The sequence below is a fragment of the Acanthaster planci genome, linkage group LG05 (assembly GCF_054643075.1).
Source record: "Acanthaster planci isolate LZ-2023a linkage group LG05, COTS_SCS, whole genome shotgun sequence".
Classification (NCBI taxonomy): Eukaryota; Metazoa; Echinodermata; class Asteroidea; order Valvatida; family Acanthasteridae; genus Acanthaster; species Acanthaster planci.
In genome coordinates, this window is record NC_141781.1 from 6963171 (window position 1) to 7091138 (window position 127968).

General features: G+C 41.5%; 7 protein-coding genes across 12 annotated transcripts; 3 read left to right on the top strand and 4 right to left on the bottom strand.

The window, feature by feature from the left end:
• Positions 1 to 5761: 5761 nt before the first annotated feature.
• LOC147799043 (uncharacterized) lies at positions 5762 to 40024 on the top strand. Of its 3 annotated transcripts, XM_087136491.1 has the most exons (4): positions 5762 to 7375; positions 7986 to 10133; positions 20716 to 21176; positions 38262 to 40024. In XM_087136491.1, the coding sequence occupies exons 2-4, from the start codon at positions 10107 to 10109 to the stop codon at positions 38305 to 38307; spliced, it is 534 nt and encodes a 177-aa protein (XP_086992617.1). In that variant the 5' UTR covers positions 5762 to 7375; positions 7986 to 10106; the 3' UTR covers positions 38308 to 40024. The 3 variants fall into 3 exon arrangements, with proteins under 3 accessions (XP_086992617.1, XP_086992616.1, XP_086992618.1); XM_087136490.1 differs by having other exon boundaries at positions 5762 to 10133; XM_087136492.1 differs by lacking the exon at positions 38262 to 40024 and adding an exon at positions 24831 to 28248 and having other exon boundaries at positions 5762 to 10133.
• Positions 40025 to 63291, bottom strand: mcee (methylmalonyl-CoA epimerase). 3 transcript variants are annotated; one of them, XM_022253007.2, is made up of 5 exons: positions 63165 to 63291; positions 60804 to 60891; positions 59660 to 59715; positions 59134 to 59280; positions 40025 to 41326 (listed from the first exon to the last, which is right to left on the bottom strand). In XM_022253007.2, the coding sequence occupies exons 1-5, from the start codon at positions 63216 to 63218 to the stop codon at positions 41174 to 41176; spliced, it is 498 nt and encodes a 165-aa protein (XP_022108699.1). In that variant the 5' UTR covers positions 63219 to 63291; the 3' UTR covers positions 40025 to 41173. The 3 variants fall into 3 exon arrangements, with proteins under 3 accessions (XP_022108699.1, XP_086992619.1, XP_022108691.1); XM_087136493.1 differs by lacking the exon at positions 63165 to 63291 and adding an exon at positions 62708 to 62970 and having other exon boundaries at positions 60804 to 60890; XM_022252999.2 differs by lacking the exon at positions 63165 to 63291 and adding an exon at positions 62697 to 62937.
• Positions 63292 to 64170: 879 nt separating this feature from the next.
• On the bottom strand, positions 64171 to 73558 carry mtx1 (metaxin 1). 2 transcript variants are annotated; one of them, XM_022250679.2, is made up of 8 exons: positions 73468 to 73558; positions 72818 to 72979; positions 70365 to 70434; positions 69482 to 69654; positions 68808 to 68987; positions 68088 to 68164; positions 67306 to 67463; positions 64171 to 66510 (listed from the first exon to the last, which is right to left on the bottom strand). In XM_022250679.2, the coding sequence occupies exons 2-8, from the start codon at positions 72941 to 72943 to the stop codon at positions 66302 to 66304; spliced, it is 993 nt and encodes a 330-aa protein (XP_022106371.2). In that variant the 5' UTR covers positions 72944 to 72979; positions 73468 to 73558; the 3' UTR covers positions 64171 to 66301. The 2 variants fall into 2 exon arrangements, with proteins under 2 accessions (XP_022106371.2, XP_022106389.2); XM_022250697.2 differs by lacking the exon at positions 73468 to 73558 and having other exon boundaries at positions 69482 to 69651; positions 72818 to 72953.
• Positions 73082 to 84244, top strand: adpgk (ADP dependent glucokinase). The gene is made up of 7 exons (XM_022250665.2): positions 73082 to 73219; positions 75941 to 76129; positions 76451 to 76676; positions 77628 to 77693; positions 78687 to 78918; positions 79300 to 79484; positions 80446 to 84244. The coding sequence occupies exons 2-7, from the start codon at positions 75942 to 75944 to the stop codon at positions 81001 to 81003; spliced, it is 1455 nt and encodes a 484-aa protein (XP_022106357.2). The 5' UTR covers positions 73082 to 73219; position 75941; the 3' UTR covers positions 81004 to 84244.
• Positions 84245 to 96459: 12215 nt separating this feature from the next.
• Positions 96460 to 108931, bottom strand: vps45 (vacuolar protein sorting 45 homolog). The gene is made up of 15 exons (XM_087137061.1): positions 108730 to 108931; positions 107687 to 107821; positions 107484 to 107544; positions 107050 to 107129; positions 106074 to 106142; positions 105399 to 105536; positions 104791 to 104901; positions 104262 to 104396; positions 103325 to 103435; positions 102072 to 102239; positions 101137 to 101295; positions 100535 to 100642; positions 99959 to 100080; positions 98841 to 98972; positions 96460 to 97848 (listed from the first exon to the last, which is right to left on the bottom strand). The coding sequence occupies exons 1-15, from the start codon at positions 108820 to 108822 to the stop codon at positions 97812 to 97814; spliced, it is 1659 nt and encodes a 552-aa protein (XP_086993187.1). The 5' UTR covers positions 108823 to 108931; the 3' UTR covers positions 96460 to 97811.
• Positions 108932 to 109103: 172 nt separating this feature from the next.
• Positions 109104 to 117900, top strand: LOC110987576 (uncharacterized). Its single transcript, XM_022250417.2, has 10 exons — positions 109104 to 109249; positions 110059 to 110110; positions 110981 to 111039; positions 112045 to 112124; positions 112359 to 112435; positions 112926 to 112996; positions 114521 to 114627; positions 115237 to 115301; positions 115750 to 115841; positions 116498 to 117900. The coding sequence occupies exons 1-10, from the start codon at positions 109186 to 109188 to the stop codon at positions 116656 to 116658; spliced, it is 828 nt and encodes a 275-aa protein (XP_022106109.1). The 5' UTR covers positions 109104 to 109185; the 3' UTR covers positions 116659 to 117900.
• A 162-nt stretch (positions 117901 to 118062) lies between these two features.
• LOC110987569 (BTB/POZ domain-containing protein 1-like) lies at positions 118063 to 127649 on the bottom strand. Its single transcript, XM_022250404.2, has 5 exons — positions 127533 to 127649; positions 125123 to 126332; positions 124285 to 124372; positions 122972 to 123118; positions 118063 to 122282 (listed from the first exon to the last, which is right to left on the bottom strand). The coding sequence occupies exons 2-5, from the start codon at positions 126277 to 126279 to the stop codon at positions 122124 to 122126; spliced, it is 1551 nt and encodes a 516-aa protein (XP_022106096.1). The 5' UTR covers positions 126280 to 126332; positions 127533 to 127649; the 3' UTR covers positions 118063 to 122123.
• Between the last annotated feature and the right edge of the window lie 319 nt (positions 127650 to 127968).

Genomic DNA, 127968 nt, shown 5'->3' on the forward strand with positions numbered 1-127968 from the left:
TGCTCATAAAAAGAGCAGGTGCAGATTCAGGGGGGGGGGTTGGGGTCGAAATCCCCCCACCCCTAGTCTGAGACCAAAACAGGGTTAAAATGGGGAAAATAATACAAAAAATAACTTAAGCAAGTGCACTTATACCATTGTAAACAATGTATGTCGTTTATAATGTTTCATTATCATTTCCAATTGTCCCGCAAAATGAGACATTAATTTAAAAAAATCTCCGGCCAGATGAAAATTGCTAAAATGTCATTTCTCAGCACCAAAAATGAAAAGAAAACTACAAGGGACCTACTGGGGTGATCGAATGATATCGATTGCTGTTTTGATGACATCAGAGAATTTTAATGCATGCCATAAAAAAAATGTATTTAGTCTCATCATTTGTGCGAGATAATATCTCTGAAGCACATTATATTAGGGCCTTTAAAACGACAAACTCAAATTTTGTCTTCGAAGGTTTTCCCTCTGGCATGATGGAGAATTATCGTCCAAAAGGGAGAGAGTAGGACGGCTATAAACCTACAGGTGACCAATCGGCATGGTTCCCAATCATCTAACGAAGAAAGAAAATAAAAAAGTTGTTACGATCGTTTGTGGGGACATGTTACAATCATTGTCCTTCGACAGCGCCATCAACGGTGAGATTCTTATAAATGAAATTGTTTTTGAGAGCGATGAAGGTACAATTTTATCTTAATTTTTCTGTTGGGGGCGCTCATGTCCTGGTATGTGCAGAGCTGTTTATCAAGGTGCAGTGAACTAATTCAAGTGAAAATTTCTGCTCAGCTCATTTACAGCATAAAACGTGCCCCCAATTTCTTTTGAAAAAGGAGATTGTTTTGCCAAAAAAAAATAATAAAAATAGAGAGATTGTGTAAATATGGCCATGATCAACTGCCTGCATGGATTTCGGCATTCCATCCAAAGGAAGAATTGATACTAAAATTACGGATGGAAAACTGTCCTCAGTTCCCGACAAGGTAGAGGGAAGCCATCTGAAACTGGCTACGAAGAGGATTTATAAACTATCAGTTTTTGAGGGGTGGGTTTGTTTTGCGTGAATAATTACAAATGTAATCGGCTAATCCCCCCCCAAACTTTTTTTAATGGAATGACTAGGGTTAAGACAATGATTTAATTTTTGGTTGAGCAACTCCAGTGATGTCGGCTTGCATGTTATTGAGCCCTAAACTGTGTTGAGTTTGCACTGTTTTCAATGGGGCTTGAATTTGTTCACTCTATCCATAGAGATATGTATAGCTCTTTATGTACAGCACTGGAAGTGTGTTATCCACTGCATGCACTACCACGGCCATTTTGTAGCCACGTCGTAGCTACCAAAAGGGCTATAGAACAGAACGAGACCTTTTAAGGGTATGGACCAGTAAATAAGCTGCCATAGATAACAGTGTTAAATATGTCCCCACTTGAAAAAAATCATGAAATACACTCACAAGTTTCTTAGGTGTTCAAGACACAAATCAAATTAAAGCTCACGTCCCCATCTTTTATTTTCCTTTCAATTTTAAGTGGCTTTACCGATGTCTTTTGAAGATATTTCTCTCCAGAGAAAATCACCCCTCAAAACATTCAAGTGAAAATTGATGCCTATACACTCCATTGCAAAATAGAGCAATTTGGAGGGCCCCTTTCGGTCCGATACTCTCAGACATACAAGCTTACAGTCCTGCCCCGGGATTTCATCCACCTTTTTAATTAACAAACCACCCAGTCCACGTGCCACGCAATGCTCTAATAGCAGATATTTGACTAAATATCGCGATTCAGTCCGAGCAGGCAATTTTGGACCTATTTAAAGTAAAACCTTTCTGTGATAACTCTATCAGGAAATTCGTTGCATATGAATTGTAACATTCAAGAGGACAGAACTGAAGAGCAGACACTGTTTTTTCCGGCAAAAATATTATTCCCCGAAGAGTGTTCGGTGGTAGATGAGCAGCATTCATTTAAGCTTGCTCTTCATCGTTTATATCTCTTACGACTTGAAAAGGCACTGCACGGTTTAGAAATGAACAGTTGCAGCAGTGACCTTGTTTCCGCGATCATGAGAAGGCAGCTGCGATCTCCAGGCACGCTCAGCACTGAGTGGCTATTTATTGTCGGCCATTTAGTGTGCTGGATGAAAGAGGAAAATGGCTTTTTCGAATACACCCCATGGTCAGCCATGCAGATCGAGCGTTAGTGCCATAGAGATCAGTGGTTAGTGCTTACAATCACTCAAAAAAAATAGATAAATAAAAATTGGATCGGGGGGGCTTGTTCTGTCGCCTTTTGTGTACCCGTGATTCAATAGTGTGCCGCCTTTTGCTCCCATGGCGTCTGCCTCTAAGCTATTTAGCTTTTTGGAATGTCCCTTTACGTATAATGTATGCATTCGTTTTTGTGTTTATATAACCTGTGTGAACATCATATTTCCCTCAGGGAAAAAACATCCCCTTTTCATGCATTGCCTATTCATCGATGACATTAAAGTCAGTCGTTCTCTTTGTCAAGAACACCGAGCCATTTTGCGGTACCACACTGCTCCAGTATATGTGTTACGTGTACATGTACAAGCTTGTACAGTGTAAACGCCGCGTTACTTTGCCGTGAATAACTTGGTATTAAATTTTTAAGTTTTGCTTTGTTTCAATCTCAACCAGGCCTCCATGCTCTATTGCTCTTCTTGTGTTATACTACTCAGCTCTGTCTTCTTCTCTTCATGTTTTCCAACCCTATGTTTCGTCGTTTGTCTCTGTCCGGCCCCGAGTGTCTTGTTGCCATACTCAGCCCCCCATTCGTCTAGTTTTCTTCGTTTTACTCCCGTTTGCTGTCATTATGTACCAGTCTCCCTTCCTCCTTGATATCTGCTGCGGCATCCATGATGTTTATCTTTGTTGCTCACCTATCTTGTGGCAACATTCCCTACCCAGATTTTATCTTGTTCCAGCCACTGTCGAGCTCTGCTCATCTCTGTCATGTTTGTTTGTTTGGGTTTTTTTACGGAGGGCATAATCCAACCTGTCTTCTCCTGTCTTTGCTCTGCTCTCGGAAGGGCGAGGCAGGTCTATGCCCTCACCATTTTCAGATACAAAGAAAAGACAAATTTTTCCTGCATAAATGTGTAAAACGCCCCAAAGATGTGGGCCCACGCTTCAGGAAGGCCAGCATTGGCAATTTTTGCCCCTTCCCAAAAATCAAAATGGCCGCGGAATTCAGTTCTCGGTCCATCTCAGTGGATACCGGGATGTAGTGACTCACCACCGAGCTGGAACACGGGACTTGCAGAAGTGTTATGCTTGGCATCGACATTTAAAGTGATAAAAGGTACTTAACACACGATAGAGGGCCTACCGTTTTCAAAATTACAGAGAGCCTTACATTATTGACGGTTGATTTCTGGGCAAGACGGTCACAAGTTGAGAGCTACGCAAAGAGATGCCACGGCTCAAGGAGGCAAACAAAATAAGCCATAAAGGAAAAACTACACTTCTGAGAAACGCTCCTTTTCCCGTCGTTTTTGTAAAGTAGTTTGGGTCAAGTTCACTAAGACTATGGTCAGTTGTGGAAAAGGCTATATGCTTTATTCTCGTCCTTTTTATAGCTCCATGGTTGGATACCGTTGAAGTTCGGTGCCAATCAAGGAAGGCTGATAAAGCTACAGTAGGCCCCCTATATTCATATTTACGAGGTTGTGAAAGGTAGATATATAGCTAGAGAACACGATTTTTTTTTTCAAAAGATTACTGAGCATCTGAACCACGGCTGACTGATCTGAACAGTTTAGTGTGCATATTTCACGTCAATTTGGCAGCTGCTGCAATACATTTCGGGTCACTGGACCAGCGGCTGTGTCGTGAGACCCGACTGGGAGCAACCCTCACAATAGCTGATCAACTCACTCTGCGGTTATTACTCTATACCAACCGACTACCATTACGGCCTCAGGTTGGGTCGGGCAAAGAAAGGACCAGCTTGGCTTTACGATCCAGGTCATTTCATACTATGAATTTTTATGACCACAATGGCGTCCTGACGTCGCAGTCAACCTGGCGAGGTACGGGAGACACAGGCTGGGTGCGTGCGTTCTGTCCGACCCGGACGTGGCTTACATCCAAGTTTCGGTCGCCAAAACATGTGCTCCGCTACATCATGGCAAGCAACGTATCATTTCGCTGGGGTGTCACCAGTAATAGACGGCAGACCTTTTTTCAGTTTAATGTTATTGCCACTGGAAGTACAGGACTACATTGGCACCAAAAAGGAATTCCTGTTTGTTCATAATTCATGGACTTATGAACACAGACTTCGTATACACGTAAAAAATAAGGATGTTGAAGAACGACACTCTACATGCGTGACATGTGTTTGACCCTGCAAGCCCAGCGATGTGGAAGCGAGTCGACTCGTTCCAGGAGTGAATTATCATGATATGATGTGGTGACATGATCGAAGACCGCAGTATTCCCTTGCTCTGATGGCTTTTACACGATGAAAAAGGAATCTTGGAAATGTTAGGTGAATATATAAATTGCCTCAGTTAAACCTACCCCTTCCCCAAGGTGTGTGTGGTAAAATCATATTGACATTGGAGGATTGAGAGTTTTGGCTTTTTACGTATGTATATATTTACTCTTGAGCAATCACGTTCGTTGTGTTGGCATTTATTTATGCCCTGTATACTTTAAATTTAATAGTTTATAACCCGAAAGAATCGGTGGACTTGGATGATGGTTTAAGTTTGGTCCAATTCCATTAAGTTCTTTCATATTTTGTATGGTTCTGCAACAGTGACGTACGGGTCTGTAGGGAACATGGGGGTGCATTTTTTTTCAAGCAGACACCGTATAGGCTGTGCGCATTTCAAGTGGAGGTAGCACCGCACCATGTACCAGGCGGCGCTGACTTCCGCTGGGGAAACACCCACCCGTACCCACCAGTGCCCCAGTTATCCAGCTTTCCTGCAACTCTAAAATAATGAGAAATTTTCGTTTCGCAAAAATGCTTTTGATACAGGCGGATGGTTCCGTGAAACACTGATCAGAAACTGCTCGCCTGAACTGAATCTGATTAGACGCCGTAACTGCGGTGGCACCGCACTCACACGCACATTCTTCAGCTTGACGCGCGCGTGCATCTGGCAAATCACGACACCCTGTTGGTCGAAGAGGTATGTAACGCGCGCGTTTTATCTGTCCACGAGCGTTGTGCCACCGCAGTAATGGATTCTAGTTCTGGTGGTCGAATTACACTATATGTTTAAGAAAAGAAAAATTGTTGGCGATTAATATTCCCTATATGACGATATATCATCGTCATAATACATTGGACTTGTGATGATCATAAAGCGAAACGTTTCATTTCCTAGGTATGTTTGTTGTTTTGGTGGCCAGATTCCATATCTCATTGGTGCAATATGCCATCTTGATCGCACTTCACTGAGGAAAAAAATATTGTGTTAGTGAAAGAAAACAATTGGCAATACTTGTGAACCAACTGTTGTGCCTATTTTGAGGCCTTTAGACATTAACTGGGCACGTGCAGGTTTTTCCCGATGAAGGTTTTTATAAAAAGATTATAATGTGGAGATCACGTCTGTTTTCAGTAAGGAGAGATGTTTTCCAAGGACACTGGTTCATGAGGTATTACGTAATTCCTTACCACACTGTAGTTTGGCAGCTGGGCTATGGGTAAACCCGACACTTGTGTCGGGTCTTGCAGAGTGGCGACTTACTGGAGATTCTGATCGGCATTTGTGTAACCAAGATACACTATCCTTTTTTCATTGCATGATATGTCTCGAAAATAATGTCAAAATAGCATTGCACGCTGCAGTTTATTTAAAAAAGAAAGTTTTTGTTTTTATCAAGATGGATATGCAACCCTATCCAATTTCAGTCTTTAACTAGCACCCAAAATGAAATGATTAGATGCTGCGATATCTTTGTTAGTTTTCTCCACGATTCACACTTCCCGGTATTTTTTCAGTATTCTTATTCTGCAGTGTTTACCCTTCCCAAAAAGGTCGCTCGAAAACAGGCATTCCTACCAGAAAAAAAAAGTGCGGTGAGAATCACTCCCATGCATGTACACGTACTTCGTGGTCATTTCGTTGCTGACATAATAACTGAGATCACGGGTATGAAAAATGACATCAATCGCCCATGTACTTGAACAGCACACATGGTTAAAACATGCTCATACAGTGAAAAGAATAACAACATCTGCGATGTTAATTATTTGAAGTTTCAGTCTGTCAGCCAGCCTAAATTACTCTTCCAACATTTCACCAATCGTCCATTTTTGAAACTGCTTTCTCTTTTATTTCTGGTTTCAACACACAACTTTTCTTATTCCATAATCATGCCAATACTGGACAGTGTTTACTGTGTACGTAAACACTGGCATTAACCTTGCAACCACCGACCTCTGTCACAAGTGTGGCACAGTTTAACAGATTAAACGGTTGCTTTTCGCTGACAGGTTGAATCTGGCTGTGGTTGTCATGAACTTGAAAGTGTCGGAAGTTTCGAATTGGGTTATTTGGTACACGTTTCAAGATAACGAGATGCGGGTGTCAACTTGGCCAAACAGTATTTTACTGTCCCAAAAGACGAAACGGTTTTACCCCTAAGCTAACCCTTGGGAGTGGATAATTTAAAACATGGTTTCCTGAAATCTAAAGGAAAATCAAATGGGCCTTGGCTGGAATAATTTCGTCGAGCATCGCGTGAGTAGTGAGCATTATTCTAGCCAGACTATTTTTCCGTTGTGCGCCCAGAGCGGCACGCTATCCTCAATACCTACATGTACATCGTGGCTAAAACATTATGGTCCAGCAAAGGGGGCGCTGTTCAAATCATACATGTACATGGCTAATAGATTTAAGGCGTTTTTCCATAAATTGTGCGCGTTAACACTTGCGCCAAGCGTTGCGTATCCGTCAAAATCGCTCTCGGCCGAACTCAACGCACACGTGCGTTATGTTAATGGAGTCGATTTTTGTGCGCATAAAAGTGAAACACATGAACGCACCGTATACGCAACGCACCCAAAATATGTACATTGTACATATGGAAAGCCGCCTTATTATTAAAGGCCGTGTCCGAAACGAGTGTCTAGTGCTACGGCTAGGTCTATTGTCTGCGCGTCTCTGCGTATTTCTAATGGAGTTAAGACCCAGACCTAGCTCTAGACAACAGATTCGGATGCAGCCTTAGTTTGCACATTCCTTTTTAACCCCCCTCCCTGTCATGTGCTGAAGGACACTTCGTGCGTGTTGTTAAATTCTTTCCCTGTCTTGCGTCGGAGGGAATGACGTGGAATTTTCCACAACATGGAGTCCAACTAGTGGTAGTTGGACTCCATGTTACTGGTAGGTATTATGATCTGTGATCAATGCTCATCGGTTCAAAGTCTAACCTGTTTTACGTTAAAGAAATTTCGTGAACCGTGAGCAACACGTTCCAAAATGGGGTGCTGGACGCGATATGTTAGAAACCCTCACGTGGATGTGAATTAGCTCAAGAGGGATGTTTTGGGGAACTGAGGAACAAAATCTGTATTTAAGAGTATCCATGGCTAGTTGAAACCACCAGAAATGTAATCAAAGTTACTTTTGCTATTTTTTTGTCCATTAACACTTTCTTGCACTGAAAAAAGAAGAATTTTGGGCGTCCTAAGTAAGACACTGTTAGATACGTACACTGTACATCAAAATGAAGTTCTTGTGTATGTTTCGACCAGGCTAAATTTTTGCCTATTTGGCACTTCCTTGCATGGAATAGAAATTGACGTTTTAAGTTCAGTTAGACACTGTTGACCATGATACTGTACTTGTGTATACAGTACTAGTCGCATCGGTTTACCTGTGCATAATATGTTGCAAAAGTTAGAACACTTTTTGAGCGACCAATTGCGTAACTTCAAACTACATGTAGGTCGCGTATCTTCTGAATGTTTGTTCGCTATTCTCTTTTGGATAGCACCATGATTGTCGTCCGCTTTTAAAGTGCAGGCAAGGGAGTGATGCCAAGTTGCTGTTGATATGGTGAGTCACCCAGCTTCGCGGATGATATCTTGGCCTCGGTTGAGTTCCACGCGTTTTGCCGATAGAAAGTATTTACTGTTCCTTTAACTTGGCATGGAACCAATGAAAAAATGATAAGTGCAATTCCTCTACAGAATGTGCTGTAATTTTTCATAGGATTCTTACTTAGCAGTGTTATGTCCAGTGATCTTGAGCGAGTTAAGCTTAACAACGGGGTAACAAGGGCATGTGAATTGATATCCTTGTGTAATGCTAGTGCTTTATAATTTGCTCGCTCAGATATTATCATCGATGTTTTCAAGAAAAAAATCATACCGCATCAATTACAAAATTTGAAAGGAAAATAATTTTTTAAAAGCAATTTCCACATTCATGCACGCACGGCTCAAAATCGAATGGGTCACTAGCAATAAATGACAAAAACTCCATGGGTGCAGAAAGAGAGAGAGAAAAGGAATTATTTGCTTGAGAAAAATCAATTCAGAATCAGTAAGAAACTTGCCAGCCCAAAGTGCGTGCTTCTAATTGTCCTGTATAGGATGTCCTTATAAAACCAAGATTTGCGAGGTACACCCTGCGTAAATTATTTTCTATAACTGCATTCTTTATCTGAAAGAGAGCTGTTGGCATTATTTTACACTTCACAAACGGTATTGCGGCTTTTCTTGGGGGAGGGAGCTTAGGATTCTTGTAAGGATGATTAAAAATTTGACAATGGTTTGTAGAAAAGAAGTCCCCACCCCATCCCCCCAGAACCAAATCCTGGATGTGCCACTGCATGTCCTTTCAAAACGTTATCCTGTGCGCCACGAATGTCAAAACAATAGTTTTAAGAGTCTTCCGTTTGAAGCAGCCTAAAAGTACACGCACCACAGCTGACTGCTACAATCGCGTGAACAAAGCCAATTTTGGCGTCACCAATTCAGAATCTCTGATCACTCATGCGTCACCCAATCATTATCTTGCCGGTATCAGATGAATGGAAAAAATTAAGTTTGAAATAAAGCATATACCTTCATGAAAAATGTTTATTAGTTACCGAGGAATTCACCTCCAAATGGTCATTTCCTTTTAGGGGGTGACACTAGGTAGATCGTTTTAATTTAAACTGATGAGTCGGCCGTCTGCTAGGAAAGACAATGATGACTACTTTCTAAAGCGGCGCCTTCCGCCTTGCTTGTGGCTTCCCTCTTTTTTGGCGAACTCGATGAAAACCTCTGCCTGTATCCCCAAGGAGTTTGACCATGGGCCCTAGTTATGATGTGAGTGACGAAGGGAGGTCTGTCATCAGTCTTGTATTGTGAACTTTTTTTGTGTCTTCCTCGGCGTGGCGCTGATGCAGCCTGGGGGAAACGGCATCAGAAGCTGCCATTTAGAGGCCTGTTATTCACGAGAACGTCACAACTGCCCCAAGTCCGATCTGGTGACGATCGGATTTTTACGGCGCACTCATCAATCCGAGTATGCGTTTGCCGTTTGAAGTCAAAACGTGCGACCGAGGCTCTGCACGCGTAAAGACCACTGTCGCAAGAGCTTTTCTCAAGTAGGATTGGAATGGAATGGGTTTTCCCAACATTGTCTCGCGTAGGCTCTCGTATTGAAAAGTTCAAAATGTAAAATGCTGGCGGCAGCGGTTTTCTGTGTAGATGTGCTCACCTGCGGCATTGGAATTCTTGACTGCATGCACCGTGTTTCAACGTTATTATTGTTGGAGATTTGGACCCACTTATTTCTGGCAACACCATATAGTGGCTGATGGAGTGATGAAGAGCGTTGATTACACTTTGCTGTTGATTTCACTAGGCGGTCCAGAGTACTGGGATTTCCCCGGGAAAACACCCCCAAACAGACGGGGCGCAAGCACCTGAAGCACGGTAGACTCCAAGGTTCTGCGCCCCGGTGGATGTACAGTGTAGTTTGCGTCGCGCTCGGCAGCCTCGTGATCGTCCACACTACCACGGTATAAAACCATGGGTAAACTGAGCGTGAAGGGTCGTAGCAACTCGAACGTGGACTCAATTCCAGAGAAGCACTAATCGTGGATCTAGTAGCTCTGATGTATCTGGGCATTTCTATGGTCATAGTAAGTTTGTTTGCTTGTTTTGTACATTCGTGATCCTCACTGGATTTTACCACGATTTTCACTTTTTAATCGCACAAAGGAACCCGCTGTTGGTAACTTGGATGACGTCATCATAGCTCTATGGTTAACCTGAACCTTGCTTGTAAGTAACAAGCAAGGTTCTGCAGAATGTCCTGGCGGTCATCTGAAAAGGCAAATAACGCAAGATAGGCATGGGGCTACTTTGTGCAATTGTTCCTGCATATTGGAATGACCGAAGACGACTCCTCTGCAGGTGGGCCGTTCTGTATGTACAAAGTCTATTTTTGTGAACCTTGGCTTTGAATGGGAGTCTTGTTGTTCAGATCAATATGCTGCGTACAAGTCCCTATAATTTTATTGTTGCTGTTTGATTCTGCATGTAAACCCAAGAGACTTTTGTAAGTAGTCAGCATAATGGCTGCTAAGTTGCACCCTAATCCCTGTATCAACTAACCCCCGGAAGTGAGATGTGTCCCCGCGTGAGTGGAGGGCATTTACTACCCGTGAGCCCGGTAAACGGGTGGAATTATTTTTTTCCCCTCGCATTTTGGAATCCGCCATGCTTTTTATCCATCAATCCCCGCATAACTCGCGGGTCAAGGGACCTCGGGAAAGGCTATGGGTTGGAGGGCGCGCCACCGCGTCTGAAAAGTGGCGGGAAACTCCTGAGTACATAGCCAAATGTCGGATGTGGATTGCAAGAACTATAACGGGTTTTCATGTCAAGGCCGTGTGACCGTCACAGGCCAAAGTACTGTCAGGTGACACTGATAAAATACACATTATCGACACTACAAATGTCATTTTAAAGTGACAATCACATCACAACTGGTCAAAAATGATTACTTGTCATTCGTTTTCACAACACCAAATCAATTTTCGATGTGCTTAGAAATAGTTAGGACTTTTTATAATTATTATATCACAGTGTTGTCCATACTTCCAATCCAGTGAACTTTTGCATTTTGTTTTTGAACAGTTTCCAAAATTTAACGCCTGACATCTACCTGCTTTACATTATATCCTTGCTTTGGAGAAAACACAGCATGGGTCTTTTGTTCTGACAAAACAAGTTTTTCTTACTTTCTCCTTGAGCCTCCACTCTGTTAACAGACTTTACTGAGAGTGTTTGCTGAAGAAATGTATGCTGTTTTTAAGAAGGTGATGTTGCGCATTGCACACTAAGCATGATGATATAAATGATCAGTGAGAGATTTGAATGAATTCTATCGGCGTCACAATTGGACTTTTTACAAATATCTAGGCATCTGTTTACGGATTAAACGTTAAAATTTTCTTTCACTTTTGGGCTTGAAATAATCATCACCATAATGCGACCAAAAATTACTCTCTATAGAAATGGAAACCTGATAAGTTGCTCCTTTTTTCTTTGAATAGAACTTGATTTCAGAGACTGATTCTACTTTTCTATTCCGAAAATTCGAGAAAAAAGTAACGACAAACGATAGGCCTCTCCGACAAACTACAGCATTATTTTTGTTCTGGTCTTTCAGCAAGTGTTAGATTACCGTTGTTGTATAATCGCTATCTTGAAATGGTGGTAGCCAGATAAGGCCCGTGGAATGTCATTATTCAAAAGATGAACGAATGTTTTGCTGCAGAAATTAAATTGTATCGTCAAATGGGAAGTACGCGTGCTTGTTATTACTCTTACTTGTAATGCATTCGATTCAAGTTCATATTTGGGGGGGGGTGTTAAGAATTGAAAGGTTAATTTTAACTGTGAACATGAACGCTAGCAGTTTGGGAAGGTGGTTGAGTCAGCCTCTTTGGAGGCGACAGTGAGGTGCCAGACTCACTCCGGTTATCGCGTCTATCTCCGATGTTGTTCATACCCACAAACCACTCGGGACTGTGATGATACAGGCGTATTTTGGCCCGTCTGAAATAGGAATATGCAGATAGTTTACTGGGGTGTAAGGATGTTGTTGTAGCACCGACGGATTGAGTGGAGAATTATGGGCAGATATGTCAGTGAATCATACCGCCTTGATAAATGCGGCTGCAAAGTTAAACCATGGAGGAAGGAATAGTACGCGGTTAAACACATTGGAAAATCACCCAAGTGCGTTCGTTGCATCTCACTTTAAATAGACGATGAATAATCGTAAACTTATCCTGGCGGAGTGATTATTGCAAGATGGAAATGACAGTGAACGCCTCTTGTAGATGTGCCATCTTGCAAAGTCGAGCTTGAATTTGGAAAACATTGATTTGTCAACAAACGACGTATGTAAAGTTGTTTAATTATAGAAACTGTCTGCAATTACATGTCCAAATGTATGTTACAAAGAACATTGAACACACTTCTTGAGAAAAAGGCACAATGACTATAAAGATCCTACAAATATGTACAAAACATTAAGAGCATTTCATGTATTTTTAAATGCTAGGAAATATATAAATGATGTTCTTTTAAATTTGGTTTTATATTTGGGGGAAGTGTAGGTTACGTTGCCATTTACTTTTTTATATTAATTTTTGTCTATTACTCTTTTCACTTTCAGAGTAGAGAGTCCTTTTGTCTCATGATATAAAAAGATATTTGTAAAGTCGTTTACAGGTAAAATCATCACAGCATGAATTTCATAAACTAGAGTAGAGTAGAGAGTCCTTTTGTCTCATGAAATAAAAAGATATTTGTAAAGTCATTTACAGGTAAAATCGTCACAGCATGAATTTTATAAACTAGAGTAGAGTAGAGAGTCCTTTTGTCTCATGATATAAAAAGATATTTGTAAAGTCATTTACAGGTAAAATCATCACAGCATGAATTTTATAAACTATTTTATTTACAACAACAGGGAAGCGATGTGCCGTATCGTGTTCCTGTACCCTTCACTCATTAGTTCATTATGAATATCCTCTTTTTATATTATGTGACCGCTGCATAATTGTGTGATCTCTCTCACGACAGTGCTCTCTAGGGACATTTTGCCTATCAAAAATATTGTCACCTGGTCTAATGACCTATTGCGTTGCGCTGGGTTCGTTTACGATTATTAAATTGGAAAATGATCGAAAAATCAGTGAGTTTCGTGCACGATTCTTGCGTGGAAACCAGCCAATTAAACGAAAATCTTACCGTCATCATGACGGTGACTCAGTGAGCTTGTGATTTTTTCCTTGAATAAACGGCAATTTCGGTGGAATTGATGGGAGAAGGAACAGTTAATCCCATTTTCCACGAATTGTCGAAAAAATAGGAGCACATCCTTTTGTTGATGCAAATATAATTCATGTCATCTTATTGTTTTGGGAGCTATAAAAAATTGGAGACTAATGGAGACTGAACTTACTCAACCACCCCCAAGCGTCTCCGTTTTATTTACGTAGGCTTTTTTTGGGGGGGTCGATGTTCATCCATGCCCGATAAGTTGAATTCAGGCCAACTTTATTTAAGGGTGCTTTATTTAAGGGAAGCAGGTATGGCTTGGATATGGGAGACAGTATACTTTTTTTTTTACAAATCCATGCTGCAATTTACAGCGTGTTAACTTGCCGATGACAGTTGCAGCTGTGCACCGAACAGTGTGGCGACTTCGGCGAAGGGGAACGCATTTTTCACGAGTTCGCCGACTGACCTTGCCATGATTGCATGCCGGTTGCGCTTCCAAAATTTTCCGTCACGTGATGGACGCCAGCCACTCACGAAGTCCGCTCGCCCAGGATGGAATACAACCAGCCAAACCTCACTCAACGTACAGAAGTGCACTGACATCTTGATGGACAAACCGAGTGATTGTGTTGGTCATGTGCAATGGTAAATCCTGTTGGCGTCAGCGGTGCATGCGTCAATGCAATATATACCAGCGTTATAGCCAATCATTTTCTGGTTCTCCAAACTCTTCCTTCATCGTGATTTTGTTCCTTGATTTCATAGACCTGAGCCCATACGTGAAATCACAGCGCTGACAATGTTATTTTAAGGAGGGAAACTGAGCTGTTATGGAGTTACTCGTGGGAAGTTCAGTGTTGAAAGTTTGAAAAGTGTGGGAAATTGCTAAAGAATAATATTGGAGATCTTCAAAGAGCCATCTTTTTACAGAGGCCTAATTTTGTTTTCATTTTTAGTATTACCTAATGTAACTAATACTAATTTCGATATTTATTAGTGAAACTGTGATGTAATCTTCGGTATAAGCCATACTTTGTCACAGGAGCTTGAGCGTCGAGAGTTGCAGTTTTTATCTTTTGCCGCGGTCAGTTCTCTGTTGTCCTTCTTTTCATGTGCTAGGCCTATAGTAAAAGAAGCAAATACGATGCTCATCAAAAGTTACAACTGGGTTTTTTTTAGTTCCACATGAAACATTGAACGAAAAAATATTCTACGTGTGGGTTTTCTCACTCTACCCCGTCTTTCCACACCCCTCCCCCACCCAGCAGCGTGTCCACCTTTTAGTGTCGGGTGCAAATTCAAAAGCGAATGCGGCCTCGGGCTCGTTCAACGTGATGCCAAGGGAGAAAAAAAATATCAAAAGACTTACTCGTAATCCCGGCATCCATGCTTTTATTTCATGGTGTTGTCTTTTTCAGGGTTTGGGGAGTCAGGTTGGTGTGGTGGCTCTTTCCTCGTCTTCCACCTGTGCGATCCGGCTTCGAATCCCACCTAGGCCAGCATGTGGATTTGGTTTTCAGTCCCGACCTGACTCGGTGGGTTTTCCCTGGAATATTCATTCTGGGTTTCCCTCCCACCTCTAAAACTGAACATTTCTTTATTGTCGTAATTTTCACTTCATCCTGATTGTGGATGCGCTGCAAAATGCGCTGTTGGATGAATTAACAGATATAAATAAAATCATATTTGATAAATAAATACACCGATTTCTTTCTTACCTATGAAGTATTCTTTGTAAAAAAACAAATCCGGGGGGGGGAAGTTCCCCAGCTGGATACGCCACTGCTCACCCTGCCCCACCCCACTTTGGCCAAGAATTAGGCTTCTGTTTCCACTGTTGCTTTAAACATTACTTGATAAGTCTCCAGGGTAACTCTAGCTCTTTGGACGGCATGCATGTGAAAGGGAGAACAATTGAGGATTTAAGCAATGTCACCATGGAGGACTGTTCTCATAGATATGACTAAAATGCTGATATTAAGAATGAAATAGGTTTAAAAATCCTCTGGGATGTGGATATTAATTTTAATTGACTCTCTGAAAAGAGACTTACAATGAACGATTCAGCGATCTTTTTATTTAAAAAGTTTCTCTGTTTGTTTATTTGTATGTTTTAATGCAATAAACCACAACGGTGTCATCATGTAAATGAAGCTAAAAGCTTTTACGTCTCTTTCACGGCAACTTAAACGATTTTCGCGCCTTTTATACCTCTCCCAGTGTCAATCCTATTTCCTGCCATTGTGCACGGGCTGAGGATAACGAATGACCCTGGTGACCATAATGACAATAGCAGGTTCAACCAATCAAAGGAGTCGTTTTATAACCCAAGGCCTCCCCGCGCATAATGAACAGAGCGACGTTTAAATCTATCTAATGCACTTTCATTCTGCGCTCAGACTAAAGAAAAATCCTCGTAAGATTATTTTATACACAATAGAACAAGTTAGAGTTACAGCCAATATAGATACGCATTATCTTACCATCAACAACACATTGCTGTCGCACTGTCGTATTTTCTCCCAATAAACTTGTTTGTCGTCACTGTACTTGTTCACAGGACGGATAACGCACATCCCTGTTTGTTTATTGACAATTTAACGACTTTGGTAGTTTTTAGTTACAAAATTGTTAATGATTCACTAAGTTAAAAGAACTGTTCTGTTCCTTCACTATACTGATAACACACGTCTGAAGTGATCTGCACTTGTGCTAATTTCTTGTGAGAATTTTTCCCAGAAAGTAATTATAATTTGCAAGGTTTTGCTTAGCAATTAAACGTACTAAAACGTTGTTGCAGTTGTGCCCAAAAGATTTTCGTTTCTTTTTGAGTTCAGTTTAGAATTGAAATAAACTTTGTGCGTGCCATTATTTCGTCGATCGTACGACGATCTGACTTATCTCAATTTTTGACGAATTTGGGTTTTTAGCATATTCTTGTTATGCATGATGAATTTTTGTTTCTAAAAATTTCAAACTGACAGGTGCTCTGAAAGGCTAATTAAATTAATTTGGGTAATTAGAAATATTGACATACCTCTCCAAAATTTAAATTATTACCTCACGGACTGACGCATTGAGATAAGTCACCTCGTGAAACGTGTATAGACAACGCTTTTTTATTTCCACGAAGTAGCCTACACAGTCTGGTGTCTGGACCGTAAGCTATACCTATCGATGTCATTTGAAGTTCAGTCAATCGAAACCAGTCTTGCGCTGTTTGGTGTCATTCGGTAGCTGAAGTTGAACCTGAATTTCAACTGCGTTTCCGTTTCTTTAAATGACTGGACATAAGTATATTCCTTGTTTTTTATGCCGAAATTCGAATAAAATCGTGATGGGCATTCGTGTGTACGGTGACACGAAATCCTAAGCGAGGCCTACTTGTGAAGTTAGTCACGGCAACAATACTGTGGCAGTCTCGTCTTTTGGAGTTTGCTACCCGGTCGGGCCAGCCCACGTCAGCGAGCGGTCTAGCCTTTGAAGGCCGGTGGCGCCGATCCGTTTTGGCAGCAGTTTACCGCCAGGCCCGCAGCACAACAGCCTTGATGAACAAGAAAAGTAACAAGGGGACAGATACAGTTGATACAGGGCCACGTTTCTTCATCATTCACAAAAACATGAGCCTTCGCAAAGGCGCTTTACCTCCGCGGCACACAACGTTAAGAAATTACAATGAGTGTAAATTACTGATCCTTTCAAGATTCAAAAAGGACAATCATTAAAATTGACTAATTTCCAGTGTGGCTTGGTGATTAGCTATCAGTACGGTGATATATGTCTCAATTATTTACATTGCTATGCCAAACTCACACTCCAGTACGGGGCTTCTTTCCCGCGCTTACGTACAACTATGCAGGAATACTGGTCTGCGCAAGTCGACCACCACTGCAGGCGGGCGAGTAACGCCTGCCGCGCGGTTTTATACGGACTGCTAGGCTAAACTGGTACCCTAAAAAATCGCACAAATAGACATACCTAGCAGCTGGGAACTTAATAAGATGAAGAATAAGGGGGCCAGTTACAATTTAATCCTTCACGTTTTGTGGGATTCGTATTTGGTTTCCGGCTGCCCGGTTCAGATCAAAATTAGCATTTTACCTGTTTGGTTCATGACATTTGTGCTTTGTGTTTCTCTTTTGTAAATGTTGATTTAGTAAACCAGTACAGATAAAATTTAAAATTTACACAGTTAAAAAGAAGCTAAACGTAATGAACTGTAACAAGCTACCAGTTGCCATATTTCTGGTTAGTATTGCAAACTAATGCAAAGCATACAAAACCTAAAGAATTATTTGTTACATACTGCAAAAGGAATGACACCGGACATGAAAGACACTCTGATTGAATCTCTCGTCGACTATATTTTATGTGGAAAAGCATACGAAACTTTTCATGTCAATTCCTAAATTGGAATTAAAGCTGTGTATTACTTAACTAAACGCTGTGACCCAACTCCGATATTTAGCCTCAGGATTTAAGGGGAAAACGATGACCCAAGGTCCTTTTAAAAGTAAGTCTGCATTTCCCTTGGATTTTCGATGCATTGTAATGCTGGCACTCCGCATCATTGAATCAGGAGGTAATTTCCTGCTGTTGCTGCTAATGTCATTCAAAAGTCACCGATGTCCTTTCAACTGATTAAGAAACAACTCTGACATTATTTTGGTCTACTTCCTTTACTAATGTCATTTAAAAGTCACCGATGTGCATTAAAGTGATTATGAAACAACTCCGATACTATTACTTCCTGCACTGTTTAATTTACCTATACACATGTATGGTTTGAAATTAAACTGAAGACATAATAACTGACAATAGTCAGTCCAGGTCAGACACCAAGACAGACGTCTTACGTATCTTTTTAAACAGTCTTTTGTAAAGCTTACTTTTCCGCCCCTTGAGTTTCCCTTAAATAGGGCCTTTTTCTGATGGGCTACTCTCAACATCAAAATCTACAGTATATAATACAACCAATTATACAGTGACCCCGAGCAGATTTCACGTTTCACGTATTAGTATTGGAACAGCAGTAGATTTCCTTTACAATGTATGTCATTGATATGCCCTATATTACTGTAATTCTTTTAAAGGAGGTGTTTAATTTGTTTTTGCAGAAAATTGACCCTGGTTATACATGGAAACATAAGTTCGAATGATGAGGTACACTTTGAAAATAACAAAAATAGAAAATATGAGTTCGTGACCTTTCCGATGGGAATTCCCCTTCTAATTTCCTTGAACTTTTGCAAAGTTTCATTCTTTAAAACCTTTTTATCGAAAAGTATAAACCAAACTCATTAAAGGATTTTAACTAACCTCCACATACATCAACTTGAAAAATTCGGCGTGCGCATGCGCACACGACATCGATCACTGTCAGCCACAGAGAAATCGACATGTTTTGTTCGAGGAAGTGACCTGTCTGTGTAGGTCGCTGTTTGCGCTCATACAATATGACAATGAAAATTTCAAAAAGTGACGAATGGTTTTGGCGCTCATTTTAACCTATTACATAAGATTTTTTCCCCAACAAAATATCTCATATATTTATTTAACTATCTAACTTTATTAAAATACGAAATCTGTGTCAATACAAATAAGTATTATGGGGGAAATGAAAGATTCAAAACGGACCCAACTTTAAATGCGTTTTTCTCGAAATGTCAAAAACTGAGATAGGTGAGATCGTGGTACGAATACGCATGACACATTTGTCGGCGTATTTCTGTTCATGTACATTTACTCTGTTCTGTTGGTCTGTCCTCAAATCTACCGCTTTTGGCGGTAAAGAGAGGGTTACAATTCTGTTAATTCAATTACTCAGCAAAAGAAGTCTATACCGAGCCTTGGTCATGATAACGTACTTGTTCTTTCACAGCAAAAACGACCACTCTCTTTAATTAATAACCCCCAATACGTAATAATGGATTATTTTGTTACGCGGAAAGTTTCCTTTTTGTTCAGATTTTTCCATATCTATTCACACAATATTTAATGTATCACAAAGTTAATTTCAATTATCCTGCACGTTTTGATTTAGTGTGAATTAAAAAGGTAACATTACGGAATGCATAGTTTGTTTGTGAAATCTTTTCTGACGATGTCAGAGCCACTTCCCTACTTCTGTACTCCGACGACGTACGTCTTGAAACTCACTCTTATGCTAAACTGTTTACTGGTATTTTTATATAATTAAAAAAATGTTGGACAGGCATTTGTAATAGAAAATAAGGACAGTGATACAGAGAAACAGAAACTTCAGCAGTGTGAACCATGCGCAGTACCTGCAAAGGTGTGGCATGTACAAAATTAAACGTCGGTTTGAAATGCCAATTATGAATAATAATTATCAAAATTAATTCCAAAACATTTAAAAACTATGTGGAATTGCTCGATTTGGCGAACATTAAACAAATCCTTTTCAATATAACATTTCTGAAGATATGAAGTAGCGAAACTCTTTTTTATGAGATCATTGGCCAGATCTTGGGAGCAAGGGGTCACGCCCCCCCTCCGGGCGAAAACATACCGGTATAATAAGAGATAGGCGATTGGAGGACCATGTCATTTCATTGCCTTCCCAGACCACGAGAGAGCTATATAATTTGATCACACATCTTACAAAGGCCATGACAGATTTAACTTTAAAAATTCCCATTTTTACCCCCCCCCAAAAAAAATGGCCGCCGAAACTTGGTTCTGGATCCGCCCTTGTGTGAGAATAGCTAAGCGCTATTACACATTTCTATGGCACAAATACCAGTCTGAAAAAACACAACCTCGACTCTTCGCAAAAATACTAATCTGGAAAAAAAAGTTAACCTGAACTAATTTCCTTTTCGAAAGACTCATTTATTCTGGAAATAAAATGAGTTCAATGTGCTCAATGAACCACAACAAGCGCCTAACTAACAGAAATAGATGTTTTTGTGTCCCTTCAGCACTTTATCATAATTCCCGCGGGAGCAGTAAGGAGTTGAAGTAAAATAACCCAACATGCCCCCCTCCAAAAAAAATGCTGGCGGCGGGGAAGGTCACGCATGCCTGTTCGCGAAAAGCTAAAAACCAGGCACGTTTGCTATGTCCATTGAAACCCAGTCACATGCGCCTTTTATCCTGTTCAAAGTTAATTTCCATGAGCCGGTTTACCCAGCGACGCTGAGTGATAATACATGTACATGTACATCGGTGTACCTGCCCCTTTGAATGGAGGCCTAATTCGTGCCAGTGTGATGAACCCAACCAGCGAAAAGGGTCGGTAGGCGGGGCCTGTTGGCCCTGAACTCCACCGCTCGCAATGCCTCACTGGCTAGCCCACACAGACTGGTTTTTTTTTTATTTTTGGTTTTATAATTTTTTTATTTATTCATTTCCATAGCCACTCATAACATAGAGGGTATTTTCTGTTTCATGCTATAGGTCGTTAGCGAGGCGCCAAAGCCAAGGGATGTGGCAGAGTCGAAGGCGGGCTGGCCAATGTGTTGTGTGAGTAGCATCAATGGGGGTGAATGTGTGGATGCTGTTAGAGACATGTACTGCAGCTCGCAATCAGTCAGCGCGCGAGGTCAGATCAAACCATTACAACCAGCCATCACCCTAAAAAGAATCAATCCCTTCGCCTTCCGTGGTTTGGACTTGACTTCCAGAATTGCCCAGGGAGAGGTTCGGGCCCTGTGCCAGGGCTATTTTTGGGAGGGAGCTCTGCCCGCTTTACGACTCCTTCGCTGCATCGGGGTAAAGAACTACCGGCGCACCGTCCCGCCGTTCAGGCGCGATGCGGTGACATGTCGAGCTGCGCTGCGGTACGATATTGTCACGATGCTCTGCCTAGCATTCAAAACAACACCAACGTTGGTATTCACTAAGTCAAACATCAAAAGGTAAGATTTTTTTTCCTCGTCCCATGTTGGATCAAAAGGGGTATGAATTTCCCTTTCTAAAGGGGGTGATTAAATTTTTTGGTACTTTGTCAGAATTGGACAAAAAGTGCTAATCAGAGGAAATAACATAAACAATGATCATAGTGGATGCTTTTACCTTAAAACTAATTTTTAATCATTTATATTGGGGGGTGATGCATATGGCTTACTGCTCTTAATATGTATTTTTATGTCACCAGAAGTATCCCAAATATTTGAATGCTGGTGTACAGAGCACTCACATGATTAACAGTTAATGTTTTCACGTGTACCTGATTGAGAGTATATGATATTTCCAGAAGCCATATATTTAAAATTGATTCATTTTGGTTTTAATAATTCTCAATCAGTTTAATTCATATTTGATTTATACGAGTTAGTAAAGGGTCAAATTCTGCAAACCACTAGAATTACTAGTCTTCAGTACACGTCAGGACGCGTTTCAACCGTATTTTTGGTTTTAACAAAATTGTGTAGCGCCAACAAAAATTCACAAAGAAGTCGTTCATACCCGATCCGCCGACGCTGGCAGTTTCTCTTACCAACGGTAAAGAAGGTCCAAAATACGGGGTTGAAGCGGTTACTTCAGGTGACGCCTTGGGAAATATGATCTTACATTATATGTAGTCATTGCATGTGTGGGGAGAAAACTACTTAGGGTTTACGTCGGTGTTGATTCCATGACCTGCCGCATTTATCTTGTCGGGGATGCATGCACGTCCAACCTTGCAGATCGGACTGTCCTACCTTTCCCCATCTGCGCAGTGCATCTGGCCCTGCATCTCAGCTCACTACCGCACGAAATCCGCCCAGTCGCATGCACAGCCTGACCGAAATTCGACCGTGACACTCTCGTAACCCCTGGCCCCGTCCGCGCTACACTAGACTCCCGCCAGCGGGAACAGGAGTTCAATGTTTGGCACGAAGCAGGTTTGCCCGAGGTGCTGTGTACTTTCCTCGACCCCCCCTTAATGAGAAATCTTTAACTATGAGAATATATACGAGTGAGTAAGCTGCCTAATTCATATCGCGTTTGTGGATGTGACAACAGAGGCCGTTAAAAAAAAGACCGCGCATGGGTTGCTCATAAAGCGAGAGACGAGTTGGTGAGTCAACATGCAGCGGCACTGGAGCGCATCTGAGCCGGAGAGAGGCCCCGACAGGGTGAATGGTATTAATATGATCGATAGCATGAGAACGGCATCCAGAGGGACCATTACTGGGGGAGTGATTGGGGGACGAATTCACCATGCCTACGTCATGACACGCTGGTGGCGAGGACGACGATGATGATGGCGGCATGATATGAAGCAACTGCACACGGTCTCGCCACGGTCTCGCCAAACTGCATGCCGATTGCCATTGGGGCTGAATGGACTCACTTCAACCATGACACACACACGCAGGACGTCCGTACCCACCGATGTAGGCCTAGCCCTTTTCGTTTACAGTGCCTCAACCTTGAAGTTGAACTACCATTATCACATAAGGCCGAGTTGGCACGAAACTGGCCCGGCTGCCATTGCGCATCGCACAGCGTGGTCGTTTTGGCCTGTTAAGCCTTCCCCGTGGGTCCAGCGAGGTGCAGTCATTGATCGGGCATCTAAGGACATGACCTGACCTGCACGATTTCTCACTGCAGCACTTCTCTGTAAGTCAGGCACTGGGCATGTTCACCATGGCATGGACGGATGCAACCCGCTGTAACAGTGCTGCACGCCATATATGGGTACAGCGTGCGACAACTTTGCCACCCAAAAAAACCCACGCTCAAGGACGGCAATCGTGGGGCTGTGGTGAGTTATTTGGTATAGGTGTGGCGGAATTTGGGGAAACAACGCAGAAAGGAAACACCCTGACCACAGTGGGGATTAGCGAAATGCTCGCTATGTAGATTACGAGCATTTGGCTGTTGCATGCAAAAAACAGTGTTAGTGCTTGGTCACACAGTTGAGACAGAAATGAAGGCCACATTGAGGCACCAGTTCAGAGGTCCTTACAGGTCATCAATATATGATGTTCTTCTACATGTATAGTTTGGCTCTTTTTAGGGAATAGGTGTTGTATCAGCGGTCATTTTGGACGAAGGAATCGTCCATAGATCTAGTTCTTCTATTCATTTTAATCAAAAGCACAACCTCGCTGTTGAAAGTACCGAATGAAACTAACATGGCTGTCGCGACTTGAAACTCAAAGTGCAGCAAAGAGGCCATGGAAGAGTTCCAAATATATCACGGAATACAACACAGTGTGAGCAGATTGTTGAAATTTCGTATGTAATCTCTGCCTGCAACGGGTCCGTGGCCATGAGAAAAAAGGGAGGCCTACCCGCCTAGCCCTGGCTGTGATCGAATTCGCACATGGCCGGAAATGTGCCAAAGGGAAAGAAGGAAGCTAGTGGCCACGTCCAGACTGTTGTGAGTCGGTAAGATCGTTGGATATTAATAACCAGTACAGTAGGGACACGGCACTGCTCGCTGGAAGGTCGCGGTGTTCCCAACGCCTGTCTCAGTCATCAGCTTTCAGTTTGTCGTTGCTGTTGTAATCATGGAGGATGTATTGCTGTATAACCCTATGCATTTTTGGCGTTCTTCACCACGAGGACACTGTGGAACATCGCTCTGTGCGCTGTAGTGATTTCACAAATGTGGAAGGAGAATGCATGACGGCAGTCAATGTCTGATAATTCTTGCCTAAACACTCTTGTTTTGCCGTTAAATTATGGGCCAAATTATATACACAACAGCTTAGGTGACAAAGTGTCACCGGTGTCGTGCAGTACATATGTCGTGAGCTAGAGGGAAGTAAAACTATCCCACTTTACGAACTACCCAAATTTGTGATGTAAGTTCAAACCCCAGTGAGCTCATGTATTATAATCTCTCCAGCATATTTTTAATAAGATTAACGTCTCATATCCTAGGCGTTCTGGAAGGTGGATATTCCTGTTCAACAGTACATTTTAAAGGCATTCTTTTTAATAGGGAAATAAATTTGGTGATATTACTTAGCAAATAAGCAAAACAGATGAAGCAAAATATGGTCCCTGACATAACACACAGTGTCCCATTTCTGGTCCGTATATCCATGTACTTTTGATCAATCGGATTTCAAATTCTACTGTACTTAAAAAAAGATTAATCTACTTATGTTTCGTTCATTGTGGTACTTCAGTCTTTTAAGACAATTTTTAATTGTTAGAAATTCGAATATCATTCTTTGCATTCACGATCATTTCATTCAGAGTTAAATCTGAGTCTTGGTGAACAGCACAATGTCAACAATTTTGCTGATATTTATTTCAATTCAGAATTATTCCACTGTTTGTCCTTCATCTAGCATGAAAGCCAGGGGAGGAATGAATTCCTTAGCCATCGAAGTCGTATACATGATACTTCTATTTACCAAAACCAAGTCGAAAAACTTTTCATTTCAATCATGTTTACCAAAGATATACATGTACACATCGCCTTTGTGCTCAGCGATTTCCATGTCTTTTTTGTAGTCCACTGAAGCGAACAATGGTTGGAGCTTTCTATTAGAGCGTTAAGACGAAAGAAGCACAACTGTTGTATTGTAACATCGGCCTTTTGAATTATTTCTCCCCAACAACAGAAATTGAAAGAAATTGACCGGAAGCCTTGTCTAATGCGACCCCTGCGAGCTGCGTCTCTCGGCTCGCCGGTGAACTCAACGCTACGCATATGTTTATGGTATGCGTCTCTCGACGGGTTGGCAGTTGTCGCTGCATACCGAATTTACTTTCTAAAAATAACCTTGGTATTACTTTAAAATCCCTTCTTAAAAACGAGAATATATGCCGTAATGATGGCAATATGTTTTATTTTAATGAAACGTTTGCAAGTGAATGCTGGTTCGTGCCTATGCTTCGCTCAGTATGAAATTGTACGTTTGTTTTTACACTATTTTGCGTCCGTTTCACATCAGGGGGATTCAGTCATGTTTGCAATCAAACAAGATTGTTTGGGTCAAGCAAGGGGGGGGAATGTAAAAACAAACCACAAAACAAAACCAAATAATCCCTTAAATGTTTGGTTTTTTCACTTAGAAATATCTAAGGGAAGGTGACAGTCGTCTCGTCTTAGACTGGTAGCAGGCATATCTAGAGAAAGTCAAATGCCCTCTGCAGAAGTGGCTAACGTGTAAAAAAGAAAAGAACCGCCTACAGTTATTTGTTTCATTTTCAACAATAAAACAACGAAAATATTGAAAACAAAACCAAAAACCAAACAACAAACAGAGGTACAGTGCACAAACAGTGTTTATCATGTGAATCTCATGTACCCTCAGTTAGTAACAAATATTAACTCACTTTTTATTATTCTATTTGATGTATCAAAAAGTGACCGAAAATGTTCTGAATAGCAGACCTCAAGTTTAATCACCGGGGGCCGAACCGTTCATGACGCGGTGCGAGCCTTTAATGTCAATGTGCTCGGCCACAGGTATGATTTATAACATCCTGACCCCAGATTGCCGTAGGTGACCTACATCCAAACTTTACTCATACGAGGGCTCATGGTGTAGGGGAGTAGAAGTGTTGTAGCAGTTTTCAAGCTGTAACCTGCTGGGAAAAGGGTTGGACCTACGTAAATAAGCAATAAAACCCTGTGGCCGATGATTGAATGGGAGTCTGGCCCATGTTGTACATGAATTTGGGGGTTGGGGCAACAACCCTCGATGTAAATGACAGATTTTCACTTTTAATTTCTGGAATATAAGTTTTTGTTTTTATGGACAGTAGTAAATATGTATTTTAAAATCAGTGGCTTGTGAGTTCCATAGTTACTTTTCGTGTGTAAATTTACTTCCGGGAAAAGTGTCTCGTTGTATCTTACAGTCATTTGAAACGTGTTTTTGCGTTTCGAAATTAATTAATATGAATTATATGTATATCTATTATTTTTAGCCGAAGTACGATACAATCAAGAGTCTTGATTGTTCAGATCAATTATGCCATGTATTACTGGTTGTGTGGTAACAATTCAAGATGGCCGTTGCTGTAGGAGCGTTTCTCTAGAGGATCGTTCAATCTTTTAGAATCGGACTATGTGCTTCACAAAACACTTTAGTCATTTACGTCAGATGAAACAGTGTCATGAATTCTGAACCAATGTACGGAGTCCTCAACGTACACCTATTTCTTTACTTTTTTCACTTCATCCAAATCAACGGATGTGTCTTATTTTACTGGTCATTACGTTAAAATGAAATGTGTTGCCAAGATCTCTGCTGTTATAAACGTATGGCAAAAACAAAAGGCACTTGTATACGAGAGACTGAAATAAATTGTGCAGGGGCCTTCAACCTCTTGTGTCCGTACGTGTATTAGCCGATTAACCAATCGTTGACCTCTCCAGACAGGAAGGGGGAAATTTCAGTCGAAAATTGGTTGGTTCCCCTCGGGTACTCCAAGGATGGGTCCAAAACAGCGAGAGGAGTATCAAAAAGATGGATGACGGGGAGTGTTCGGCCAGTGGGACTCTATGCAGGACGCAATACGTGAGTCACTTCTCTCAAGATGTGTGGACCAGCGTAGACGCGTGGATGGAGCTGTTCAGTGGTGGTACAGCGAGACGCTGAGAGACGGAGGAGGTGTTCGGCCCTCAGTTGCTGGAAACTTGCGGGATTTTACCCACCTGCGATACTTGCCACACATCGTCTACCCGTTTGCCCGTTTGTATTATAGACTGCCGGTGATAACTCAATAGGACACCACTCCACAAAAAAAACTCTGGATAACGCAAGTGGGTTGAGGATGGTACTGTTGTGGTGCGTTGCCTGCTCGTATAGGAGGTTATGGGAGCTCCTCTTTACGCGCCTGCGAGTAAGTTTGGCGTCTTTCTTCGACTCACCTGTTATGTTTACGGCTTAGATGTAGAAGCAGATACAGTATGTGACAGACTTATACCATAGGCAGCTGTTCGTCATGTCAGGATTAGGTTTTGATGCTGCCTACACGAGTCTCATTTGATCACAACTGGAAAACTTATCACGCCAGGTTTTCTTGAGCTGTAGATTATGTTTTTTAAGAGAGTGGTGGAAATTAATGTTGGGGAAAAGGCAAAACTGAAACAATAGTAACACAAAAAGTATGCTTTTTTGTCGTTTTTTCCAAGCGTTACATTGCGGAATTATTTTGTGAAGTTGTGAACAAAACCCTGATTTTCCATGCCTGTCCGAGAGAGCTTTTTGCATGGAGCCGTCATGCTGGAACAAAGGCACCTGCAAAACAATGAATATTTGTTAACTTTGGTGGCGTCACTATGTATGTTGTTATACAAAATTTGAGACAGAATCTAGTCAAGTGACCAAGATATGTCCGTGCAGCCTCGCTTTTAGCAAAACCGTGCAGAGGGTCGTTCCAGTTATCAAACATCCAAAGACGATATCAACACCAGTGTAAAGGCATTAGTGCGAGCGGTTAACATCCCTTCTCAATTCCAAAAAACCAATAGATGTTTTGGAAAATTTGGATAATGTGAGTCTATGATCATGACAGGTATAGTGATAGTAACACCGGTTAACACCTTTATAATTTATGTTGAGCCTTTTTACAACGTTTAGCTTACCATCATTTTCTCTGAAAACCAGTGTCTTTGATCTCTTTTTAAGCTTATCGTTTTCCTTTAATGTCGAATTAAAGAAATGAGCGAGTAAGGTCTGACGAATTTTATAAAAGCTGCTTCGCTACTAATGGTTGGACTCTTCTATCATCTGTGGCTTTCTAACTTAAAAGTATGAGGTTAATTTCCTTTAATGAAAAGATGTCATATTTTATTTCCTTTAAATAGAAAGCCTTCTATTCAACTATAACCGTTTGCGGAAGTTGATCAGCCGATGATGAAAACTTAAAAACGCCAGTGCTATACTTCACCTTCCCGAGTTTCTCGCTGAAAGGATACCCATGAGATTGAAGTTTGTTGAGAATCTTAATGGGTTAGTTTGCTCAGGGACAAATTTAGTGTAAACCACTGGTCGATTTTGGCTGGTAACCTACGCATAATATATATACCGGGCACCAGGCAAAATCGACCAGTGAATAACAAATCGTTGCTTATCGAACGAGCCCCAAGACTTAGTTTTTTTGTCCACGAGGTTGCTTCCTTCTTGTGCCTTATTAGTCGGTGTGTAAAACGGTTACTGTGATTAGTACGAGTTGGGATTTCTATTCTTATAAAGGCGCTTTTCCATTAGCACGTCAGCACTTGCGCCAAGCGTCGCGTATCCGTCAAAATCGCTCCCGGTGCGATTTTGACGGCCGAACGTAACGCACACGAGTTTTCTGTTAATGGAGTCGATTTTTGTGTGCATGAAAGTGAAACGCATGAACGGATCGTGTACGCAACGCACCCAAAATATGTACCTATGAAAAGGTACCTGTATTATGCCCGACGGAAATTTCGCAGAGGCTGAATAACTGCAGTTAACACCTCACAACTATTTTGCATAAAACAACGTTATTGTCCTCTTTCATATTATTTTGAACATAGAATATAACTACTTTGTTGTTATTCTTGTGCATGTATAATGAGGAGAAGTCCTCCTTTGTTTCTCGCCAACAAACGGCATTTACGCCCAACTACGGTGATAGCGCATCTTCCTTCAAGCATTGTTGTCGGCCCACATTTCGACCGATGATGTATCCACTGAAGTTTTATTAACTTGCAGCCTTTAACTACGAGGGCAAAGGTGTGACTGACCAATCTGGCCCACCGAGCATCACCGCTGTCATCCTGTCTGCGCAGACCAAGGCGATGCAATTCTCTTTGGTTATCTAGCTGTATGAGTGTCACCTATGCGTCATAAAGCTAGGTTACCAAAGATAAGTGTAGTTTGCCGCGAAGCATCTAGGAGCTACGTTTACCACGTGAATCGACGAGATTGAACAAGATGTGTGCATATTAAATTACTTCCTGTACTGGTTTGCAGCGCTCCGTTTTGAATTGATGCCTAGTACAATATGTTACAGTTCCCTAGACAAAAGATTTGACCCCCAGGTTTCGACATAAAAAAGGCTTTGTAAGACACACTTGTACTTGCGTGTCGTGCAGAACATAATAAATCCTTTGTTAGAGGAACTTAAAATACCAAAAAGTTCATTGTATGGCATGTGGATAAAATGTCAGAGACAAACCATTGTGGACCGAAGGCGGGTGTTTTTGAACTTTCCACGGATGAACAGGACAATAAGGTCTCTGGGGTATGCTTGTACACATTGAGTAGCGATTACTCCATGGCACGTCACGAGGTTGGCAACAACTGCATTTGTACTTACAGATTTCTAAAACAGTTTACCCACTGTTAGAAAAACTGTCGCGTGACTGTGCGCCGGACAGATTATGACAAAAAAAGGTAAAGCAGTTGGCCACAACAATTTGATTTTTAGGATGATGCCATAACATTGTAAATGAAGTCCGATGCATGTGGAACTTAAGTTTTGTCAAATCTGTTTTCCTTTCAATCGCAATTGTTATTGGATAGACGGGGCTTTGTTTTTACCAATTTTCCCTAATCTGAACGATTTGTTAAACCTGACGACAAAGACAGAAAGAAAGAAAGAAAATTTCCAGACTTATACTATCTATCGATTGTTCATGTTGTTGAAACTAAATTGCCATCTGGTTGAGTTTTAAAGACACGGCATTAACCCGAATGTCTGGAAGAGTTGCTAGTGACGTTAGAAACAATGGTGTTGTTGGTATCATTGCGTGGGGTTTGAATGTTCCTGGATTTCATGTGCCTTTGCCTCTGTCATTGTGTTGTGAGGGTGGCTGTAGAGACACCCTATGAAAAGAGTACAAATTTCTGGGGAATTTAGATCCGCGAGAAGAGTGTTTCCACTTTCTGCAATAAGAAGAAAAGTTCAGGTTTTAATTCGAAGAAATCGCTGCACCGAAGGCCAGCCAAATTTCATTATAAGAAGTGTTATTTTTCACAGGTTGTTTATTTAAACGAAGTGTGCTGCCATATGCGTTAGTGTATTTTGAACCCCTCCCCCAATATAGCTTTCATTGTTGGCTGTCCTTGCTGGCTAGGGTATTTTCCTTCGACAGTTGAGACATCAGAACTGTGTAGTCATGAATTGCGTTGTATTTTATATCCATAGCGTTGTAACAGGTATTTCGTCACTCCATTGTGACAGGCAAACCATTGTCCACAACCTGTTGAGGACACCGCACTGGTTTGGAAATTGAGGACAACTGGTTCATCTATTTTAGGGTATAAACTCTTCAAAGGATAGCCCAGCGGTCTCGGCTCATGAAGCATTGGAAACATGTTCTCCGAGAAAAGAAATACACCTCGCGTTAAAACGACAGTATGCCACGGTTACTTCATTTGAATAGCCAATACTTCCCCATTAAAGAACCTCCTTGCGGACATATTATGTCTTAGGCACTTTGAACAGTCAAACTGCAGTGAGCGCTTCAAAAAAGGTGCATGGTGGCAAGAATACAACTAGCTAGAAATTTGAAAAGTAAAACTTAGACACAGCAGTAAAATCGATTCAGCATCTATGATAAATCAGGACTTTTTCCAAGATGTAAATAAATCAGGACAATGAAAACGGAAAGCACTGAATTATGAGCAGCAAAAAGTATTCTAAAGCAGGGTTGGTAAAAATCATGCGTTTTTTTACCTAAAAAGCAGATTTTTAAACTTTAAACCAGATTTTTTATTTCGATCGATTTTTTTACACCGATCTTTGTACAAACTGTCCTGAAGGCTTTTGGTCCTGAAGTTCAAGACATGAAATAGCATGTGATTACTAAAGGACCCATATGTTGAACTGTTTCTTTCTGATCAAAGACAAAAGTTTGCTAAGTCCAGTTGATTACCGGTATGCTGAAATACACACACACACACTCTTGGTATGCATTAACTGTTTCTGCAAATTTCAATAAAAAACATGGTGATTAAAGATCAGTGTCTTTGCTTTTTCAATACGAGTGATTCACAAAAGTGCACCTTCTAGAGTTTGCAAAGCGTTAGCCAATCACAACGCGCGAAATCTGTCGATCCTTTTCAAACACGCATTGGGTCGTCAGATTTCGCGCATGGTGATTGGCCAGCCAACAATGAAAGCTGCTTTTCAAGGGGTCGATTCAAAATATGCGAATGCATGTGGCAACACGTTTCGTTTAAATGAACAACATTCTGTGGAAAATAACACTTCTTATAATGACATTTGGCTGGCCTTCGGTGCAGCGATTTCTTTGGATTGAAACCTGAACTATTTTTCTTTTTCAGAAGGTGGAAACTCTCTTCTCACTGATCTAAATTCCCCAGAAATGTGCACCGTTTTTGTAGGGTGTCTCTACAGCCACCTTCACAACACAATGACAGAGGCAAAGGCACACGGAATCCAGGAACATTCAAACCCCACGCAATGATACCAATGTTGCAACATTTGCAACGTTGCGCGTTGCAAACTCTTGAGGCGCACTATTGTGAATCGCCCGTATTGGGATAAAACTCCTTTACTTGCTAACACATGACATGCCTTATGAATGTAACATTTCGAGAGACTTATTGAATAAATACGCATCTTTGGAGTTAAATTCTGCTTTATCTAAATGCATGTAAATGGAATGGCTATTGAATTTTGTACATATATGTACATACAATCATACAAAATGGAGAGTGGTGTACATGTATACCAGGTCAAATAAGTGTAAAGAGAAACATTATACACAAAAACGGCCCAATTCTGGTGGTGTGGAAATGTTTTGAAGGCATCGGTATATTAAATTCAGCCATTTCTTCCTTTCAAATGCCTCAAAAGAATCTAAGGTTTCTTTAACGTAATTTTAAAAAGGATTCTTGTGATTTTTAAAAAAATGATTTAAATCATGATTTAAATGAAACAACCTTGTTCTCAACTCGACTGGTACTTGAAACTGTCTCCACAGCCTAGTGAAGCTAAATAAGACAAAATTCTGTTTTGCAGGGGACAAAAAAAACACTGGACACGGGCTTAATTGCTGCAACTTTCATTTATTGGGCCCTTTCGCCTTAGTAAATCAAGCTGACAGACAGACAATCACAGGCACCCTCCTCCAAGCGATGGTGTGATCGACTTTTAAGGTCTGGCGGAGCTTATTAATTGTCTCATTATTAAAAGTGAAATCAGAATAGCTAATGGTGATGACGATAATGTGAAGAACTCGTCTCCATCATGGCACATGTCTTGAACAAAACTATAAACCGCTCTCAGGATTTGCCTACAACTTGTATGGGCGGCCAAAGTTTGCAGAAACATCACGTTTGTGTTGGTTTTCGATATTACCCCAAATTCGTTCAAAATGGACATTTGTCTCATTTATTTTTAACAGGATCGGGTTTTCATTTCGTATTCAGTAGAACATATATTATTACCTGGTTTTCTGATAGCTGTGTGGGATTTTTTAACACTTTGTGAATTGTTCTGTTACTTTTGTACCGACGACCAACCATAGTTTTAGCAGCCACTCATGGGAAAAACGCGACTGTGACGTCAAAAGAGCAGATCCAATATCGAATCTGTAAGGCAGTAGATAACCCCATCAAAGAATTTCAGTAAACATTGTCGGCCAACCGCCGTTATTTTAAAAGCTTCTGTTTCATTAGTGTACCGGTAATTTTTCTCACCTTGTGTGTACATGATTTCAAGTGGCGCCATTAACAGGGACTTTTTATTATTTTTTTTTTCAAAAGCCATCTAGGCCTATACTCTCGATCCATGGCTATGTATATGTGTATCATATTTTCTTTGTTTTCAATCGCATGCTGGTTGCGGACTTCTAGAAGCAAGTCAAATTATGCGAACCTAAAGCAAAATATTCTTCTTCATTTTTTAATTTTCTCCTCATAATCCAGGGTGAACCAGCATTTTTAGACGCATGGTAGAAAAAACAACGAGCCCAATAGATTTTAAAAAGTGATGGTATCGTTGTCAAAATATATATTACTGCAAGGTCGTTCGCAGACCAAGTTTAAAACACCTAAAACACCACCATGACGGGATTCATTACATTTATCGAATGGGACCCGAAGCAAAAGGGGGTGCCTCATCCAAGGAATTTATTCCACCTTGAGCTTACGAATGTTTCCGTGATTTTGCGTTACTCATACAAACTTGTGATCAGTGAGCATGAAGCAGTAGCGTAGCCAGCTTTTGGTGGTGGTGGGGGGGGGGGATTCAAAAGCGAATGCGGCTTCGGGGTTATTTGACATGATGAATCCTAGCTTTTATTTCATGGTGTTGTTTTCTTAGGGTTTCCTTGCTAATATTATATATATAAACATTAAAAGATTAAGATAAAAATTTGATAAATGAATATTAAAATAAAAATAAAAAAGATCCATGGGGGCACGTTGCCCCTTGCCCACTCCCCACCCACTGGATATGCCACTTGCATGTAGTTGTTAAGCCGCGCTAAATCATTTATGCAAATGTGACACGAGCTCAATGTGTGACAGTCCCGTGACCATTTTTCAGAATAATATTTCGCTTAATTTTGTCAGTATTTCCTTTGTATATAATTTGATGTATTTACTCAGTATTGTTAGCATTCTCGAGTCTTTTGAAATCGCTTGTTGCAAAATCATGTCTAGTTATGCAATTTGTGGAAGCAACCGAGTCAGTCTCGTGGTACCTGTATGGTAAATTAATCAACTTGGCAAAGGTCATCCCAACGACACACACACACGGTCTAGAATACATGCATAATTCTACGCGGTGTACAGCCTCCCGGCAATAAAATATTCATTCACAAAATATAGTTCGCATAGACACCGCCCATGGGTGCAACATCTGGATTATGCATTTGAGGCATGAACATAAAATACGTATAAGATTCCACAGGGAAAGAGAAAAAGTCCTACCATTGTCTACACTGTTCCGCGCAAGAAGCAATTAATACCCGTCATTTGCAAGACGAGCATCAGCGAATATACCCCTGCAGGGATGAAATTTAGTTCACGTTTCTTTGTTGCCAGTTTTTGTATTCAGTGTTGAACAAAATATCTAAAAAGTCATATAAAAATGAAAACGCCTACTTTGAATGATTTGTTTTACTGTATAAAAAAAACACTCTTAAAATGATCTGGGTAAATTCAAATTGACTTTCTGATTTAGAAATGTACTGGAGTTATGGAAGTAGCGGCAATATTCGATTTTGATTGGAATTTGAGCGTGCATTTATGTTGGGTTCGGGAGATCTCAACAATCAACACTATGAACCTCCTCTGTGTGAAAAGGCATGCACAGAAATACTTTATCTACTCTGTGATGGTTTTGTTTCACTTCCAATTAAATGAAGGTAGGCCTAACTGCTCAATTTTGGCAGTTCCAATTATTATTCAACAAACTCCAGAATTTGAACGGAATTACTAACCTGAAAACCTCTTTGTCCCTAGGTTTTTGGCTTCTTGACCCACACTCCTTGGTTCTTTAAACCTATCGGGTTAACATTGGATTGCAAACGAAGTTAGACTGTTGCAACGCCACTTAATGTTAGTCTTGGATCGAACCGTATAGTGAATAGATGCAGCATCACGAACAATGCGAAGCCTCAATCCCCTAACGTGCTACGAGCAGGTAAACCCATACTGTTGAGTTGAATTACTTGGCAGTACGAAGGAGAGGACCAAAATGAAAGTAACTGTAAATTACGTCAGCTGATTACAACTTCGATGTATTTTGTGCGTTTCTGCGACTTGTTTGCAATTTAACAACAACAAAAACCGAATGTACATGCAAATCTTACGGGGAATATTGATAATGTTAATCGTCATAGTTACTTCCTCCATAAATTAGAAAAAATACAGGCGATAATGGATATTGTACCTTTCAAGAACAGTGTTTAAATGTATTTTGCTCCATTTGAACTGTAACCCATACATTTCATTCCTACAGCTGTATTAAAGTGCTCTTGTTCACAGTGAATTGTCCCTGAGTTCACTTGGCCAATTGCGATGACGGATAGTGACGTCACCATTTTGGGCGTGCTGGGTAAAACAGTTTTCCCTGATCCTATAAACGAGCCGAGTCTGACCGACAACGCTGACCCATAGATGAACTATGCAGCCTATGCACTGATTGGCTAATTCAATTACGTTTATCATAATTTAGTTCTACCATACTGTGCTTGATATTCCAGACAAGACATCCTGGAGATTAAAGAGGTAGAGAAGAAGTATTATGCACGATATCTTTTACTTATACACGTATGATCATTTTTCTCCTCATATTTCATTGTTTTCTTTTTTTTCCTGCGGCACCGTTTTTCAGGGACTAAAGCAATTTTGAAATTTTTTCATGGAACCTTCTATTTCCTTTCTGAGGGGTAGGGTTAAATTGTGAGGCTCTTTACACGCTTTAGAAAGAAACTAAATAGTTCTCCACATTGCCTTTACCCCCCCCCCCGTCAAACACTTTCTTTTGAGGGCAGCATGGGCCCTGTCTTGAAGTGTCTGCCCTTGATCCTCCGGATCGACAACGGTATCCTCGAGTTTTATTCACAATCTTTCGGGACGTTTATCGCCGCGGCTTTAACATGTCACTGTACCTTTTGTTGCCGTGGAACGATTTATCTCATGCAGGCGAAGCTAGAGTTGTCTGCTTTATTCTTTGGTTCATTAATGAGACGTTTACTTATTAATATTTGAGAGGTTTGTCTGTGATGACCTCGTGCAGCTATCACATCCCGGTGGATGCGACTCGAATATCGAAGAGTACCACACCCGTACTTCATTCTCGCTTTATTTTGCGCGGCACGTCATATTTGTGTTTTCCTGATGCCCTACTGCTTGTTTTGTTTACGCATGTGCAAAGTGGCGGATCCAATCACCTCCCCCTTTAAAAAGGAGGGGTGTTCTGCCATTTTGCGAAGGGAGGGTGCCCAAAATAAAGGTGAACTCAAACATACGAGTGGGCGATATTTTTCTTTAGAACTTATGAAATAGCCACGATGACAACCAAAGAAAAACGAGCAAAAGGGAAGGTAGTTATCCCTAAATTACATGTAATAATAGTAATAAATGGATAGAAATAAAGTAAACAGGGCGACCTAGTTCCCCCCCCCCTCTGCTACTTACTTTCATGGGCTAACTGGATGTTCAAGTGTTATACGCATCCAGTGAAAAAGCCTTGGTTTCGTTGAAATGAAGCGGAATGGAAGACGTTTATATTTCCGACGAAAATGAACGACCATGCACTTCTCAGAAGTGAATGAACACTTTGCCAAATTGGTTGGAGAACATTTTATTCACGTTTTCAATCAGTCCAGAAAGACATGTTGGAATCATGTCGATGATACATGCGTCAAACACTGGCTCAGATAATGAGTACCGGTAATATTTTTTTCTGAAACACTGATTCATGTAGTAAAGAGTAAAGATCATGTTGTGTGAAAAATTAGCACAAGCGTATTGGTTATTTCACGTGAATAGAAATTTCTATAACAACTGTATAAACTTGGATGTGCTAGTGGAAATGAATTTTTTCTCAATCAAACAAAATTGGAGTTTCTTTTTACGCATGTTCAAAACGTATTTTTATTTAAAATGTAGGCCCTACATGTGCACAATGCATTGATCTATTAGCAATCAGCTTTCCCCGAAAGGTTACTTTTCTGCCTTTTGATAGAAAACAAATACTTGTTTGCTGAATTGAAATCAACACTGTGGAAAATATTGAAACAGACAGATTTCATGAGACGCAGTGCTAATGAGGGTAAATGACAGATTCGACATAGGCAAAGTCACACGTTTGTTGTTGAGGCGCTGCATGCATCGGATCCCCGTACGGGCCTCACGCTACGTGCTGTACCTCGACCGCGTACGGACGGCAGGCGGCCGCCGGGTGCGCACGGTAATGCTGGACCGCGCTGGAGTCGGTCCCCTGCTGCGGGAAATCTCCATGGTCTCTCGTGATTTGCACACGGGCCGTTGTACCGTACGCAGATTTGATTAAAGCCTACCCGGCATTGGCCGATTAAGCTTCAATGTTAAGAACTTTTATTAAAAATGGCCAATTAAGGAATTAAAGAAAAACAAAGAAAAGCATTCTTCGGATAAGGATTGGGATCCATTATTGGAGACCCCAAGTGGTTCTTCCTCCAGAGTAGGGTTTTTATGGAGCGGTTTTCTGAGAGTTAACTTCAAACAACCAAATCTGAATAGAAAATGAAATTCCTAGCTTTTTAAAGACATCTGTTCATTATACCAAATTTAGTGACCGCTTCAAAACACATGTATGAGTAAGCAAATAAATTTCTGACAAACTCGAATTTGGACATGTAAATTTAAAGATAGAAAGACAATCGTGATTTATCAAAATCATGTTAGCATGAACGTGAAGATTATTTTCTTTTAAAATCCATCCCATTCACGTCATCGTTCCCTTTTTCTGATTTTTCTTCCGTTTCCTGGCACTGCCTGTGAATTTTAGAATTGAGTTTAAGACACTGACATTTTTCGGATGCCTTCTATTACCATTGCTTTTAAGCAATGAAACAAATCTCCTAATCAATGGAATCGAGGCTCATGAACAAAACGTTTAGCAACACCTCTTCAGGAAAGTCTAGAGCAAAGTATAAGTGAGCCTAAATTTGGGGGCTCAATGTTTGTACTTGGTGCAAATTAGGTGATTGAAACGGGACAAATTCTTGTAAAGTTTTGTTGCATTTTTCTTAATGGGGCCAACATGAGGCACGATACAACTTGAACGGTTCGTTTTGTTTTGAAATAGTAGTTTGTATTATTTCCATGTTTATGTGTAATGAAACCCATTTTGCCGACAGATTTCAAACCGTCCACAGCCCTTTGCACTGTAAAATATTCTCCAGCAAATTTCCTACGGCTGATTTCAACCCTGCGATAAGTAGCTGTTACCTCGTGTAGTTTCTGTGAACCAAACCAAGTGCTAAGGTAGCAGTAATAGGCGCCTTACGTCTTTTACTGCCTGGTATATTGAGCCATCTGTGACCGGAATACTGTCTAGTCATTGTATTCAAAGACAACTATTTTTATTGTCACCAGGACGTTGGCGGGAAACAACGCGCAGAGGAAACCGAATCAGTTGTGAGGATAAGCGCGATATCAGCCTACCAGCACACTTGGTGAATATGTGACCGAACCGAGAGATGAGCGCTCCTGGGCCAGCCAGCACGGCGTCAGGCGGCGTTCAACTTCGCTGATTTTGGCGCAAAAGCTTCGTCCTTTCTTATACGGCAGGAGAAAAATAGAAATTAACAATAGCCCCGAAACGCGTCGCGTTGGTCACGCATGAGGGGGCACGCTGTCAGTGGCATCAAAATGGGAGCGCAGCTACCGACAGAGACCTTCGACCGTGATTGGGTGTTTTGAGGAGCTGGTGTCTAGTGCACATTTGAAACAGTACGCCATTGAGAAAAAACAAGGGGGGAGAAATGTATCCACAGAAGGCTATCCGAAACGGCCTATTTGTGTGTCCAACTGTCAGTGCTTGTTCATGAGTCACCGTTTAGATGTTGCTGTTTGGTCCGATTATGGTCGGACTCTGTGACACATGACATGAAAATAGATAGTCACACAACCCCAGGGAGAATTCCAAAGTGCCTTCGGGGATAAAATGGGTCTTATTTTTAGTGGTTTGTAGGAGAACTTCTGTCGTCAGTGAGGTGCAGCGATGTTGGAGGCGTCTCGTGTCTGCTAGACTCACTCCACGGTTCCTTGCAAGTGGGAAATCTCCTCTTTGGCGATCAATTTAGTGGGAAATTGCCCGCTATCCACCAGGAAATTTGGAGGAAACTTCACGCAACGGCAGAAAGTTGGCAAGTCATAGTGATTCGCGAAATCTCCCATTCCGATGCCTGGACCGCCTCTCCCCCACTGGATTCGGCGCAACGGAAAGACTCGTCTCTAAGAGCACGACGCATGTCACCGTCGAGTTCCCTAAAGGGGGCAATTTTTGCTTAGTTAAACCCATTGGACTGCCACGTAGCTTTTCATGATATTCTGTAGCTGGTTTTCTGAACATATGTTTGCTTACAGGTTTTCTCCGTATAAAACTTCTTATTGCACAAACGTCATCAATAATTTTTATTAGTCTATTTGTGAATAGAATTCGAGACTTTGCCTACATTCCACTCATAATTATGAAACAGTTCGCGATTGAGATCTCTATAATTATACAAGCTTAGCAACCAAAAAGATTGCAAAACATCTTGAACGTTTCAGTAAATTTCTTGCTAAATAAAAAAAGCACACTCGGAATAAAAATGTATGCCACCTTTCACAGAAAACCACACAATGTACACAATATACAAAATGACCAGCCTGCGTATTGCAGACGCAGAGAAATTTAGCATTAGTCCCGGGCCCCCTACCGCTTAAAACGCCCTCACCGGTCACCTGCATTGGTTGTGTAACAGAAACATTTCTGTTTCACCATCAAGTCGCAGCTTTGCTTTGTCTCTCTCTTTGACACTAACTTCAAAATTCGATACGATGTTGCAATATTAATTTCAGTATTAAAGACATTGGGAAATAAAACAGGGCTAATGTGAACTGTAAGCGTGGACGTTTGCTAACTGTTTTTCAACATGTCATGTAATGCTATTTATATTTGGAGGCCTCTGTCATAAAGACATAAATAAAGAATCTTTCATTTGTATGCAAACGGAACTGCAGAAAGTTCCACACACACGCTGTGACTTCGCAATGAACGCTGAATGACTAAATAGAATCGATTAAGAATATCAATTCATACAACTGGCAATTCTTAGTTGGTCAAATTAAGAATTGATGCAGCAGTCAATGGATCCAACGCTGAAGTCGGACTCACTCTCCTTAAAGAGAACTTTATTTGAAAGTGGCAGCCGACACCAAAGATCCTACAGCGCTAACTGCCAACCTCCCTCTCTAAACCAGCTCCCAACCATTCATACATACTGATTTCAACAACTTCCATCGCAAGCACTTTCAAACACTGCATATAACTCGACTTCCATTTTGAGGCTGTGACTTAAGGTTCTAAAAGTGTCTTGTTACTTTTGTAAAGATAGGCCTATCTGATTTTATGCTAATAATTAAAAATGTACTGTTAGTGTGCCTGGCAGGACATCTGTATGTGCAGACATGGATCAGGTGGTACAGAGTTGTCAAATGACCTCATCGGGAAAAGATGAGATCAATTCTTTCAGCATAATATAAACTACTCCTGCAATGGGCTACATTTTCATTTGGGGTTCATTTCCTTGTAAACGGTGTCTCTAATCCGTTGCCAGAGTGCCTCAATTGATACATCAACAGTGCTCCTATCATGCAAGCATCATAACTGATGAACATCATGAACTGAAAGTTCTCTCTGTAAAGGGTGTGCTGCTATTTTCACATCTTGGGTTGGAGTTGAGTGCACTTTGGTGCACAACTTAAGTACAAATCTAATTACTACTTGGCACAAATGAGAGAGCAGATAGTGCATGTGCTCAAACATGAGTAGTGCAAGTGGACTTTCTTGGGAATAATATTTCTGTTTAGAGACTCTTGTGTTTATTTATATAACAGGTTTTGCCCTTACCCAACGTATATATTGATAAACACGGTATGCTCAGTGTTTGTCCGAGAGCTTGCGAAAAAATTCACAAGCTCACTTGGGTGGGACTCGAACCCACGACCTCCTGCTTACTGGGTGGGTGGGTTTGAGTCCCACCCGAGTGAGCTTGTAAATTTTTTTGCAAGCTCTCGCAACGCAAAATACCTCTTGTGTTTAGTTGTGCATGCTCTTCAAGAGGGGACTGCCAATCATGTACAAATAAATTTCTCAAACGTGACACGGAGGCTCCATAACCATCTTGGCCCACAACAGGCAAGCCCAGTCATGCCCTGATGATGCCATATGCATGCTATTGCATGACCAAATGGCATTAATGTACAGTTTTCCACGTGGATGGTTAACGTTACAGCATGCATCATGCCTCCTCAAGCTCCACCAGAACGCCACCGCAGTCCTTCGGATGAAGGAACACCACTGGCTTGCTGTGGGCACCAATCTTGGGCTCAGGGTCTAGCACTTTGACCTTCTTTTCCTGCAAAGTTTTCATGGCTTCTGAGATGTTGTTGACCTAGGAGGCAAAAAAAAGGCTCATTACATATAGAACAGTGTTGTATAGTCGAGACCTTTACGTCCAAACAAAATCCCACAAGACCATCACATTGCCAAAGCAAGACTTCCAGTCTGAAATCAAGTTACAAGCTCTTAAAATCAACTATCAGTACAATATAAGCACTCGTCTGTCACTGTTCACCCTATTACTCGTGCTTGGTCTTGTGACTGCTTTCGTGTCGGGTCTTGTGACTGCTTTCGTGTCTGGTCTTGCGTATGGTCTTGCGTCACTCTCAACTACACTTGCGAAATAGCATCACAGATTGAGGTTGTTTGGAGGTTCTCTAGATGTGTTACAAACAAGGACATGCCCTTACTGAAGCAGAACCACTTAATACACGCTGTATGCCAAATTTTTATCAGGTGCCAAAAGGGGGAAAAAGTCTCAGGTTGAGTGTGAACCCAGGACTTGCCGCTACAAAGTGCAGAGGCAAGTTTAGCTCGCTGTTTAAATCAATTGTCTGAAGCAGGCCCATGTTTGGTTTATTCTCTCATATATACTGCGACTCTGTCACATGCATGTACAACTCTCACACACTGCGACTCTCCAACATGCTACGACTCTCTCACATACAACTCTCACATACTACAACTCTCACATACAACTCTCACATACTATGACTCTCACATACAACTCTCACATACTATGACTCTCACATACAACTCTCACATACTATGACTCTCACATACAACTCTCACATACTATGACTCTCACATACAACTCTCACATACTATGACTCTCACATACAACTCTCACATACTACGACTCTCACATACAACTCTCACATACTACGACTCTCTCACATACAACTCTCACATGCTACGACTCTCTCACATACAACTCTCACATACTACGACTCTCTCACATACAACTCTCACATACTACGACTCTCTCACATACAACTCTCACATACTACGACTCTCACATACAACTCTCACATACTACGACTCTCTCACATACAACTCTCACATACTATGACTCTCACATACAACTCTCACATACTACGACTCTCTCACATACAACTCTCACATACTACGACTCTCTCACATACAACTCTCACATACTATGACTCTCTCACATACAACTCTCACATACTACGACTCTCTCACATACAACTCTCACATACTACGACTCTCTCACATACAACTCTCACATACTACGACTCTCACATACAACTCTCACATGCTACGACTCTCTCACATACAACTCTCACATACTACGACTCTCTCACATACAACTCTCACACACTACGACTCTCTCACATACAACTCTCACATACTACGACTCTCTCACATACAACTCTCACATACTACGACTCTCTCACATACTGTGACTCAAGCCTTTGTGATTATCCTCATTCTCTCACACCCAAGATAGATGTATAAAAACTAAAGCAGTACATATACTTAAAACCCTCAACGTAAGTCCTGTCCTGACCATGAAATGGTTTCATTCCAGTCTGTAAGTTTGTTTTTGCTAAAAGAAACACACACAATTTGATGGGTTTCCATCACAGAAGTGGTAATGTCACACGTTTTACAAGAGCAGGGCGTGAGTCCACGTCTAAAGCGGATTTCTTGTCTACAGCTGGGTCTATTACCGTGCTCAACTCTTACACAATGGCAGCAAACCTGGATTTATAACAATTACTGCACATCTCCTCACATGCAAATGATCCTGTATAAATTGTGTGTCACCTGCATGCCCGTACATGCACAGGCATTTAGAATGACAGAAACACAGAAAGAAATATGAGGGAGGCCTTTTGGTGAAATTGATCCTCCTTTTTCATAGATGGTCCCTTTGTATGAATATGGCTGTATCACAGTATCAGTCGAATGACATCATTGCCCGGTCCTCTAAGGTATAGTTTTTTTAACAACTGAGCATGCACCTAAGCTTAGTTCCTTTGACAGAGCACCAGACACCAGCCAAAGTGGTGATTAGCACGTCTCACACAGTCGCTGTCGTCGATGGTTACAATGAAATGAGTACACCACAACCCTTGTAGAGTAGCTCACAAACCTTTGCCTTTTCAGACTTTCCTGACAATAGATTAACTAGTGACTGCAGTGAGGTGGGATATTCATTGTTCATTCCCTTGAGGACGGATTGCATCCCCTGCTCTGCCCCAGGAGTCATACGTCACACAGGTATTAGACAACAAAAAAGTGTCACACCACAGCTATCAACATTCATACCTTCAAGCACCAATAAGCCTTGTGAAGTCTGCATATTGATATAGTGTCGTTTTTCCCAGGATATCTTTCATGGTTTAACATGAAAATATCAGTTAATTACAAATGCGCACATATAAAACGTGCACCGGGTCTCAGGTCAAAGATGCATCTACAGATTGGGTAAATACAACTGTAGCCTGTTTTGAAGAAACTGAATTCTTCCAAACGCTGTAGAAACAGTAATCCTTCAAACCTTCCTGCCTTTGAGAAAGATTCTGCTAGGATCGAAATGTCAGGCCCTCCATATTTTGAGAGTTGTATTTTAGGACACTGTAGTCAGCAAGCAGTTTGCAGCAGTTCCGTATTACATACCTTCCTTTGTTACATTCAGAGTAATTGGCCTACATTCTTTCAAATATTACAATCAAGACCTGCATGGCCCCCATGCCCTGCTACAGTGACACTATGTGTTTATAAAAATCTCTCCAACTTCTACAAAACATGTGATGAACTGTGGGAGATTTGGTCCATAACCAGAACCTGACCAAAGTTGTGACAAGATAGAGGTCACGATGGTTTATGATAGCATTTGTTTCCAGAGTGTCAATTGCAGTGGTGCAGATGACTAGTCAATAGGAATATGGCCGTAAATTACAGGGCTTCAACATAGGTCATGAATAACCCCCCCCCAAAAAAAAGATGCAAGTTGGACAATGGATGGTTTTCAGGTTTCTAATCTGAAGTTGTTGCAACTCTATGTTCATAAGCAAGATTTACCGACTTTATCCTTGATGAATGTGAAGGGAAGCAGTGTAACGCAACAACATATCAAGCAAGCAAAGTAACAGTGGCTTGCCTTGCTGCACAAATTGGAAATCCATCAAAATGCTTGCAAACAGCCTGGTGGCTGATTTCAGAATAATATTGGATGAATTGTGCTTCACTGCATCAGTGGGGAGAGGTAGTTTGAATCTCAGCAATACAGCCTACTGCTCTGGAGAGAAAATCCTGAGAATCAGCCACGCCCTTGTGAGAAATGAGTTATTGTGGAAGGTTTGTAAGGAATTGAAAACTTACAGAACCTTGGAGAGAATTCTTGTTTCGTGAGATTTCTGTTACATTAAGCGAAGACAAGACTCCCCCCCACACACACATGCCTATTTTGGCAAATACCAGAACATACAATATCATCTGTGATTTAGCAGGAGAAGACTCTGTACGTGTCCGGTAAAGCAACGCCACGAGGATGCTTAATGAAAGTGGAGATATAAGCTGACATTTGAAATGGTCAAATTATACACAGAGCCATGGCTTTGACTGGCCTTGGAGAGTTCATATGTGCAGAATCGTCATGCACTATTGAGCATCTTACCAGGCCGTACATATAGTTGTCCACATTACATTCAACTCAGAGATTGCATAGCAAACAACACCGGGGAACTCAGTAAACAAGTGCATTTATGCATTCTGCACAACAATTCAACTATTTATGACTAGACAAAATGGAGTACCAAGTAGCTTTTTTGTCACAAATTTCCACAATATCTAGAGTTTCAGCTAGGAAATTAAGCCTAAACTGGGATCCATAAGCACCTGGAGGATAATATCATTATCGTTTGGTGTGTTCTTATAAATTACTTAAGAGTGATATTAGCGTCAACCACACTGAATATGTAACTCCTAAAACATGTCACGGAGGACAGACACAGCCAGATTCCAGCAATATTTCACCAAAACAGAAACCCATACAAACTCCCTGAACTATGCGTCACTGACTGGAATCTTTGACAATACATTCTCCTTTATATCACGTTTTCAGAGCACCATCACAATAATCTTATCTTGGATCAAACCTGAATCATGACCAATCTCATCATGAAACTCCACAAAGTTATACCTGGTGAAGGTTTTCTGGAGGTAAACAACCAGATACCAAGTAAGTCTCAATGTGACACAATGCTCAGCACACAGACTCTGACTTCTCATTGGTTGGAAACACTGTGCTTTATAAACATGTGGTCTCAAAATATATCCCCCGCCCCCCAAAAAAATTCTGAAATTGTATCGTGAAAAGTTATCCCTACCCCCCCCCAAAACTGATTTGGTCCCTTTCCTTTTGAAATCAAGTTGAGAGTTGCACCTCATGAAAACCAGCAATGTTGCCTCTCAGATGTGAGATGATAACACTGAATGTATTCATCTTGTTGCCAAGTAGCAAAGGATAAAGCAACTCTTCCCTTCCTGTCCCAACACTGAACCTTTGCATACGCGCATTCAACAGTCTATGGACTTGATTGATTAGACAGGCATACATCCATAGATGAGACAGAAATAACTATTCAGAGTGTGGTCTGGAAATCTAATGGAAAAAAAATAAACACTTGCAATCCTAGCTAATCCAATAGATGTCGTTTGAAGCTGCGCCAAAAGTCTGACCCCAGATGTCCTTGAATCCACAATGCAGTCAATAGTTTACATGAATACAGACCGCTTTGGTAACAGTATCTTGCATATACAGTGGTGGCTACTGTTACTGAGATGTATTTTCCAGAATTTTTTCCCCCTAATTTATCTGCTCTGGCCTTTCCTACCTCCCAAGTATAATATCAAAGTGAAGTTTTTACAGTCTCGTTGTGTTTTTGTTTCTTCTTAATTATCCTGAGCAAAGCCTCATCAAACCCTTTGGTGCTGTACTCTCGGGCCAAGTGTTGAATTGGAGGTGAGAGGGAAAATTTTTTATTTATGGGAGTGAAAGGACAAAAAGAATTTGTCTTGAGTAGAGACAGGGAAAGAAACCTCAACGCTGCCCCAGCAGGAATCGAACACGGGTCCCTGAAGGTATGGACCCTGTGCGTGACCACGAGGAAATGCTTTATTTTGCCCAGCAACGACTCAAGATTGGACAGACACCCGATACACAGCAACTTGTCTGTGCCTATTCGCCTTGAACCCCCTCATCAGTTGAAAAGAGCCATGATGGTGGGGAGAATTGTTTTTGTTGGTAGCAATGCGAAAGTAGCGCATGTATGGTATTTCATAGCAGTGTTGTATTCGAGTCCATCACAGGTCCCAGCAAGTCCTTGTAAGTCCATCACAAGTCATTCTGTCTGAAGCCAATTCACAAGCTATTCAGATGAGCTGTGACAAAAGCACTCCTTTGTCACTGTTCACCCTCTAGCTTATGACTGGCCTTGTGAAGGGACTTGTGACTGGCCTTGTGAAGGGACTTGTGACTGGCCTTGTGAAGGGATTTGTTACTGCCCTTGTGAAGGGACTTGTGACTGGCCTTGTGAAGGGACTTGTGACTGGCCTTGTGAAGGGACTTGTTACTGGACTTGTGACTGGCCTTGTGAAGGGACTTGTGACTGGACTTGTGAAGGGACTTGTGACTGGCCTTGTGAAGGGACTTGTGACTGGCCTTGTGAAGGGACTTGTGACTGGCCTTGTGAAGGGACTTGTGACAGGCCTTGTGAAGGGACTTGTGACTGGACTTGTGAAGGGACTTGTGAAAGGACTTTTGATGGACCCGACTCCAACACTGCTTCATAGTCGTTTATGATCCAGAGAAGTGCCGTTTCCACCAAAGGAGCCTGCATTGCTAGGACAGTTGCACTCTCTCTCAGTCCAGCTCGGGGCTCATATAATGCAGTGCTTCTGCTACAGTCAATTCCATCACATCACCCAGTCACAATCCAGTTGCAAGTCAAATCCACGAGCTGTTCAATTCTGTGAGTTAAAATCTCCATTCTGCACTAATCACGCTAGCAGAAAAATTCTGCACTAACCTTTTAAGCACAGAATCCTTAGTTCGCATACGCGCACAAGCCAAACTTCCTTGCCAACCCGTGAAATGCGTTCGCTGTAAGCAGAGAATTTTCTGCTACGGTACGCTCTGATTTTTCGCCTGTGGTAAGCAATGCCGTGAAATTGGGCCCAGATGGTGAAGTGAATTTGTTTCAAATATCCACAGAATTTTGAAAAGCATGTCTGGGATGCACACGGACATGGACATTTTGCACTTTACAGTTCAACAAGCCTTGGACTGTCTAGGGGTAGGGGGAGGGGATGCTTGAGTGATTTTTAACTGAAAAAGTTGATTGCTACTCCACTGTCAATTGTTAAATATTGCGATTTGGTTCATGCACTCACCCTGAGGCTATGCTGTGAATTTGCAACGGTACACAATGCAACTATGGCAAACAAGATCCCTTTGCAACACATGACAATTTCTGGGAGCATTTTGATGGCCATGAACCACGGCCATGCAACGCATTTCATATGTTGAGGGAAATCAGCTATGCTAATGCATACCTAATGGGTACATGTGATCTTTTTTATGCCGTACTAAACAATTACGACAAATGTGCTGACTGACCAAATGACCTACACCATTAATATCCCAAGATCCTCCATAATCCAAACAGAGGTTTAGCCTAATAGCTTGCAGGATCCAGAAAGGTATACAGGCCAACCAAAGTTACTTTACTGAATATGGAGCTTGGCGGCGTGTGGAGCTTCATTAACCAAAAATGTGCCATTGGTTTCCTGCACAGAGGAAGATTTTGGAGGATTCAGGAACATTTTAAGAAGAATGCCAAGGGAGTTATGGATTGATAGTTAGCTTATGGAATGAAGTTTGTTTATCTCCAACCCAACTGCATCTTTGGCCCGTCGTCTCTCGAAAGTTATCCCGGACTAGCTCTTCAAAGCAATGTCCTGTTGGACACAAAGGCATTATACATCCGAGCAAAAGTAATCTTCAGTGGCACACTTCAACATATGCACCAAGCTGTTGTTTTATCCCGAGAAAGCTGAGGAGTCCTTTTCAAGGTGACACAAAGGAAACTGAAGAATTTGTTCCTGCATTCCATACAAGTTTGGGGGCATGCTGGCAATGCGCTAAGACTGACCTGTCTACAGCAAGGCAGCTGAAGTGGCTCATGAGGATGGGATTCGCAACTCGCCCTAGCCGGAGGAAATTTAACAGATGGCACAGATGAAACACCAAAATCTGAAAATTTCCTTGTGTTTTTCCCAAGCATGCTACGCGCAATCCCTGATGAGTTATGGGTTTGATTGCAATTACACGGAATCAATCAACATTGATTTGCCGCCTGCTGCAGCAACGCACGAGACTGTATTTTTTGCAGGAAAAGCAAATGATGGAGGATAATGAAGAACATCTTGGGGCTAATGCTGATAACATTCGCAAGATTTCCAAACTTTAAGCCCAGTCAGGCAAAACAAGTGGCCAGTAGTACACAACTAAGCAAGGAGCAAAACTTCCATTTCTGATAACTGTGGTGATGAAGCACCCGATTAATTTAGCCAGTCAACATAAGTCAGTCCGTACATGATTTACTTGCTATTTTGTCACCCGCAAATCAACGCCAGACATTGGTTTGGTTCCCAGTGGGGGTCTTTGCCCCCGGCTCCGGCGAAAGGCTATGAGATGTTGGATAACATCAGGTTGACGTCTCTGTATGTTTCACTTGTTTTGAACGCTGTTGAAGGGCTGCCTGATCCATTACACCAACGCGTACCTGTATTTTGTCTAAAGAGATCTCCGTCTTGCCAATTACTGCTGTGCTACACCTCGACATTGCTTTATGCCTCTATAACTCCCTATCAAAATCTGACACCACTCTCGTTCCCTGCCTTCTCTCAGTTCAAATCTTGGAAGACCTGCAGACAACTGCATCAACCAAATTGATCCAACTGAGCCGTGTACACGGTCATAGGGGCTCACAGTCAAGAGCAATATACATAGCTGTCATATGATGCACAAGACAGAAGAGTCAACAGGTCCAGGAATTCCAGAGTTTGGGTCCATTATAGTACCTGACCTTCATGCCTTGATTATAGGATAAATATGGTCATGGAGGGAAGAATGGGTCTGCTGGCCCCATTTTAAGACTCTACTTAGCCTTCACCTTGAGTTCTTTCTAGCTCCTGAATCATCTGCAGGTGTGTCATTAATGCCTGAATCAAAAAGATAAGACCCTTACTTTTGGTTGTTGTACATCAATGAGCATCTCGATGGCCCCGTGCTAAGACGATAAAACTGACCCACAGTGAGCAGTAATTCCAAAAGTGAAGGACATTGTTGGAGCCCTCGCCCAAAAGAGGGGGAAACCGAAGTCTGTGGAATGGTCCCCGCTGTACTTTCTAACACCTCCAACATTTGCCCTCATTTCACTGCTTTCACGGAAGGAAACACAATTTGAGGATAACCTGGCCCAACATGAGTGTACAACTACAAGCTTAAGTTATCAGCGCATTCATTACGGACAGGAAATCTAATAGGCCAAAGATAAATAACTAGAACTTGAATAGTTTCCTAGAGTGTTGCATTGCGTGCTTCGGGCCATGCGCTGATGACATGCGCCCTGTCACAGGGTGAAAGAAGCCAGATTTTGAGGCTAATCTACCTCTGATGAGCGATCCCCTCCATCACTCACACTGAACTAATCACCAATATTCAAAACACTTTCTGGAGTCACTACAGGGAGTGTGGCATAATCCTCTCGATGAAGTGATTTGACAGTTAAATCTCCACCTACGCCAACGTGTGACTTAGCTGACAGTGCAGCGGACTCATGATCAGTCAGGACCAAATTCATTCCACCGCCCAAAACTTCCTGAAGTTAAAAACAGCAATGACAGGCCATACCTTGAAGCCAAACTGTTGCTCAAGTTTGAAACCTGTGCATGTACCCACCAGCCGCCGAGCAATGAGAACACACTGAAGTTTGTGGCCAGCTCAACTGTACGTCCATCAGCGCATGATTTTTGGAGCTGATTTTTGTTCTCATTCTGCTTTCTGGGAGTACTGTGTGATTTTATTCAGTTTATTCCAAGTGTAGCAATCTTTTTTTGTGTGTGTGTGTCTTTCACCAATTATTTTTGTTTTGCACATTCTTTGGAAAGGTTTCTTTTTTATTTTAAAATTGGTTGTTTTAATCTTCGAATGCCACATGATCAATGTGAAGCAAAACAAGTACTTCAAGTTGGAAGGGTGCAACAGTTGAGGTCATTTTGAAGAGCTTCCACAGGACTACAAATACACACAGGACAGACCATTAGATCTTTCACGTCAGATCAAATTATCTCAGAAGATGCACTCTTTCAGGAAAATTACCGAGGAAGTACCACTAAGTCATCGGGAAAGAATTAAGAGCCTTCCATATGGTTGGTGTTTAGGGAGAAAATGGACACAAATATCTATGGCCCGCATTATCTGTACTTTGTTCAAATGCTATGGAGTCAGGAGAAAAGATAAATGGGCCTAAGCCTTGCCATCTGTGTCTTGACCAGAGAACAATATTCAGGCATCTCAGTAAGGTGATATCCTGTACAGCGACATCCGCGGTCATCAAAGCAAGTGCTACCAAAAAACCCCAAACAAAGACACCACCATATGACCTTTCTGTCCAGCATTCGGCGCTACTACTTCCTCTGGAAACAACAGGAAGCAAGAAATCCATCAATTATTTGGTAACTCAGACTGGAGGAGGGGGGCGTGTCTGCCTGATTAAAAGCAGGGAGACAGAAATGGAGATGTCCTTCTGAGGGAGAATTTTTTTTCTTAGGCTCTGCTCCCTCAGGAAACAAGATTTGGCCGCTACGTCCGTCCACAAAGAGGACACACACGTCAATGCAGACTTTTTCTGTGGCTGATGGGATACAACGTACCTGAATGTTATTATAACCAGAGAATATTTGAGCATGCATACTGAAAAAACAACTTGGAGTTCCATCCAGAATAGCAGAGGGGGTTTAAATGGATTTGAGTTTTCAAAATCCTAATCTCTACCAAAAATCAAATTAGTATCCAGGACAGAAAGATTCCAGCACCAAACCTGGACAAATGATGGAAAGTGATTGCACCATTCTGTTGAGGTATGAATGTAGCAGGTTGGCTCACTTGGAAAGGCTCCATCAGATTGGATATGAGAGCTTCTTCCTGTTGCGAGGAAAAAAATCCAATGTAACAAGAAATCAAGCATCATTTTCAACAGTCAGCCTGAACCAGAGGTGTTTTTCCACACATCTTCCGTCTCTGGTTGTCTCGGTTTGGATTCCTGCCGGAAAAAATAGAACTAGGTAAATTAAGTCCTACCTCAGTGTTGTTCATACACATGGACAAGGAAACTGGTACCCTAGAACCCAACAACCCACGTCTGGAATCATTTCCAAATTAATAACTTGCCGCTGGGGACTCCGGTTTCTGGCAACTTTTGTTTATACATGTGGCTGGGGTCTCCGAAATCGGACAAAGGGAACAGGGCCTGTAACAAAAGACCATACTCAGAACAAAAGAGCAGGCTGCTGGGCATTACCGACATTTTTTCACTCTCAATAGTGGAGATAATCCAGCCTTGTTTTGAAACAGTATGCCACGGTTTGGAGTATTTAGTGCGAGCGGATTACCACTGGGGACAAAAGCGCTCCACCACTGGAGGGATGAGCCACACAGCGCCGCTGCACGCTAATCTGGCCCCTATTGAAAAGAGGTCAGCAGCGCACTGTGCCAGGTTTGTGAACAAAAGAAAGTTACATAACACTGCACAATCTGGGCTCTTTTTACAAGGCTGCAAGCCTGGCTGAAATACGCGGGCATCAATAGATTTTGTCTACATACGCAGCAAGGTATGAGACGGAGAGAACCCCCCTGCTTTGTGTCGGTCATTGTCTCGCAGGAATCTGGGGAATTCCTTTCAGACATCTTGGGGGGGATGTGTTAAGTAACAATAGTCTGGAATGTGTATACGGATTGGACATGTTGGGGGGTACCCCTCGGTCTCAGTTCTTGCTGGGTATATTTGTCTGTCAGACTAGAGTGGGCAACAGACATCAATTTGTGTGGATGTAAACGTCCATCAATTTAAATGATGAATTTTTGAAGAATTTTGAAAACTGAAAATCTTAAAAAAAAATTCCCGATTATGTGTACTGCATTTTTCAAACCACCTGGCAGCAAGTGGTTACGGAACTGGGTACTTGACACCAACTTTTAAAAACTACTCATAAAATGTTTTCAGGCAGTAAAATAGAAAGTTTTAGAAGCTTTTGTGTTGAGAAATTATGAAATCAAACTCAGTTCACAAACAACAGCATTCTCAGACAGCAATGACAGTTAAGAAATGTGGATGGTGTCAAACGTCATGGTGTCAAAAAATTTTTAAAGGCTAAGTTTTTGGAAAAATGCAATCGAATGCATTCTTCGTATTGCCCTTTAAAAATTGTTTTCCTTTTTTTTTTCTATGAATTTTGGGATGTGGCTACTGTGACGGGTACCAAAGTAACTGTGTAATTACGTTTATTTTATGGGCTAACCAGTTCCTGCACCACGCATAAATACACACCCTATTAGCCTGCACAGGTTGCTTTGCGGGTGGAGTTTTCCCCTTATTTTGGTCGCCTCTAAAACTTAATCCTCAGCCACCAATTGCACTACTTGGACTAACAAAAGCAAATAAGACATGGCAAGCACAAAGGAAATATAACAAAGCATTTTGCCACTCAGTGTCTTTGGCATGCCAGATTTTACCACTGATGCGACTAAAATGATGCACGTTATCCTCAAGGATTAATCTGACAAAATCAAGGCACTCGTGGTGTACTGGTCGCAGCTTCTCTAATTAGTGGCCCAATCAAATACTTATGCATTATTAAATGCTACTGATCATAAGAGACAGCGGCTTCTCAAGTGTGAGCGAAGCCATTTGGAACGATTCCAAAATGATCCTAATGGTAGCACTCTGCAGTGCATCGGTTGAGACGCGAGTTTAATTTCCAAAGGGTGAGACCTTGCCCGATCACACTCTGAAACCCTCCACACATTTGGAAAATATATTCTGACATTCATCACATGGATTGTGCATACTTTTTGTCATGCTTTCCCTTCAATTCACCCAACATATGGACGCCCGTTTGCACTATCCTGATATGTTGGGCCAAGGTTGGATCCCTAGATTTTAGAAATTACTTTCACACTCACAAGAATTCAACATGACTTGCACAGCAAAGCCAGAACACTATACACCCAGGCACACGTAAACTTCAGTCAAAGTTGGGACCACTGGGAGGTTATACTGAAGAACGAAACTCCAAACTACGGCCTGTTCTTACACATCATAACTACAGCATATGTATCCTCAATTCAGGTTCACCCCAACAGAGACAAAGACATTCGGATGTGATTTTTACAGAGTTTTAAACTCAGTGTTTGGAAGCTTTTCAAGTTCTTGAACAATGCGTCCTCTCCAAAGTTTTATCAGGTTTTTTTATTTTAATCGTTTTTTTTTCAGTTTTACAAAATTTTTCCACACACCGAAGTGGGTGATTTCATATGTCCAGACTGAAAAATCAAATCAAATTTCTTATCTGCAAGCCCACTCGTTGTCACTGATGACACACGTGGACACAAATTATAAACCACATCATAAACATTTATTCATCTCTACATCATATGAAAGATTAAATAGCAGTGTGAATTCCCAAATATCAAAAGCTCATTTAGTGTAATTAGCTGCATATGAGTTGTGACTGACTCGCAGTGCGAGGTCAAACAGTTGGTGATGACTATATTTATGCATGCAAGTGCATACATCTGCAGAGGGCAAAAAAAAAAAGAAAAAAAAAATTACAAACAACATCCAAAGCTCCACAGTTCCAAATTTAACACAAGTGTTTGGGATTCTAAAGCAAAGACCAGTGGACCACACATGGTTTTTGCTGGTGTTCAGCGTGACGCTATGCTCCATCCGGCTGTAGATAAAAACAATTCACCCACTTACAGAAGTTCCGCGCACTGCTGCAAATTCATAGAAGCGTGACGGACGAGAGCAGATATGATCAATTGGGTATTTAGCATGCAAATGAGCAGATGCTACAAGGCCGCTGCATTCAATCGATGCACTACATGTACAAATAATTTGCATACCAGACAGTAAACAGATACAGGGAGCCACCGCTATGTGGGGGTGTTTGATACAGCCAATGTATTGCCAACAATGAACACAACTATACAAACTTGAATGGGACGGTCATAAAAGAATCCAAATGAGGTTTGTGCATGTAAAAAAAACGATGAGAAGAGTGATATGTGGAAGCTATTGATCGGCATGGGAGTCGCACAGTCACAATTTGGTGTGGTTCAACAAGTCTACATCTGTCTGTATTTCTCTTAGGATAAAAAAGTTAAAACAAAGCAAACCTTTTTATTTTTACTTACTGCAGATGGGCTCAGCCTAAAAGGACCTCAAGAGAAAGGGCAGAAATTTTATCTTATCTATAAATCTTATCTCAATTTCTGCCAATCTGATTTATTTATTTATTTGTTTATTTATTCATTTATTTATTTAATCCAACAGCAGGAAAACTGCCAATTACAGGATTGGATTAAAACTATTTTTAAAAAATGTAAAACAAACACATTACACAATTTACAATGATCATTAATTAAATCCAAATATTATGACAAGAAAGCTAAAAATATAAATATGATCCATATTTACACACAAAGCTTAAGAGTAACAGACAAAAGCAACCCACACAACAAGGAAAGACAGACAGACAAACAAACAAACAAACAAAAACCAGAAAAAAACACTAGACAAAGCAACCAAAATAAGAAAAGAAAAGGAAAGATGGCAGTACTAAGATGTGGATTGAGAAAAGGAGTAAGATTGCATTAAAAAGAATGACGTTCATGTACATTAACCACTAATGGTTGAGCGAGTGGGACACCTGGCTACACAAAGAGTGAAGAGACAAAGCACCAAACACATCACATTCCCCAGGGAGCTCATTGCAGGTGGTAGAAATCCTAGAAATAAATCCATGCTTCATCACCTCAACACAACTCCTTGGGACAAAGAAGATGTGCTTATGTGTATGCTTTGTCTGTCGTGCTGGAGCATGCAACCTGTATGGAATGGCGTCTATTGTAGAGGTTTAATATGGAAATGTTTATCTAAAATGAGATAGATCAACACCTGTTGTAATTTTTGGGGGCGTGCACATGTAGATGCATCGGTCATACTTCAGAAAAACACAACAGATATCTGAATATCTGACTAGCACTTTTACTTTGAATATAAGCTCTTATAGATCATTCAAAATCACACAGCACCCCTCAGTCCTGCCACTCCATGTCAGCACAGGTCTTTGGGCAAGCCATACTAACATCCATACCCATATCAACCAGCAAATGGTACAAAATATGAACCCTGCTGGTGCACTGAATGCTTCATGTTAATAATTCCCTTGATGGAAGTTCAATTTTTATTTTTCAAGATTATCTCATCTGTTATTGCAGATTAATCATCCGTTACGATGGATTATTCGAGTAGAAAGGAAATTCACACATGAGCCCGACCCACTCCTGCACTGTGTTCCCGATGCATGCACTCATCTGATCCATGCACAAGCTCCCCTCCCTGCAAATGGCAACATTATTCACTCACGCAGCCTATAGGAGAGCAGGTCTACCCGAGCAACTAGCCCTGCGAAAATAACAGGCTGAGTTACAACTGGTTCCAAACCACAGGTGAACTTTGCATGAGTCACTGAATTAGGGGTCGGTGGTGGCTGCAGACAAGTACTGTAAATCCAATAAAACGATCAAATTTAGTTGAAAGCAAGTTTGCCTCTGCAAATGCGACAAAATATGACAGTAACTATGACAATCAAGTTCAACCTCAGTTGGTGCACGCATACCCTGCGGTTATGGAGAGTGACTGTTTGGACTGTCCCAAATCACGACTGTTGACCTTCTGAGCTCATAGTAAACAACGCTGAGCCCGTTCTCCATGGCTTTTTAAGTTGGACGTGGACTCTAATTTTGGAGGGGGGTGAGTCATCAGAGCAGTCTGGCTCTCCCAGAATTTGGCAGAAAAAAAAAACTTTTTCATGTTCTGTTTGTTCTGTATATGTGTAATTTTGTAAATTTGTCCATATAATTATGTACTTAGGGGACCCCAATGGAAATAAGCCTGTGTAATTGGCTTTCTTGGGTTATCCCAGAATGAATCAACCGTATCTTGTTTTCTCTGTGTACGATTGTTGCTTAGTTGATTGATTTCTGAATAAAATAACAATAATAACTCCCATATGTTGGGTACAATCTGCTATTACCATAGCTTTGTGTACATTCAGTTCCTCCACACATGTAGCTCTGCGTAAAGTTCCTCCCTGATGCCACTTGACTTGTACATCCCAAAATCAGTTCAAGGATGTTTGATCTCCTCATCACAACTTTCTCAGACCACCTACCCTGCTAGATGTGCCACTGCATCCCCTACCTGTCAGCCCCACCCCCACAATGGATACCAGCCATCAATGGGTTTTGTACTTCGACGTGTTGGCAGATGTATATAGTGATTGCAAGTAACATTCCAGTGGTTGTATAGTTTACAAAATAAGTACAAATATGATTTTTGTATGCGACAGTTGAAACTACTAGGTAGGTTTTTTTTAACTGCCGAGTTGGTGGAGGGTTAACCGTAGATGTCAGGACATATACTTGTCATTACACCAAAAATGTTGTGGGAACAGAAGTCCCCACAACTCAGTCCTAATTTGTAGAGAACCTCCCTGTAAAGAGGCGAGGTCCTATGCACTCCTGTCAGCATTATGCCAACACAAAGTACAGTATGTGAACCTAACATAAACAAAAATGCACGCCACAAAAGTGTATTGGCAAGTGTACAGAATTTTTGATGGTGAGGTTTCGAGGGATGTGACCTACAGATACAAGGCGTATGCAGAGGAATAACAGCATTCCGAGAATCTGACATGCAATGCATAGAATCGCCTCTAGAAATCCCCACGCAGAAAAGCCGGTGTTTATGATTCACATAAATGTTGCTGCGCAAAATTTCTTATCGCGGAGTTCTGAGAGGAAGTGAGATTTCATTTAGGATTAGAAGAGACTCCAGGATTAGGGTATTCGTGTCTGACTCAACAGCGTGACATGAATCTTGTCCCCACATCACATGTTCTCACCCCTGAACACTAAATTCTGCCGCAGGTTTACATCACCAGTTGGCAGGTGCCTATCGTTATAATGCTTCAAAACTGGCCCATCTCACTAACCCCCACCCGGCAGTAAACCCTGGGTAGGTCCATCGTATCTATTTAACTTTAACAACTCTTATCAGTGACACACAACGTTCTTGAGACACTCAAGACACATAATCTCCTCTGATTCTTCCAGATATTCACAGGAAACGGGCAATGCCTGATTGCGAGGCTGATCACTCTCAAAAAGTAAGCACAGAATCCCTTGTAGTTCCGCTAGAAACTACCAGATCGAAAACTTGCACACTTTCTTGGAACAACGTACAAGCATGGTGCCCCTTGACTTTTTTTTTTGCAATTCAAGCAGAACCATCAGGAAGAAATAAGATTCTTTACACTCTGAGTTTTTTTTTGGTCACAAATTGAAAAACTGAGAATTCAGCACTAATTTTTCCAGCACTGTTCACATCCCCAACCTAGTTCCAAGTATCAGGCAGTACAAGTTGCTGCTTTGCACGGAGCAAAAAAAGAAAATGTCCAAATTACCTGGCTGCGGCTGGTGGTAATACACAAGTCCATGGGAAGTGGAAGTAGCCACTTAGTAATAGCTAAGATACGCACATGCTCTCTATCTAGCCATAGCCACATAACTTGGTCACAGTCTTTAGGATGAAAAATATAACTGATCCTGTCAACTACAGATGGCAGCAACCATGTGCTGATGAGTAGGACGTACAACAGCCAGGGGCCACAGTAAAGCAGCTAGATGAGAATCAAGACTAGCCACGTCCAAATCAGGTATTTTCTGGCTGTGGCTACGGTTAGTGCCATTAGCATGCCATGGCAAATGGCCGTAGGTGTGGAGAACTAAGCCCAGTTTGAACACAGCCCAAGTGACATGTCTAAGTAATGAGCCAAGGTGCTTGACTATCGTGAGTCACAGCCATGACAGACCTTCTGGAAAATATTATGTGCAAAGTGATGGCTGTAAAAAAAGTCAATCAATAATGGCCAGATGAATACAAGAATTTTTAAAAATCATCTGGTCTTAAATTTACAGCTCTCTCGTTTTTCATTGACCAGGAAAATGAAAAGAGGGGCAGATAGTGAACTATATTTTGTGGGAGCTGAGCTTGCATAGTGTTAAGTGTGGTAAAGCATGGTTTGAGCAACCTGGCATGCATTTCAATAACAACAGTTTGAAAAGTTGAAGTGGGTGTTGGGAACCACAGCCACTTCAACACAGCAGCTATGGAATAACACCGCAAGAGATGAATCCCTCAAAAAAGGGATGTTTGTTTGAACCAAACAAACATCCCATAAGCTCCATTTATTAGACTCTCTCCCACATATCCACAGCAGGTGATGGAGAGTGCTACACACAGTGAACGTCAAGTGTAAGGGACTGCTTGTGTGGACGACAGACAGATGCCTAAGCACACCCTGAGAGGCAGTGTTTGGGCCAACCAAGAATTCCTCATTCTAATCACACAGACTTCTGCTTCAGAATGCATTGAATCTGACCACAGAGCAAGTCTGCGGCAGTACAGGTCTCACCTCAAGACATACGTGGTGCATACCTCCCCCTGGTTTTTTCTTTAAGTACCCTCCGATGGGGCTGTTGTCACCCAGGGGTTCCAGTAGTTCCAGCTTCGTGTTTTCCAGTTCCACAAAGACGACAGTCACACCATGCTCAGGAAGGGCCTTTCAAACAAAAATGAAAAAACAAAGTTGAGCTATTGCAAGGCAGTGGGCAAAAAATCAAGTTTTAGGACTAAGGTCTGTAGATATTTGAGTTTTCAAGAAGCTCTCGGTGTAATGTACATGGCGGTACTAGTTACAATGAGACACGGCCGACTGAATTTGAAATTCAGATCAGCTGACTTGATCAACAATTGAAACATTTGCACTGGCACGCAGGTGGGTTCCAGTTTTAACCAAGTACAAGATGGGGCTCATTTCCAGGGGCACCCTTAAGATTGCCATGCAAAGCATTTCAATACCTCCCTCATGCTCACAAGCTCACAAACTGTCACGTATTACCCACTAAGTACAACTGTGGAAGAAAAGGCATTGTACTTACTTGCGGCTCACTGACTTTAGCTTGAAACACATCTCTGTATACCTTGACTGCGTCCGCTATAAAACGTGAAGATAAATCTAGCGTCAAGTCTCTGCTTCTAGTCATAATTTCTGCCATGGCAAAATTTTTGCAAGCCTTTTTCCACACTTTCCCTGACGTAGGTTGCTCAAATTCTACTAATACGCTCCAGAATTATCCAAATGCTAGGTTAAAAATTGGTAAATATTTCCTTGTCAAAATGATGCATATTTGCAGTGTGCGGACAAGTTTGACTTGTAAACCTTGTTTTTAATGAACACAGAAGCTCCTAGCTCTGCTTATGCAAATTAAAAAAGTAAATTAGATCATGTATGCAATAAGCACTGTCATTCTTGGCCACAGCTGTTCACTGCAGTGCACCATTAGCAACAATTTAAAGTGTAGCTGCAATGAATTTTTCTTTGACCCAATTTTTCTGCATCTTTGTACTTTTCTTGAATGTATGAAAAGTCTTACACACTCCTGTTTGGTTAAATGCATTGAAAAGTGCATACTTTTGAACAACAAAATTATCCATGCTTTCCCGGACAATTGAGGGCGCCGTTGCTGTGAAGTCATCTAGGGAAGACATGGTTCAGTGCATAGGTATATTTCTGTTCAAATTGTGCACCCAGAATTTACTAACTAAAAATATTTCTGAGAGAGGGATTAATGGTTTCTTATTGCTATGCACATTGCACATAAAAAAAACAATCAGCAATGAGAAAACTTAGTCCAGGAAAATCTACTAAAACGCTGGAATTTTTTGTGTACAAACCAGCATATACATTGAGGCTTCTTCCTGAGATGACATCACCGTTTTGCTCATGAATATGGCAACACTCGGCATAAAAACAAAAAGCATTAAAATACCCAAATAGTGAAACCAAAGTTGAAAATAAGGTTTACTGAAGCACAAAGGTGCATTTTACAGGTTTGTAAACAAAACCATTGATTGCAGCTACCCTTTAAGCTGTAGCCGATTTGGACATGGCTGTAACATCTGGAAAGAATGTTGCACTCTGCCTCTTGTCTCATATACATGTACATACTTTGTACACAGTAGCTAAAGTGGAGTTAGGATGCAACATTCTTTCCCAGCATATTCTAGACAAAATATTCTTACTAAGGTCTGGCACAGCTATGGCCACATGGTTCAGTCTTCCCAGGCTCCACGCACTGTCTGAATAATGATGTCTTGACAACCAAGAAGTCTGAGGCCACATGACATGTATGGGGTAGGGAGAAACAGAAGCAGGACTTTTATTGGTTGAGTTGGATGTATTAGATGTGTCACCGAGACATACTTCAAAATGTCGCCAGAATCAATTTACATGTAGGTCAGTGTAGGTAACATTTGTAAAGCATCTAGTGTAGCCCTATCCGTCATGTCTGTATGTACGGGCACAGGGGTATGTTGGCCTATTGTTAAGCATAATCATGGCAATCTTGACTCTAGCTCCAGACAGAGGGCCAGTCTACCGGACTCCGTTCATACCCTTGGCCCCACTACGGTCAATCCAAAAAGTAGAAAAGCCGCAAAAATGCCTTCTATGAAATTCGTTTTGCGTGTGTGGATCACTCACCCCATCAAACAACCAACATACTACTTTGGGTGATTTCCAGTTTGTAGAAGTCCGTGAAATTTTGGTTTCGATTTGGGCCATTTGTTTACTACAGTGATTACCTCCCAATTGTTGACCACAGCCAAACACAGTCGGGGTCTGTTCGGTCTGGGAACCAGACAGCATTCAAGACAGTGATCACAACTGCAGTTTTATCAGCAACTTTGTATCACTCGTAATGAAGCCTTGCGTATGCATGAACGCAATGATGTGTCGAAAAACAACATCCATCGGGTATATTCATGGGTGTGCGTCATCATTGTGTGGAATGGGGATAGGACAAGCAAATGGTGTGCGCGCCACACCACGCTATGTCTGACAACAAGTTCACACTCGATCCCAAGCATTGTATTTTGGTTTATCATTCATCAACATTCTTTGGCAATGTCACGGTCAGGGGATCTACGTGATAACGCTGTCTAGTTCCCAGACCAAACAGACCCCCACTGTGTTTGGCATCAGTCAACGATTGGGAGTCAATCACTGTAGTAAACAAATGGCCCAAATAGAAACCAAAATTTAACAGACTTCTACAAACTGGAAATCGCCAAAAGTAATAAATCGGTCGTTTGATGGGGTGAGTGATCTATACACGCAAAAGGGATTTCATAGAAAGTGTTTTTACAGTCTCCACTTTTTGGATTGACCACTGGGGCTCTCTTGACTCTAGCGCAAATGTATTGCAGGCATACCCTACCCCTAGAACTGTGGGGTCCGACGTCTGCCCTTGGAAGAAGAGTGGACATCAGACCCCACAGTTCTGGGGGTAGGCCTACCCTAGTACCCTAGGTCGATCCAAATGTTTAAAAAGGCGATTTGTACATTTGTAGAGTCCAAGTTACTCGGACTAGGCCTACCCCTGAGTTGATCTCATAGTCGTACCATGTCATGCAAAAGCATCAACTTTGGATGGTGTACAATAACATGAACATGATTTAACTTAGGCCTAAACATAGCCCCCCCCCCAGTGTGGCACGGACTCTCACCACTCCAGATCCATCCTATGGATCGGGAGTGAGAGTCTGTGCCCCACTCGTGGGGCTAGCCTAAACAGTGTTATAAACTGGTTGCGCTGAACACCATCATCAGATCATGTATGATGTACTGGCAGGATAGTTATTTTTTCAGTTTGTTCAAAACCACGATAGCCATGACTGCGCACGTATCATAACCAGATAATCATGATAACAAATGCAAATCTGCACGTTGGATATGACACATCATGGAACATGCCTGGTGGAACAAATTTAATTTGGAAAGTCACAAAAATCGCTCAAGTTATATCGTTTGTGTATCTGTCGTCCCTTTCCCATGATCGCCATCGCCATTCTCTCCGATCACAAATTTAGTTCAAATCAATTTCATTTTCCATTTATTTGCCAATCGTTTCTTACGGAACTTCGTATTCGTAGCACATGCCGTGCTCCCAGCCGAACCAAGGCCGCCGCCATCTTGGGTATTTATTTATGTTTTGCCCCAACTATAGCGTCTGTCCCAACTGTAGTGGTGCAGTTGGGCTGGCCCAACTATTGTTGACCAATTTCTATAGAAATTTTCTCAACCTTATCCAAGTTTTATACATCTCACACCTGACACAATTCATCAAAAATATGGCGCTTCATCTATAAAATGACACTGTAAACAATGAATATGACTTTGGCACATGCTGGACACATGCACACTGGACCTATGTGCTGTAGTTGGGTCAGCACTCTAGTTGGGACGGTTCCAACTGTAGTTGGAACAGATGTTAGAGTTGGGGCGTAGCGAGGCTGGAGCTACCAAATCTGTTAGTATCACGTAAACGCGGGGTAAAAATGGAGACCAATGGCGCTTTTGCCATCTGTTATTAGCGCACTTACCCTCCAAGCAAATGAAAAACTATTCGCGACTAGCGGTGAAAAAATATACGACATCGGGAAAATATTCACGACTTGTCTCGAAAATATTGACGAATAGTTGTGAATAAATTCACGACGTGTCGCAAAAAAATTTCATGAATTGTATGTCCCTTCAGGGCCACCATACCTACACTCAGCCATCAAAGATCGTTTTAGCGCCACTGCGCGGATCTCAGCGAGCCATAGCTATAGTGCAATTCGTCAACCAGAATTAGAAGCCATAATTGCGGTAGCGCAACGCTCATGGACGGGTATCGACAAGAATATAATACCAAATCAGTGCGCTGAATTACGGTACTTCAGAGCACTGATTTGATATTATATTCTTGTCGATATTCTGATCACGGTGCTACGCAGCCCTTCCGTTTTGCTCATGGACAGGTGGTACGCGCGTGTTACATACCTCTTCGACCAATAGGGTGTCGTGATTTGCCAAAAGCACGCACGCGTCAAACTTAATGCGTAACAGCAATGTGTGTGCACAGTCGTCTTGGAGCTAGCTCCACGGTTGCAGATAGTTGGACAGACCTTGCTCTGTGTTCCATCCCACAAATGTGCTCTTTTAGAATGATCATCCCGGTCCTTGGCTCTGATGTACAATTTGAAATATTTTTTTTTAATTTGAAGCTGGATTTTCGGGTACATTTCAAAAAGATGTACGAGTGTGCAGAATCTGGACTGGCAAGGAAACGTTTATCAAAAATTGTTTAAAACAAAAATGTGACAAAAGTGCTAAAACCATTTCACTGTCAAAGACTTTAAATCTATTTTATTGAAATTAAATATGAAAAGACCGATTAAAGGTGAATTGTTCTTTTCTACCGCATCGAAATCTCAGAATGTTTCTCTTTCAGCACTTACGCATTCATAATGAAAATTTTTCTGAAAAAAAAGATGTTTTAACAAGCCAGCCACAAGTGGCTTCTAACAAAACCACAAATACATATATTGCACCCAGACAACATAATTTTAATACTCAAAGTATACTTTGGGTTTATTTTTCAAATACACGTATTTCATTATTTGTTACAAACTGATTGGGTTCAACCATCCACAGATTCTATGATAACTGAATCATGGAAAGTGGTGAGGATTTGGGACACAGTGCTATCCAGCCTTCTGAGATCAATAAGTCAAGGACTGTGAAAGGGAAGACTCCATACCTAGTACTGTCAAATAGCACTTTTGATTAATAGTCCTTGTTTCTTGCCAAATTGTTCTGTACTGACAGGGTATTCCAATATGCCAAATATCTCTGTGTTTCTATTTTTTTCCTCCAATTTCATTTCACTAGAATAAGAAAATTTAGGTTCAAAAACTGACAAACACCACCATAGCTGAAGATAATCTTTCAAAAGTAGAAGTGGCTACAGCATTTTCTTCCACTTCCAATCAAAGGGCCACCTTCGCAGATGTCGCACGCAAAAAATAAAATCTGAACTGGTTGGCCAAATCTTTGAAATGCAAAGATCACAAATAAATCAATGGAATGATCCTAGCTAAGAAAATGACAAGTGTGGTGAAGTTAAAGACTACTATTTGCAATTATGCAAAAACTTAAACAAATCTCAAACAAAAAGATAATTGTGTCTCAAATGTGCTTTATATGATGATAAGAAATACTGAGCAAAGAAATTTGATCAAGCTAATGCATCCAAACAAACGGAATGTCAGTTTTCACTGACTGTTCTGCCAAAAAAGAGTAACGGGAGAATTCAGATTGACTTAAAAACAAAACATGACTGAGAAATAACCCTGGTGAACCCTGTACAGTCCATACGGTGGCCACAAAATCCATGAACACACTGACTGGCTGTTGTTGCAAAATTACATTAAAAAATAATATGAGGTGTTCATATAGCACTCCCTACACAGCAATCTCAAACTCTTCACAATCACCTCTTTTACTGGCCACAAAGTTTTGTTTTCTGCAACAGCTCAAGATTGGCGTGATCCATTCTACACCCTACTATGTACCCATTTACACTCTTGGGTAGAGAGAAGCAATTGTCGGAGAGTGTCTTGCCCCGGAAAAGCAACAAACACTGTGGTACCTACACTGGACCCAGAGCAATATTTGTGGGAGGCTAAACTTGCTTTTGGTCGGCCAAGAAGTAGAGATTTTTTTCCTGTAACTTGTCATGGCCTTTCGAAAGGGTGAGGCCACATCTGGGGCTTTTACATGCACTTTGAAGGGAAAAGAACCAACCAACCAACCATTCACTTTTCATTACTTACCAAAAAAGAGCTGGGGGGGGGCTGGAGAGGGCGGGCGAATGACCCCACTGCCTTGCCCCCCCCCAAATCCATTAATGGCTGGTACCCATGGGGCTGGAACCCACACACCATCACACATAAGTGGAGCTTAAACCACCGAGTCACAGCATTTTGGGATGCCATAATTTACCAAGGGATAGACAGTACACTGCTCTGGACTACAGTACAGCTGCTGAACATGTGGTCGGATGGAAAGGTAGCCTGGCTAAAGCAATAGACTGATAAGAGGGCTTGTGGTAACACCATGTGGATAGATCGCTTTTGGAAGAGGTATGGTTCTGATAAGAACTGGAGAGTGTTATCAGAACCATACCTCTTCCAAAAGAGATCTAAATGGTGGATACCGCAAGCCTTTTCTTTAGTCCATCTCCACCATGAAAAAGTCTTACCTAAAGCAACAGACTCAGCTCAAAATAGCCGAGGGTAGAGAGTTATTGAGAACAGGTGTCTCAAAAACCATCACCATATTTTTCCCAATCAGCCCTCAAGTTGAGAGCTGTTACGCAACTCACTAAAATATTGTTCGCCTGATGCCAACAGTTCGCATGTTAAAATGTTCCCAGATTTTGTTTCTTTATCCTTGTCATACATGATTTCTTCAATTTCTCTTTTCTGGATAACTTGAAGGCTGAATGGGTGTAGTACAGGCTTAAATTGTCTGACTTCAATAAATTCTATTTTTTATGGGATGTTACACTTGCAGAGACAAGGATTAATAGGTGGGAAGGTGGGTACATAAAAAGTCTCTATAAACCTGCATTATGACTGCTTTTTGTCAATTTATGTTGCGCCAATATCATAACTGGTCAATGAACCCTGGCTTAGTGCCCCTCTTCTCCATCGTCATAGTCCAGTTCTATCCCTGAGCCATCAGAATCGGTCATCTGTACTCTCACCAGCCCACTCAGGAAGGCATAGCTGGCCATCGCCGTCAAGGCCACCACGGCAGCCAGCACCTGGTTGCGCCTCTTGTGGGGGTCATCAAAGGGGTCTTCCGTCGGGGACTTCTGGGAAGAAGTTGGTCCGGGATCTGGATGGGTTATAAGACACAGAGAGGCAATAAAGTGCTCACCTGAAACAGTTCTGAGAATGATGTAATTCGGAAACAGGATGGTGCTACTTGAGTGAGTGATGAGTGAGGTCTTTTGTATTCCTCAAATGGAATACCTGAGGCTGAATCTGGAAAAAACTAAAAAGCAACCAACAGAACTTCAAGGAAATGGAAAAAAAATGCCAGAGTGTACGGTCGTTACATATGTAGCAGGGTTGGAGTCAACAAGATGATGTACTTTACATTGAGTTTTTCAGTCCCAATCCTCACAACTCGAAGCACAGACTGGCTCCAGTGTGCCATGATTTCTTACAGTCTATCAATCTTTATTCAAAGGGAAGTCATTCTTATGGTGTTTCCTGAATCTAACTTTTTCAATGAAATCTGATAAATGGATTGGTGCCTGACGATTTTGGTTTCCATACCTCACTTTCATTTGTTGTTTAATGAGGCTTGGATCATCAAGATGACAGATTTTGAATTATTAGTGTAAATGAAATTGATTTGTCATGAACATGACTTCAGTGCTTTCATTTTTATTCAAAGGTTCCTGAAATTAAAAGTTAACTTTCCTTTCAGTTCAATATGGCGGACTTGTGAATGCGGCTGATTGATCAAGCTTACTGAGCCTGGACAACTATAAAGTACCTATGCACCAACACGTATAATAAACTTCAGTTTGACTAATGAGAACAGCAATGTCAGATGCGATCACACTTTGGCCGAGGTGCTGATGTCACACACGATCACGATTTGCCTATCACCTGATCTTACCTTGAGGTTCATCGGGGAAGTACCTAAGCAGGATACGGGAGCAGAACCTACACAGGTTATCGGTAGCCTTTAGGTGCATCTGTAACTGGTTGCTGGGTAAGGGGGCTCGTAGCAAAGGAGCCAGATAGCTGAAGATCAAGGCATCTAGGGAGGTTGGTCTGGGGATTAGAAGTACAGGGGGTTAGCACTTGAGACCTGCTTGGAGGGTAAAGGGCACTGCACTGAAACCCGGTATTACAAGTACCAATTAGTACCTGACTGATGGGACTAATTATTACTGGGGTATTTGTGGGGAGGTTTTAAAAATAGCAATGAGGCCACCTGGAAGCCATACCAAATCTCACATTCATTTCTAAGAGAGCCGGGGGGAGGAAATCCATCCACCCCCCCAACAACATTTTATTCTGTATCACTGCAGCGCATATTTTAACAACAAAACCATAGGTCTGATTGAGTTCAAACTCCACATTTGTAATGATAAAGAGTGTCTTCACACGCATGCCAAGTTTCAAACCATTCAAGAGAAACATAGCCAAGTTCTTGGAGGGTGCATTGTATTTTCGTATTCAAACCATACATCCAAAAATGAATATTGACATTTCTGCACTTGTCATCAAATCGGGTGCATGCCATAATACACCAAGTACAGGGGAGATCCATGTACGAACTTAACATGACAGAAAAAATGCTTGCAATATTAAATTTCGTTCAATCAGTGACCCAGACAGTCACAGGTGCAAAAGTATGATCATGTCAAAGAAAAGTATACAAGTTACACTTACACAGGACCAAAGAAGAAGTCCTCATCACCAAGTTTTTCAGACAGTAGATTTATACATTCCTTGGCATCACTGTACACCTGTAGGGTTCATCATGTCAGTATGCACCATTAGGCCTACTACATGTACCCGTATTGCATGTACATTGAATGTAATTCTCGCTACAGTTGCAATACCAACAGCATTATGCACAATTGACTGTTGGTGGAATGCCAGTCAGTTTTCTGGCTGTACATGAGAGTCTGTTTACAGTATACAATGTTTTAAAAAAGGAAGATGTGTGCCGGTGTTTTGTCAAAATGTCAACAATTTCGTATTCACATGCCCTGATATCTATGGAAGATAGATCTTTATGCAATTGCTTCAACAGATCGTATATTTGAAAAAATCATTAGCATCGGGGGACTGCACGGCAGATGTGCTTTTGAAGCAAAAACTTTTGGACAAGAATACAATACTTGCGGAAATTACTCTGGATTGTTGGTAACTTTTTAATTTTGAGGGATGACTTTGATTTTGAAATGTGCCAAGCAAAACTAAGCTAAAAGCAATCAGTATAGATCAGTAGGGCAGCCATGCTCTACTCAGTGGTAGGAGTACGGGGGCAACATGGGGGCTAAGAGTTCCCATGGGGGAGAGTTGTCCCCCTCCCAGGGCTACGCCACTCAGTTTGTATAATGGACAGCTCTGTTGAGGTCTACGTCCACACTGCTGTGTTCTTACTCTGCTAGTAATTTCTTCAGCCTCCATGTGCTCTCCTCCTCGTGTGACCTCCACCCTCCTTTCAGCGGCTCGCTTTAACCGGCCAGGAACGAAGTAGTTAAGCGGGAACTGCAAGGCTTTGGCGTACCATGGACGGATCAACTCTACATAGTTCTTAGCATCAACCCACCAGGCGTGAAGCTAAAAAACAACATTGGTCGGACATCATGATGATTTTATATCACGTTAAAGTATTCGTTAAAGGCAGGTTTAATCTTTCCACAATGTAGAATTGTTGTTAGGTTTTGGCAGAAGCAATACACTGCTATGGTTGGACTGCATGCACATAGCTGTGATCCATGTTCTCTCAGACTGCATGGGACTATTAAACTTGAAACAGTGGTCTATTCAGGGTGACTTAATCAAGAACAGGATAGAGAACATAGTGTTTTTCACATAGCACCACCAGTTTTGTAATTTGTAAACTGTTTATTTCACAATGTCAAGGCAATTTCTTTGCCACAAAGGACAGATGTGTGACATTAATGAAATTGTCTCATGAAGTCAAGAGAGAATCAGCTCTGGAGGAGCACTGAGTGAATGGGAGCAGTACGTCACTGAATTGAAGGTGTGAATTACTGAATTTGTAAGCCATTGCAGTTTTCACTGAATCCCAACACCTTGGGACCACTCACCAGTCCAGGCAGGTACTTCTCTTCCATCAGTGCCTTGAGCGCCAAGCTGTCGGCTCGCTGCTGATCGGTCAAGTCCCCGTCCAAGTTTGCCTGGGTCTCTTTCAGGTACTGAATGGCTTCTGTGTCCGATCTCACGACTCCTTCACCGGAATGGAGCATCGGGAGATGAGCTGCTATCAAAGGCACAAATCACCCATCAAAATGAACACAGTGCATAGGTTTTAAATTTTGAAAAGAAAAAAGGCCCTCATATGAAAGCGGTGAATGTGTCCAACACTCAGGAGTCTTGATAAATAGTTAGACTTTGTCTGAAAAAAAAAGTTCCCACTGCTCTTAGTTAAACTTTTTTAAATTGAGCAATTAATGATGAATGCCTACATGTACGTTTAATACATTTGAGTACTAGTGGGACCTTTTCCCAGACAAAGGTTTTTTATAATGAACCAACGAGTCGAAGCGGTTTGTCAGTTACAACAGTAGAAAGGTTGGCAAATAACAGCAGGTGGAGGGAAGGAGCAACTAAGAAAGGTACAAGTGCAGTTGTTGCCACAAAACACTGCAATAACCCTTCTTGAAGGGGTGAGAAACCTCTGTACGATATCCATTGACTGTCTTTTCGGAATTCAGCAAAATCCACTCGGTGACAACAGCCTGTTTAAATCTCATCTGATGTCAGTAGTGAGCAAAAGATTTTTCATCCAAGCTTCGCGTTTATGTTGAACTCAACAGGAGTCAAGCTTTACCCCTTCCAGATTTTGCTATATGTGGGGTGCCCTGAAATATAATCTGATTGAACAGGACTTTAAAAACCTCGTCGGAATTCTCGACACTGCTTCTAGTTTGGATCTGGAGTTTTGAAAACACACGTTGTACTTGCACCTACCTGCAAGATTCTGCCATAGAAATCTGTTCTTGTGAACCCTCAGAGAAGCACCAGCAAACTGTGCATAGGTCTGTCAAATCGTAACCAAAGGGATTAAATTACTGAACCTATCTGCTTTAAACGCCACAGAACAGGGTCTGAAAGTATATGAGGGCATTGAATTGAACTTAAAATCTTAAAAATCTAAAGAATAATTAAACTGCTCCCATAACCCTCCCCCCAAAAAACAGAAATACAAAATGGAAAAAAAGCAGCTGTGAGAGCCAAACATACATGGCAATTAATAAATATGCAACACATCTGACTTAAGTAAGTCCCAGTTCAGTGACTCCAAAATCCAGATAATGTGTCCTACATGAACCTCAATGTGTATACCAGATGAGTCCGTAAAAACTGCACTGATCCTGCTGCACCTGCAGTTACTATGACTGGTCATGCATCCGCCATCAGTCATGTCAGTTGTACCAACACAGAGCAACTGTAAACTGAAGGCGCTGGAATTATGAGTCCAAACATTCAGCCACTAGGCAACATGGTCACCTGATGTGGAATGGGGATTTCATATACGCCGACCACATTGTGTTTGGGCTAATTTCGTGGGTAATTCCAGAAATTAAGGGTCCAAAAGTGTGATATTTTCCATCTGACCTTTGTTTAATGGAAATATCACCAGAACCGATTTCAAACTATTACTATTTGTTTGGCAGGTAATTTGCATTAATTCATCATTCTTGGAAATTTTAAAATGTATTCTGAACTTACAAAATCATGTCAGATGTGACAGGGACACACAAAAAAATGGACCCCTAATTTCTGGAATTACAATTGTAAATGTACAGGTACTTGAGGATGCCAGCTTTATGATGAAAAACATTATGTAATGGCAAACTATATACAAAAAGCCATTCCAACCTACCAATCCCCCTCAAAAAATTTTTTCAAATGCCGGGCAGTGTATGTTTTGCCATGAAAGGGCCTGCTTTTGTGGATCATAATGGTATTGATTGACACTTCATTTAGATTGCAACTAACAATGTATATGAAAACTTCATAAAACCTGGGCTGTGATAGGTCTATAGGCATTGTACAGATTCAGTGTCCAAAAAACTGTCCATGGTGTCCACTCTTGCAATGAATATGAACCTGATGAAATATGTGAAAGAACAAATGTTGCATTGCTTTATAACAAATGCTATTGCTTGAAGCCTTAAGGCACCTCCTTGTGCCTTTCCATTTGGCAATTTTACTTTACAAGGGGTCATAATGCAATCTGTTTTTAAATCCAGGTCTAACAGTTCAAAATACATTACGCACTTAAACATATGGATTTTTGCAAAGCAAGGTCAAAGGTCATATATTTGCATAATTTTTCAGTGGTATGTGGGAACTTACTGCAGTAAAATTATAATTATGATGTAATTATTTATACAGAGGACAACTTGACTAGGGGACGAGTTGACTCAGGGATGAGTTGACAGGCAGTGCTCCCAGAGCAGAAACAGCCGCCCGTACATTCTTCAAACGTTCTTCGAAGAATGAAGAGCAAAGAACTTGTTAAATTACTTCTCCACCATTCTATTATCCATTATAAGAATAATGAACAAAATAATAAATAACGAACAAAACCAACTTAAACCTCTTAAAACAACCTGATTTTCCTAGTTACAGTGTATTCAAAATAACTAAAATTCATTTCCATTCAGTCATACTGATTTTAGAAAATAATATTCAAATAAACTGGAAATGACTACAGGAAGATTTGAAATTTAAGGATGTTCCAATTGCTTTGACAATTCACAGAATAGGCCTATGTGCTACATTGGCACACACCAGGAATCGCCCTTTTAATAAATATCTTGTGTGGTACGTCTCTGCCACCATAGATTTCTAAAGTCACCAGCTAGCTAGCTGCATAGAACGAATGAAAATTGTGAATGAATGAGTACATGTATATGTACGAGTCTCTGTCTTGTTTCTTTTTCTCTTCTTCGTGTTGATGTACCTAAAAAGAAAAGGAAATTCATAGATTCATAGAAAATTCATAGGGGACGACTTGACCCTGGGACGACTTGACCCATTTCCATCCAAACCATGCAAACACCGCATAGGCCTACATGTAGGCCTAGGCCTATTTAACCATCGCTAGGAACATGGTTAACCATGTTAACATTATTCATAAATTCATGACACTAAACTGCTTAACCATCATCATGACCACTGTCACTAACTCTGACCATGGAGGTAGTAAGAGACCCATGGCATGACATGCCCATGCTATAAAACATAGCCAACATGATATGGGCGACGGTGTTTACTTGTTTCTACAACACGCCTCAGACTTAGTCAGATGGTCAGATCACATGCTTGTCGGCATGGTCGGCGTAGCTGTTAAAAAGAGAAATCAAAAATTACTTTATGTTGAGAAGATTTTAAAGAAAAATGCACCGTCTTACCAAAACATTAAGGCACTTCACATCAACGGAAGGTAGCCCCCAGTCCCCTTTCCAACAGTCAAATTCTATCGTTTTCTTGGGCCCATCATTCACAATCATGTCTTTGCTCTCCGAGCTCGCCGCCATCTTGTTCAACTTCGACCCATCACCTTTGCGCCAGCGCTTTATTAAATTTGAGATAAAAAAAATTTATGCAATCACACGTACATGTATATGTATGGTCGGCCGGTCGATGCGGACATGCAATGTGAGGGGCGCCGCGCCAGCAGCGCACAGATCAAGGGTTATACATGTACGAAACCCTAGACCTGGAGCTGAGGAGAACAGGTCAAGGCCACGACGTTCCGCACCGGTAGCGGCGGCATTGTGTGCAGCAAGATTGAAGCCAAATCCCTAACCCAGGTAGGCCCTACATGTACCGGTAGACGGTGGTAGATATTTGCTAGCAGAACAACTGACTTAACTTACATGACTTAGGCCTAGGCCTTCTCACGTAGGCCTTATCAACATGACCTAGGCCTTGAGTCAGACCACAAAATAGTTTTTGATAGGCTGCTTTTGAGATACATGTAATAATAATGAAGGGAAGCTAGTATAAAGAAAGTCTGATGTTTTACAACATGCCCAACACCAATTCTCCGAGGCCCCACCTCACTGAGATGTGTTATTTTCTCCAAAGAATTTTTGAGATCCCAGAAACACCGTGAACAACATTGTTACGCCCCAACTGTAGCATCAGTCCCAACTATAGTTGGGCCCGTCCTAACTAGAATGCTACAGTTGGGCCGGCCCAACTACAGCAGAGAGCTCCTGTGTGCATGATGTGCCCAGCATGTGCCAAAGTCATATTGTTTACAAATGTCATGTCATTGGTCATAGGGCTACATGTAAGTGCCACATTTTTGATGAATTGTGTCAAGTGTGAGACACATTGACTTGGATAATGTTGAGACATTTCCCACAGACATTGGTCAACAATGGTTGGGCCAGCCCAACTGCAGCACTACAGTTGGGACTGTCCCAACTATAGTTGGGACTTATGCTATAGTTGGGGCTTAACAACTTTAATCAGATTTCCTGTATGTGGAAGGCATTGAGATGAAACTGGGACTTGGGCATGATGGACATATTGGCACACCCTAGGCTCTGGCATGTCTTGCATCATTTGTAGGAAATTAAGCCTATGCATACTGCATATATCATGAGGTGAAATAGCTCAACTCGTACCCAGGTTAACTCGTAGTCGTACCTTGGTCAACTTCTACCCAAAAATATGCACCCAAGTTAACTTGTACCCAGGTCAATATGGGTTTTGATGCCAACCGTCTTTAGAAATTCAACGATCCTAGTATAGCTTATCATCAAGAGGACACCAAGTATCCGTGTATTCAAGCTCTGGGAGTGGAACGAGAATGGCGACCAACCGGCTCTTTTCAGAGTCAATCCATCTTCAAAAAAGAGATAGATCTGCCTGCTGTTTGTTTGATGATTAATAAAAGAGATTATTTTCCTTGTCGTTCTTTTTCTTTTGTAACCAATCACGGTCGCCTGGGATGGGAAATTTCCGTAATTTGGTCCCTGCACAACAAAAAACGGATAGTATTGGAATCAAAATTAAATTATTAAAATAAAATTATTCATCCCGCTTTTTCTTTGTGGGACCACGCTTGCGAGTTTCACCATTTGAATGATACATATATATGAATAAACGTCCCTAGAATCTGACATTGTCCAAACAGTGAGAAAAACAGGAAAAAGGAGAAGAAAAATTATCGTAAAAAAAGGCAGACAAAATATCGTAATCTGTTTGGGTTACAAACGCGTGTTTTCTTTGAGGGTACAAGTTGACTGGGTACGAGTTGACCAGGGTATGAGTTGACTGCGGACGAGTTGACCAGGGTACGAGTTAACTCGGGTATGAGCTGACCCAAAATCTCATCAAGCATGACATGTATGACAAAGGCATCCCTTACCTTTAGCACCCTGTTCCTTTAATAAATAGCGAAACAAAGTCCAATTTTTCAAAATATCTGACATAACATTTAGACCTTTCATTTACTTGGAGGATACCTCAGACAGTCAGTGAATTGTGAATAGCAATATAAAGGCTTTCCAGCTGAAGAGCTGTGTTTGCCAGAAGGCTTAACTGATGCAGGAAGTGTCAAACAGAACAAACCTCCTTGTAAACCACAAATCATTTGCTTGGAGGAAACCTCAGACAGTTACTTGCATGCTCAATGATCTGTGAATAGCAATCCAAAGGCTTGGCAGCTGAAAATCTTTAGTTTCAAATTGTCTGCCAGTAACTGTTAGCCTCTTTGTTTCGATCTGTTACACCCACTGTTCGACATGAATGACATTACGCACAATGCAAGTGCGGCGTGGCGCTGTTACTAATTCTCTTTAGAACAAAATATCAGAACATAATTCATTTTTTTGTTGTAATAGTCTAAACCTTGGCGGATTTACTGTTTTCTCAAGTAATTTAAAGTCTCTAAGGTAAGCACTGTAAAATCTATGCACCGGTATTGTTGAACTCTGTGTGCTTATCCTTCATAGCATATTGATTTATGTAAATATTTTCCTTTTTAGTATATACGAGTACATTGACTCGAAGAGTTTCCGACCGTGATTTAATTAACCTGTAAAGTACAAAGTGACTGTTCTAGAGCAATTGATAGTTTATTGGACTCTTTGACTGTTACATATTGAACCTTGTTGATGTCGGTTTTATGGCAGTTAATGTGTACAATTTCCCGTTAGATTAATATCAATTGTAAATCTAAGGTCATCCAGCTCAACTGCATCTGCTGTGAACTGCATCTGTTGTGAACTGCATCTGTTGAATGAACTGCAAGTTGTTGTTGAACTGATGGATGTTGCATCCAGTCACAATTGTAACGTTTAATCTTCTGTTCGATATGACACACACATTGTAATGATTGGACCATTATTGTTAAGATCATAATTTTGTTTGTTAGATGAAACGACTTTGTTGCAACAATTTTACCAGTAATGATTTATCCAGACGGCTCGGCTTGATTTAACGCCTAGTCACTCAAAAGTATGCCACTCAAAAGTATATCCGTTTTTGTTTGTTTTTGTTTTTTACTGTTATGTCAGGATGGAATGGAGTCCACTCATATTGGCTATTGTACTCGTTGCCACTGCTTACCTATACAACTGCAATCTCAACTCCTCTGATGCCGTCCTTAATGCCAGATCAACCACATCAGCTGAGGCCCAGATTGTACAGGCATGGGCGCGAACTATCCAGGAACCCATGAACAAGGTCAAGCGCGTAGCTGTTGGGTAAGGTTGAATCTACATGTAACTTAGGGGCTAAACAAGGCACAGAGGGCAGAAAATATGTCCATCAATATAATACCAGCCTTACTCGCTCCACGGGTGACAAACATTTCCTGAATGTTCATAAAACAAAGACAAGATGTGTTAACAATGTGTAACCTGCTTGGTTTGACACACCACTTCAGTTTTTGTTGGTTATTTTGATTTCAGCACTGGGTACTAAGAGCGAAACCGAGTGATTTTTCAGTTTGGAAGATTAGAGAAAGAGGAAGTCACTCATTCTTACCCATGTGATAGCATACACGTCGGTTCTGTTTTCTTCAGATTAAACGTTAATGCAGATTTGATAGTGTCTGCCATATCCCTCCTCGATAAGCTGGACATCAAACCAGGTGCTAGCCAAGATCACGCCCTGCTGAACTCGTTGAGCGACTTGCAGGAGAGCTTTGCTCACTTCTTTGAGTCTGGAGCAGCCGCAGAGAGATTCTTTGCCAATGGAGAGGTTTACAAGAGAATCATTGAAGCAGCTGACAAACTGGAGCATAAGGAGGTAGGTTGGAGGCAGGTCTTACAAGCAAGGGTTGGGGTGGTGCTTTGGTGTTGTACAGCCGGTGCTTGCCGGGCAGCTTTAACCACTTCCTGCCGGGTGGAATTTGCATATGTGGGACGAGTTCCCGGACAATTTTCCATTTTCAAAATTTTTCAAAAATTCATAACTTCATTTACTGGATGTTTACACCCGCACAAATGACTGCCTGATGGCTACTTTAATCTGACAGGCAACCTCCATTGATACCCAAGTATTGCAGCCAGGCCTGCCACCCAGTAAAGAGAGCCCAGATTGTGTGGTGTTGCGTAATTTCGTTTGTTCCCGAAATTGGCCCAGTGTGTTGCTGAATGCCAGTGGTTTCTTCTCAAATGCGGTCAGATTTGCTTGCAGCGGTTCTATATCACTCATCTGTTGAATGCTGGAGCACTTTTGTTCCCGCTGATAATCCGCGGGTGCTGAATGCCGCAAACAGTGGTATACTATTTCAAAATAATGACGAATTACATCCGCTAATGTCAGCTGAAAAATGATGTATGGTCATTGTTACAAGGCCCAGCTCCTTTGTCCAATTTCGGGCACCCCGCCTAAAGGTACAAACCCAGTGTACCCGGCATTGGGAACCCGCAGGCAAGTGGTTAATACTTGAAGTTGAGCATTGCATAACAGCAGAGTTGTTTGACTTGATTTCGGGTCTCTGACTTCAGTAATATAAATTTTGCACCATTTCCAAGCACTTGCTGCCAAGGAACACACTTTATCCTGAAGCCATGGCAGAGAGTAACAGATGAATCTCTAGTATTTTCTAGCTAGAAGACCAAGCGAACCCCACAGACTGCATTAATCATTTGTACCCCATGGTAGTTACGAGCTGAATAAGAAGTTACATGACCCATCAGGACACCTAACCGTGGAGTGATTAATTTGTTCTGACTTTCCTTTTGTATATGACAGTACAGCGTCGGAGGAAATGCAGCATTGATGGCTTACAAGATGGCGGAATTAACAGATGATGTCCAGGTAGGAAGACAGACATCACACTTAGGCTGAATGTGAATCTATTGTCTAGAGCTAAGTCTAGGTCTTCGCTTCATTGGAAATAGGTGGATAAGCGCAGACAACAGACCCAGCCATAGCTCTGGAAATCCGTTTCGGAGACAGCCTCAGAGTGGTGATAGGGCACAGCGTATCAAGAGAGAAGCTGTTATTTCACAGTGCATTATGGGAAATCATCAATATCAGTGAGCGAAAGGACCGTACTTTTGCCCAAGGACTTTGCAAGTTGTTGTTTTTTTTACGACACAATGATTTAGAAAGTTGAAATTTTAGCATGTAAATTACAATTTCATATGCATGAGCTCACAGGTGTGAAAAATATCACAGGAATTAATTCATCGCAGTTTGCACAAAAGGAAATCCTCCTCATCATTAGTGACTTAATTCATCACAGGGTGCACCAGTTGGGCTTAAAAGCTGGAACCAGATATGCATGATGAGGGAAAATATACGGCAGCACCATCTTAGCCATTGTATTGCAACACCCTGAAACGTCAATGTTGTCTCAAGCAATACAGCCGTTTCACAATAGTGCACCACCAAGAGTTTGCAACGCATTGGCCAATCACAATACGCGACATTTGTCGACCCAATGCATGTTTGGAAAGGGTCAACAAATTTTGTGCGTTGTAATTGGCCAACGTGTTGCAAACTCTTGGTGGCGCACTATTGTGAATCGCCCGTATTGTGGCCAAAAACACTGGTTTTTATTTTTGGCTTTGTTTAGACAACTAAGAATATTTTATTTGGTTGCCAGTTCATCACAGGTTACTCCCTAGCTTGTGCCAGTAGAACCTATATATATCACTGAGCCCTGGGTAAAGAGAGGCAAGCTGGGATAATGTGATTTGCAAGCTCACACCGTATGCCCAGCTGCCGTATTCAAGCTTCCCGACCCCTTGATTGGATGTTTTAAACACTACCTACCTCACCCAACCCCCTGTCAACACCCCGCAGATTCTGATGGTTGGACCAGTTGGGCCCAAGGTACATTCTCTAATGCCCAGCCGAGTCCAGATCCCCGACACCAGCCTGCGAGACGAGGACGAAGTGCACCTGATCATGGAGTATGCCGAGGGGGAGAAGTGGGGGCAGTGGACCTCGCCCATTGCCACCCGCTTCATCACGTCCCATGACGTGGCTAACGCTGAGATGGATGGATTGGACGTTTTTGTGACCAGCATCAAAGGTATGGCCTGTTTCCAAAATTTTCAGAAACTCTGTCTTTGGAATTCTCATTTTTTTTAATTAGTGAGAGTCTTTTCCAAACAACCAGTATCTGACAGCAGGTTTTTCGGGGGAAGAAAGGAAACTAGAAGTGGGTTTTTCAAAAGTTCTACGTCCTGAACACTGACAGCATTTATCTGCACCAATTTCTTTTCTTGCTCATATTTTTTGGGTTTGTTTTGTAAGTGCTCAACTAAATATCTCCTTTTTTTTCCTTCCTTTTCTTTCACCTAAATTTCATGTATAAAATATTTATCGATGCATCGGTACTCCAGGAAGTACAGCGCAGTTGACAACTGAAATTTTTTTCAAAGATTGTTAGTTTTCTTTCTCCTTCATACAGACTTTGGCCCAGACGTGGTGATGTTCTCAGGTCTCCATCTACTGGACTCTGACAGCCTGTCCAAGCAGCAGGAGAAACTGTCCCTCCTGGTTGAGGAGTTGAGCAAGCTTCCTCACGTTATACCCCTACACCTGGAGCTAGCTAGCATAGCCAACGAGAGACTGGTGCAACTCATTGCAACTCAGGTGAGGAGATTGAGTGACACGTGTTGGACTCGTAATCAAGCATTTGTCTTCTGTGAATTTATAGTCGTGTAATTCGTCTTGTAATTCTAAACAGCAGTTTGGAGTGGAGACCCTCATGGGATCATTCACAGAGATTGTCACAAGACCACTTTCAACAGGGTGAACAACGACAAGAGACTGCTTCTGTTTCAGTTCATATGAATATCTCATGACTTGAATGCTTACTGGAGGTCTCGTGTTGGTCCTGTGACAATATTGTGAGGGTCTTTAAGGTCTCGAGTGCACTGATAAATAGTGAAAAGGTGTTTAAATTGAGGAAAAAAGGACAGTGCCGTCAAAAGAAGGGGTGCTTGACACTCAAACCCCACGGGCCCGTTGCCGGGGGGCCAAGAGGGCTGCCCCCCGGCAGGAACCTGGCCCCCCATCAGTAAAATGGAGAAGCATGAAGAAGATACTTTGTTCCTGTGATGTGTCCCACCTAGCTAATACTGTGGCCCCCCCCTTAAGGCCTGAAGCTGGCGACAGTGCTAAAACCCCAGACATCAAAACACAGATGCAGACACACAAACCAGGAACAAGGTTAAAAACATCATAAGTGCTCACTATTGTAAAAGGAAGAGCAAAAGAAAATTCAGATTTGTTTTCATATTCTTGCAAAACCAGTTTCTTCCATTTTAAATATGAATTGTGCAGGTGCCTACAGGCATGACCATGACAGGGACTTTGAAAAGGAAAAGCCTGATTTCCATCTCTTTTAAATCCCTGAGGATCCACCCCTGATGTCATGCCTTAATAGATATTTAAAAACTTGGGCCATGTCCAAATTTCTTAGCAGCGACTTGTATTAACAGTCACTTGGAAAATAGCTATTGTTTAGTGGCTTCCATAGGTGTGTGTGTCATTTCTAGCCATAGCCTATTAATTTGGACACATTTGTTCTTCCCTTGACATTCCATCATAGGTTTTACCCGCAGTCCACTCCCTGGGGCTGAACGAGCAAGAACTGGGTCTGGTAACCCGTGCCAACAGTGGGCCCCACCCCAACCTTGCCATTGAGGAGTCCGGCTACGCAGAAATAGGAGCAGTGGCGGACATCCTCTTCTGGATCCTGACCTCACTGGTCAAAGGTCAAGACTCTCTGCTGACCAGAATTCATTTTCACTCCCTGGCATTTCACATGGTGGCCACTCTACCTGGTCAGTGGGGGAACAGCTTATCAGCCGTGGGCATCGGGGCCCGCATAGCTGGCAGGCAAGCTTGTGGACAGGTTCCCATCGACCCATCTAAAGTAGCTTTACGCATCCCCAAAGCATTCCCATTGTCGGTGGACTATGCTCCATTACGGAAGACCGTCATTATCTTTGACCCCAGTGAACCTCTCACAAGTTGGACTCGAGGTCCGGTCGCGTTTCATTTCAGCCCAGTTCTTGTCTGTAAAAAACCCGGAAAGACAGTTGGTCTTGGTGATGCAATATCGGCAACAGCAATGCTACACACGCAGTACATGCATAGAGTATAGTATGCAAAGATTGACTGCTTCGAGTGCTGAAGTAAAACTGCCCTCTGGATTCAATCCATAGACCGTTCTATTTTGTTACTGAGGCAAAGCGGGGGGGGGGGGAATGCCCCAAAATGGATCTCTGAGATACAGCAGCCACCGTTTTTGTTTGTAACATGTCTCTCACAGATTCTCCTTGATTTCAGCAACAACTGATTTGTTTAATGTGTATGCCATTAAAATTCAATCCTGTTCGAATGTGAAATTTGTTCAAACTTGACTTTTTGCAATTATCCAAACTAACTCTTCAAGGAATTTTTGAACCCATCTCTTTAATACTGGCACTTTGGAATACACACAGTGCCCACACTGATAGGCATTTGTTGAAATACCTGTTCTATAACTGCGGTTGCTATGGGTATAGTTCATGTGACCAAGCACAGCAAGATAGCAAAAATAGCAAATGCCATGTGACCTGCCCTCAGCCAATCAAGATACAGAATCTGTCGGTGAGATGTAAAAAACTTTGTCTTCAATTTTTTTTTCAGACCAAGAACAGTAAGAATTCTTTCCTCCCAAAAGCTTCTTGGTCTTTTAAGTTCTTGTAAATGTTGACTGCGCAGTGTTCCAGATCATTTCATAAAATAGTCCTTGCCATGTTAGTTGGGTCTTTGTAATGCATGAATTGTTTTAAGCAGGCCTTAAAAGGAAAAAATAAGTCATCATTTTCAGCATTTGTGTTAGTTTCACTGAAATACACTCATTAATATAAGCCACTGAAAATTTTAATGAGGGAAACATTATTTGTGGAATGTTTTTCTTCAAAGTTGGTTACTTTCAAAATGGATAGACGGAATTCTTTCAAACAAGTTCATTTGGGGAGCATTATTTGATCCCATATCAATTTGTTTTCACACAAGTGCCCTCTTTGACGTTCAGTCATTCAGATCTTGTATAACAGGAAGGGTTGGAGGCAGCATTAAAAGTAGGACAAAGCTTTTCGGTTGTACGTGTATTACATAAATGGCTTTTGTGAGTGAGGTTTGCAAAAGAACCGATGGATTCAATATTTCAGACAGCAAGCTCTGTCTCACTTATAAGAGATTTACATGGTACTGCAGACTGCAGGTACTTATCTCTTAGATCTTTATCATTGGAAGAAAGAGAGCATGAACTTGGTTTGTCCATGGTAAGATCATTTGTTATCAGTCCCATGGCTACTCGCATTTCTCTGTCACTCGTATTTCTCTGTGCCTTCAGCCTCATTGCCATTAGACACAATTATACTTACATTATCAGTTCCCTCCAAGCTCGAGTACCAAGAAAGGTTATTCTTAATCAGCAGTGCAGCTGTGCCCTTGGGGCTGGTTCCACGAGGTGGAGTAGACTCGGCTAACCTATTGTTCTGTCGACGTTATGACCACAGGTGTAAGGCCAAGATCATGTGCATAATTGCTTGTGTCCAAGTACAGGTTGGTAAATGTACTGAATTGTTAGGAGCTTGAGAGGCTGTTTTCCCCCAAATAGTGTACATGTATGTCGACTTTGCATCATAAGATTGGGACCGAAAACTACGGAATATGATCAGGGAATCTCTGGTTTGTTTGTGTGCCTCAGTTTTTGGACATGTGCACAGCTGTTCAGTGTGCCCGTACCTGTGCCCTAACCTTACATACCTAGTGTGGACTTGTGAACGAAAGGTGTCCTCACTATGCAGGAAAGGAAGACATTTTGTGGTCTTACACACGTCCACAGGACGTTTCCCCTTCTCTGGAAAAGAGGTTTAGAGGCATTTTGAGGTAGGGGTCATCTGTCATAAAAGGAAGAGGAATAGTCAAGGAAACCTTGTACAAAAATCAGCTGAAAATCGTGTTCCCAGTTCAAGAAAAATTAGTATTTTCACCGAGTTTTCTTAACTGCACAAAAAGAAAGGAATGTCTACAGTAGGTATGTAAGGTAAGTGTGCCTATGTCAGGCGTGTGAATTCACCTTTTTAGCTGATTTCAGCTATTTTTGATTAGATGTTGGCCCTGCATTGCAGCTTTTTGGTACAACCGGTCGGTACAAAATATGGGAACTTTTTACATTTCAGCTTTAATTTTAAGAGGTCACTCACACCCCTGGTATTGTGTGTGTGTACTTATCAGGTTAACTACTGAGCAGCTCTCTGTACTAATTGCAAAACAAACCCGGATATAGATCCTTCAGTGGATAGTTCACATCTTTGGATGCAGCCATTTACTTTTCTTGTGTTAAAAATTGTACTCTTTTCTTAGTGCACATAGCTTTTTGAAAAACCATTGTAACCCTTTGGATTATTTCAACTGAAAAAGGAACTAAAATGTGAATAGTATGGTGTTTAGATAAAGCTAACCTGAGGTGTAAAATATAATGACATGCGTCTGCGAAAGAGAGATGGTTCTATGCAAGATATTTACTTCAAGTTTTTGAGTCAAGGTTACTAAGACTCTAACCTTAACATAAATTTTCATGTTGTTGGTTTTGTCTTTAATTTCCCGTAAATAAATTTCCTTCTTTTCGATTAAGGGGTTTTTCTTTAAAGTGTGTGTGAAATTTGTGCTCAAAAAACGTAACCTTGTTAATACTGTGACTTATTTTGTTAAGGATTTATTTTATTTTATGGTGGAAAAATGATATACTCTCTTTTGATGTATTTTTGAAAATGACATGTTTTACATGACGTTTTCAAACCACAAAATCTTGAACCTTAGGGGTTCAACATTGCCAAGATCTTGTACAAAAGGTGTTTGGCTGAATTGGAGAAGAAAGTTTGTAGACATCGCTTGTCTGCCGTTCTGAATTTTGTTTTCATATCTCATATTACTTTTCCAGACCATCCATGTACACTACCAGTCCACAAAAAATAGCAAGTGGCCTCAAAGTTAACGAGAGAAAAGGGAATTCTGGAACCGAATTCAGTTGTTTCGAAACCAAGAATTGTAATAGTTTACGGTTGATTTTAAAAAAGTGGAAAGGAAACAAACAAAAGCACCCTGCGCTATAAATCAGCAATACTGTTCGGTGTTTAATTAATCTTTATAATACCCGAGTTTTACGAGTCATGTTGTATTCTTTAAACAGGTTTTTATTCCAGACAGTCTCATTTCTGGCAGGAAGAAAATTGCCTCAAATCAACAGGAGTAAAAATACTTGCTCTGACATTTCTTGCGTTTGTTTTCCTTCATGTGGCATTCAAATGAAAAAAATAAAATGAAAGTTACGTATGTGCTAGTGATGAACACTCCTTTAAGTGAATGTCGACATTTATATGACTTTGTGTACTTCTTGACAACACCACTAGTTTTGTAAGCTGTGTTTTTCAAGGAGGGTATAAATCTCTCCGATTTTCGTGTCTAGGAACTTGGTGTGGGTCATGGAAAATGTAATAAAATATTGGAACGCACTAAATGGTCATAATCTGGGATAGACGAATGTTCTCCATAAGTATCCGCAGAATCTATATACGCCTGTATGTCATATACTTTGTCGTTCTGTTGCACTGTTTCTCTACGGACCGAGGGAGAAACAAAATATTCCTTAAAATGCAAAAGTTGAATTTTTGTCCAAAATTCTGTTGAGCAACAAACTGAACAAAGATCACCACATTAGTATTGGAAAATAAAATATCTTCTTGATTTTAAAGCATTTTTTTAGAAATGGAGAGGTGATGAAATTCATATCACAGATGTGTCAAAAGGTTTTCTTCAACCCCACCCGCAAAAAATGAAGGATAAGTGAGATCAACTGCATAATTATAAAAAAACAAAGCCGTGATTTGTTGTCATGTAAATCGCGCAAATTGTAATGTTTATAAATTGCCAAGTTTCTCAATTTTCCAATCGCACAATTACATAAACAAAACCAGGTTTTGGTGTCTTGTCAATCACTCGAATGGTAATATTCATAAGTTGCCAAATTTCTCGATCATGTCCAGTCGAATCGTCTGTTTGGTAGACGTGAAAGGTTCGCTTAGTGACAAAAACGAACCCCACCCCTTTCTAGCAGGCTTTCTCGCAGATTTTCCGATATCGCCAATTTTTGTAGGTGTAGCGCGCAGTCCACATAACACACAAACGCTGATGAAGCAATCGATCGACAACGCAACAATACATTGTTCCCAGAAGCCTAAGTATTCTCCATTCAACTTGAAGGCCGTGCTTGATGAACGTGGGGCTCCCTCATTGCAGTCAATTGGATGCATGGAGGTAACGGTAAGTTGTTTATAATGAGAGAGAAATTGCTTTTTTTTTCTTTTTAAAATAAAGTGATGGTGATTTGGACTTCTACAAAGCAGTGGCGTAACTAAGGCTGATTTTTTTTTCAAGGGGGTACCACAAAAAATAAGCTGCAGATGCAAAGCTATATATAGAAACTCAACGAAGATTATTAGAAGATTTTAAATGGGGGAGCACCCGGGGTACAGGCATCCGCTGGGGATGTCCCCCCCCCCATTAACACCACTGGCAGTTGCATGAGGTCTGAACACGAGCAAATGCCAAAGTGTACAAGAGGTATACGCGCAAGCGCAGTTGTACAGGGAGATTTAACCCACCCATCCCCCGCAACTTAGTCTTAGTATAGTCCCCCCCCCTCCCCATAAAAAAGCTGGAAATTCTGGCCATTCTGTATGTCATTTTCCAATTAAATGAGTAATCCATAATTATTCTTTGGACTAATAAAGTGAAAGAGCAGTAGCGAAAGTTAAAAGGTGACGTCACGTGCGAAGGATCTAGCTCCCCCCCCCAAAAAAAAATGACTGTAGAACCGCACTGGATACGCGTGTCATTAGAACTATACCAACAAGTACACCACCATATCAGAAACGAGATCACGGAGTGGTGGTATCTTGTGTTTAATACAATGTAAACAATATGGATAAAATAACAGGAGAATAAGTACAGTTCGTTATGTCTTAGTTACTTCGAAGATTTATCTGACCTAATTCTGAGCAGCGGCTGCCTTTAAAACTTCTTGGATTGTTAATATTAGATACATTATATTAGTAAACAAGTCATAATAAACTGTTCCTCAGTTTTTCTTAAGTACTGGTGAGAGTATCGGCGTGAGTTATGGTACAATAGTAGGCTCTATATCTAGCGGAGGGACACGTTGAACTAGACGATATCTCAGCTTTCCTTCTTATTTTAAGTGAAAGCATCAACTCCCGCCTTTCTTGAAAGAAAAATCCCCATTTTGTTTCCCCCAGACATAAATACAGTGTAAAATATGGAATAAATTGTTTTGTTTCCGTAAAAATCGATACAAGGGAGTCCACAAATCTGTAAACTTTACGATTATGGCCCAAAAGGGCTGAGCAAACTGTAAATTAGGAGCAATAAATAAAGTCTAATGTGGTGTCCATGATTAATATTAATGGGCGTCGCGGGCAGAGCACAAAAACAACTAAAAACACGAAAAGAAAAACAAAAAATTGTCTCCTGCTGGCAAAGGTGTGCTGAGTCTGCGCTCGAATCGACACTATGTGATTTCGCCATTGCTCTTCAGGTTATATTCTCAATGCAGTGATGGGTTCCTTGGTGTCTCTCTCAATATATTTCAAATCAAGTTGAAATTGCTAGCTTAATTAACGCATAACATCTTTTCTTCAGTCAGGCCTACGTGCAGTTTGAAAAAGGGAAACTACCAAAATGGTATTCAACGATATATGCACAACTACTGCCGGTGCGGCCGGCCTTCGGCATGCCGTTGGGACACTGCCAGCGCACTTCAGGCCTGAGGCTCAGATCTATTTCCCCTGAATGAGTGTACAGGTCATTGGACCAGTTTTCATTCTTAAAGCATGTTTTTATGCTTTCGTGGAGGAAAGTTTTCATTCCAAGTCGTCCTTTATCACGAAGAACAAGAGTGCGCCCCCAAAATATAAAACGTTAACTTTCCATCGCAGGGGAATGCGGTGCACACGTACCGAATTATGTAACGATCGTGATTACGACTTGTGGACTAGGTAAAAGAAACGATTTTATCGATATTACTATATGCATAATTGAAACTCAATAATCTGATTTTCAGGTGTCGAATCAGAGATCGCTGACTGTTCGACACTGCTGTAATCAATGAATGTAGGCCTACACTCAATGCATCGGAGTCATGCGCAAGCAGAAATTTTGCCCCGCGTTAATGTGTAAACAAACCATCCCTGCTCAACAAAAATTACGTCGTGCATTCAAGGGCGGGGGGGAGGACAAACGAATACGTGACATCGTGAATCGGTCCTTTACATTTCAGTGTAGTAGAAGGACGCATCGCATGATGAACGCTGAATCGATTTCCTGATTCAGCCTCAACTAGTGCGTGCATCAAGTGTAAGATATCGCCAACGGAGCAAGGAAAATTGCGCTTTAATGAAATCGAAATCTTTGAAATTTCACACAAGCGTAGTAGGTAGTTCTTACGGAAGGGTATAGAACCCCATGCAATAAAAAATGTGAGTTATTATCTAGCCACGGCGAGTTATTATCTCACCGGGGAGGTGTAATATTCGTTGAATGTCTATTTCGCTGCGGCAAGTTATGCACTCGTGCCGTGCCGCAAATTGATATGCCGCCGCGGCGAATGTCTAGCCAGTCTCATATATTCAGCCTGTTAACGTCATGTCTCGGATGCTTTTTGGGGGGATGCAGTGAGATTGGGTTTTAGAACTCCTTTGAACAAAAGGAGAACTATCTTTTCAACAAAGCTAGGTTTCCAAACAAAGAAAATCTCATTTTGGGGGCGTGAAAAAACTTTGGAAGTGGGGATAAACTACTTTTTAATTCCCTCCTACCTTTTCCAAGTGCCAAAAAGAAGTATGCGGAGCTTGAAGTTGTGTTCAAACTGTCAACAATCATGTCTCATCTTGGAGAGATAGGGAATCTACGAATTAATACGGGCGATTCACAATAGTGCGCCTCCAAGAGTTTGAAACGCGTTGGCCAATCACAACGCGTGAAATTTGTCGACCCTTTCCAAACGCGCATTGGGTCGACAGATTTCGCGCATTGTGATTGGCCCACGAGTTACAAACTCTTGGAGGCGCACTCTTTCGCCGCGGCGAAAAAGTAACTCAAAAAAAATTTGCATGTGGCCCTTATGCGATTTTGTAAGTTTGCGGCTACCCACCGAGGCTTTTAAAAACAAAGAACTTTATTCACGAGTTGGCCACATTGAAATTGAGAGCGAGGTTAACCCATCATTTTTTAACGTATAGAGTAGTAAAGAAAGCAATAAAATGTAATTTCTTGACAAATTAGTACCTAAAGTTTCTCCTCTGATGAATAATTTCAAATTCATGACTAAACACCAAAAAATGTACGTAAGAGTAGTAAGCCAGATTTAGAACAAATATTGAGAGGGAGGCTTGGAACGGATACCGTACACGATATGTGCCCGATAGGTACCGCCCCCCATGTCCAATCCCTATACACACTATAGACTATTACTACCTAACACATCCCCCCCCCAGAAGTCTATAAAGAATTCCTGAGATTCCAATCAAACAATATAAAAATGACCAACACGAAGGCGGGGGGGGGTTCTCTCCGCCCCATATCTTGCATCATATGGTGGAACGCACAGTGGTCATAAACAGTCTGGTGGCATCCTAATCGACAGTTTGCAATTTCTTAATTTCTTAATCTTAATTTCTCCGGGGTACGGAGATCAAAAAGGGGTTTTCATGTGAATAAGGTAGCCCCTGTTCGGAACGGGGCCGAATGAATTACGTAACAGCTTCAGCGTCGTTATGTGAGGTCATGGACACTCAAGAAGGGAAAAATCGGTCGGTCAAACTGACTTGCGTACTGGGTAAGGGAAACGATTGGTTAATTGTATCCTTGGTTTGAATTTTCGTTTCATTTTAAGTTCCTTCCTGTTTAAAAAAAGTTACATGAATGTTTACTGTTCAAAGTTTTAACCCTGAAGTATGGAACAAAATCTCATTTCAGCGCGTTTTTGATCACGTAACACAATCATTATATTTCGGCCCTGTTCCGGACCGGGGCTAGTCCGATGTGAAAGTTGGATCGGCAGGTATACCAGAAAAGACTTTGACCAATACCAAAATCGCTAAATCGTTTTCTCTGTGAAACTCTACACAAAAGGACTACCCGTGGACATGAAAACAAATTCTGTTGCAGGGCAATGTCTCCTCAAATTATTACCTTGAATGCAAATAGCAATTAGAAAAACAAGGTTTTTTCATAAAAACAAACTACGCTCGCTGAGCTGGTACGGTATTTCAACTAGTAGCGCGACGGTGAAATGTCTGGAGGGGCATCGGAGGACGCGGGCCGCATGTTCTCTTTAGAAAGAGTAACCAAAATCAATCTGCCCAAAACTTCAAAGTTTTCAGTTACTTTTATTTTTTTATTTAGGGAGTTCATTAAAATGCACAAATGAACGGAACTGGACCAAAATCGTGTACGCTGGTAGTAATTTTGATCAGAAATTCTAATACCTTACATTGTATACTTGCTAAAAAATTATAACCACAAGGATTCACATTTACCTAGACGTTTCTTCTTATATACATGAAGTTGTGGCTTATTACGTATTTTTAAGGCTTGGCGCCACCTCCTATGAACGTTACGTTTACTTTAAGATCCAGAGTTTGAGTAGCGTAATGGTGACATGCAGTTCTGTTCTGACTTGGTGTTATAGACCAGTTCACTAATAAAGACGAAAGTGGAAAGCAGAAGCTGAGAGAAAATAATGTCAGGATTTGTACCCCTGTACATTTTCAATGGGCCGCTCAAGATTTTGGCCTCCACGTGCCATTTATTAGTGAACACAATTTATTAATGAACTGGTTTATCAACAGATCTTCTGCTGACAATAACCAAACGCTACAGTACAGTATTAAAAACAAAAATTGTATGCCAAATGGAAACACTTTACATTGAATTTCAAAGGTTTTTTCGATCAACTCCATCTACCGAACACAGACTTCCATTAAAGAGTTAAATGCATTTACATGTACAGACATGTACAAAGCGGCTAAATCGTCGCACACAATTACCGTCACACTTATCTGCAGCTATCTTACTAAAACGCCTTGGAGATGCTTCAATTTACTCATTGGACAGAAATATGAACTGCAATGCAAGTGTTTCCAAGTGTGGCAAGTTATGAGCCGCCAAAAGCTTTAAAAAGGCTAGTTTATGTTTTTCAACAAGAAAATGTGAAATATAAACTTTGATTTAGACCCACCTCCTACGCACTCCAACAAATCTGTTGTCAATAACTGCAAACTGCACACAAGCGAAAACACCCTAAATACAAGGTGCAATAACTAGGCAGGTGAGTTGATTGAGTGTATACATAATATACAGCACAGTGATTGGATGTAAACTGTACAATCCATGGTGGTTAAACGCTTCGATAACGTTTCCATCAATATCCGGAACATGCTACAGTACATGCGTGACGGAGTTTGTCCGAGATGCAGTACCAGTAGCAAAAAACGCGTTCGCCTGCATCAAGGTCCTGCGAAGGCTCCAGGCGCAATTCACTTCACCTATTAGGCGCCGATATCAAAATGTTACTCCTTCGAAAGCGCAAAGTCCGGAAAAAAGTGGTTCAACACCTATGTCTTACTCCAGTGGCTTTTGATGTTCCAGGATTGTTGACGTGCCTAGCGTCCATTGGAAATACATTGAAAATCGACTCATTTTAATCTGTCACGTGCATGGTTAAATCCTTCAAAAATATATTGAGACGTTTTACGCTGATACTCAATTACAAGAAAAAGTACTCGCCAGTGGATTTAACCTGCTAACAAACAGTCCTGTAATTATGTTCTTCAAATACCCCCCCCCCAAATGGCAATTGTAACTGAGGAAAAGTCCTTCAGATATTTACATGATACTTTTGGTAATTCGGAGGCACCTTGAATTGATACGTGCCTAACGTTTAGACTCTTTCAGTTTTTTGATTGAGAGGACAGTCCCCGTACATCGTTTCATTCATGCTCGTAGTACATGCATCCATCTATCTCATCAGCCGAATGACTGTCGTATTCAAGAATCTCCGAGGCAGTGACGTCGTTGAGATGGCACACGTCCCCCATCAAGTTGAAGGAGCGACAGCGGGGATCGCTAGAACAGGCCAAGCAGCAATGCACGGGACTGCGATACTTCCATTCTTCGTAGGTGTGATTCAGAAGGCAAGGGTGCCGACTCTGGTCGCCGGAAGCTGAAAAGCAGCGGGCAGTTTGTGAGCACCTCGCCAGCTCGCTCTTACAAATAAACTTGCGCGTTGCGTTGCATACGGATACCCTCCACAACCCGGCGGTGTTGAACTTCGTGCAGCGCTTCTTGGCAGTTGCGTTGAATGAACCAAATTTCGCCAGATCCCAATTGTGGTACTCCCCGTCATCAGTCGTATTCAGAAATTCCCGAACTGTCTTACCGATATCGAGGTGTACTCCAAGAAAAATACTGTCTTTAACGAACAGGCTTGCGAAGAAGCCATTTTCCCCGGCAGACTGCGGCACGGCCAGAGTACTGAACATGTCTTGGCAAAATTGGTCAGCGTCGGAGAAGTTGAGTGTTGGCTCAGTGACAAACTTGTAGCAAAACCTGCCGTGCGGTTTCCAGTCACCGGGACAGCTATGTAGTAGGCTTACACACGCTCGTGTAGCCAACAGAACCATCGCTAAGTACAACAGCAGTCTGCGCTTGTTGGCCATTTCAGCAATCCGAACGGGTCGTGTCAACGGTCCAGTTGTACTTTAAGATGTGCGCGTAAGCTATACAAAAAAGGCACAAAATGCAGTGTATGGTGAAGAGGTTTCTGATAACCTCAGGGTAGGTTTCTGCAAGCTCTACTGTTAAATAACAGGCATCAAGTGCAACCGCTAAACTACACTTCAACAATCGTAACAAAAATCCAACGCCCAGGGATCGAGCGATGCAGTCACCATACGTAACTTGGCAACGGTGAAAAGGGGGTGTTGCCTAGCCCAGGTGGATTCCCTGATCGTACTACGTTACGGAGGGAGTCCAGGGTATAAAAGGTGCAAAATTGGACGAAAAATTTTGTAACCAAAATTTTCAACACTTCTACCTTTTCCAAGGAGCCAATTTCACGAATATAACTCCGTGCGTCCTTATCTCCACGTCTGGTGGGTTAAGAAATTCGACTCATCACCACCAAAGACAAAAACAGGAAAATAAAGTCGGGCGTAACGTTAATTCTGGCTATTGCTGTGGACTGTTTTCAGCCATTCTCCAGTGCAGTTCGTACCAAAGATTCTGTAGCGCGGCGCTATACAATCTTTGGTTGGTGCGGTGTGCCGCGCGCAACTACCTGGCGGACGAGATTCAGAGCTTCGTTCACGCACATCAAACTGAAACTACATGTTCTGACTGAAATCAGCGAAACTGAAGTCTAACCGAATCCACTGATTTCGACGCTCACATCAAGCACGTAACGCGCAACGCGTGGTTCTCAGCCACGAGTTGATCTCCATGCCGAGTACACACAACATCAGGCCGGGGGCGAGGCTGTGGTTTGCGTTGGTGACGGTTGGCCTAGTTTACGTGCATGTAAGCAGAGTCTCCTACGGCCAGTACGGGAAAGCTAAAATTCAGAATTTGTCCAATCCTGGCCCTTTTTTAGCATGCATTAATTAACAGGTGAACTTAAAATAGACAGACAAAAGGTGCCCACAAAATTCGATAGAAGTTAAGGGACTCTCGGCAGGTCCGTGTCGAGGGGAGAGGGTATTATCCAGCAAGACTTTGGCACATTTCTGTTGCTAGCAATTTACTCATGTCTCCGAATGATTTGTCCTATATTTTATATCCTGGAAGTCAGCCGTAATGAAATGAAGACAACGTCCAACCTGGGCTAGGTGTTGCCATAACCACAGCACCCGCGCTTAATGCCATGTGTGGCGCCGCGCCCCTCTGACGAAGGCGAGGGCGCCCTCCTCCTCGAGACGCAACGCGTCGGACGGCACGTACCGGAGAGTCCCAGAGCGGCTAGGGACAAGTCCGTTGGGACCGAAGTATACCGTCCCCCAAGAAAGTTCAATGATCTCTGGTCTTCGTTGAGATGACGCCTGATCAGATTGGCCGAAACTTAATGACGTAACCCGGACAGACCTCACTTGAAATAAACTTCGCCTTGACACCTGACTTATATACAACAATCAAAGGCTGAGTTCGGGCGGCATGTTCTCGTATGTTCACGAACAGCTTGATTTGTCGCTCTTGGGTCGGCCGCTCGAACGCCGGTTACGTACAATTGGTCATCGCTGGCAGGCCTAGTTAGTGACAAGCAACATGGCGGCGTCTATGTTGTAGTAAACTATTCGAGAGTTAATGCTTGGACAACTGGGCTGAATTCTTCCTATTTAAACAGGAATATTCACTTCTGTCCTGTGAAAAATAATTAATGTTAATTTTGCAAAACTTCCTATTCTCTCCAACTTTGTATACAATCTCTCTATTTTTTGCTGCTGTTCAAAAATCAAAATCTCACAAGTTTTTCCGTGTGTTCCTGTAAAACCCTGACGAGGAGGTGGTGTGTGATCCTGTTCCCAGAACAGTGTTCTTGAGCCGTGTTTCCCGTCGTTCGAGCGCGAGAACAAGAAACCCGTGTCAAGAACACGGAGCCCGAACTCCACCTGTGTGACTAGACTTTGCCCGGAGCAGTGAGCCCCACAATTACTCGTGTGCATCTAATGCAATCGGGATCTGCATAAGTCAAAAGGGCCGTCTCTGAGTTGATATACCACTCACAACTCGTTCTGCGAGATAGCAATCCACTCTTTAATCGACCGTAAGCCCCCACAAGGAACTCTTACCGCACCAGCAGGTAGCCCTTCAACCCACCAAGCCCCTCAACGACACACGCACCACTTGGCACTAGGAACTAACCACGCCAAAGACCCAACGTACTAGGGTCTTACATACACGCCCGCTCAGTTGCTTGCTCTGCTCAAACCACAGTTCGGGGTACTACGCAGGATCGAACCAAATGCAACGTTCGCTGTCACATATCCGGCCGGATCCACGCTCCCGTTGCGCCTTATATAGCCTCGCAAGCGGGCTGCTGCCGCGACTACGCCTGCGCCCGCGCGCTACATGTGACCAAGCAGTGACTTCCGTTAACCAATCGCCCTACGCAAAAGGCGGAGCCTATGCACCGCTTTGGCTTAACACACTGTTAACTTGCTAAGCGTGCCTAACATCTGCCTCTGTTATTGGAGCTAACACAGCCACCGTGGTTTGGTTTCATACGTACGTATGGTTGCATATAATTATACCTCGTTATTGGGCAGAGCGCCATCTATAACTTCGCATCACGCCTATGCCTAGCGCCCTCTGTCGCGTCATACATGCATTGTTATCCCTTACATACCGTGTCCATCAGGGGTCACTTAAAATTCAAAAACTGGCGAATAAACAAAGAAATTAAATCAAGCCAATACATGTCACCAAAGTGTGGCGGTGCGCTAAATGCATTCTTGAGAAGTGAGTTTAGTTGTACAATTCATGCAGTTTCACCTCGGTGAAAATTTGCACGGTCTCAATTGCCTATTGAACACCTGCACATACCGAGACGTTCGAAAAGAAAGTAGTTCGGGTTAAGCCACTTAATTGGGCAGTGGTTCAAAACAGTCGCTTGGTACGTTTGGTCTTTCTTATTGGTTACTCTTTGTTTTGTTTAATAAGGAATCGTCTTGCAACATCCCACGGCGGATCTGAATGAGATAATGCCAAAAAGAGGCAAAATGTTTGATTTGTTTCGGACGAATTTCTGAAACCCTTTCACTTCCTCCCCACATGCAGTAAGTAAAACACAAAAAGTTGGCCTCTAGCCTCGAAAAGAGCAGAAATATGAAATGGCAAAATCCTCTTAGATTTTGCCCCCCCCCCATTCCTGGATCCACCCTTGGCACATTTACAAGGCTTACGAAATGTAGATGTGGAAATTATAAATGCTGATGGCCTTTTGGAGATCCCATATATGGATAAATATGAAATACGGTGTATGAAACGGTACGTGAATGAATCAACATCTGCTGATATCTGATACATTTAGCAAAAGTTACCGAAATAACAAGGAAATGATGTTCGCATTCAGTCGCTTCTCCGATATCAACTCAAAAACAGATGTAGATGAGATTAATATTTACATCCCGAATGTTCAAGGCGTAGGCCTACAATTTGACTGGGACCCTTGCACTTGCCAATTTCTATCTTCCTTAAAAGGAGCCTTCACTTCGCTGATCAATATTTTAATTTTTGGCAGAGACGTCCAAGAACTGTTGGAAGGATTCGATTTGTGCAGGGTACCACTTCCATGATGGGCAATGAATTTCGCATTGCGTTTGCGTCCTTTCATGGAAAATCAAATTCTCCCCATTGTATCGCGGGTAATCTTTGCTTCCCGGCTATTGCCAACGGGTAAAGTTGCCCTTGACTATAAATGCTGTCTTCAGTGAAGCACAATGGAGTGCGGTGGGTTCAAACCTCGTAGTCTGAGCGCAAGCATCCGTCTCGAGATCCACGGTTAATTCTATGGAAACTGTACAGCGTGTATGCCTTTGTATCAATAAATTACGACACGTTCTTACAATGGGGGGAGGGGCGAGTGGGCATACTCGCCGTAATTCACTCGTCCCTAGCTACCGCCCCACCGTGTGTGCATGACACCTGTGCACTGAATGTTGATGTGTCGATAAGATGGTAAGTAATTCAAAATGCTTCGATTGAGCGTCTGCAACGATGACGTATTTCCACCACACAATAGGGCAGCGGGGATAAGCAAAGGACCACGAGTGAGGAAATATGTTAAACCACTTCCTGCAGGGGATTCCAGATCCGGACACGTAATGCTTTATATGCGTGGCCGGGGTCTCCGACCTCGGACGAAGGGAACAGGGCCTTGGAACAAAAGACCGTACTCGGAACAAAAGACCAGGCTGCTGGGAATTACCGACATTTTTCACTCTCAAAAGTGGAGATAATCCAGCCTTGTTTTGAAATAGTATGCCACGGTTTGGGGCATTTAGAGCGAGCGGATTACCACCAGGGACAAATGCACTCCACTTCCGCAGCGATAAGCCACACAGCACCGCTGCATGCTAATCTGGCCCCTATTGAAAAGAGGTCAGCAGCACACTGAGCCAGGTTCGTGTACAAAAGACAGTTATATAGCGCCGCACACTCCGGGCTCTTTTTACAAGGCTGCAGGCCTGGCTGAAATTCTCAGGCGTCAATAGATTTTGTCAGGCAAGCATGGACCAGACAGTCCTTCACGTGTTTGTTAGTGTCCGGTAAACAGCTATATTATACGGTAAATGAAGATAGGAAGTTTTAAAGAATTTTGAAAACAGAAAAAAATGATAAATATCCCGGCCCCGCATCACCCACATTGATAACTGCCCCCGCAGGAAGTGGTTTAATTAACACTTATAATGACTTGTCCACCATTATTAGCAGGTGGATTCACAGAGTTCATTCTTTATTGTTGCAGGTTCTGACAGAACTGGAAAGATTAAACAGTGATTTACTTCATATACAATCTTGTAGGTGAACTCTCCTGATGAGTTAATTGCTTCTTTAAAAATACCATGCAAGCCTAGCATATCTACGAAACATCTTCAAGTATTTTTTTTTATCACGTCCAATAGATCTGTATACATGTATAATTTTATGGATGGTTTTTGCTTATAATAAGCCAAGCAAAGAAACACAAAATTGATACATAGAGATTCAATGGAGGGTTACAACCACAAGAGTCTTGGAAAAAACCCTGAAGCACAGCAAACTATTGACAAATCCGATGACCAAAATTAGACGCCATTATAATGGGGCCATCCTCATCACACGCATGCAATGCAAGCATGTGAACTTCCTCCTTGACTAATAAACAATAGTCAATTGCTAAAGGGCACGCGCACTCAGATTGAGACAGGTGCATGAGTGTAAATGGCCCCTCGGAATGGCATCTCATCTGATTTGTCTGTACTGGAGCGAGCGTGTTAGCAATGGTGACAGTTCAGGGCAAGTTTGGTTGACAATTACATTTAACTATGACAGATGTGACTTGAATGATGGATGGTTAGATTAAATTACTCAACAACAGTACAGACATGCAATTTTCAACAACTGGAAGTAAGTAGTCTTATTATTTTCAGCATCAAGAATTATGTTTTCATTTCTTCCAATGACATTATAATTTTTTGACTCAAATAAATGTGAATGCCATTTTTTTTTCAAATGATTACAAGATACAGTAACAACTTAATGTGGCTACAAATATACATGTATCTACTCAGCGATACCAATTAAAAATACATTTGAACAAGCAAGATATTTCATTGAATCAGTGTGATATATACATGTGGTTAAATAAATAATACAGTCATATATTGGTGCAACTCAGCATGGAAGTATTCTTTGTAAACATACGAAAGGAATTAACTATATATATGTGGGTAAAATCCAGTCCATGTGCTGAAAATGGCTAAATTTGGAACTTCAGACTCTTAGGAAGAGTAACTTGGCATATAACGTGCAGAGCTCTGCATGTTTGTGTGTCTATGTATCTGAAACAAATATGGAACAAGCATGCAAAGCATGCTGTTTGGGGACAGAATTCATGTTCAAGTACAGCCCAAGTACTACATATGGCCCAATTTGGAATTTTGTGCTGGGACAAAAAGGATATTTCTCCTCATATGTACATGTAGGATAGCCACATCTTAGTATATCTCTGAAATGAACCTACGCAGAATCAACACGTTTACCTCTCATGTGTGAGCTGTGTCAACATATTTCAGGGGGAATGCCTCACAGGTGCTGGGCTAGAGCCACCTCCTCAAGGTACCTGCACCAAAAATTACAGTCATCAGTCAAATCATTTTATTTCACTGCAGCAACAAAGTTCTCTGTTACAGCAAAGCACGCCAGAAGTACGACATTAGGTTGGGTCCAAGGTCTTTCTTCATCACCATGATTACTGAACATTTTGCTGGGAAAACAGGTTTTCACTCAATCATTTAATTTTGTAACAGTTTAATGATTTTCTGTCGCAGCAAAGCGTGCCAAGTCATCAGTGCGACATCAGGTTATGCTCAAGGTAATTACTGCCATGGTTATTGAATGCTTCATGTGGGAGACCCCGTTAAGCTCAGAAACTGCAATTACGGTAGGCTGGAGTCCTTCGGCATGCTTTCCTACCACGTTTTGAACAGCGCATAACATGCAACAAAGCAACGCAGCATATGAAACCGACACTTAATTCTGTCATTTGTAACTGACCACCGGAGTCTGAACAGTCAGGCAACCCACACAAGCTCAGCGGTCATGTTGGTGAGCAAAATCTGTGTTTTTTTCTCCCATGGTGAACAGCTGTCAAACACAAGGAATTCCAAGCTTATCGTCTGACACTGAGCAAAAGAGTACCTTTCCATATCATTCCATTCAAAGCCTCTGCCAGTGGGACATTAAATGCTCCAGCCTACTCTGTGTGGAGAGTGTACCCCACAGGCTGACGTGCTAACAAATGGGGGTTTTCCAAATCTCTGCTTCGTCTCCGGCCTAATTTTTTACCTCCGTTACTATGGAGTTATGGAGACGTGTTCTGCTCGACGACCATCAAACTGTGTGCTATTAGCCCCAAGATGTTCTCTGAGTGGTTTTATTCAGAATGAACATCATATACATGCTGGCTGTTGCAGTGTCAGAGACGACACTTGAGTCAGAAACTCGGCAGTAACTTAGTAAAACCCTCAATTACATTATTAGACCAGTGGACTGTTTATTGATGAAGGGCCAGAAATCTTCCTGACAAAAATTTACCACTCTTGGTAAACTTACGTCTGTGAGTTGTGTACTGTGGTTCCACCGAGGACAACCCGTACTCCGGGGTTGGCCTGGTTGATGTTGCGAACTGCGAGGGCTTCCTCATAGGTTACCCCTCCTATCATAAACACGACAATGTCTTGAGGTCTGGTGAAAGAGAAGGGGTCAATACAAAACATAATGGTGGTTGGCAAAATGGACATGGAGGGGGGAAATTGATGCATTTGAAGGTTCATGACGTAACCATGATATTTCAAAGGGCAATGGTGTGAAATCCCCTACATCAGGCCTTGAAATATTTTTCGAATGCACTCTATGGGACACTTTTTAACTTTATAAACTGAATTACCACATGATTTAATTTGAATCTTTTTTCCATTCCAAATTCTTAAAAAGTAAATTTTTTATGGGATAATATCCAAACGGTTTCTTCAGAATGTTTTTTTAAAAATGTGGAAAAAAAAGAACTGTAGGAATTTAGAATTTCCTAAAGAATTGTCAGAATTAGTTTGTCGGAATTGGCAAATAGATGCAATACCTTTCCACTTTGCTTTGTCTATGAGTTTCAAGATCCTTGGCCAAACGTCATAAATGAGTAGCAAACTATTCCCTCATTGCAGCATTTTCATTGAGAACTGTAATAAATTCAACCTGAGCAATTGTGCAAGTATGGGGAACCTCTCCTTGAGTTGGCTTGGGCCCAGGTAGGGTTAGCTCCCAAACTGAAGCCATCTCTACCTACCTATTTGGGCAAGCACAAGCTACAAACCTGTCCTTGAGCTGGCTTGGGCCCAGGTAGGGATAGCTTCCAAACTGAAGCCATCTCCACCTACGTATTTGGGCAAGCACAAGCTACCATCCTGTCCTTAAGCTGGCTTGAGCCCAGTTAGGGATAGCTCCCAAACTGAAGCCATCTCTACCTACGTATTTGGGCAAGCACAAGCTACCAACCTGTCCTTAAGCTGGCTTGAGCCCAGTTAGGGATAGCTCCCAAACTGAAGCCATCTCTACCTACGTATTTGGGCAAGCACAAGCTACCAACCTGTCCTTGAGCTGGCTTGAGCCCAGTTTGGGATAGCTCCCAAACTGAAGCCATCTCTACCTACGTATTTGGGCAAGCACAAGCTACCAACCTGTCCTTGAGCTGGCTTGGGCCCAGGTAGGGATAGCTTCCCTCCTTCAGCTTGCCTTTGATCAGTTGATCTAATGTCTCTTGTAGCAATGGTGTGTGCTGGGTATAGATGTTCTCGACACCCTGTGAAGTAAAATTAGGTTCACAAGAGCAACAACAAGAGTTATCACTGATTCACAATCTATTAAAAGGCAATATGCACATGCCACCTTAAGCTTATAAGCTTACTTGTAACATTAAAAAACTCACGGGGACCTCAGTGAAAAATTCTAAAGAGTCTACATCCTTTCAAGGTTGACGGTTTTTAAAAATATTTTTCAGGAAACAGTGATTAAATGTAGGGAGCTTTTGAATAAAATAAAACCACTTGAGTTGGAGGGGAGAAGATATACAGTGTTGATTGGAGGGGCTACTGTCTCCTTTTAATCTCAAATTTATCAATCTTGCTAGGAGCCTCAAGCTAGTGAGCTTTAGCTCATTCAAAACTCCATGACTTTACATGGATCTAGTTGATGACACCATTGGCTGATCTTTAAGAATGAATGTATGCCAATGATTCGGGGCCAGCCTGAGTTACCTTTAATCCTTTAAAAAACCTCCTCGTCCTGGAGATCGGGTTGTTCTGTCCAAACAGGTCAGTTCCTCTCGCCCTCTCCCCGCCATATTCTACAACAGCCCTAACCAACTGGATTAAGAAAAATAAAGCCTGTATCATATAACGGCCTTAAAAAACTTATGCTGGACAGCACACCGGCAGCATTTGAGAGGTCAGTGAAGCCTGCAAGGTCTGAAGGAGGTGTCAGCGAATAGTAAGTTCATACATATGCTCTCTTTTCAAGGGTGCGTGTCCATTCAAAAAAATCAAACCAGTCCGTTGACTTGACATTTCAAACGGTGCCCAGACTTTTTGTGGAATTCCTCCCAAGTTTGCACTCACTTGTAATACTTGGTACTCTTTCCTTTCTTCAATTTCCAAAATCAATGCCAATCTTCTGAGAATCAATGTAAATTAAACACATTATCTTACAAATAATGTAAAACCTTACACATGTACCTTTTCTCCAAGATTTACCTGACGTTCTTCCCTCTCAAAATAATCCCCGTTATTTAATCATGGACCATCAACTTTCCTATTTAATCAATGACAATCAACTTTCCCTTTCTCCTCACTTTTCTTACCCTTTTATTTCGTTCACTGACTCCCCTCCTTGTGAGCGCGCCCAGTAATGTCATGAAGTCATTGTTGCTATGCCGCTCGTACCGTAGGCCATACAGCGCCACCAGACAGCAGGCATCCAGCTCCCTCACTCTGTCGCTCGTGATCAGGCCCCGCACTTTCTGCCAAGTCAAAGCAAGGCAAGCGTTGATGCATCAAAATCCAAAGAGTGCGGTTGGCAGAGTGGTACTTTTCATGCAGCCCTGGTTCAAATCCCATCCAGGCTGACATTAAGCTTGGGTTTTGGGTCCCTACCTGACTCTCTGGGTCTTCCCTGGAAAATTTATCTGGGGTTTTCCCTCTCACTACAAATCTGAACAGTTTCATCTTACTTGCAGTAGTGATATACATACAATTGTAAAATCATTGCATTTTTTGCATTGCTAACGATTTAAAGATGGCCCATTGAAAAATCCAAATCATCAAGGTGACATGGCTACCACCAATGAAAAATGGTATTATTTTTCAGGAGTTGTGCAAGGAAAGATAACATTTAAATCTTGCTTTAATTTTGATGCTGCTTCAGTCAGGAAGTTTTTTAACTTGTCATTCAAAAGCTGACTAAACACCACACAGCCTCCCTTCAGCAGCCACACTTAAAATCAGAGTTCCACAATGCACCTGTTTCAACTTTTACGAAAAGATCTTGTAATGAGTTAAAGCAATCCTACCCAACCGAAACTGTCATAGAAAAGGCATACAAGTTGCCAAGTAATTAGGGCACACAATCACTCTGAATCAGGAAGGCCCCTAGTAATGCCAGTAGCACTATGCCGGCCTTATTTAAAAACAATGAGTTCATACAATATTTGCCCGATTCTTTCATCATCACTCTGAGGTTCCTCCCTCAACATGAGAGTTCCTGGACTTGTCAGGAACACGCTTCTCACCTACATACCTTGAGGGCTTCATTGTGATCACTCTGGCAAGCTAGCTCCTGCTGAACCTCCGACACCTCCAGCAGGTTGTACAACCCTACCAGCCTGGACAGCTCACCGACCACAGTCACATGCTTGGCCACCGTGCCGGACATCTTCTTGAACTGGGGGTAGTTCTCCACAAATGCCTGTGGATTGCAAGGTGGCAGCTGAGAAGTTCAGTTCTTTTCCTTCTTTACACTTAAATACCACTACGGTGGAACGTCGCTGTACCGAACATCGCTATGCCAAGCATTCGGCTGTACCGAACATCGTCCTTGGCTCCCAATATTTTGTGCACGAACGAACATCATGCAGTTGCAAATCAACCAAGATTCACCACAGCATGCATCAGAGATTGATCCCGAGCGGTAGCTTCACGACTTTTGGATAAACTAAATATCAATTTTGTAACTCAAAATTTAACAAAAAACAAAAATAATTAACAAAAACATTTTTAGAAACCTCAAACGTGAATGCAACGGCAAAACATCACAAAAACAGCGAATCACAGTATCACAAGAGGGTGCACTTCAGTTAGGAGGGGGGCGCTATTCAACATGGCAACGAAACATTCTGCAGTTAATTTCGCTATACTGAGCGACCGCGGTACCAAACATTTAGCGTGGACCCCGTCGTGTTTGTTATAGCAGCGTTCCACTCTATTCTCAAATATCGCTATTTATCACACTGCTCATGATGTGAGTTCAAATCAATTATCTTTCATCTCCTTTGTGGGGGTACTTTTTAGAACCTATCCTCGTATTACTTACATTATGATGTGACATCGTAATTTGTACACTATTCAAAAGCCCAGTCATGCAACTGAGGAATCAGGAATGAGACAGTTCACGTGGTACAGACTTTTGAAAGGATTTCCATGTTGCAATGGCACGCAGAGACGTGGAAAATGGTGAGTGCAGCTGATCCACACGAAGAGGTGAGTTCAGATGGTGAGTATAGTTAACTATAATTCAGCACACATCACCTGAACAATGGATGGATGGACCTTCTAGTCAACCACTTTGTAACCAGAGCCAAAAAGTGGCATGGCTGGAAGCCACAAGCAACCCTGGAGGTAGCACAGTGCACAAGGCCGTAGGGGCTTTCCAAGGGTGCAGCACACCATGGCGATGCTGCGCAAACGTCTGCCAACCCTGTCACAATGTTGCCAGAGAGGGCGTGCTACCTGCACAGGGTACACAGAGATCCAACCCATGCTCCATTTACTGACCTTCATGTCGGCAATGGATTCAATCTTCTTGGTGCTCTGACTTTTCTTCTGGAATTCCTCCATCAGCTCCTTGATCCGAGCGCCTATTTCACCAAAGTTGTTGTAGAGATTCTGTGTGAAGGGGGAGGGAAGGCAATAACAGTAACAATTTGTACTGTATCAGAAAGTTTGTTTTCTAACAGACGTCACTGAGAGCAATACAGCCCACAGTAATACAGAGTCCTGGTATAAAACTCAATATCTAAATATTCATCTCCCAACTCAAGCTTGATTGACTTGTTTAGAGCAATTTCTATTAAACAATAAACAGAAATACTGAAACATTAACTACATGTAGGTGTAACTGCATTGACTTTGCTCTGCATTGGAATCAAGTCCCTAACCACATTATTACAGTGACGACATCAGGGAATATTTTTGCATAATGCTGGCAGTGCAGATGCTCAGCTTTTGCAATGTGGAACTCTATTAATCAATAATTTGAAGTACAAAATCTTTCAGGGTAAGAAGAGAGATAAGCTGTAGGCTTGGCCCAGGTGTGGAAATTGCCAAAGCATGGGGAAACATATACAATTGTGCAGACTTTTAAGCACGTTTTGTTGATACAGGCACCCCTGTAAGTTTCATTATTACGGAATGAACAACTTCAAATTAGAAGCCATTTTGGTTCCAAAGTCTGCACGCATGTTGGTGCACAAAACGATCAATCATCCAACTCTAATCTGTCATTTGCATTGTTACCTCAAAGCCCTGTCATTTTCTACTCGATTAGTGAAACCCTATCCTCAGTCAACAACCCAATACTTTGGAGACAAAATGGCATCATACGCTATGTCACACAAGACCTCGGGATACAGCTCTGCATTATCGTCTACGGGTCTATCAATTCTATGTAGCTTTGGATCCCTATCGTCACACACAAACATTACTGCCATACCGCGGCATAAAACTCATCCTGTTCAGCAGACAACACCACTTCCTGTAGGTCCTTGCTGATGCCAGGAACTTTGGACAAGTCAATGCGGTTATTACGGATACCGAGCAACTCGTGCACCATAGCCTGGTATGTCCACTGAAAAGGAAACCAATTGGATTAAACCAACATTCCTAGGGGCACATGGATAATGTAACACAAATGCCCATACATATAGATGTGGGTTAACAATAACCTTTATTACAGTGGTTGGAACATCTTTCTCTAGGCCCAGATGCTGAGGTGGCAATAACAGATTACATATTTACACGTGTGGTTATGAAACAAACCGTTGTACATGAACAGGTGCAGGCCTACTTTAAAATATTATTCATATCAGGCTTTTTAGAGGTATTATCGACATTGTCCCCTAGAACTAATTGGGCCGGTTCCCTGTCAATCCATTGCATAGAAATTCACAGAGGTCGGCCGAGTTCTCTCAATCACCAGTATCAAGACACGCACAGTATCAGACATCTGCTCCACGGCTCACCTGGTGTAGGAGGGGTGTAACCGCATCACTGTGCCGATCCAGTATGAGCAAAAGAGGAGGCACGTCCGTCCTCCTGAAGTCAAACAACCCAGCATCCTTGGATATTACTTGCTGGATGACAAGAAACAAACAAGACAAATTGGGAAAGATGTACGAGTTCCCCGCATTCTCTTAACCCTCCTTTTGCTGTAACCCTCAAAAACAGTCAAAAATTCCTTTCACTTCCCCTGTACAGTACATACACATGCCATATGTCACTTGAGTGATTCTGACTGATAGGCCAACTGTGTTGAGAATGCATCTTTGCATGGGAGGGTTTTAATGCGAGCAAATGGGTAAATGTGACACTCTTCACCGAAAAGCTAATTTCCCAAGAACTTTTCTCAAAGGATAAAGGAGCTATAAGCTCCAGATATGCTTACTTCATTGGGTACTTCTGTTTAGACACGGTCTTTCTTCCATCAATTTAAAATTTATCCTCAAACCACACATTAGAATCTTGGTCGCGTACATCTGCTCCTATCTGCAACCATGCATGTGAGCCTCAAAACTGCCACAAAACGTAAATGTTGCTACAGCTTTCTTTCTTAAGCACGGTCTGTGCTCACCTTGACATTTTCTGCCAGTCGTTTGGACAGTTCTGAGGAGTTCTGGAAGCGTATCATGGGGCATTTCTTGAGGGACAGCAGCACGGCCGTCACACCTGCACAAATCCTGTTCAAGACACCTGAATTCCATATGTTGCCCTGTATTTAAAAGTGATTGGCATTTACATCTTTGAGCGCAAAGCAGTTTCTGCATCTGAAATTATCACACACGTACAATGCTACTAGGTAAATAACGAACGACTATTGTGCTGTGACATTTAATTTCTGACATTCCCCCATATGATGTTTTATATTTTTCATATCAGAAGGCAATTCTTGGTTTGAGAATGACCTTTTTGTCTCAGGCATTCAAGGAACAATTTGTAGGGAGTAAGTCGACAGATGAGTCCTGAAATAAATTTCACATCAACAAACAAATCAATGGCAATATTTGTCAGAAAAAATTTACAAAGGGTGAGAAAGTTGATAATATTTCTGTTCCTTATGTGCAATGTCATGAAACTAACTAGCAACCTAAGTTTGGGAATGTATCATTTTTTGCAGAAAATGGCTGAACTCAGCAAGTATGCTCAGAAAGTGTAATGACTAGGGACCAGAAACGCAGTCTGAAGACTCCAACATATCCAAGTCGCTTAATTTGAGTGGGTCAACAGAGCATCTCATCATTATACTCACCCGTGAACATCCAACGATGTTGAAGGAAAAGACATGTGGGCTAACGGCAATGTAGTCCCCATAGAACTCCTGTAATCAAATGTTAACAAATAACAAATTACAAAGTAGCATAATTTGACAGTTTAGCAGCCATGGCTCCACCAAGTATTCACCATATAGGGTCTGCTCTTTTCATGTCGTCGTCAAGTTTTCCCACCAAGTGGCTGCTAAAAAAATGGTTGGCCATCAGAACAAAAGTAAAGAATAATTCACAAAGTGTGAAAAATCCCACGCAGCAATCAGAACACCAGATAATAATACATGTTCTACTAAATACGAAATGAAAATACGACCCTATTTACAATTAATGGGTCAAATGTCAATCATGACCAAAAGGTGATATTTCTAGAGACTCTGGCTGCCCATACAAGTTGTGACAAAATCAGAATGGTCTATTAACCCTCCTATGCTGAAGTCACTCTTTGGGTCATTTGGTAAACACCTCAAAGAAGCACAGCTGTGTTGTGTTGTGCACTGCACCAACAGTCCCTCACAGGAATATCAGATTGCACTTTTGTACTGCCCTACAACTGTGCTTCACTGTTTCACGTGCATAATTGTGCAGTAAACCAAATGCAGTGAAGAGGACTGCACAAAAGACCCTTGGTCATTTTGTGCTGGCAATCTACTGTGTACACACTGAACTTGTGCAAGTTGAGTTCCATATAGAAACTACATGCTCACCAGTGACTGTGGGCACTTGTGCACATTTGTGCTGTAAAACCATCGGAGGGTTAATAATCAATCTCAGCAACATTTGGTAAACCCACAATTTCCACATCATTGCAGAATGAGTGACTTCTAAATATTTTTATCAATATTGCCATCAATACCATCTGGTTAGGATTTATCTGTTTGCAAGAAAACATGCATATTACATACAGAGTGTAAACCGTCCAAACTGTAAATTTTGATAGAGTGAGTTTAAGTATGGTACCTGGACTTCTCTCACAACTTCTTGTTCATCTGCCTCTGCCAGCCTCTTCACATCACTTTTGCTGACTACATTGCTGAAATCTGTGAGTTCAGGGGACGAATTTCATTTCACTAAGATGTGCTGTGAACGTGTTACCATCAGGAAAAAGTTAACGATCGTATTTCCTGATGGTAACACGCAACTGGACCATTCCTCCAGTTCTATTCCTGAATCCTAAATGAATGACTCTAAATCAGTGCAAAATTCAATTCATAGTGGTTGAATATTAGAATCGTCTCCAGATTAATGTCTACAGCACATCCGACTCAACTGACTCTTGATTTTCAATAACTGATGTTATCCAAGAAAATCAAACGAACTTTTGACCTGATACCTACGTACGCTAAGTAAACAGACTCCCTCAGACAGGTGAAAAGAAAATGTAAGACACTTACAAATACAGTAAATGCCGTACTTGGGATTCTTCAGTTCATTGCAGAGAAGCTCGATGTTTTCCTATATGCATGTCAAAAACAATGCACACGAATGCCAAATCAAAACCAAGCACCAGTCCCGACTATATTTAGACAAGGAAAATCTGCAAACAGCAAATAGGTTTAGACTACTAAATCACCAAAAATTTGACGAATGTTTCCACCTTTGTTGGTCTGATGAAGCAGATGCATCTGAGATGTTTCATCAGTTCCCGCGAGCCATTACTGAGAAGTTCAAACAGGTAGACCTCCTTCTGGAGTATCTCTGACTGGGCATACACCATGCTTACATAGCTGATCTGAGACAAGAAATCACCAATGTCATGACAGTCATCGGTGCAGTAAACTTTGACAGAATTCACATTCCAAATCTAACATCTCTACTTATTTTCTCCACGGATCAACAAATGACTCTGTATTGGACCACCACAATAATTACCCCTAGAACTGAGGGGTCCGACATCCGCTCTGCTCCCACGTACACACTAATATTAAGTTTATAAATGGGTACCTGTTAATTTTTAGGGTGAGGGGTTAGAGAGAAAAGGTGCTCAGTAGGTCTACCCACGGATACTGGTTTAAAAAGGTAAACTTATTTGTTTGTTTATGACCCTCAAATCTTGTGACAAACATGAAGGTTGAAAAGGGAAATTGGAAAATCAATTAAAGAGGAGGCTTAATAAAAGCAAAAGCTTGCCTGATGAGTTTACAACCTACAATTTAACATGACACATTGACAGATAGGCCCACAGAGATACAGAGCTTGCAAGCCTTACTTTTACTAAAACTTTTAGCTTTGTGGCAGAATTTAAAGCTCAATTGCAGAATACCCCGCCAACCCGCATGAGCAACCTCATAGCCAGGTACAGATCAAAGTGTCTCACTCATCACAAGAGGTTTTCTCCTTGTAGGGGGCCTACCCATGTAACCAGTCATTCCAGGGATCGTTTTTTTTACAGTGACAGGGTATTCTGCAATTAGGCCTACTCCGAACTTAAAAATTAGGCCTATATCAATCTGCAGCAGTTAGCACTAGCACTAATAGTACTCTTGCTTTAGCAAGTGGCATGCAATATGTATGACTTGGACCACCTGCAGTAGCATTACAGTTTTGCTATGACAGGTCCTGTTGCAATGCCTGGGCCAAGCGCCTTTCGCATTGGCTATGCTATAGACTGGCTGTGCAAAACTGGCATGTAAGACGCACCGTATCTTTATCCATAAGAAGCACTTTCATGCCTGGTCCACTGTCCTCTATCATCTTGGCAACATATTGCTTTACTGCAAGAATCACATTCATCTTGATGTTACTCTTACAGGCAAAATCAGCCTGTTTATTCGTGCAGTCGAACTCGATACGCGATACGTATAGGGTGAGCCGAGCAATGTTGTTTTTTACATGTGTATGAGCCGTTTACCAATCTTTCCCCAACAATCGACTATACAGATTTGGAGTAGCGCGGCGGGAACTGGACTTTGATAAGTAGGAGAAATAGACGGGTACCATTTATTCTTCAATATTGAAATCTTAAGCGAGAAGTCTGGGTCGATTCACCCTTTTCATTTCTGGCTGCATATGTGTAGATAAGTTTGCGGAAGTGAAGTGTGGGGATCACTGGATGTGTTGTGCTGTTTTCTTTAGCTGAAACTTTCAATTATAGAAATGTCAGCCGATCGTGTTCTGCTTGAGCGAGGCAAAGACACGAGCCTTACTGTTCACTTATTTGGTAAATAATTCTTTACCACCGTCTCACGCCATTTTGAGAAATTAGGTGCGATTTGCTATTATTAACCGTGGTGGATGGTTTGGTAACTACTGCAACAGTGCAAGCATATGCAGCGGGATACAGGATTATTATACGGGGGAGGGGCAGTGCAGTGGATGGGACCGAAACTTCAAGGGAAATGTATGGGGGCTTTGGCTTGGAGATTTGACCATGACTTGACTTCGCAACGTCACTTGAACAGTTGAATACATAGGAAACGTATTTAATTTGTATGCAAATATGCATGCCCAACCCCTCTTTGCCCTTTTTCCTTACCTCAAACTCAATTCCTGCTTCAGCTGACCATGAGCTGACCAGGCCATGCTGACCAAGTGACAGTTTCAGTGAAAGGGTAGACAGGAGGGTGACACTCCCAACTTTTTTGTAATGTTGGTAATTGTATGTTATGAGCAGTGTGCAAGTAACACACATGTATTTATTTATATTATTGGTTAAACTTCCAAAAGTAGTTTCTGGTCAGATCATAGAACTCGTGTTTCTTTTTGAATATTTGTGTAGCCCGATTTGCAGATTTGTTCAGACGTATATTTCTTAACTCCTTTACGTTTTCAAAGAAATATTTAAGATGTGGGCTCTGTAGTTATAACAAATTCAACTAATAAAAGCACTTTCAAATGACGCTTTTTGTTTGTCATTGTTCACAATCGCTGAAAATTGTCAACCAGTCACTGTACGGTACCTACTGCAGACAGTCAATTAATCAAATATGATGCAAAGTCACCAAAAGTTTACATTCACTTCATTTGCAGGTGCAACAGTGATATCCTGGAGATGCAAAGGCTCTGAGATTTTATTTGTCAGGTGCGGTATACACAGACTAAAGGGACTATCGTTTTGTTGTGATGTACAGAGCCTCAGCTAGCCAGCTACCAGATATTATAGGCCAGCTTTATTTTCATAATGCACTTTTCATCATCTCAAGTGCGTATGTGAAGTTGTAAGAGCACAGTGTGGGTTAGCTTGCAGACCTAGTTAAGTGGCAAATCTCCCCATGCTGTGAGCTATGTAGCAGGGTGGCTAAGTAAATTTCTGCTTGGAAACAGCATTTTGAAACTTCTAAGGGCTGTTGCAGATGCACAAGAGTGCATGTGTTTCTCTGAAGTAAAAGTTACCTGCGCACTTGAGCACTTGTTCGGGATTGTGAATATTGGCTGCGTTTGTGTGATTGAAATGCAGCTGTTTATTTCATGTATGCCTATGTGGCTATTTGGTCCAGTCGAAATCACCCAAACAATACCCCTATTAATGGTAATTGTGCATTGGGTACTTTCCTCTTAAAATCTGGCATAGAGGAAAACAAGTATTACGGTAGAGTTGAGAGGTTGTGAACAGATTGTAGATAGAGAAAATGATGAGAAATGGTTTTGGTTTTGCAGATTGTGATGAGTGTCTGGACACAGCTCCTGTTTCTACTGCATCTAACAGCGTGTGGCCAAAGAAAACTTGTCATTGGCTGAAAGTTTTTCTCATTTGCATATATGCAGATTGCACATTTTGTACAAGATGTCCATGTGTAATGTTTAGATGTGGTGTTAATTGACGAGACAATTTTTGTGGGGTCCATAAATAATGCGTAGGTAGGAATGGTCACAGAATGCAGGCCAAAATATATATTGTTTAACTTGATAGAAATTAATTTCTGTTTCTCTTTTTTTGTTTTTTTTGATGCAGTAAAAAGGCACTGTTTAACAACAAGAAGGCCATTCGAGGTGGCATTCCAGTTTGCTTTCGTAAGTAGGAGTACAAAAGTATCAACAAAATCCCACAGATCAAAGAGAAAGATGTCAAGATGAACAGTCTGTTTGAAAAAAATCTGCTGAACTTTTGAGTTTTTTGGGGCAATTTATCTTTCCTCTTCTTGTATTTAGCATTTTGCTGTCAGGTCTTTTCAATTCCCCCCCCCTTTGCAAATTTGCTTCATCGTGTCGTCGATGTTTTCACGAAGAAACAAACACCCCAAAATCTTGCCAATCAATCCGAGAGAAAAGCGTTTGAAAATACCATTCTTTTCAGTACACATTGTCAATCACTTTTATGCACATTGAGGAAGTTTTCACAAAGTCATAAAGTGTAAGACTTGGAAAATGCCAGTCCATACTTAGTTGCAAATATATTGTCTCAATTTAAGAATAATTCATTCATAAAACTTCTAAAAGTTTTTTCACTTTGTGAAAACAGAAAACCTGGAGGTCTGTATTTTTGTCCTATTGCATTATACACACTTTTTGTCACTTCATGAAAAGAATGTGCGCTTGAAGAAAGTTGTTACATTTCAACACGCGTGCAGGTGTTCATGTGCAACATTGTTCGCACACATGTACACACACACTGACTCGTGCCGGGATTGTGCATATTGTTTTTTTGATGTGACTTTTTGTCACTTCGTGAAAACAGAGAAACACTCAGACCAAACTTTTTGTGAGTTATTTGTGAACAGTTTAAATAAGTAACATTTTGCTTTGAAACTCTGTTCATTTGTTCTTTGGATCAACGGAAGTAAAATGGCATGAAAAACTCCAGATCGAACAATTTCATTTTTTTTCACTTCATGAAAACGCCAACGATGTGGTTGTCACAGCCAGCCAGCACAAACTGAACAATGTCAATCCTTTGTTGAGATTGATCAGTTAAAATTTTACACAGTATTCAGAGGCGTCAATATTTGTACAAAATAAACTTCAGTGTGAATTTGATCGGGAAATATACTTCCAAATTATTTGTTACATTGTGAACAGCTCAGTTTGGCCCATGGGATCTTGGTCCCCAACATGGATTTGCTAGAATTACAACCTGGACGTTGGAACAAGCACCTAAGGTAATCCAGAAGATAATTAATGATTATATGTTCTGTGTTAACACTTAGGTACAATGCAAAAACTACAGAAGTTCTTTTAAATTCTTTAAAAATTGTTATTAAATTGAAATTTGTCATTGTCATAATTATCATTAGTGCTTAGAATGCAAAAAAGAAGCTCAGTTCCTTTGGCAATTGTGTTTGGTTTTACCCTTGCAGAGTTTTTTATTGAAAGTTAATATTTTTAATTTTCAGACCCAAAGCTCTGGTGACGTGAGTGCAGTATTTACTCTCACAGATAATGAAGAAACAAGGAAAATGTGGAATCATGGGTGAGCAGTCAGTGATAACATTCTGTCTAGGTCGTTTTCCAATACTCAACTTCGTCTCCGTCTCAGGCTTCGTCCCCGAAACCAATCCCCGATTGTGGGCCTGAAGCATTTAAATTAAATTGGATTACAGTAAGTTTTTGCTTTCTTACATCTTATCTGATGTTTTGTGGCACAAGTAGACTAATTAGTGCGCTTACAGCTTCAAAGTTAGGTAGTAAAAAAACAGTTGAAGCCTGAGACGGAGCCGAAGTTGAGTATTGGAAAATGGCCTTAGTGTGGGTATGTGAGTAAACCATATTGATTCACAGCATGCAGTTATAATGCACAGAAATGTGCTCTGTCTTAAAATGAAGGACATTCATTGACAACTGATAGGATTATCTTTTTGAAATGCTGCTCCAAGCAAACCGAAACCAAAAAGTTTTGGTATTAAGTTGCATGTATCATTTACCATTAACTGTTTATATTTGGTGTGTGTTTGATTTTTCAGGTTCAAGATTACTTACACTTTGACACTTAAAGAAACAGAATTTGTCAGTGACTTTGTCGTGAAGAATACAGGTAAATTGTTGGTGCCTTAATGCAAAAAAGTTTTGTCCATTTAGCTGATTAGAATTTTATTTGACACATAAACATTCCTTAGGTTAGATAGGCATAGTTTAGGTAAAGTTTATTTCCATATCATAAATAAACTTTACCTAAACTATATCATAAACAGAATATTCACACGAATATAATATCAGAGTAACAGAAATGATATGAGGATTCCAGATGAAGGCAAATGCTTGTACAAGATCTGGAACCTGTTACTAATAAATTAGATGGTTAATATGTACATGTGACCTGTCACCACAAAATGAGCTGAAAGTCCAAATTGTCAAAAACTGAGATTTTTGTATTTTTTAATTCAGCAGAAAGAGAGCTTTCCAATGGCATATACATGCACATGGAAAACTTAGGGTAGAAGTATAAGGTGACAATGTAACATTATTCTGGCAGCTTTGCATCTTTGTTCCCGACATTGTTTCAGCATTTCAGACTAGGCAAGATCAATGTTTTCATCAAATTGCTGAGAAAATGACATTTTTAAATATGGGATTCTGCAAAATATTTGGAATTCAATAGGAGACGGGTTACTCTCTCCAAATATTATAAAACCCCCCAATTGACCTCCACTTCAATATGACTTTGAACCCTCAAATTAGGAAAGAGGGAGATGCGACTTTACTCTCATTTTGTCGTGACAGGTCACATATATTACAAGTTATCAAGCAAATAAGCTATTTAAATTTAAGAGAAAATCAGAAACACAATATATTATTCATGTTCCCATCAATAACTATGTTTCAGATCAAATGAATAATTACCATAAGTAACTACATGGGGTGAAGTAAACTACTCAAATAATAGATACATGTCGTATAGTGGTGCAGGATGTTAATGAGGCCTCTGCAAAGGATGCAAAATAGACAAATGCAATGTAGCACTAGACATTTCTTCTGAATTCACTTACCAAAGTTCTCTTTGTTGCATTGAAGGAAAGAACGGTGACAAAGGAAAGCCTTTGTCACAGTTTGCTTGAAGAGCTTGTGACTTCACATGAGATTTGATGGCTCTTGATTAACTCATGAAGACTTTGTGATGTCTCAAGTTGCCTTATATCATAAATGACATCACACATTGTTTACATGTTGCTCTTTCCTATGGGGGCCACCTCACTGCCACAGTAAGCTTGATGTCATTATGCTATCCGCTCTGAGCAGGAACAAATGAGGGCATGTTTTGGAATGAAATTGAAAGTCGTTTGGTACGCACTCAGTGTATAGGTGCGCAAGTTCATGTACGTTTGACACTGGGCATGCTGAGTTCGCGCTACTAATTTAGTCTGGAATACATGGTCTTTGCTTGTGTGCCAAACACGAGCAAGAACCCGGTAGGAAAACTTAGTACCATCTGTCTTTCTTTTGCTGGTTAGGGTGCACTTCAGCTCAGGGCTGATAGGTCTGTATTCTTCATTATGAATTATAGTAGTTCTTAGTTCATCACTTTACTTGCACCTGTTGTAATCACGTTTGTATCTTCCAGGAGAGGATTCTTTCAGTTTCACAGCATTGTTACACACTTACCTTGGTGTGAGTGACGTAACTAAGGCAACAGTCAGTGGTCTGAAGGGAGTGCAGTACATTGATAAGGTACTATAAACTAATTTGAACATTTATTGAAACCAGCTTATCACAAGAAAATGTTTTAAACTCGATGCATGTTGCTTTAACACCTCCTCCCCCCGAAGAAAAGGGAGGTAAAATATGGTGTGCTTCAAAATGTATCAGTGCTCCAAGTAATATTTTAAAGAAGTAATTTTTGTTTCTGTGGTGTATCAACAGCGGATTGAACAATTTTAAGTTAGCCCCTTCTTATCCACTCCAAACGGAACAAAACGGGGCATATTTTTTTGGTACTCACTGCATAGGCGCACTAGTATATGTGCGTTTGACGCAGAGAACACTAAATACGCGTAACTAATTTATTCCGCCATATATGGTCTTTGTGTACATGCAGAATGCGTGCAAGAACCCGCTTGTAACCACCTGTCTTTCTTTCGCCAATTGGGGGTGCACTTCAGTTCAAGCGGATTAGGAAAATAAACGAGTTCAACGTTTTCATTCTCCTGTTAGAGAAGCCACAGAAAAGTTAAAAGGAATATACCAAAAGTGTGGGCAGAAATTGAAAAATGGTTTGGTTTTTGTTTAGAATGTCAGAGAGTAATGACTGAAATCAATTTAATTTGGTCATTCTCTCAGGTCAATGATGGGCAAACTTTCACTGAGCAGCGAGAACTAGTGACTGTCGCTGAAAACTATGACAGGTCAGTGGCTGTCAGGCTGTAGATGCACCATTTGCAGGCAGATTCTAACAACTGAATTACATCACATCACTTTACATAAATCTACAAAGAAAATGTCGTAGTTGAAAGCTCCTACCAGCCCCTGGTACTGTCCAGGAACTTTCTGAGGACTAAAATAAGTGGAGTGCTATTTTTGCCAGGAAACAAAGAGTCTTGATGTTGTCTGGTCATTTTTGGTAGAAGGGCCAAAAATTCCAACAGGGCTGTGCCATTGTCACATAGCCATAGACACTGATGCCAGCATGAAAGAAATAGTGTTCCTCGGTTACACACAATACAGACATTAAGTCTGACTTGGTGTAGAGGACATAATCAACATCGGAAACATCCATAATTGACGCCATGTCCGCAGTAAGCAAATCGTCTTTTTATAGCTGCTTTTTATGCTTGTATGGTTCTGTTTTCAAAGGGTGTACATGAACACTCAAGGTGGACACATTGTCCATGACACGGCTACAGGCAAAACTGTCATCATAAAGAAGACCAACTTACCCGATACTGGTAAAGTGGAACAGTGCTTTCACCCTTTCACCTCCTTTCATTGAATCATTTTTACTTGACACTTCAGGTTTGTGTGGGTTGCTCTATGGCAACTTGTACACTTTAGCCTTTATGCTTTCTCACTCTGCCTGTTTCGTCTTTTTATAATAATAATAAAATGAGAGTCGCCAGTTTACCTGAAAGATTTGCATCACTTAATCATTCTCTTCTGCACTCTTCTCTTCAATATTTCTGAAAGATCTATTGCTATCTGCCACCAAAAACCTGACACTGAATTCGTTCACTAAAACTTCTACTGATAAATCTTCTCAATACGGGCAATTCACAATAGTGCGCCTCCAAGAGTTTGCAACGTGTTGACCAATCACCAGGCGCGAAATCTGTCAACCGTTTCCAAACACACGCACTGGGTCAACAGATTTCGCACACTGTGATTGGTCAATGCATTGCAAACTGTTGGAGGCACACTATTGTGAAACACCTGTATCAGATGTCACAGTAATCTAGTTTGTGTCAATTTCCCATCAATGTATTGTACGTTAATTGTCCTGTCCATGTACATGTGACACCTGTGTTTAAGTTTCCTCTCTGTTTCTTTTTGTTTTTATTTTCTATTTCCACGTTTTCATTCATTCTTGTGTGTCACCTGTATTCAGTTGTGTGGAACCCATGGGAAGAAAAGGCCAAAGCCATGTCGGACTTTGGAGACGACGAGTATCCCAAGATGCTTTGCGTGGAAGCCGGCCATGTCTCGTCCCCAGTGACCCTCGATCCCGGGGCGTCATTTATCGCAGGTCAAATGATTGTGGCAAAATGACAACCATTCCTCCTATGCCAAACGAAACCTCACCTGTAGATTCTGACTGCCTGTACTTGAGGGCAGTAGCTAAGCTAGAGGTACCTATTTTATGATCAAAGATATATTTTGGTATTACTTGTAATATGAAATTATTTGGGGAGGAAAAGTATGGTGTCTTTCATCAGCTTACACTAGTTATGAAGGGTAACGTGCTCAACTATGGAACTGATTTGATTTTTCTACTATTTCGCTAACAATGGATTTATAATTCTGTACGTCTATAAAGTTAAGGTCATACAAGTTTGTTCATCTAAAAGTGTTTATGCATTTTGTGTTGACTCCCATGTAACCAGCAAAACATCCTTTTAGAAGTGCAACCCCTATTTTGATGTGGCAGAAAAGTGCTCTGATAGAGCATCTGTTTTCCTGTTTACCCAAAGAGCTTGTGAAGTTAGTCAGATTTTTCTGTTTGTCCCTAGTCAAAGGGTACAAATGGGAATTATTTCTATCTGAAATCAACCTTGGAATGAAGGGCATTGAGCTATGATGATTTATTGGCACACTTCCTCCAAGCTGGGCAACTCAACTGCAGTTAATCTTTTGGATCAGCAGGTTGTTTTAGCCTCAGCTTCAGTTGAGAATGACCTATACATGTATGTCATTTTGGAGAAATTTAAGTCAGTCGGTGCATTAGTTTGGTTCTGAAATCTTTTTGTTTCGCCACCGAGCATTGATGCCTTCAAAATTACATTTGACTCTTGACATCCAATGCCGAACAGCACAGGGTCATCCTCCTGTATTAGAATTGTGCACTCTCGTGATCAAATATTGAGCGTGGGTATGCATGGGTAACAAATGTCAAATTACAAGGCCTTGGGTCAAGATTATATGTTCATCATCAGTCTGCTAGTTTTTTTAAATGTCTTCCGCAGTTTATCACTCTTTGTCTCTGCTATTGCTTTGATCCACCCTCCAGAACACTTCAACATTTACAACTAGCTCAATGACCTATCAAAGAGTTAAGGTGGACGTAGAACTATAACAGTTCCTGGTGCTGGACTGTAGCTGAAGTTAACTTTGATTATCACTTCCCCATTACATCAGTACTAAGTGCACGTAACATAGTGTTGTAAAGTTTCATTTATTTCCGATCAAATATTGGAACTTAGGCAGTGCTGCCTAGGGTTTGAGTGAAATAAGTGACAATTTAATGTTTTTCTATGTTCAGGATGTTTCTGAAATTAGATATATTTTCTTGAATGAGGTTTCCAATTTGAATTTATTTTCATATATGTACTTGGAGAAAGAACTGATTTCACAGTTACTGCAATAAATAGGATACAAGATTTGGGAAAATGCTGAGCAGATTATGTCAAGAAGTGAACATGACAGGATTTACAGACCGTGTTACAGACACACAGATACAGGCATTCACCCGAAATGCAGTCTTTTATTTTACAGCAATATATGTACTTATCAGTCTCTATAAGAAGCATACCTTATACATTTGTACTCCTAGTATCAACATGGTTTCTTGCCTTGGAAGGCTTTAGAAACTTCGGTCATTATGTCAGATGACAGTGACGTGGCTCTAGGCAAATATCCACAACCATGACTGCTAGCACATGAGATGTTTGGCAGGCCAGGGTGCTAGTGTTCAACATTTACATGCTGCTGCTGCATTTGTGGAAGCGTGGGTGGAACAAAGATGCATGTATAATGAACGTAAACCATCAAACACCTGTTAACATTTGACCCATGTCAGGGGCATAGTCACATTATGTCAATAGCAAAAACACTGCTGATGCTGTCACGTGAGTTCACTGAAAAGCCACCCACATCACTTCAGGGGTGAGATTTACCAACGATAAAAATAGCTAAAAAAAGCTGAAAAAAGGCATAAAGAAGCTGAACTGTGAAAATCTCCTATACTTTTGTACACAGCCTGTGAGGAAGAAAAAGCTGAAATCCCAAACAAAAAAAGCTGAAATCAGCTAAAAAGCTGAGAAATCTCACCCCTGTCACTTGTTGCAACACGAGCAAGTGATGTAACAAAAATAGGTAATGATTTAACTTTTCTGCTGGACAGCAACTGCAATAAAATTTATGCATGACATGCCCTATACATGTGTTCTTCAAGGGAGTGGTCATTGTACATGCACATGTAGTTTTAAATTAAATTTGATGATGAGAATTTACATAAAATATTTACGGGGGGGGGGCGGATGGAGGGTGCCAGAAGATTTGAGAAATGGTGTGAATCCAAAGGCAACACTGACAGATCCAAAGATGTTTTCAACCACAATGTTAATTACAAATTATATAATGCCAAGTTGCTGACCTTCAAAAGAAGCTATATCAAACTTCATAACAAACACAAACCAAGCACACTTCAAATTCAACTTGGAATGAATTGTCAAGCATCTCTCAGTATCTCGGATCCTGTCCCAATCTCTCAGCCAAACAACGATACATGTAGATTCGTTTTCTAGCAAGAGCAGAGTAACCTACATGTACCTTGAAATGAGATGTCGCAGATTATACTAAAGACAATGCCAAAACTTTAATTAACCCCAACAGTCCTCAGTCCTCCAACAGGTGAAGGATTGAGGAGTGTTAGGATTAATTAAAGTACCTAACAGTCCTCAGTCCTCCAACAGGTGAAGGATTGAGGAGTGTTAGGGTTAATTAAAGTACCTAACAGTCCTCAGTCCTCCAACAGGTGAAGGATTGAGGAGTGTTAGGGTTAATTAAAGTATAACTTTAAGTTAGCGATAATTTGACGGTGGAAATAAAGTAACTTGTAATAGGTTGAAGAGCCATGTCTCTTACAAGTGCTACAGTTGAAAAACAGTGCAGTACAAACCATGTACACTTTTCTTATGCAAAGAATAATGAAAGTACTTTGATCCTGTGTATGTCTTTCTACAATGAAATTCGGTAGCATTTTTGCGGGGGTGGGGAGAGATATTCTTTAAAAACACCATTGGATTGCAATACTCCTGTTAACAATGCCCTGTCACTGGTTAAAATGCACCTACTATTCCAAAGAATAGAGATTGAATGTACATGTATTTCTTTGATTGACAACAACTATTTCCCAATCCAGTTCGTAAGTGTGATGTCACATCAGTTTAAACCACGCCCCCTGCACATAGAGTTACATGGAACCGGAAGTTAGCGCGCAACTGTAGTGTTCGTCCAGTGGAAGCTTGCAATCAGTGGTGCGTGTGCGGGTATGACGAAATCACTTACGAACCAGATAGCAAGAAGGTCCACTCGACTCCTCATCCCCAACCCTCCAAACAACCAACAATCAGGCTACCAACCATCAGCACTAAGCCATAACCTCAAACCACTGCTCAAGGTACTGTACTGCCAGAGCTTTTTATAGGGCGAGTTGCAACAAGAAATTGTTGGAATCAAAATGGTGGATTAGGCTTCAGTGCATATGGTAAATTGGCACACACGACGACTGCATCATGTTGTACTGCACACACAATCAACAGCCATTTTGGTCCCAGAGTTTGAATTTGGCGCCACTCTTGCTATGCTATGTACAGCTCTGTGTACTGTGGCCCCACATGTAGTGTCGATGTTAGATCTGCAAACCAGAGATGTGAGCATGCTGAAGCAGTGCTTCGGTAAAGATGCCATGTATGACCAAGAGAGGGCACTGTTTATTTGAAAAGGGTGCTCTGTTGGGTCAACACAACATGAATGCACACAAGTTCTATTCTTCGTGAAAATGTGAGGCTTGTTTTTTATATGAATATGCATAAAGTTAAACCCGAGGGGTCTAACCAGGTGCACAGCATGTGAGGCACCAACAACTTCCAGGGGACATCCCCCTGTCTGTCTTGATCACGGCTGAGGGAATACTTGTGCACGGACCATGCGGTGACCAGTGGCTATTAATGGTCTCCATCATGGATGCTGTTCAGCCAAATAAAGGACAGTAAAGGCACGGCTTTTTGCCAAAAGGATGCATCTGTTACAGCTCCGGAAAGTCGGGTAATAAAACAGCCCCTAAATTCACTGATGGACATACTCATTGGACATGCTTCACTTATTATGTGACTGCTGTTTGACATTAATGATCAGATGCCACATTATGTCTTCCTGGCATTAAATTATGTGGTGTATGTCATACATGTATATGATACATCATGTGATACATATTACTGGGTAATAAAATAATATCTCCAACGGAAGGTTTAAAAGCAAATTTATGCATTTCTCTGTGGGCAAACCTGCATATATATATTAATTTTTGTCTTCATATACAAACGTGAATTAAGTACAATTTCAACGTAACCACTCATTTTTCCCATACATTGGAATTAAACTGAAACAGTAGGACACAAAATGCAGGGGCTACGTGCAACTCTCGTCTGATGACGACACATATTGAAAACTGTTATGTACATGTACATGGGAAAATATACACATATCCAATATCCATATATCCAATGGTGAATCATTTGCCAGAGTCTGGGTCATGAACCCAAATGGTCTCTGCAAAATTTTCCACAACCTCCGAATTTGTTATGAAGATGTGTTTTGAAGGTCGGGAAGGGTATGGGCTATCTATGCTACCGTACTTTAAAAAGCAGAAATATACATTTCTCTGATTGAGTTGCTCCCCACTTTTTTTACGTGTGGTATGTTTGGAACAGCACACAGCAATCTGAAACGCTAGTTTTCCAAAAGGAATGAATTTTTCATGTTGCTGCCACTATAAGAGACTTTGGAAGTGACTCGGTGAAGGAGTACTCTCCTAGTTTACAAAAATCATAAAAGGCTTGTTTATTTCACACAAGGTCAAGAAGGATGAACCGCATCTATCTTTTAACTCCATTACAGCATCTGAAGTGGACACTTTTAAGAGACGAACTTGGCAAAAAGCCAATGTACCACTTCAGAATTCACCTCGAAACTGTCTGTTGCAACGGTTTCATAATGAATCTCTAATTGACACACACCAAACATGATTTTTCTGCACAGCACTTTAAGCTATCAAAATATGACAAACAAATCAACACAGTACCCAGTTCATAAATGGCTAAGTCATGCATGCACCTGCGCCACTGAGTGTTCCCTTAGGCTTGATATACTGCTTTTACTAACGTGTTCAAACGGTTCCGATACTAAAGTGCATGAGTGGGTGTCGTTTAAGGGTTTGCATTCTCACATTTAACAAATTGAATTGCCAAACACAAACAACTGTAAATGTTTTCTAGGATTACAAACCATGGGCCTAATGAAGGCCTTGTTCTCAAGTAATATGAAGATATTTTAAGAAACCAGTCAGTGTTAAGAATTTAATATATGCATGGACATTTGTGAGCACATTTACACACTGTGCAGAAACCAGTCATCAAACTTTTTTCAGAGCAAATGAAATTATTTCAAATTGAATTCAGTTATTTAACACGAGTTTCTTGAATATTACCAACATGGAGTTCATGCTGTCTCTCTTGTCACGTGTAGAAGATGATTTCTGGGATCTGACCATCCTCCACAGAGGTCCCGTTGTTGTTGCCGGACGCATAGGTGAACTGGAACACCACTTTGCCGCTGGAGACGGACTCGTGGACAACCTTCCGCATTCCCTTGGTGCCGTAGTGGGAGTCTGGGCCCTGGGGGAAGAGGGATATCAAGAAACAGCAAGGTTAAGCTCAAGTCTTCAGGTCATGGAATGAGGACAGGTAATGGACTTGCTGGAATACCAACGACCAAAGAAAGAAAACATAAGCTATTGTGACTGGCTTACCCGGTATGTTTATGCCGCATACATTTGCCCGGCAAAGATTGATTACGTCTTTTAAGCCTTTTTCAGTGGTGCACACTAGCTTGCACACAGTTAGTGTTTAAGTTGGCAATCAGCTGCTATCGCATACACCATCGGCAGACGCCTTGACCGTGGCATTGTCTACATTGTCTAGTACGAAATCTGCTGAATACCAAAGAATCCCACTGGATCTCATCGGATCGGGGAGAGGTAAGGAATTCTGCCATTTTTAGTTTCTCTTTAGTTAAAGGCCCGTACATGTACGCGCACTAGGAGACAAGTAAAGTTGAATTTTGATAAGTTTATGCCAAGTAAAAACGGAAATGTACAAAATATGGTGCACAAAAGCGTTCTTCACTGATCACCACCTGTTCTGAGAATACCACTTTTCTACTGGTTGGCCAAATCAAGCTGAGAACAGATGACAATATTTGGTTCCACTGGATGTGTTCCACGTTCCAAAACAGCAACATGCCCCTCAACAAGAACATTTTTGAAATATTCAGCTGCTTGGAAGAAATCAATCCTGTGACCAACCTTGAGTGTGGCGCTGGCGATGTAACTGATCGAGGGCTGAATTTCAATGGGCTCCTTGAACATGACACGGAACGTGGACTCGGATCCATCGCAGCTGAACCCTGTGTCATTCTGCCCAAGCACTGCATCAGAATCACCGTGGAGTATCTGTCGAAGACCAGGAACAAGTGGGATGAAAACAAAACTATTCAAAAAATACAATCTTTCTACAATAACAGAGGACCTCCCTTTTTAAGTCACGGTCATGGTTTTTACCCACTTATGGTTAGCAAACAACAACCGGCTGCCACTACCAATGCAAAGTCCTGAAGTGTTGTTAACCTTAACAGAAACCAGCAGCCATTATGTATTTATACATTTTATAATAATCTACTTCCACTCTTCAATAGCGAAATGTTTAGGCTAACTTGGAATTTGCACAACTGTAATACCAAAGCATTATTTAATTATCCTTGCCTATACCTCAACACAAAACAACTGCTTAGATCTTAAATTATCTGGATCCAAAACATGGAATTCTAAACAAATTCCTACTATGTTTCTAAGTGCAAACTGAAGTTACAAGCATATCTTCTGTTACTTCATACCTTTCAAATGGTACATTATCTATAATTTTCTTTAAAATATCTGAATATCGATTTTTTCTTCCACCTCACTGCCCTAATTTTATATTAAACAGTTTATTTTCTGAACTTTACTCGTACATTCACTGTATAACTATTTTTTTTGTTTTGGTTACCTGCGTTTTGTCTGTCTTTTTTGTATTTCATAGTTGGTTTCCTGTTTGTTTATCTGTGTATTTTGGTTAACATGGGATCCCTTACACTAGCAAATTGCTTTTTTAGGATTAAAATCTTCTCATATGTTATTCGTTTTTATCTCATGTTAAAAGCCTGACCATGAAGAGGAAATAAATAATTCAAGAAGCATCAAATAATAATCTCACACTGCTGACAAAAACAAATAATAACTGATATTTTCAATACTACATGTAGATGAAAGAACCTCCAGTTTTGAATGCAACGAGGAAAGTGTGCAAGGCAAAGCCTGACACCAACCAAGGGTGAAAATTCGGCAAACTTTGGCTACCAATACATTGGAAATGGTTACAAAATTTGTTTTAACTGCTAAATTTGAAAGGCAACACTCTGTAGCAATCTTGATCAGAACTGAAAGCTTACAGCAGTCTGGTATTTTAGTTTACTTTTTATAGCCAGTACTCCACTCATTCTGTTCACATTTACCTGTATGTCTTGGTCGTGCAAAGTATCAAGACACTAGAATAACCTGCTATGATTCCCAAATTAAATTACCTGTATGTTGACGGCATAATCAGCTGGTCCATGGATGGAGCCATACAAACCAAATCCAACCACAAAAATACGTCTGTTCACTTGGAACCTGTGCACAGGGCAGGACAGGACAGCAAAATTTGACATCTCAAAAAGAAGTCCCGACACCATATTCATGAACTCTACGTTGGCTTTATAATGTGGATTATGGACCCCAGTTGCTGTTACATGTACTGTGCTTCAATTGGGATACAGTTTCATCTTCAACACCCCCTCTCCCCTGCTCTGTTTTTATTCATCCTAACCCCCTACCCGTATTTTGCCGCCACATGCTGAACCCGACAACGTCCAACAGCTATAATGTGTGAAGCCTGGTGAATTCAACATACAACAGCTGCTGGTAAAAAACTGTGTTGGGTCCTGTTGGGTTCAGCATGGTTAGGGGTAAGGTTGTTTGGTTTGAGTAGTGAAGCTTCGCTGACAACTGCGATTCATTTAAGTAGATTTTGGAAAAGGTCCTGACAGGTAACAGTGAAGTTACTGGTAAAACAAATACTAAACATTTGAACATGTGTCCTTCCATCTTCAGCAATTAGTGATTTCACGGGCAGGGGAAGCAGGGGAAGGGAGAGAGGAGGAGAACCAGCAGCCTTCCCACTTTGTCAACTGTGGACGGGCTTGCTCCCCTCCCACTATTTGCAGGTCCTATAATGGGGTGGGGCTTAATGGATCTTCCTATTAATGGCTGATGCCTGATGGTCTCACAACTTTAAAAATCGTTCTGCCGCCACTGACTGATTAAGACCGTTCAGGAAAACTTCCCGAAATAAAATGAGTTAAATATGTTGATTGATTGTACCTTATCCTATCACTTGTGCCGCTGTAACCCCATCGACTCTCTGCTTGCATAAACCTGCTCACAGTCTGTTCCTTCCCAGTCAGACAACATCTTGGGTTGGAAGGGAACTCTGTCGATGGCTTAGGATTCACAGTGAAGTGAAGAAAGAGGCTGACAACCTCCCGATCTGTCAGAATCCCCGACTGCGCAGGCCCACTGGCAAACTCTTCCACGGTCATCAGGGGAAAGCGAATCAGCTTGAGGGCATTTCCCAGCGCTCTGCGTTTGTTCTCCGGCGTGACTGGTAATTGTTGTCTGACAGCTTCGTACTCTGCCCATCTGGATATTGCATTGAACAACTTGCTCTCGCGCGTGCCCAGGGTGTCGCGCTCAAGAACGTTGATCAGTGTGTCGAGGTCTATGTCCGTGAAGCCCTCGGCCTGAAGCGCTTCGGTGGTGTTCTTGTCTATAGTTTCCAGGCAGAGGTTTGCGAGTTGTGGCTCATCAAAAAGCCGAGCCTGAGTGAGCAGCATGAATGCATTGTCTGCACTCAGGTTCTTCTTCAGGAACTCCACACACGCTGATTCTAACGCTGGGACAGCATACTTCTTGGCCGTGTACAGAGTGGTCATGACGCTCTCCGGGCCAATTTGCACCTCATCCGAGTACAGGAATCGCAGCAAAGCCAGAAACGCAGCGGGTTCAACATCAGGAAGTTCCACTTCATTGGAGGTGGTGGCCATCCCTCCGTTGAACATGGCATCAAAGACGGCACTGCCAACGGAAAGGACGAACTTGTGGGCGGGGATCCGCTGGGTGTTCATCCCCTTGCCCACAATGAAGTGGACATCGCTCAGGATCTCATTGTTGAACATGAAGGCAAAGCGTTCCTTGACCGAAGTCTTGGTGGACTGCCAATTGTAGGGGACCGCTTCCCCTCGTGGTCTGACCGTCGGGATAGCCGGGGGTGGAGTGGGTTGCAGTGGCACCACTGGCAAGGCCCACTGCTGCAGAGGGGGTTGCTGCTGCTGCTGTTGCGGCTGTTGCTGCTGCGGCTGCAGTGGCTGCTGCTGTCGAGAAACTCCGTTCACTTGACCAGGTACTTGACCATTCAACTGACCATTAAATTGTCCATTCAGACGTCCATTTAAATTTCGATGTGCACCAGCACCAGCCATTACAAGCTCATACAAGCCTTTGAAGACAAACACAGTCACTCAGGAGCATGAGTCTGAACCAAAAAACAAACATGACAAAAGATAAAACTTCCAGATTTTTCAGCCTGGCTATGTGAAATATAACACTGAAACTTAAATTCTAAACGATATGAATTAAGCATCACACTTTTGAATATTGATTGTTAAAGTCTTTTCACTACATGCATTATATCTTCCCATGTGCACTATCTGATCATCTGGGTACACGTATCCTGCAATTACTCAGAAAATGAGAAAATGGCCATCTCCATGTGACTTAGTCACAGGCCCAAATCGTCATCAGCCTTAGTCATGCGAGTAGGCTAGGTAGATAAAGCAGTGCACATTACTAACGGCATTTCACAGCAAAAAAGGGGGTCCTATTCTAAACACCAAAAGCCACATGAGGGTCATGCTATTTAGCGTCAATGAGCGTCAACAAAGCGTCAACAAAATTAATAAGGCTCCTACATATCATATTCAATGTATCACGTTATCGAAAATGATATTTGAGTGTGGAAATTTGAGCGACAAATTCGGGCCTGCTCTTGCTGCCCGACCAGCCGCCACCTTGTTTTCACACGGATGGTAGAGTAAAGATGGCAGCCTCCATGCATCACGAAAAAGTTTTGTTTTTCTGCGTGAATCTGGAAGCAATGTTTCTCTTACAAAGTGGCAGGTGTTAGAGTCTCAAAAATATGATAAAACCACTTTTAAATCTTTAGAGGGGATTTTTAAATTGTTGACGCTCTGTTGACGCTTGTTGTATGTGTTGACACTTGTTGACGCAAGGCCTAAATAGCATGACTGCCACATGAAAATGAGAAATACAAAGACAAAAGAGTTCTAGGCCTAGGCCTATACTATAGGCTATAGTATACGGACAACACTTATTTACCCATAAAATGTAACAATTAACAGCCGTCAGAAAGAGATAGGGCATAGGCCTAACTTGTCTCAGCCTAAACATGCTATATTAGGCCTAGCATGCCTAGGGTGATTAAAAGTGAAATTTAGCCATGTTACTTGTTAATGTTTGGCCTAGCAAAGAAAATTCTGAAGCAGACAAGCTTTTTTATAGCATGTTTAGATTTTTAGAAAACACCTACAAATTTCTCCATGTTATACCTAGGCCCTAGGTTTTTTCAAACAAGTCTCATGGGTAGGGGCATCAGCTGCTACCCTTGTCCGTATAGCCTATGGAACTCTTTCCTGAATATAATTAAATGACATACCTTTCCTGAACAAAGTCGTATTTTTGCCGAATATTCTACTGCAAAATGACATGTACAAATTACAATGGCTGCCACACTAAATCTACATCACTGCGCATGCGCTCTCAAGAGGCCAATGTACTTTTTGGGACGTCGTCTGTTAATGTTAAATTCATAACTTTATTTTCTCAAATTTTCAAATATTTATATTTCTATTTCCCAATTTGTGTTTGTTATTAGAATTATAACTCACATAATTAATACTTTTTCAGTGAGAAATGAGATCATCGTCGGAGACCATGTATTCGTAAATGGTCGTGAATTTGCAAATGGCCTTCCCACTTACGAATTGGGTAGATATCTGAATTGCTGTTGTGGGGGACACAACTTGATTCCTCTTTTGTTCACAAACATCTTCCTCCATTTTTGCCTCGCACATTTTACTTTATTGGCGTCA

Excerpts from the sequence above, each read along its gene's own strand:
- mtx1 (XM_022250679.2), bottom strand. The coding sequence starts at position 72,943 with ATGGCGGCGAGCTCGGAGAGCAAAGACATGATTGTGAATGATGGGCCC. Across the intron at positions 68,988-69,481 it reads AGAAGTACCTGCCTGGACTG|CTTCACGCCTGGTGGGTTGA; the intron begins GTGAGTGGTCCC and ends GTTGTTTTTTAG. Across the intron at positions 67,464-68,087 it reads GACTTCTTCTTTGGTCCTGT|ACCAACCTCCCTAGATGCCT; the intron begins GTAAGTGTAACT and ends TCTAATCCCCAG.
- mcee (XM_022252999.2), bottom strand. The coding sequence starts at position 62,753 with ATGGCGGCGGCCTTGGTTCGGCTGGGAGCACGGCATGTGCTACGAATA. Across the intron at positions 60,892-62,696 it reads TGCTACGAATACGAAGTTCC|ACTTCTTGGTTGTCAAGACA; the intron begins GTAAGAAACGAT and ends ATGTGGCCTCAG. Across the intron at positions 59,281-59,659 it reads CTAAAGTCAGTGAGCCGCAA|GCCCTTCCTGAGCATGGTGT; the intron begins GTAAGTACAATG and ends TTTGTTTGAAAG.
- adpgk (XM_022250665.2), top strand. The coding sequence starts at position 75,942 with ATGGAATGGAGTCCACTCATATTGGCTATTGTACTCGTTGCCACTGCT. Across the intron at positions 76,130-76,450 it reads GTCAAGCGCGTAGCTGTTGG|ATTAAACGTTAATGCAGATT; the intron begins GTAAGGTTGAAT and ends TGTTTTCTTCAG. Across the intron at positions 78,919-79,299 it reads TTTTGTGACCAGCATCAAAG|ACTTTGGCCCAGACGTGGTG; the intron begins GTATGGCCTGTT and ends TCCTTCATACAG.
- LOC110987569 (XM_022250404.2), bottom strand. The coding sequence starts at position 126,279 with ATGGCTGGTGCTGGTGCACATCGAAATTTAAATGGACGTCTGAATGGA. Across the intron at positions 124,373-125,122 it reads GGCACAAGTGATAGGATAAG|GTTCCAAGTGAACAGACGTA; the intron begins GTACAATCAATC and ends CCCTGTGCACAG. Across the intron at positions 122,283-122,971 it reads TCGCCAGCGCCACACTCAAG|GGCCCAGACTCCCACTACGG; the intron begins GTTGGTCACAGG and ends CTCTTCCCCCAG.
- vps45 (XM_087137061.1), bottom strand. The coding sequence starts at position 108,822 with ATGAATGTGATTCTTGCAGTAAAGCAATATGTTGCCAAGATGATAGAG. Across the intron at positions 100,643-101,136 it reads TCAGTGAACGAAATAAAAGG|TTGGTTAGGGCTGTTGTAGA; the intron begins GTAAGAAAAGTG and ends TTCTTAATCCAG. Across the intron at positions 98,973-99,958 it reads CCAAGCCAGCTCAAGGACAG|ACCTCAAGACATTGTCGTGT; the intron begins GTTGGTAGCTTG and ends CTCTTTCACCAG.
- LOC110987576 (XM_022250417.2), top strand. The coding sequence starts at position 109,186 with ATGTCAGCCGATCGTGTTCTGCTTGAGCGAGGCAAAGACACGAGCCTT. Across the intron at positions 111,040-112,044 it reads TGGCATTCCAGTTTGCTTTC|CTCAGTTTGGCCCATGGGAT; the intron begins GTAAGTAGGAGT and ends CATTGTGAACAG. Across the intron at positions 112,997-114,520 it reads CTTTGTCGTGAAGAATACAG|GAGAGGATTCTTTCAGTTTC; the intron begins GTAAATTGTTGG and ends TGTATCTTCCAG.
- LOC147799043 (XM_087136490.1), top strand. The coding sequence starts at position 10,107 with ATGTATCTGGGCATTTCTATGGTCATA. Across the intron at positions 10,134-20,715 it reads TGGGCATTTCTATGGTCATA|GTCGTTAGCGAGGCGCCAAA; the intron begins GTAAGTTTGTTT and ends TTCATGCTATAG. Across the intron at positions 21,177-38,261 it reads ACTAAGTCAAACATCAAAAG|GACGTTGGCGGGAAACAACG; the intron begins GTAAGATTTTTT and ends TATTGTCACCAG.